Below are 144,179 nucleotides of genomic sequence, written 5' to 3'. Positions count from 1 at the left end.
TTTAAGTGATCATTTACATTAGATTCAAGAGCTGTGCTTTTGAATTCTAAAAGAATTAGTTATTGACAACTCAACATGACCTGTGTTTTACCTGAATTATGTCTCTCTGCTGCCCTCATCTGGTATACACCAATTCTACCGCTACAGCCAATGACATTCATCTTGGGGGAGGGGGTAATTGGAGGGAGCAAATTGCTCTGGTCACATCATGAGTCGTCCAAAATGACTTAAAATGGTAGATTCTTTCAGTCCTGGAAAACAAAAAAAAGAAAAAAAAGGTAATTAGACATGGCCAAATGACACCAGATATGTCTGTCTGCTGTTGTGAAGCAGGAACGTGGTATTTTCACTGATATTAGAGTTCCCAACATTAACCAGGTCAACTGCATTTTCTCTTGTAAAAAAGTAGAGCAATTATAGACAGTAATTGAATCTATATTCTCAAGTCCAGGTAGGCATACTTGCCACACTGTACTTCAGTATGCTGAACATATTTGATATGTTGCATTTCTGCTAACTGCTTTTTTGACTAGAAGTCTCATTCTGACTGAGATGAGTATCAACCTATATCTCATTGCAGGAACTTGCACTGTTCTCACTTGCCATTTTTTCTTTACTTGGCTATCTATTCCTGTTGATATTATTGCATTATACAAGTAATATAAGGTATGGTTTTTATTTAAGCTTTTGCAACAAATAGTTTTTGAGTGTAAATCTGTGGTTCAGATACTCAATATTACTAACCACATCTCCTAAAGCCACTTACTCTTTTTGAGAAAAAGGAAGCTTCACATATCAAAATATTGAAATACTTTTATATACATATTTATAGCCTTCATTATCTTGGGCATCACTGAAATAAAAGTTGTGAGACATCAGATTCTATTTTGTTAGTATAGATGATGAATTAGGTAATCACTCCTTTGGGGAGTTTTGTTTTCATAAAAAAAAGGTCTATTTGGGCTTATGGTCCTAAGACCAGCTGTCACCTATATCTTTATTATTTTCAATTAAAAACTTTCTGGAGTTAAAGCTGCAAAATTCTCAGTGATTCTCAACTTGATTGGTTCATCTGCAGTAGTATTTGAGAACAGATTTATTCTCTCAGCTTTAGCTTTAGTGGAATCACAGCGATTCCTTTAAAATACTGTGTGTAGGATAAAAAAGAAATCCTAGTGCAGCTACAAAGCATTGAAGTACAATATATTTTTCTCATAATTCATCCCTGTATCCTGAGAGTACCTGTCTACCAATACTCCCCACGAAGGATCCAAAGTTCTGATGTAGGAGGAGCTGGTGACATTAGCAGCAAACTGGGGGAAAATGCAAGGGAAAAAATGTGAGCATGAGAGAGGGATGCAAGTTTGGGATACACATTCTGGGAACATACCATGGCTGAAAAGTGAGGAGAGGAGGGCAATCAAGTGATGAAGTATTTCCAATTATAGAAATATACAAAATTCAAGGGGGGATGGGAGAGTGGGAGAGAGAAGAAAAGGGAGAGAGCTAAACAGAAAGACAGAGAGAGGAAGAGAGGGAGATGGGTTGAAAGAGTGGGAGAGAGAGAAAGAGAGAGACCAAAACATGGAAAGGGATAGAGAACACTAGGGAGAGAGAAAGGAAGAGAGAGGAGGAAAAGGGAGAGAAAGAAGTGAAATGAAAGAGAGCAAGAGAAGGAAAGAGAGAAGGACGGAGGGCAAGGAGAGAGAGAAAGCAAGCAAGGGATCAGAGAGAATGGAGGAGAGAGAGAATGAGGGGGGGGATAAACATGTTTCTGGAAGAATCAGGGTAGTACTTAGTATTTGTGCCTGGAAAGAATGAAAGGTAGCATCAAACATGAAAGCCTGTTGACATTCTCCAAATATGTTTATTCTTTCCATATTAACCTCTCCAATCCTAACTCACATTATCTTTTGGCCACCATGGAAGTTTAAAACAGGGCCAACATTTTTTTTTTTTGCCACGTCATTAAACAGGTGAGATTTTGTCCTTTGTCCTTTGCCCTTCACATTGACGAGTAGAGCATACAACTTACAACAACATCAGCGAAGACCCAGACCTTCCCATTGGTTTCTGGGAACAGTCACGCCAGGAATCCTAAGTCACCATAGGTAGTTCCACCATCATGAATCTCTCTTCTGGCGAGAAATCCCTGCGCATTTGCTCTCACCAATGAGCCAGTTGGGCCCCATCCCTCAAGTCATCCATGGGCTGGGACCTCCATGTGACTTCAGTTCTCAGCTCACGGTGACCAGCAGCTTTTTTCTTTTCTTTCCAGGTGAGGGACCACATAATATAAAACAGTGAGAAGTTATGGTCCCAGTCCCTGAGGACGGTTGTTTTATCCCTGGATGTTGAGTAGTGGTTTGGGATGAAGCAGGATATAACCGGACCATCCTGAATCCGAGGAAAGCAATTGAAATGTTGTTCTATGTATGAGCTGCCCTCCTGGGAATCACTTCTTTGAATGGAAATCATGTTAAACTTTTAAAATTGCAGATTTGATTACTATTCATCATCTTTAACAATTTATATTGAACTTCTAATACCCTAGGCAAAATGGAGACAGATGTTTTCTGTGGACCAATAGAACATTTTTCTTCTTTCTGCACTTTGCTAACTTGAACAGCTAAGTTAGACCAGCTGACCCTGTGATAGCCCTATAAAATATATATTTTGGTAATTGCATTTCCTGAAGTTATGAGTTGACTTGCATCTGTGAGATTATGTGACTAATGATATTCCATTTTAAGACCTGTATTGCTTGAGGGCAAGGACTGGTTTTGATTACCATCTTCTTAGGAACCCAGTCCACAATCTAGCCTTAAATTATGTAATCAAATACCCGCTGTGATCTGCCACCTGACCCTGACCCTTTGTAGGCCCCACCACCTAAGCCACCATTGGTGCCATGCTCCTCTCTCTCTTTAGGTCACCATGGCATCTGTCTTCAACCCTCCATGAGAGTCAATCTGGTTTGTTGAGATTGCTTTTCTGCTCTTTTACCCTCATGGCTCAGTCTCCTAACAGTAGTAAGTATATTCAAGGTGGCAAGTTTTGTGGGGACATGTGTCACAATCACCGACTTTCTAATAAAGACTCCTGATTCAGCCTCTCCCAAACAAACAAACAAACAACCTCTTTTGTGTTGTTTGTTAGTTTATCTGTCTTTGTGAGGGCAAGGAGAAGGCACAGAAATGGTGGACAATGCAGTGCAGTACTCAATAGATACTTTGTTAAAAATGAGCTCTACAACTTGTGGGCAGGGATAGGAGGGAAAAACTGGGAGAGCCAAGGAAGGGGTTATATTGTCCAAAAAGAAATGTATCTTTAACTGACTTATGTAACTGTAACCCCTCTGTGCATCACCTTTACAATAAAAATAAAAAAGAAAATATTTCTTTGGTGATGAGTAGCATCCTGAAAAAAATCTGAGCAGATGTGTAAGTGATCTCTTCCAGGTCAAACAGGAAAGGCTAAATGCTAGAGACAGAGGCATGAGAGTAAAATTTGAAAGCAAAGATTCTGAGTATATGTTTCTTTTAATGCCTTCAAGGAAATCTGTCTTGAAATGAGAGGTTAAATAGTGACATTCAGAGGGAATTTACATGAGAAGATTGGAATACAACCAGAGAAACCGATTAATGGGAAAATGTAAGAAAATGGGAAAAAAGAAGAAAAACCACCTTCCCCAAATTGCACAGGAAGGGCTATTAGATATATTTTTTTAGTTTGCAGAGGAGGGAAATTTTGACAGGTGTTTCAAATGAACAAGAATCCCAAACAAGAATAATTTTGATACTTTCATTTATGTGACTATCACAATTATAACCACATAAAAAGAAGCTTGTACAGCATAATAAAACACTTAAACTTGCCAAAAGGAATAAAGTAGGCATGCCAATCAAAACACTAACTACATTCTCTGATGTTTTTTCTTTCTGTATTAATAACAATCTTGGTTTTGAAGGACATGTTGTGAATCTAAAGGACAGAGAATAGTTCTTATCAGGATATAAGGAAATAGAAGCTTTGAACTTGAAGACCTTTGTAGTTAAGCCTTATGTCTTTATGTCACTGAGAAGTAATTCCTAACATAGAAAATTTTAAAGTAGAAATGTCTCTGTAATTAAGGATATTAATATTACTAGTTCAATAGATATATATACACAATACATGGTAGTTTCAATATACATTAAATGGTTTTATACCAATTTTCAAACAAAAATGAATTAAAAATCCAGAATCTATAAAAACATCTAGAACATTCATACTGGATTGAAGAGTAAAATATACATTGTAAATAAACCAAATAATTATGGTATGATAAAATGTCACAAAAGATCAAAATTCTCCCAGAATTAGTACCCTGAATAATAATTATAAGCACTTAGCCCAGTAATGTTTAGGAAAAAAGGCACATAGTCCAGGTCTAGGCAAATCCACAGAGGAGGTGTTCTCATCTTCTCATAGCAGATATTGTAGATGGTTGATCTAGACTTACTGCTGTTATTATTACAATGTGTCAGGTCTTGATAGACCCACACTAAACCCATTAGAAAAAGTGTATGACAAATGTGATGTCAGTCAGAACCTTCTTAACACTTTAAATGCATGACAGCCTTGTGCAAGTTTCTCATCTCTACTTACATCACCTCATTTACTGATTGGTTCCTCAGTAAATAAGAGTATGATGATAACTTGCCATTGGGTTTTCTCTTCCGTTGGGCAAAAGTGAAAAGTAAGGCAGATATGAGGCAGGAAGATAAATCTTGGACAAGTGGTTATTGAAAAAGAGAGGAAAGTAACTGAAACTGGTTATTGAGCTATATAAGAAAATAAAGTAACAGCATAGTGACCTAATTGTGAAAGGCAAGCATTAGAATGCTTTCACCCATTGCAGAAATAAGTATAATTTCTTTTTTAACTTTGCTATAGTGTCATTAATATTGCTACTAATATTAATTTTTTTTCTATAATTATAATTGAAGAAGATAATAGTAATTGCAGTAGCTAATAATAGTAGTGGTTTTCATAGTACTACAAGTACTTTCTTAGTATTAGTGTCAGTAACTGTGGAGGGAGTTGCTATTTATTATTATTATTATTATTATTATTATTGTATTGAGTTACTTCTTAGTAGGTTAGGTGGCATATTCATAAGACTTTATGGAAGAGAGAGTTTAACACATAATTACATGTAGCTTCAAGGACTCACTGAATAGAACTAATAAGAGATAATAAAAGCTCCTGTTGTTACGAAAGCAGTCTTGACCCTGGACTAAGAGAGGAGATGACATGTGGACTGAGTGAGAATTACAGCCCTAGCAGGAACCACACATAGGAGCTGTAGCTAAGGGTAGCTGGCTCAGCATCTTCAAGGGGCTAATAAACACCTCAAATATTTTCACTGAGCCCTTCTGCCCTCAGACTCTCCTATGGGATATTGGACATGAACCAGAAACAGTAATGATATGGAGAGAGAGTCCACAAAGAGCAACTACCATTGACAAGGAAAATGGAAGAAATGCTTAGAAAGTTACCTTTCAGATGAGAAAACAAAAAAACACTCAATAGACAATTTACAAACAACAACAGGTTGCTTTAACTTTCTTATGTACCATAGGCTGGTCAAGGTCTTTCCTTTTAAATATATTGTCTAATCTTCAGTACATACTTTTGTTAGTATTCCTATTGTAAAAATAGTAATAATTTCATTAAAGTAAAATTTCACATATAGGGAAAAGGTGTTGTATAAAATGGAAAGGAAAGTGAAAGGAAAATCATCTTGCAGACCAATTTTCAAATATAGCAGGGTGGAGACTCATTACTTTTCTGCATAGAAGGAAAGAACATATATTCCAAATTGTTTCATCCAAAGTGCTCTAAAACCTATAGTAGTCTAAAAATAAGCAGCATATGAGAGAACAAAAGCATCACTAGCAACACTAGATCAAGGCACACAATTCTGATAGAAACCCAGTCACCTTGGCAAAGCACTTTCAGCTTTCCAGAGCTATATGCATGTCTGTGTCTATAGCCCTCGGAAAGAATTGCCTTCTGTACTTTCCTTTGAACCCAATGATTCATCTCTATCTTTATTTTCTTTATCGTGTTTATCTTTGATTTGGGGTGCCATGAAAATGAACTTTAGTGAACTGTGATGGTAATTTTAACTGGTGCTTGTCAAATATGATTTGGTAAGCAACAAACCAAGGGAAAAAAAAGAGCAGCAAGAGAAAGAGAAGTAAGATAGAGGGTATCTGACCTAGACACCAGACATAAGCAGTAACTAGCTGTGGGATTTAAGAACATCTTTCACTCTCAGACTGTTGAATTTTATCTCCAGGCTGTCCCCACACTGAGAGTAAGTTGTATTCTAAAAGTTCATTTGTTTGTGCTTTCAAGAGTACAGAGCACATTTTCCCTTAGCAATACTCATTTCAAGGGAAGCCCATAGTGCATTGTTGATGTATACTGAATCAGCTTCCTTCTTGGACCCTGTGTGTTTCTTGAGGGACATTTATTCCATTTTGCCTAGTGATATGAAGCACGCACCAAGCTATGTAGAATGTAATTATTTTCAACAATACACACTCGCTGCCCAGAAAGCCTGTATATACACACAAAAATGTGTTATGTTTTGCCCAATTTTAAATAAAGATTGACTCAGAAATGCCAATAACCAATGAGGGAGATATTTTTAGGGACATCCCAATGCCACTTAAAAATCAGCCTAACATCTAACCAACATAGCATCCTTATCATCAAACAAGTGAAATGAAATTGTATTTATTGAAGAAAACATGAGAAAAACTTGTGAAAACACAAAGGTAGGTTTTAAAAACTTTTTTTCCAATACTAAAATGTTGTGAGAAATGCCCAGAGAGTAGTTTTTTTTTTCCCACAGCAATGTCAATAACCAGGTGATTTAGCAGACTTTTATAGACACTCAGGAAGATGGATAATATACAACCAGCTTTGTGTAAGCCAGGGTTCCTTTGTACCTCCCTTCCCATGAGATTCCTCATCTGTGTACCAGCTTTGATCTGCAGTCACGAAGACTTATCTATTTATTCAAGAGAACAAATGCTACTTCTGGTGGAGACCCTGGGGAAACTGAGAAAAGGGACATAAGCTTTGAGAGTACACTAGGTTTCCAACTGCTGATCTGAATAATCCACACACATTTAGTTTCTTTGACTGTTAGAAGATGAACACAAGGGTTATGAACTCACAGGACTTTCTTCTCACCACATAAATCTCTTTTCCCTTTGCAGTCATCTCCTTTATAGTAATACAGAAAGACACTCTAAACAGAACAATTTGAACTACACTTCTATTTGCCAGTAATCTGGCAAATGTTCTGAGGTCTTTGATTTTCCAGTATAAGATTTGAAGAAAAATAATACCCAGCTACATAAATTACATTGTAGCTGATCTTACCTGCCATGCAGTGAGCTAATTATCCTGCAAACATTCTTAATAGGATGCATTTATTTTTAGAATGTACCTTATTGTTTAGAGCAGTTGCAGGTTTGTGGAAAAATGGAGCAGAAACTATTGACTTCCTATAATCCACCCCGTTACCTACATATCTGTCTGATTAATCACACTTTACATTGGTGGGAAATACTGGCTATCACTGAGGAACTGCTATAAAAATCAAGACCCATAGTGTTCTTAGGGTACATTCTGTGCTATGTAGTTCTGTGAAGTTTCACAAATGGATGCCACCACTGTTGAATCATATAGAATGGTTTCTCTATAGTCTTTCCCCGAAACAATGGTGATTTTTACCATATCTATATTCTGGTGTCTCTTCAGTTCCCATGGCTTCAGTTGCTTACAGTTGACCATAAAAATACTAAATAGAAAAGAAGTCACAAATTCTAAATTACATGTTCTCTAAGAAGAAGGATGAATTATTGTGCTTTCTTGTCCCACATTCCCTGGCAGATGAATCACCCCTTTGATTTGAGCAAGTCAAAGCTGTAGAGCTACTTTGGTTGCTCAGTAGCCATCTTGGTTTCGGATTGACTGGCATGCTCATGATTATGAAATCCTTGTTGAGTTAATAATGGCTCTGGGGCACAAGAATTTAGTTATGGCTTTATAGCAGGTGCCAGGGTTTAAATCACAGACGAACTGTGGGCAATGGCTAACATCTGTAACCCTAGCTTCTTGAGAAATAACAATTGGCTTATTACCTATATTTTAAATAAAGTATAAGAGACTCGATCTCAACCTATAAAAACCTGGATGTGGTGGTGCCTGATTATTCTTCCAGCAGTGTGGAAGGCATAAATAGGCTAGCTTGGGATTAAATACAAGACTTTATCAGAAAAAAAAACAGATTCAGGCTGGAGGCATGACTCAAATGTTAGAAATGGTAGAGTACCTTCCTAGACAATATGAGTCCCTGAATTCAAACCACAGTGCTACCAAAAAGAAAGAAAAGAGAAGAAATACAAGTAGTGCAAAAATATTTCAGATGTAGTTCCAATATAGAGATCTTATCTAGCAGGAACACAGTCCCAGTTCAAAGTTTAGTGGTGTCAAATGATTGATTTCATTAGTAACATTAATTAATTAGTGGCTAGGTAGATAAATAAGCAATAAATACATGGCGGCACATATCGACTTACGGTAATACAGAACAATGCATACTATGAAGCCATGCAGTCAAGACAATATTTATCGCTCAGAGTGGGCATAAAGGATCTATGGTTCCCAAAATGCACTGGGGAATCTTCTAGCATGCTTTCTGTGAATTAAGGAATACTCTAGTTTTATCCTTTCCATAATGGCATGTGATTGAAATCATACAGTAAATTGCTTTCTTAGACTGACTTGATTCACTTTGAAAGACTCATTTTATATTCTCCTTGCATTTTCATGGATTACCACTTTGTGTTTTTCTTTTAACTCTGAAAAATAAATAAATACAGTTGAGAAACGTTTCAAATGTATTTCAAAAGCAATAGAATATTTCACTGTCAGTATATGCCACCATTTATATTCCTTTTCCTGTTAAAAAATATCCTGGCAGCTTTCATAGACGGGATATAGGAATAAATCCACTATAAATGTCTGTATGTGGGTTTTTGAAGAGGTAAGTGTTTATAAATTTTTTAAAAAAATAAATGCTCAATAGGAAATGCACTCATTACCTTGCTCATGTAACTGTAACCCCTCAATAAAAAGCATACAATAAATAAATAAATAACTGGAAGCCTGGTTGTTCTATCCTACGGTAAACCTGTAGCTTAGATATTGGTAAGCTGTCTTCACACGTGCGCTGAAGTCTCCCACCAGCAGGGGACGAACGTTTCTATTGCTCTACATTCTGCCAAAATTTGACACTGGCAAGGTTTTTGTATTCTATCAAAAACGTCACTTAGTGTTTTCCTGCTCACATTATTTGCTTTGTGTTTTCATTATTCCGATTGCCTCATTTACATAAAAACAATGTAAACTATAACAAACTGTAACCTCTTTTCTGATGAGTCGTTTTTCTGTGTTTCTAAAAAAAAATTCCAAGTAAGCCTAAAATCTCCTAGATTTTTCTCTTGCTTTGTTGCCTGGCAGTTATAGTTTCACATTTATAGTCAGGTTATGACCCATTTAGGATTAACGTTTTATGCAAGGTATGCTGTCCATGTTGAAATCTATTGCTTTACAAATGGCCCCGTGTTTTGGCATCCCTGGTTGAACAGACTAGCAGCCTGCATTGGATTGCCTATGCCCTGCTACTTGCACCAATTCATAGTTGGATGGTTCTGTTTCCGGTCTATTCTGTTCTGTGATCAGTTACATTTGATCAATGTTACCAATACTACGTTGCCTAAATAATTTTACCTTAAGTGAAGTTGGGCAATATCAGTCCTCCAGCATTGTTCTGTTGCAACATTGTGTTGAAAATCTGGTTTGGGTGTGTGTGTCTGTATGTGAGTGTGTGTGTATAAACTTGAGAATTAGATTATAAATCACACAATAATTTAAGGGAATACTGATTGGGATAGAGTGGATTCTATAGAATAATTTGAGAAGAAATGTCATTTTGAAGAGAGATTTTCCTTATCCATGAAGATGAGTTATCTCCCTATTTACTAAGACACTCTTTTGCTTCTTTCAAATTTTGTAGATTTCATCATATTTATCTGAACTTATTTTAATAGATTTTACCTATGTATTTTTGGTGCTAATATATGCACTTATGATTTCATCCATTTGAATAGGTATATATACAGTGAGTCACTATACTCTGAATAGTAAGAGTGGTAGCTTGTTTGCGCATTGGTTTTCTGTATTTAGATGTTTCCTTTCATGTCTTGAACTCAAATCTTTATTAGCTCTACAACTATACAACTATATTTTTGTAAGTCCTACATGAAAAGCCACACTACTTAAATATAACTATAAAAGCCACAGAAGCATTGCTTTACAAATATGCTACAATATTTAAACAAGCTTTAATAATATATATTGCATTTTGTTTAAATGACAGCAACTAATACCTAAAATGTGGAGTGATTTTTGTATAATTGTAAACTGAAGTTATGATAGAAACAAAATAAGGTCAGTTTGTTAGTAAAGTTATTTGCCACCACAAAAATCATCACAGCATTTTCTACATAACTTTTGAGGTATGATTTTGTTCCTCAGTGGTAGTTTTTATATGTGTATATATATATATATATATATATATATATATATATATATATATATACTCTTGAGATAAATTATTAAGTGAATGGTATAATTGTAGTCCCCCCATTTTAGTATCTTTGGAGGTCATGAATGGTTGCTCTTAACATATCTGACAAAAATTTGTGAAAACACTGACATCAATTAAAACTGACATGAAGGGTTTGCATTTATTCTGCATATGCATTAACAAAATGAATTCATGGAAGTGAGTGATGAGATTAAAGGACTCAAAGCATGTATTCCAACCAAAATATTGACGTCTTAGAATCTTTTGCAGTGAATAGAGAAATACCTAATATTCTCATTCAAAAGAGGTCTTCGTTAATTCCAGCAAATTGACATACTGGAGTACATTGAAGATGCCTGCAAAACTACTCCATTAGCTCTATTGTTAGAAAATTGAATATTTTACCTATCTGGCCGCACACACATTGCACAAATGGCTAGATTTTGAGTGACTCTTTACTTGTCTTTCGTGGTGTTTTATGTAATGCTGTGTTAATGAAATGCATTGCTTTGTCTGTCCAGCTCTGTGTTTAAAAGTTTATTTGACCAGATTCTGGGTGAGATGCCTTGTGGAGCATCACGTGTGTTTCCTTAGTACATACAGCACTTGCGTTTTTACTTGCATACTTCTTACTCACTTTCTTTTCATCTGGCATTGGCATACCTCAGAGAAAGGACAGCTTACACTGTATTTGATTACACAGTTAGACATAACAGCCTCGCACAATGTGCCGTAATCACTACTACTCAGTGAAGCAATTTAGTCTTGATCTTGTCAAATTAAGTGTGTATTGAATATATAATACACCCTCTCCTTTTGGAGAACTACTTTGAGGCAGTAGAGAGAAAAAAAGAAAACTATTACTTGTTGTCATAATTTTCTTTTAAGAAATAGATTGGTAGAATCAGCTGAACTGTCATGGGACTAATCTTTCAATAATCCATTTTTTTGTGAGTATAGAAAACGCAGGGAGTGTGGAGAATGCTATCAAAGTAAGATGAGATAAACTTAAAATGAAAACAAGTATAATGCAAAGTGATGGTATATAAATAGAAGTTTATGCATGCAGCAGGAGGGATTTCTAAAGAATGAAAAAAGAGTAGGACAGTTAATAGAAAGAAATATATCCTATCCTTTTCCTCTTAGATGGTGGCTGTGCCGAAATTTGACCTGATGATATCCACATCCTCAGACTTATGAATTAGAACCTCTCTTGAGCTGCCTAGGGTCTGAATGACAGTACTTGATCTTCAATCATGAACTCCCAATAATGTCATCTGGCTATAATAATTGGGTGATAGGCTGGAGCCATGTCTTAATTTAGGATCTACAATTTATATTTTCACCTTAAAAAATACAATTTCAACCTTTTTTCATTTGAAGATTAAAAAAAACTGATGAAAAGTAAAGTGCTCATTTAGTAATATAGTACTGAAATCCTACTAGAAATAACTTTGGATAGAAACAGATAATGATGTACTCAGCATTTTCCTACCAAAGTAAATTAATGATAGTGATTATCTGTAAGACCAAGGGGTTTGAAAAGAGGGATTCTGGGTATAATGTCAGCAGAGATGTGAAAATTTGCAGTTTATTGAGGACAATCTGTCAACTTTTGCCAAAACTGAAAAAATGGACCTGTGACTTGATAAAATAGCCACATTAACTTTACCTACAAAATCAAAACACCTACAAAATACATATGATAATAAGGAATAATGCTATGATATAACATCAACCAAATTTATTACAACAAAACCATCATTATATATTAGTTATGTAAATCATTGCAGTTTTTATTCTGCTATTTTCAGAACAAATGGGTAAACCCATAAAAACTGTTCAGAACATGTCCAAGATAATATTAATCAATGTAAAATGTAGGCACAACTCATTGCTAAATGACTTGACATTTTAATGTAAATCTATAGCAGTCTTCTTGAAGTCTTGAGTTTTGACCACATATCTCAACATTTGGCTGTATCTTACCAAGAGGAAGGTATCTTTCTATATATGGGAATATGATCAAGGACAGAGCATTTTTTTTCTGGTCCTGGGTACTGTCCCTAAGCTTAATTTGCTCAAGGCTAGCACTCTATCATTTGAGCTGCAGCATCTCTTCTGGCTTTTTCTGAGTAGTTTATTGGAGATAAGTGTCTCATGGACTTTCTTGCTGGGACAGGCTTCCAACCTCCATCCTCAGAACTCAACCTCATGATTAGCTAGGATTAAGGGCATGAACCACAGGCACCCAGCTTAGATTGTGTTTCTTTTCTCTGATCCCTCATGCTATGATCAATATCCTTGCCAGTATTCTGGAAAAGAAGTTTTAGATGATTGAAAATAGTGCCCAGAACAACTGAAGTGCAATTTTTCTGTTGAAATAATCAACCGTAAGTTTGTGTTTTGCAAAATTCTTTCCTCATATTGCTTAGGAACAAACCTATTTTGTTCTCAGATTGAAGTTGTAGTGCTTGCATTATTGAAAGACTCTTAATTGAATCCACGTACTGAGTACCCTCCTAAGTGCCTAGTCCTATTTTTTTCTCTTCAGATTGCCTCTACCCTGTTGAATTTTAGTATCTTCCTGTTTTATCATTTCCCCAAAAGCATTTGTTGCCTCCTACCTAATGGAATACAGGTCATTGCAATGCCCCGGGCACGCTTCACATCATGCCTGTGCGCAGTTCTGGACACATATGCACATTCTTTTCCAGAAGTGTAGAGCTAGGTAAATGGAAGTCTGTTTTCTTTGGTGATTGTGTATTTTCAGTTTCCATTGAGACTTCCATGAATCCAGCCAGAGCCTTCCTAGATTTTACCTGGGAGAGAGCTGAACTGCCGGAGACTAATAATGTTTTGTGAATTCTGCTAATCTTTCTCTCAGTCAGCCTCTCAGTGGTAAGTGATTTTCTAAGAGCAAGTTGGGCCATTTAAAAGCGGCATAAACTATTTTAGGTGACAAGTGGAGCATTTGGCATGCTGAAGTAGTAATTTGCTAGTGGCCTAAAAGGACTAATGAAGCTTTCAAAGGCATATGACAGACTTGAAAGGATTATATACCAAAAAATTGTTTTACCATAAATGAAAACATCAACTAAAAGAGACATATGGTCTGTTCTTAGGAAGAAAATGAAAAGATAAAATAAATCTGGGAATAAAAAGAGATTTTGGGGGCCTGGGAAGGTAGCTCAGTTGTACAGTGCTTGCCTTGAATGCATGAGGCTCTGGGTTCAATTTCTCAGCACCACATAAACAGAAAAAGGTGGAAGTGGCACTGTGGCTCAAGTGGTAAGTGCTAGCTTTAGCTGAAGAGCTGAGGGACAGCACCCAGGCCCAGAGTTCAAGCCTCATGACCGACAAAAAGGAAGAGATTTTTGAAGAGTTGAGAGTGCAGACTACAAATTTACAAAGTGAAGGTAGAATTTTTATGTATTTCTTACATGGCTACATATCATAATGTTTTACATATTTACAAGTGTATAATCTCATATATAAAATATTACGCATCCTATAATATGATATATATAACCTATATAACATAATACATTATATTAAATATGTAATGTATATAATATAATCTAACTTCTTTCTAATCTACCAACATGTGAGAATAATGCAGCATATCTAATTTAAAAATATTAGAAAATTCTAATTAAATTTTATAACAAATTCCAGAAAGACATTTTTGGCTATGTAGGTTGATGCATTTTTCAACAGTTTTATATTTAAAAGTTATACAATGCCTATAATAATATGCTATATGTAAACCACTGTTTTGAGTAAGTTACAAAGATATATCACTACTTAAGTTGAGTAATGGAGTATTAGTCTTTTCTAAGTGTGGTGGTTTTTCATCCACAGTAAAGGTATGTAAAGCACATTTCCCTTTGAATGAGGTTCAAGCGTGACAGTGAAGATGGCCTAGGTATAGGGCTCCTTATTTGTTTGGCTAAGTGAGATTAAGAAAGGTAGAAAGCAAAAATTGATAAGATATACTTCCCCTTTTCTGTATAGTGAGATCTTGCAGCAAGGAGCCTCTATTCTCAGAAGTTGTTACTCACACTTAACATCCTTCCCAGTGAAGCTGCTCTCTCCACAAAAGGTGCTCTCATGCAAAACTGACTCCTTCTTCCGAGCCCACCTCTACACCTGGGGAACATATGGCCCCCCTTTCTGTTCTTCAGAGAAGCCCTTACGGCCTCATCTTGCATCAGACCTTTCAGCATCCTTGTTGCTTGCTTATGCTTTGTAGTTACTTTTTAAAGAGTTATATGGCTAGGTATGTTGGCTCATGCCATAAATCCCAGAGGCAGAGAATGAGAGGGCTAGAGTTTAAGACTAATCCAACATTCATCCCAACCAAGAAACTGAGTGTTGAGAGACACCTTTGATCCTAGCTTTGTAGAAGGGGTTAATTAAGAATCTTACTCCAAGCTCTACTGGACAAAAATCTGAGATCCTATGCTATGTTAAAAAAAATAACTAAAAAAATGGGTTGGGGGGTAGCTCAAGCAGTAGAGCACTTGTCTGATAAGTATGAAGCCTTGAGTTCAAACTCAGTACCATCAAAAAGAGTTAATGATCTCCCATTAAGTTCTACCCAACTGAGTTCCTCATTTACTTCTTGCCAGGATTCAGACTTGAATAAATTAGGTTTCTTTAACTACAGTGATGGAGGAACTACAGGAGCAGTGATTAAGGTCTCATAGGGATGATAGATCAATGAAGAGAGACCAATGAAAGCCTTGAGAAATTCCAAATTTAATTTACTAAGCTGCACACTAGAAGGAATCTCAATGAAGTACTACTAAATGAAATAATGGGCCTTATGTCAGTGCGGAAATGTGTCTGCAGCTCCTGTTCACTTCCTTACTTCTCCTTTGACCCAATACTTAGAGCAGTGCTTAATTGTTACAGAAAAACTGAGATTGTCTTTGTCTGAATGGCTGGATTATTAACATTTAATGAATTCTGCTTTGTTCCTTTTTATACTGATTAATCCAATCTGCCTCCACTTAGAAGATCAATTTCTCTTCAATTTGTTATTCCTTGTGTCATTTTTGCAAGTGTGCCAGACAGGTATTCTAGCAGTGAGATAGACCTCATCTCCTCAAACCTGGTATTTAGCTATAATTTTCCCTTTTCCTTCTTATTCTTAATCATCATTATCACTACAGTTAATAAGATTATTTTTAATAACATTTAGGAACCTTCCAAAAAGTTAGTTGGAGTGAATCTAAAAATATTTACATGTTTTTGGTTGTCAGAGAAGTTAGAATTTTAGATGTAACATGTATGAAAAATAGGTTTAAAGTGATAATAACAACAACAAAGTATTTATTATAGATATCTCAGGTAAAAGTAGGTAATGGTAAAGACTGATTCATATTAACTGAAAGATTTCTGAAAATTAGTCAATGTAATTATGTATGAATCACAAATTAAAGACACAACTGTGACTAACAGAATATAAAAGAAATAGATATTATGGACCAGTCTGCCCAGTATTTTGTATGTCTTACTTAGTTTTGCTCCTATTTAATCTATGATTGCCCATTTTGGGTTAAATATGCATTTGTGAAATATGTTAATTCATGTGTTTCAAAAAATGACAGGGTTATTTCTTTAGGTGTTGCTTTGAAAAATTATAGTGCTGTGTGTGCGTGTGCGTGCGTGTGTGTGTGCGTGTGTGTGTGTGTGTGTGTGTATATGTGTGTGTGTGTGTGTTTCTGGGGATCCAAACCACCTCTGCCCTGCAAAGCAGTACTGTAGCACTAAACTATATCCCCTTCCTGAAAAAGGTTTTACTATGTGGACCTTCACAATTTATATTGTTATATAAAGTTAATATTGATCTGGTTCCTAGAAAATTTAACAAGCTTGAAAATAAAGGTTTGTTTACTCCTCTTTCTCTTACATTGCTGTAGTCATGTATTATGTTTACTTCACAATTGAACAAAACACTTTATTTTTGTCAGTTATGAGGCAGAAACTCAGGGACTCATAGTGTTCCGTTGGCTGGCGGGCTCTTGTTCTACCATGTAAACCATGCCTCTATGTCTATTTTTTGCTTGCTATTCTAGACATGGAATCTTTTGGATTTTCCTGCACAGGCTGATTTCTAACCATTATCTTGTCCCATCTCTTCTGAGTAGCTACTGTCACAGGCAGAAGACATGAGCACCTAGCCCAAACTCTATTATAATTATCACTATGATATTCTTTTTAGCATTAAATAGCTCTTTGAATGTTAAAGAAATTATAAACACAAGCTTATTAGGGATTTGTTATTTCTAGAATTAATTTCTTTTCAAAAGATGGTAACTTTTATATGGCTTCATTTCTTATCTTGAGCCCGCCCTTTTAATGTTTATAAACTCTATGATAGCAATACATTATCTTAGCTTTATTTTACCTGAGAATATCTTTTAGTGAAGGATGTTTTAGCTCAACAAAGAGTTGTAAGTGAAATGTCTTATATGACAGGAAATAAATGATGTGTACCTGGGGTCTTGTTTATTATACTTACTTTCAGATTTTACTCTATTTTAAAAATTTTAATCAATTTAACGAACATTTTTCTATATCTCATTTTCTCTATTTGTATGCTTAGAATTGGATAGTTCATTTAATATTTAAAGTAGTGTAATGTCCTATGTTTGCGTGAGTTGAGCTCCATATGCATTCTTTCATTACTATTTTCTTCTTTAGTTTGATACTTTATTCTAATTAGATTATTCTTATTAAGCTTTTTTGACATTGCTTGTGTGCTGTATGCTACTGACACTTTCCTACTTTTTTTTTCTAAGATTTCATGATATTTTCCAATCTATTTTGATGCTTTCTGATATTTTCTTTGTTAGGTTCAATCTCTTGCTACAATCAAATCTTAATTATCATGTAAAATATACTACTTTATAATTTCTATTAAGTAATCTTTATGTTTGATTTTGTTGTTGCAATTTTTTTTCCAGTGACTGCTCCCCTATGACCCAGCAATCCCACTTTTAGGTATTTACCCAAATGATCACAAACAAGACCATACTAAAGCTACCAGCACAACTATGTTTATTGCAGCATTATTTACCATAGCTGAGATATGGAACCAAACCAGGTGCCCCTCAGTAGATGAATGGATCAAGAATGTGATGTATATATATATAATGGAATTCTATATCTCCATCAGAAAGAATGACATCCCCGGCCCGTTTGTTAGGAAATGGAAAGACTTGGAAAAAATTATGTAAATTGAAGTAAACCAGGCCCAAAGAAACATAGGTCCCATGGTTTCCTTTATTTGCAATACCTAGTATATGTCTGAGACAAGCAGAAAAGGTCAGATAAGTTGATGTTAGGGAAATGAGCCCCAAGATAAGAATTCAAATGATTTTCCTTTCTTGCAATTATTTCTAACATATTTATAAGATGATTTCTTTGTTGCTTTGAATGTTCCTCCCCCACAGTATAACCCCTGCTTTCACTGCATTTGATGTTGGTATAATTTGTGGAGGAGAAGGGAAAAAACAAATAGTTTAAATAGGGATACAGGTGGACCCATTGCAACAATGAGATATACAAGTCGTTATGTCGAAAAATGAACTTTACAACTTTGGTGCGGGGGATGGGGGAAGGAGGGGGGCTCAAGGGGGTGGGGGATGATGGGAAGGGATGGGAAGGGGAAACAAAGGAGGAGGCAACAATGCTTGATAAGAAATGTACTCATTATCATGCCCATGTAATTGTAAACTCTCTGTAAGATATTTTCACAATAAAAAAAAGAAACTGAATCAAAAATAAAAAAAAAGATAATAGCCTCTTTAAACCACTTGCTTGCTAATTCCAAATCTGGATCATTTCATAATCAATCTGAATTGATGACATTCTCTACTAATGTAGGTCAAGTCCTGCAATGCACCTATTAAAATTGAGTTACATTCCAAATTCCGTAAATGCAGACTTTGATTTTCCTTTCTCCCTCTGATAACTATACACTTTTCTTTGTAGAAAGACCTTTTGACTAGAATCTGGCCTTGCTACTTTGCTTTTCCTGCCCATTCCCCCGTCCCCCAAAAGAACATGAGCATACAAGTTTTTTTCAGTAATTTCAGCTGTAGGTTGCTTAAAGATTGCATGCCTAAATTAAGAATGAGTTAGAATTCTGAAAGTATTTACCTAAAGTCCTCCCCCTCGTGATCAAAATGAAAATTTCAGTGTATTTTGGTTATTGTTCTTCTAAGATTTTTTTAACACAATGATTTAAAGCAATACAAGTATACATAGCTTTTGACCTTTTCTGCTTGTCCCAGATATATACCAGTTATTGCAAATAAGGGAAACCATGGGACCTATGTTTCTTTGGGCTTGGCTTACTTAATATTATTTTTCCCAAGTCTTTCCATTTCCTAACAAATGGGTGGGTGATGTCATTCTTTCTGATGGAGGCCTAGAATTCCGTTGCGTATATATACCACATTTTCTTGATCCATTCATCTACTGAGGGGCATCTGGGTTGGTTCCATATAATGATGCAATAAACATAGTTCTGCTGGTAGCTTTAGTATGGTCTTTTTTGTGATCATTTGGGTAAATACTCAAAAGTGGGATTGCTGGGTCAAAGGGGGGCTCTATGTGGAGTCTTTTGAGGAACGATCATACTACTTTCCAAACTGGTTGAACAAGTTTACACTCCAAGATGATGTTAAGTGAAATGAACCCTTAGTTCTTTCTTGCTATTGTTTCTAACTCATTTATAAGGTACCATGTGAAGTTTTTGCTTTGCATGTCCCTCCCCCATGGTATAACCCACGTTTTCACTGTATTTGATGTCGGTATAAATTTGAGGAGGGGAAGGAAAAAAAACAAAATGTTTAAATAGGGATACAGGTTGACCCATTGTAACAATGAGATGTACAAGACACTGTTGTGTTCACATCCCCTCCAGCATCTGTTGTTATTAGAGTTCTTGATTTTTGCCATTCTGGGGTGAGGTGGTATCTCAATGTTGTTTTGACTTGCATTTCTTTTATGGCTAGGGATGTTGAGCATTTCTTCATGTGTCTATTGGCCATCCTTCTTTCTTCTTCAGAGAAGTTTCTCTGTAAGTCTTTAGCCCACTTATTTATTGGGCAGTTGTTTCTTTGAGGATTTGTTGTTGGGTGATTCAATTTTTTGAGTTCCAAGTATACTTTAAAAACTTGAAAAAGGAAATCAAAACAGAACTTAGAAAATGGCAAAAACTCCCATGCTCCTGGATGGGAAAGATTAACATCATGAAAATGGCAATACTTCCCAAGGCTATCTACAAATTCAATGTGATACCTATCAAAATTCCAACCTCATTCTTCAAGAAAATAGAAGAGGCAATCCAAAAATTCATATGGAACAATAAAAGACCCCGAATAGCAAAAACCCTCCTCAATGGAAAGAACACTGCTGGAGGAATATCAATACTAAATTTCAAACTCTTCTATAAAGCCATAGTAATCAAAACAGCTTGGTACTGGCACAAGAACAGACCTCAGGACCAATGGAATAGAACTGAAAACCCAGAAATGAACCTACAAACCTATAGCCATCTAATCTTCAATAAGGGAGCTAAAAAATAGAATGGAAGAAAGATAGCCTCTTCAGTAAATGGTACTGGCAAAATTGGTTAACTACTTGTAGAAAACTAAAGCTAGATTTTTTTTTTAATTTAATTTTATTTTATTTGAGAACATACTGTACAGAGGGGTTACAATTACATGGGCAGGATAATGCGTACATTTCTTACCAAGCATTGCAGCCTCCTCCTTTGTTTACCCTTCACCTCCCTTCCCAGCCTCCCCCCTCCCTCCCACCGAATCATACCCCCCCTCCCCCCCCACACACCGACATTGTAAAGCTGGTTTTGACATGACATTTTGTACTTCTCATTGTTGCAACAGGTCCACCTGAATCCTTAAATGACTTGTTTGTCCCCATCTCCTCCACATGTTATACTGACATCAAATAGAGTGAAAGCGGGGGTTTCACTGTGGGGGAGGGACATACAAAGCAACAAAGAAATAATCTTATGAATGCGTTAGAAACACATGCATGAAAGAAACAAAAACATTAAAATACATATTTAAGGGTTCGTTTTCCTAACATCACATTATCTGACCTTTTCCGCTTGACTCATACCTATACTAGATATTGCAAATAAGGGAAACCATGGGACCTATGTTTCTTTGGGCCTGGCTTACTTCACTTAATATAATTTTTTCTACGTCTTTCCATTTCCTAACAAATGGGGCAATGTCATTCTTTCTGATGGAGGCATAGAATTCCATTGTGTATATATACCACATTTTCTTGATCCATTCGTCTACTGAGGGGCATCTGGGTTGGTTCCATATCTTAGCTATGGTAAATAATGCTGCAATAAACATAGTTGTGCTGGTAGCTTTAGTGTGGTCTTTTTGGTAAACATTAGGGTAAATGCCCAAAAGTGGGATTGCCGGGTCATAGGGGAGTTCTATGTGAAGTCTTTTGAGGAACCTCCATACTGCTTTCCAAAGTGGTTGAACAAGTGTACATTCCCACCAACAATGAAGTAAGGTTCCTTTCTGTCCACATCCCCTCCAGCATCTGTTGTTGTTAGAGTTCTTGATTTTTGCTGTTCTAACTAGAGTGAGGTGATATCTCAATGTTGTTTTGATTTGCATTTCTTTTATGGCTAGGGATGTTGAACATTTCTTCATGTGTCTATTGGCCATCCTTCTTTCTTCTTCAGAGAAGCTTCTCTTTAAGTCTTTTGCCCACTTATTTATTGGGCAGTTGTTTCTTTGAGGATTTGTTGTTGGGGGGGTTAATTTTTTGAGTTTCAAGTATATTTTAGATATGAGACCCTTGTCCGTTGTAAAGATCTTCTCCCAATCCGTGGGCTTTCTATTGATCTTGCTAGCTATGTCATTTGCCCTGCAGAAGCTCTGCAACTTTATGCAATCCCATTTGTCCAACCTTTCTTTGATTTGTTGTGTTTCCGGGTCTCTATTCAGAAAATTTCGGCCTGAGCCAAGGAGACCTAGGGTTTCTCCTATTCCATCCTGTAATGTTTTCAGAGTGTCTGATTTGAGTTCAAGGTCTTTGATCCATTTGGAGTTGATTCTGGTGCAGGGTGATATATAAGGATCTAGCTTTAGTTTTCTACATGTAGTTAACCAATTTTGCCAGCACCATTTACTGAAGAGGTTGTTGGCAAGCGCTCAGATGTGTCTCCTTGCCTTGGCTTCCCCTCTCTTGACTAACTCTCTGTCCTGTGATGGCACACTTGGTGTGATTCTCTGGAACTCTAAAACTGCTTTCTATGTGAGAGCTTGTTCAGATTCCAGCTTCTCCTCCGCCATCTTCCCTGAACTCCCCTAGTCGAATTCTTAAATACCCTTTTCTGCCTCTATCTTCTAAATCCAATAGACTAAGTCCCATAGAAGTCACTTCCATCTCCAGGTATAAATTATTTAATTGCTTCTTCAAAGCTACTCACTTTTGCTCTATAGGTAATATAATTAGGGGAAGGAAGTTGGACTCCCATCCTATTCATAGAAGACACATTGAAAGGGACAGTTATAACAATAGCATTACACCAAGGATTGAGTTGCTGGAGATCCCTAAAACATTCTACCATAGTGTGGAACACATTGGTATGAGCCATCTAATCCACAGGCAGAAACACCAACTTGCTTTTATTCCCAAGAATGCCTTAAAAGAAAGTTCAACAGCATTAAGTTTCCTCCTGTGGTGAATAAAGCAATGTGGGCAGACAAAATTTTTATCAGAAGTATTTTTTTGGTAAATCCTGAAAACTATCTACAAGTACAAGTTCACAAAAGGTATATTTTTTCTTGCTATGTTGAAAAATAATCAAGTTATTCTACCATTCACAAAAACAATGGGTTTTGAAATCTTGTTAAATGAAAGATTAATCATTTAGTTGGGTTTATATTCATATGTGGAATTGTACTTTGAATAGCATTATGGTGATTTGAAATTCAAGGTTTAGTTATCGGAAGTAGTATGTGTAAGCCATCATTGCATTTGTGTATATAATGGTAAATGCTCAAATGCTTTCTCAGTGTGGAACACCATGGGGAGATAAAATTTCACAAGAAATATCCATTCAATCAGTATTAATAAACGCATGTTCATGGCAAAACGGAAATAGTACATCAGTGAGTAAAGGAAAATAGAAATAGCTATCCATCACATGGATTTTTTAATGTAAAACATCATATTTTAAAGCAAAAATAGCATTATTTTTAAAGAATAAGAAGACATTTTCCATTTGAGAGGATAAGGGAAGACATCATGGAAAGAATTAGTGATTTGAAGATGAGCATACATGTTTGATTATACAAAAAAGAAGAGCATTTCAATTGAAGGGAACAATATGATAATCCAACAAAAAGGAAGGTTTAAAATGACTGGAAAAAAGCAATTTGGCAGTAGGGATTTTTCTAGTATATTGAAAAATGACTTAACAACTCCTTTGCAAAAGAAGATATAATGGGAGAGACAGTAAGTGATTTGGGGTGGGGGGATTAATAGAACGTTAACCAAATTAGTTTATTATTCATGATAAAGCAGTATGTAGCATTTTTTGCAAAAAGAAAAAGATATTTGAGATTGACGACTGACAAAATAAAGGAAAGTAACTCCATAGAAATAAATGTTTTGAGAGAAAGTATAAGTAAACAGGTAGATGATAACAGAATTACAATCTCAACACAACAATGAAAGAAGTTTCTTGAGCAAGATGAAAAATTAATTTGGAAAAATAATCATTGCTCACTTTAAAAATCAGATTATAGATGCAGAAGGTAGAAGAGTGGATTCAATACCTTAGTTAACCTTTGAAATATTGGTCTTATTCAATTATATATACAAATTTTGCAGTACTTTTAGAGGAGGAGGAAATAAACTCTTTAGAGTTTTTTTTTTTTTTTTACTTTTTATCCTTTCCCTCCCACCTCCACAATTTCCCCCCACCCCCTCACTGCCTAAATTGTAAAGTTCCTTTTCAACATAGTGTCTTTGTATCTCACTGTTGCGATGGGTCAAGCTTTATCCCTATTTAAACATTTGGCTTTTTCTCTTCCCCTCCCCAAATTATACCAACATTAAATACAGTGAAAACGGGTTATACTGTGCAGGAGGGACATACAAAGCAACAAAAAAAAAAAATCACATGGTCACTTATAAATTCATTAAAAACAATAGCAAGCAAGAAAAAAAACACTTGTGTCCCTATCTTGGGTTTATTTCACTTAATTTCAACTTATCTGGTCCTATGTATATAGCTTTTGACCTTTGCTACTTGTCCCAGACATATACTAGTTATTGCAAATAAGGGAAACCATGGGACCTATGCTTCTTTGGGCCTGGCTTACTTCATATATTTTTTTTTCCAAGTCTTTCCATTTCCTAACAAATGGGGAGATGTCATTCTTTCTAATGGAGGCATAGAATTCCTATATATATATACATATATATATATATATATATGAGATATATATATATGTATATATACATATATATATATATGAGATATATATATATATGTATATATACATATATATATATATCTCATATATATATATAACATTTTCTTGATCCATTCACCTATTGAGGGGCATCTGGGTTGGTTCCATATCTTAAATAATGTAAATAATATCTTAAATAATGCTGCAATAACCATAGTTGTGCTGGTGGCTTTAGCATGACCTTCTTTGTGATCATTTGGGTAAATGCTCAAAACTGGGATTGCTGGGTCATAGGGGAGCTCTATGTGGAGTCTTTGGAAGAACTTCCGTACTACTTTGTAAAGTGGTTGAACAAGTTTAGGAAACAAACTCTTTGAAAGTGTTCCAATAAGCATTAAGATTAAATGAAAAATATGAAAAGACAAATGATCATTTCTCTCATTGGAGCATAAAATAATTTCCCCATTTGCATATCTTAAAATCAGGACTATAACCTGTAACTTGCCAGGTACTGCTTTGAGAAATTTAACAATACTTCACAAACATAGATCGATGGCAAAAGAGTAAATAGAAGTAAATTCTACTCCATCTTATTTATGTATTTAATTACATATTTATTTATTTATTTATTGTGCATCTTGGGGCTTGAACTCTGGGCCTGGACGCTGTTCCTCATCTCTTCAGCTCACGGTGAGTGCTCTACCACTTGAGCCACAGCATCACTTCAAGTTTTCTGGTGATATATTGGAAAGTCTCATGGACTTTCTTGCCTGGGGTTGACTTTGAACCACGATCATCAGATCTCAGTCTTCTGAGCAGCTAGGATTACAGGAGTGAGCCACAGGCACCCAGCCATTTTATTTCTTAAATGATTTAAAATATAATTTTATTAAAACAAAAAAGTAGTAATACTTATTGTTTAAGCTGAATGCAAACCTTTAATAATACAATAATTAAATAGGATGAATTACGAATATTCTATTATAACGAACCTGAATTACATGTGTAACTCACTTTTAAAGCATTTGTAAGCACATCATTGAAGACTAAACAGTCCATACAATATATAAAATGATCCATGTTTATAGAAACTGTATTTTAAAATTTCTAATCACCACTTTCATCTTATTTTTTACAGATAAATAGTATAAAAATTCCTATTTTCAGAGTTCACATGAATCTGAATTTAATGCACATTTCACATTTTAAATGTAATTTCTGGGGCTACATTCTTATGATTAAGTATGACTATGCATAAAATAGGTTAACTGCTGCTATGAATATATTTATGTTGTATGATTGTTATGATCATTTCTTACATTGAATTTATAGAAGTGTACTTTTTGCTTTTCATAAAGTTTTAACACACAACTATGTCATTATCCTGAGGATAAATTGTCTAAAAGCCATTTTTAGCTGAAAGTAGTTTTTTATGAAATTGTAAACTTTTAACCTAAAGATAGCTGCTTGAGAGAACTTTCTGTGAGCCACTGGTAATAAACATCATCTATCCCTGGCATTAATTAATCTGTGCTACATTTTATAACATATCTTACAAAAAGTATGAGCTAAGATCTACAGACTAAATGTCAATGTGTTCCTCGATAAAACTAAATTACATATAATTATAGAAAAGTAAACATCAAAGTTAGAGTATCATAAATGTTTTAACTACCATAAATATTTATAAGCACATAAAGCTCTAAAATATTATGTAAGAGGATATGACTATTGAACACTTATAAGAACACATAAAATGTCATAATTTATTTGAAATTACTTAAAAACCAGTGAAATATGTTGGTCCTTTTAGTGATAGACAAATGAAATTATACTGCAATGCAATGCCAAGCATTAGAATACAGTAGTACAGAACAAAATGATGTAGTTCATACAAAGCAATGTAATCTAAGGCCTTAAAAACTTGCTATTGATCCTAGTATATATCTTTATACATAATAAGTTTAAATTTCTCATGAAATTTAACATGTATGTAGGGCAAAATATATGAAGGAAAATGTGTAATGTTTATTAGTTTTTACCTGTTACATAATTATTTTCACTAGAAAATGATATAACCATAAGGTATTTATTAACAGCATCTCATAACCATTCCTGATAGTTCTTTTGACATTATACTTGAATGATCTCAGTTAGCAACTATGGGCTTATTTTTTAAAATATTTTTTATTGTAAAATACAGAGGGGTTACTGTTACATGAGTAAGGTAATGAGTACATTTCCTATCGAGCCTTGTTACCTCCTTCTTTCTTTTTCCCCTTCTATTCCTTCCCTACCCACCTCCCCAACTTCTCTCGCAGTCCCCTCCACCCCACCTCAAAGTTGTAAAGTTGGTTTTCAACATAGTGTCTTGGATATTCTCATTGTTACAATGGGTTATCCTATATCCTTACTTAAGCATTTTGTTATTTCCCTTCCCCTTCCCAAATTAGAAACATGTATATACAAGATGCAGGGCACCCGAATCAAATACAGTGAAAACAGGGTTATACCATGGGGAAAGAACATACCAAAGAAACAATAAAATTACATAGTACATAACAAATATGTTTAAAACAATAGCAAGAAAGAAAAGCCCACTTATGTCCCTATCTTGGGGCTCAAAACAATAAAAGACCCCAAATAGCAAAAACGATCCTTAGCAGAAAGAACAGTGCTGGAGGAATATCAATACCAAATTTCAAACTCTACTACAAAGCCATAGTAATCACAACAGCTTGGTACTGGGCACAAGGACAGACCTGAGGACCAATGGAATAGAACTGAAGAACCAGAAATGAACCCACAGGCTTATAACCACCTAAACTTCGATAAGGTAGCTAAAAAAAATAGAATGGAAGAAAGACAGCCTGTTCAGTAAATGGTGCTGGCAAAAATTGGTTAATTACCTGTAGAAAACTAAAGCTAGAGCTCTATATATCACGCTGCACAAGAATCAACTCCAAGTTCATCAAAGACCTCAAAGTAAAAGCAGAAACCCTGAAAACATTACAGGAAGGAACAGGAGAAACTCTAGGGCTCCTTGGTACAGGCCGAAATTTTCTTAATAGAGACCCAGAAACACAACAAATCAAAGAAAGGTTGGACAAATGGGATTTCATGAAACTGCAGAGCTTTTGCATAGCAAAGGACATAGCTAGCAAGATCAATAGAAAGCCCAGGGATTGGGAGAAGATCTTTAGTAGCCATACAATGAACAAGGGTTTCATATTTCAAATATACTTAGAACTCAAAAAATTAAATCCCCCAACAACAAATCCTCAAAGAAACAACTGCCCTAATAAATAAGTGGGCTAAAGACTTAAAGGGAAACTTCTCTGAAGAGGAAATAAGAGTGGTCAATAAACACATGAAGAAATGCTCAACTTCTCTAGCCATAAAATAATGCAAATCAAAACAACGTTGAGATACCACCTCACCCCAGTTAGAATGGCTATAATCAAGAACTCTAATAACAACAGATAGTGGAGGGGATGAGGACAGAAGGGAACATTACTGCATTGCTGGTGGGAGTGTAAACTTGTTCATCAACTTTGGAAAGCAGTATGGAGGTTCCTCAAAAGACTCAGCTGTGGGTTTTTAAAACCGTATATGTGTGTTATTACATCTTGCTTATGTGTTCAAAACTGTTGACAGAGAAAACAAATATACAAATAGAAAATTCCAATGAATCCAAATGTAAAACCAAAGATCTCTTCTTCAAAGATCTTCTCTTCAAGGATCTCTTCAGAGCCTCACGCCAGTGTTGATTATTTCATCTGCACTGGGATGGCACAAAGGAAAGTTACCAGTGAGGCAATTCTTCAGAGTTCCTTATCTTCTTCCACATGAACCCTTCCTTGGTTCTTCTACTTGATGAATGTTTCCAATATCTACCATTCAGGCTACAAGAATGAAAATATAAGAGTCCTTTCTAATTTTGTTCTCCCATTTCTATACACAAGGAGGCACAGTTTCTTCTTTAAAATCCAACATTTCTCTCCTATTGCCATACCTCATTCACATTAGGGTCCACATTCACCTAGACTACTACTAGTACCTGCTCTCCCTAAACAATGTGCCACAGACCCTCTTTCACATTCTCCTCACTGTAGCTAGCATGAACTTTGTGCCTGGTAAATGTGGATTTCTATTTATAATTCTGTGCATGAAAGCATGTAAAGAAATGTGATGGACTAGTTTAAAATAAATCAAAGATGCTATCCAAAATGGTATCAAAGCCTGATCGGTGACTGGTGAATTTGGCTTTAGTCCAAATTCTACTACTTTCTATACTCTTCAAATGTGTACAACTTTTAAACCTTTCAGTTGACAGACAAGATTAGGGTAAATGACTTCTCTGTATTATTTATTCCACTGTATCATTTATCTTTAAAATATTAGCCCATAAATAAGCCTGAAGAAAGAAATATATGTGAGCAAAATACTATTTTTATACCCACAGTTAGAATTAAATAAATAAAGCACCTACTCTGATGATTTTTAGTTACTCCATGGTAATGTTACCGTTGAAAATACAGAATATCAATATAAATGATAACCACCCATTAACTCTAGGACTTGAGTTATGTAATTCAATCAACTAGCTACAAATGGGGATGGTTTCATGCCTTAGCACATAATCCCTTCCGTTTGGACTTAAAAAATGAAAACAATCTTATCCATTGCAAAAATATTGATCCTTAAAATAGAGAACTATCATGAAATGATATACTTCAGTGATCAGAATGAAAGCAAATATTTCATGCTTTTCCCTTACTGTAATAACTCCAGTGAACTTTTCCACAATCACGTTCTGTCAACAGTCACAGAATGCAAACCATTTTTATGGCGAATGATATGAAAGTTCTTAAGCCAGGAGGCACCTGTTCACACAAGTGAATAATGGGTAGAAAGGAGAGTTTGCCTGGGGTAATACAAAAGAAAAGGAGTCGATAGTTTATACCCAAAAATAATTCTCCCAAAAATGATTAATTCTCAAGCTCCTAAGAAATTTTATTTGGTGCTAAGCTCCATAAATCATGATTCCTCCCAAGAAAAGTTTTCCGCATTCAGTCAAATCAGAGTTGAGAGATTTGCTTGGAATTTATCATTTAAATCAGAAATGGAAAAGTAAATAGATTTAAAGCCTTTGAATCAGAGCGAAACTGCATATGCAAGAGTTCTTTTCTTGGCATCTTGCTTGCATTGTGTGTGTGGAAGTGAGTTGATATCATTGTGCTCACAGTCAGAGAGCTGCAGACACAGGTCCCTAAGCAGAGGTTGCAGTAGATACACACCACATGGGTACATACATAAAAAGTAATCGTCAGAATGAAGCTGTCTTCAATAGATATTTTAATTGTACGCATTAACTGTGTACACACTATACTGTTCAAGATTACCATTAGCAATTTAATAAGATATGTTCGCAGTTATATGAATTCAAAATTCCTGGGAATGTTTTCTTCTCTCTCATGTGATATTAAATGTTTCTGTTTTGCATAAGTTACATCTTTATGACAATAGGGATCTCTTAACCAAATGGCACAGGCTAATGTAATCATTCAAATCTCCCTTTTACCAAAGCCTACCCACTCTCATAAAATTCATTCAAATATTGTCACAAAAATATTTTTGTGAAAGGCATGAAGTGCTCTGCAGCTAGTCAATAGGAATGTCCAACGATTTAAGATAAACAGTTAAGACAAACATTTTAAGAAAAGTAGAATCATCTAGAAATTCATGGCAGATGTCTTCATTTGAACAGTGTTAATGCATATCTGAAATGAATGAACGGGCAAGTATCACTGGTGATCCAGAAAAACTTTATAAAATCTGTTTAATATTTTTATGAAGCCAGAGAATCCCTAACAGAACCCCAATAGCTTTTTATTTTATTGTCTTGTAAAAAGGTAATATACAGAGAGGTTGCAGTTACACAAGTCAGGTAATGAGTACATTTCTTTTTGAACAATGTTACCTATTCCTTTGTTTTCTCCCAATTTTTCCCTCTGGACCCCTCTCTCACAAGTTGTATAGCTCATTTTTTACATAGTGTTTAGAGAGTATCTCTGCTGAATTAGTTCACCCTTAGTGCCACCATTTCTGTGTTTCCCCTTACCCTCCCCCAATCAGATAAAATTGCATATGAGACATAAAATAATTTTTTTAAATCAGCAACAAAGGAGAAAAAGAAAAGAAAGAGGCAAAATTACATAAAGCCTCTTGTTGCCATTTTTTTGGAGCTCATTCAAAAAAAACATCATTTTATATGATCATAGTTTGTTAAAATTTAAGTCAGATATATTAGTGACACTTTCCTGCAGAAAATGCTTATACCTTCTGAGACTTCTTTCCACATGCCCGTGATTTCGTCTTCTATGTCATCATAATTCACAAGTCAAAGGGATGAGTTCTAACTTGATATTGTAGAGATTTTCTTTATTTGAAATTTAAAACTGCATCGCTGATAAATTGCTTGTTAGTTGTTTATTTTCTTTACCAGTTGTTGCTGTATCAGAAAAGAAAGGATTTAACACTGGAAAGGAAAAAGATGTATTAGAGACACCAGTCATTTCCTATGTCCCCCTGAATCTGCAACCAGGCATCAGATGTGTAGTTACGGGGTGCAGCTAGCTGCATGCAAAGCTATGGGAAGTAAACCGTAAATAGTAGTGAAGCTACAGACCAGGTGAACTATGGAAATATTGAAATTTACATTTGCAAAAGAAACAACAGACACATGTACAAGGTAAAAGGAAAACAAGGATGCCACTCTACAATGCAGTAGGGAAGGAGAAAATCACCCTCAATGGGGCTTTAAGCCTGAAAAGACAGTAAGTTCTACAGGTGCACAGTCTGGCACTTGACAAAAATATCAACCAATACAAGCTATCTGTGATCTTCATGGAAAGCAGATGCTTCCTATATTTAACCCCTACCTCTCTCCCTCTGTCCCTTCCTCTCTCTGTCTTTCTCTGTCTCTGTCTCTCTCTATCTCTGTCTTTCTCTGTCTCTGTCTCTTTCTGTCTCTCTGTCTCTGTCTCTGTCTCTATCCCTGTCTCCGTCTCTCTCTCTCTCTATCTCTCTCTCTCTCTTTCTCTCTCTCTTTGCAATGGGAGATACCTATACAGTATATCAATTAAACTTGTTGGAAAAGAAGTCAGGAAAACAATCATATTTCAGAAGTCCCAAAAACATACTTAGGCATTAATTCACCCAAAGACTTGTATAATAAAATATAAAAATTCCTGGAGAAAAAAGAGAAAACACTAATAGATGTAAAGGTATCATTCTACTTGAGTTCATAGATCAGTATAATTAATAGTTTAAAATGCTATATTTTAAAAGGTGCTTATGCAGTCAATGAAATCCATAACAAAATGAGATTTTTACATATGTAGAAAAAATATATTTGAAAAATCATTTGGAAACACAAAAGCTTTCAAATAGCCAAAGCAATCTTGCACATAAAAGAGAAATTCTAGTGTTATTACAACACATGGCTTCAAATTATACTAGAGAGTTGAGGTAAGTAACAAAAACAGAGTGGTACTTGCAGAATGCATAGACCAATGGACCAGAACACCCATAGAGAACCGCATAAAGCAATACCATCTGATTATTTTCAAAAGTGGCAAAAGCATTCACTAGAGAAAAGGCAGCTTCTTTTGTAAGTGGTTCTAGAAAAAAATCTATGAGCAGAACATTAAAACTAGCTCTTATTTCTCTGTACAAAAATCGATTGAAAATGGATCACATAGCTTAATGAAAGACTGAAACCACCTTAGGAAAATATTGGGATATTGGGGCACCAGTTCAATATCTAAACATAGACTATTACTTACTGAAAGATGCCAATACCTAAAGAAATTTCTGCATGAATTGATAACATGGATTGAATAATGCTAAAACCTTTCTTCATCACAAAATACGCAGTGAGATTCTATCTCTCCCCAGTTTAAGTGACTGTCAAGAAACTAAAAGGAACAAATGTTGGTGAAGATATGGGGAAAAGAATCCAATATACACTGCTGATGGGAGTCTAATTTAGTTCATCCACGATGGAAAATGGTATGTTTTTTCTTTTTTCTTTTTTTATTTGACTTTTGGCAGTCCTGGACATACCTTTTTGTATTTAAAGGTATATTATTTTGTGTGAATATCTGTATCTGATTTTTTTGTCTAAGATCAGAGATTAATATAGTTTATGCAATTGATGTGTAGGGATATTATATAGAGTTTTATCATATTTATGCCATTGTCTTGATTCATTGTATTTTGTCTTCCCTCCATATTGTGTTTACTAAATTGATCTGATTGATTTGTGTCTGATACGTTCCTTTGATTTTGATTGTTTTCTTCACATATTCTTCCCAGTGGAATTCTTTGTAGTGCTGGTTTAGTGATCATGAGTTCATCTACTGTTTGTTTGTTATGGTAGATTCTGGTTTGACCATCTAATGTAAATGTTAATTTCACTGGGTAGATCAAAAAGAGAGTCACATGGTTTTAGCAGACAGAAGAATGAGAGGCAAGGAAGACCAGGTGTTTCTAACACAATAAATAGTTAATATTTAAGAAGATGAGTCAAAAGAATATTTTAATGATCAAATAATTATTAGAATTATATATTAACCTCAACCTTAAAATGCTTCAACTTAAATATTTGATAACTCCTAAACAAAATCAGCCACCATTGTCTGTCATTCAAATATCATTCCCATGTAAAATTTTGCATTTCTTCCCAAACTGATAGACATCTGAAACATCTTCAGTAACAGACCTTTAATTATCACAATTATGTATTAATGAAGAAAAATTAACCTATCTAAATTAACCTTTCTATATTATTAAATGACATGTTTGAAAATGTGCTCCGGTGGAACAGAGATAAAAGTAATTATATGTGTTAATGGGCAAGTTAATTTTATGTTGTCAATATTGTTTTAAACCTCCTACTTTATTTTGCAGACACAAGATTTTGTGACCAGTGCGATGCTGCATTTCTTCTGTGAATAAAATTTTGGGTTACAGAATTTTCAAGAGAAGACATGAGTATGTTTTTGTTTTATCTTTGGCTATATTTTTGTTATATTTGGTTTGTGTCTACATATTAAGAAAATTACCAGCTAATGACCAAAATTGTCTAAAGTTCTTAGATGGATGGGCAACATATTACTGAATAGACTTGTACTACAAGAAATACTAACAGGGCAAAAGGAAAAAAATTACAACAAACAACAACATGGATAAACACAACAGAATATCATAAATAATAAACATAAATGCATAAAACATTTATATCTCTTCAATTTTTAAAATATAGATGCATTTCTTTCTTTCTTTCTTCTTCTTCTTTTTTGGTCTGTAATGGGGCTTGAACTCTGGGCCTGGGCGCTGTCCCTCAGCTCTTTAGCTGAAGGCTAGTGCTCTACCACTTGAGCCACAGCACCACTTCTGGTTTTCTGGTGGTTAATTGGAGATAAGAGTCTCATAGACTTTCTTGTCCAGGCTGGCTTTGAACCACGATCCTCAGATCTCAGCCTCCTGAGTAGCTAGGATTACCAGTGTGAGCCACCAGCACCCTGCTTATAGGTGCATTTCTAATGCAAGCTTATAAATAGTTCATTAAAAGGGACATCACATATTCAGGACTATAACAAGAAATAATGTAAAGAGGAGAGGAAAATATAAATGTATTAGCAAAATTCTTATTAGACATAAAGTGAAATAATCAAAGAAAAATCATAGGAAATTAAAATACTTATCTTAAAGTGTAGAATAATAATAAACTGTTGAAAACACTAGAAAATTAGTTTGTAATGGAGGTAAAATATTCAATATACTTTACCCACTAGAAAAAATTAATCAAAATACTTAATATACTTTTAAGAGAGGTAGTTAGAAAAGATTACAGAATGAACACCAAAAAATCAGGAATGTCAGAGCTCATAATGTTAATTTTATTAAATATAAGTAACAAGGATATTTTACTTTTAAATATTAAAAATTAAACCTAAGTATATCCTATCTGTAAAGTAAGAATCTTATCAAAATCAAAATAAAGACTAACAGTAATAATTCTAAATGCATATGTCCCCAATAACTAATTTTGTAAACACAGAAATAAAACCTTGGAAACTAAAAGGAGAAATAGACAAACTTACAATTACATATGGAGAGGTCCCATCCAATTGATTAACTGACACAAACACTGCTCAAACTATATACTTACAATCGACAGTGAAAACATTATCAAATAGCCTAATGAAAGTAGTGCTAATAGACCATACCACTCAACATCTAAGAGAGAGGATTCATTCTTTTTAAGGACGTATGTAAAGGCCCACATGCTGAATACTAAAATGTAAAAATAAATATATGCAATATATGCCAAATGTGTTAAATTTTCTTTAGGGTAAAATTTATCAACAGTGAAGTTAAAAAATCATATTAGCAACAGAAAAAAAACAGACTAAATATATATTTATTATTAGAAAGGTATAAAATAAGCCCTGGGTAAAGTTTCCCCATTTAACACAAACAGTGGTAGGCTTCAATGGATACATTAAACGCACCCTAAATTAAATGCACCAATTACATGCACAATCAACATCTTGATTCATCTTTTTTCTCACATACTTATGAGCATCTATTAGAGTTCACAGAGGTTTCATTTTATCACATGGGTATAATGTACCTTGATCACATTCATTCTTTTCATCACTCATCTCTCTTCCTCATTCCCAAATCAGTCTCAGACAAACTTCATTGTTCCATTTTCACACGGACACTAAAAGTATTTGGACTACATTTACTCTCCTTCTGTCCTGTCTCTTCCATTGCACTATTACCCCACCCCTGACCAAAAAAAAATCTGTTTACACCCCTCTCGTGCATGTTTTCTAATTAATTGTTTAATAGGGTTCCATTTGGGTCTGTCACAGGCATATATACAATATTTTATTTGTAGATTTCAAACTGTATTTATTGAATCTATCAGATTAAAAAGCAGTATTTAAACCTTTGAAAAAATATTTTCAGAAAAAAAAATAAGGAAATTAGTTCAGTTAGGTTTGAACCTACCATCTGTTCTGTAACAAACCAACTATTTACACATATACATAAGTGAAATTAAAAGTATCTCTTACCTGTAATATTAATGAAAACTATCCGTCATAGTAGCCTTAATGTTACACTGCATTTTTCTAAGTACATGAGACAGATTTACGCTAAGAATGTTAAGTATAGTGAAAGAGAAGTGTACACAAGGTCAAATATATTTTTAATTTTTCAATTGAAAGATACCTGTAGCAAATACATCAAAGTAATTTAGATTTAATAAGCTTATTAAATATGAGAAAATGAAGATCATATATTTGTGAGGGATATTAGAAAATGTATGCTTGTATATAATTAGCATGCTCCAAAATAGAGAATTACCTGGTCAGTGAATATGTTTTTAATCTTCTATAAAGATTCTGTTTCTCTCAATGAAATGGATAACTTCTATTGTACACAGCCTCAAAGTCAACAGTAATAAATTGTGAATGATTTTATAAGTAAAAACAACCACATGAACCTACTAGACAAAACACATAAAAATCGACATAATTTAAAGGAGAACTTACACTTAATAAAAGGAAAAGCCTTTGATTAGTCATGACCTTGTAAATGGTAGTGCATTAGGTTAGGGAGAAAATTGATATTATATCCATATAATAGCCCCTAGGATCTCTCAGTGTGTTTCTGTCCTTGACATCAAGACTTTGCAGATGGAACTAAAGTAATGAGAATGAGAGATGGAATGAGAAGATGGGATGGTCACCTGGATTATCCAAATGAACTCAAACTAATCACATGAATCCTTAAAAGTAGAGAGACATGTCTATAAGAGTATAAAAGTAGTTCAGGTAGATGCCTGATTTGACTCTGAAGGCAAAGAAAGGGAGCCACAGAAAAGGGTAAAGAAACTAGCAAAGTATGGAAAAATACAGTCTGTTTTAGCACCTCCATGAAGACACTCAGAAGTGACAACATAATGATTTTTTTAATTTATACTTTTTATTTTTATTGTGAAAATACTGTACAGAGGGGTTACAATTACATGGGCAAGATAATGAGTACATTTCTTTTTTTTTTTTTTTTGGGACCAGTCGTGGTGCCTGAACTCTGGGCCTGGGCGCTGTCCCTCAGCTCTTCAGCTCAAGGCTAGCGCTCTACCACTTGAGCTACAGTGCCACTTCTGGGTTTTTTCTTTTTGTTTATGTGGTTTTGAGGAATTGAACCCAGGACCTCAGGCATGCCAGGCAAGCGCTCTACCACTGAGCCAACTTCCCAGCCCATGAGTACATTTCTTATCCAGCATTGTAGCCTCGTCCTTTATTTCCCTTTCCCATCCCTTCCCATCCTCCCCCTGCCCCCCCCCCACCTAGGCCTCTCCCCCTCCCCCCCAAAGTTGTAAAGTTCGTTTTCGACATAACAACTTGTATTTCTCATTGTTGCAACGGGTCCACCTGTATCCTTATTTAAACGACTTGTTTTTCCCCTTCCCCTCCACAAATTATACCAATATCAAATACAGTGAAAGCAGGGGAGGGAAATACAAAGCAACAAAGAAATAATCTTATAATTGTGTTAGAAACAAATGCATGAAAGAAAAAAAACATTTAAAATATATAACTTAGGGTTCATTTTACTAACATCACCTTATCTGACCTTTCCTACTTGACTCATACATATACTAGATATTGCAAATAAGGGAAATCATGGGACCTATATTTCTTTGGGCCTGGCTTATTTCACTTAATATAATTTTTCCAAGTTTTTTCAAATCCTAACAAATGGGGCAATGTCATTCTTTCTGATGGAGGCATAGAATTCCATTGTGTATATATACCACATTTTCTTGATCCATTCATCTACTGAGGGGCATCTGGGTTGGTTCCAGATCTTAGCTATGGTAAATAATGCTGCAATAAACATAGATGTGCTGGTAGCTTTAGTGTGGTCCTGTTTGTAAACATTTGGGTAAATGCCCAAAAGTGGGTCTGCTGGGTCATAGGGGAGCTTTATGTGGAGTCTTTTGAGGAACCTCCATACTACTTTCCAAAGTGGTTGAACAAGTTTTCACTACCACCAACAATGAAGTAAGGTTTCCTTCTGTCCACATCCCATCCAGCATCTGTTGTTATTAGAGTTCTTGATTTTTGCCATTCTAACTGGGGTGAGGTGGTATCTCAATGTTGTTTTGATTTGCATTTCTTTTATGGCTAGGGAGGTTGAGAATTCATTCATGTGTCTATTGAGATCCTTCTTTCCTCTTCAGAGAAGTTTCTCTTTAAGTCTTTAGCCCACTTATTTATTGGGCAGTTGTTTCTTTAAAGATTTGTTTTTTGGGAATTCAATTTTTTGAGTTCAAGGTATATTTTAGATATGAGACCCTTGTCCGTTGTTTGGCTAGTGAAAATCTACTCCCAATCCATGGGCTTTCTATTGATCTTGCTAGCTATGTCCTTTGCCATGTAGAAGCTCTGCAATTTCATGCAATCCCATTCATCCAATCTTTTTTGATTTGTTGTGTTTGTGGGTCTCTATTAAGAAAATTTCAGTCTGTGCCAAGGAGACCTAGGGTTTCTTCTATTCCATCCTGTAATGTTTTCAGGGTGTCAGCTTTCACTCTGAGGTCTTTGATCCATTTGGAGTTGATTCTGGTACAGGGTGATATATAAGAATCTAGCTTTAGGTTCTGGGATGATGGCGGAGGAGAAGCTGGAATCTGAACAAGCTCTTGCATAGAAAGCAGTTTTAGAGTTCCAGTGAACAGTCCTAAGCCAGAGAATCACACCAAGTGTGCCATCACAGGACAGAGAGTTAGTCAAGAGAGGGGAAGCCAAGCAGACACATCTGAGTGCTTGCCAACAGCTGCCGCTGTGGCGGCATTGTCCCGGCAGCGACCACTGCGGCGGGGTCATACCTGAGGCACAGAGAGTCAGGGACAAAGGAGCCAGACGCAGCTGACGAGCGGATTCTACTCAACACCAGCAAGAACCGACAAGGAGCGGACATCTTCATCCTGCAGTTTGCAGACCAGAGAAGACCCAGGATCCAAGACTCAGCGTGAGTAGAAGCCCGACATCCTCACTCCTTCTCAGGGAGCAGAGGATGGAAGGCCACCCCTACCCCCCAGGACCGGTGATCTCCATCTTGGATACCGACAAAGCTCGGAGGAGCTGCTAGCTCCAGCTCAGGCCTTGGAATAAAACGAGTCATTTAGCAGGTCATAAGAACTTAACGGTGAAGTGACCTCACAGACTCAGTTCCATCCAGGGAAAAGTCACCCAGCTCAGGCGCAAGCCATTGGAGTGGCTCTCCTCACTGGGTAACCAGAGCCAGAGGCTGCCCCTCCCTCTACCAGCCACCACAATCAATTGAAAAACAGAAACCCTGAGAATGGCTCCAGGCTGGGCGCTGTGAGTTTTTTCACAAAATAGCCCCAGGGAAAAGCTACTGTTTGTTGAAAGGCCTCAACTCTACCCAGAACCTAGCCTCATCACTGCATTCCCATCTTTTGTGATTCTCAAAGCAGATCACTCTCCCAGTAAACTAACCCGGGAGGGGGATCTCAAAATCTTGGGTAAAGCAGAACATTTTTCTGCCTGTTCCAACAAACTGACTTAAGAAACCAATCAAGCCACAGGACCTCAAGCTGACCAGAGACTCCAACAAGAGGCTGGTTACAGACAAAAGGGAGATACAGGATTCTTCCCAACCCTCCCCCCCCAAAAAAAGTCAAAGAACTTTTTTTTTTCTTCTTCTTCTTTTCTTTTTCTTTTTTGTTACCTTATATATATAAAATTTTTTTTCCTTTTGTAAAACTTTTATTAATCTTTAATTTTTGCCTCTTCTGAAAAAATAATTGTTTTCCAGTAACTTTTTTTTTCTCCTCTTATAATTTTTATTTAAGAATACGTGACTGTGCATTTTCCTTTCTTTTCTTGTCTTCTTTCTCTTTTTCTTTCTTTCTTAATTATCTTTTTGTTTTTTGTCTAGCTCTATTGAACTTCTGATCTTTTCTTCTCACTTTCCTATCCTTTAGACCTTTTCCTCTCTTTTGTTCTTCTTTATGTGACTTAACTCTTGCCCAGCACATCCTCAAATAAACCCATAGTTAACTAGTAGACCCTATCCCCCATTGTGTACACACTTAATCCACAAACTTATTACTCAGTTCAAAACCTCTGAGACTTAAATTCATTAATAGTAGTACTACCTCTTTATACCTATATAATATTTTAAGCATTTTTTAAAGTTTTTCACATCTCCTCTATGTCCCTCCCTTTCTCTCAATATATTCACATTCCTCTCTAAATAGATGGTCTTTTAATCTCTATAATAACATTAATTTTTACATTTCTATTTTTTTCTAGTCTCTTTTCATTCCACTTTCCCTTTCTTCATTTTTCTCTCTCTACTTGCATCCTACCCAACCTATTTCCTGCATTGTGATTAGGACATAGTTAACTCTTCCAGTGCCTCCCCACACCAATCTATTCCTATATTTTACCCACATCTCACCCTAACCCTAATAATTTCTGGTTTTCCAAATTCTCTGCGGTTCAAAGTCCTTTAACATATAGTTGTTTGATGTCGAATAGATGTATCTGTTGAACTAGATTGTATCTGTAGACTATTGACTGTACAAATGCAAACTTTGGTTGATGGTTGCCTTAAGATAGTGTTCTAGCACAAAACTGGTGCTATCTTCATCTCAAATGGGCAGAGTAAGCCGGAAAAACACAAGAAAAATGGCAAATTCGGGTATCTCAATTCCCAATCTTGATAATCAGGGGTTAGAACAGATAATGAATAATCCAGAGGAGAGTTCCCAAATAGCTCTACCAACACTGCTGGCAAACATGATAAATGAGAAGTTTGACAACGTACAAAGGACCCTGTATGAGCGTGATAGGGAGAGAGAGGAGGCATCCCAGAAGTTTATACAGGAATATCATAAGCGTGAGGAAGCTACTCAAAAACTGATACAGGATTTGTGTGAACAACTTGAGAATACACAAAGAGAAAGGGAGGAATGGCGTGAGCAGGCTGAGAACACTCAAAGAGATCTGCAGGAATCCCATGAACGGGAGGAAGCTAATCAAAGAGTAATATAGGAATTGAGAGACCAGGTAGAGAACACACAAAGATCACTAAAGGCATTCATGGAATCCATTAACAAAGAGCTGAAGGAAGTCAGGGAGACCACAAAGGGAATGCTGAATGGGACCCAACAGAAGGAATGGGGAGTCCAAAGAAACCATAACCAATCAACTAAGTGATTTGAGGACAAACACTGAACACCAAATTAAGGAAGTAAAGAAATTCATGCAAGACCTAAAACAGAGCTTCAACAAAGAACTTGAAGCCATCAAAGCTGACCAATTAGAAGGAAAAGAGATAAAAAACAAAGTAGAGAGTCTTGACAGCAAGTTAGACCATGCAGAAGATCGAATCTCAGGGATTGAAGACATCCTAGATATTATAGAGAAAGAACATACAACCATCCAAGACAAGTCCAAGAAATATGATAGATCTATCCAACACCTGGAAGACACCATCAGAAGGCCTAATCTAAGGATAATAGGTGTAGAGGAGCACCTAGAAACAGAAGTTAATGATCTAGGAAATTTGTTTAACAGAATCCTAGCAGAGAACTTCCCAAACATGCAAAAAGATAGTCCTATTCAGATACAAGAAGCGTTTAGAACCCCAAATAGACCAGACCAGAATAGGACATCCCACCGCCACATTATAATCCACACAGGATCAACTCAGAACAAGGAAAAGATCCTTAAAGCTGTCAAGGAGAAAAGGTTAATAACCTATAAAGAGAAACCAATTAGAATCACCTCAGATTTCTCAGCAGAGACAATCAAAGCAAGAAGAGCCTGGAATGATGTATGCCATGCCCTAAAACAAACAACTATCAACCAAGAATACTGCACCCAGCTAAACTCTCCTTCATAACTGAAGGCCAAATAAAAACCTTCCATAGCAAAGAAAAATTGAAACAATACATCTCCACCGAACCAGCCCTACAAAAGATTCTTAAAGATGTCCTACACATAGAAAACCAACAAGACCGCAATAAAGGCCAAGAAACTGCACCCAAACTGAGAATCCAAGAACCATAGGAAGAACCCAGTTTTTGCAGCCCCCAAGAAGGTAGATAACATGGCAGGAACTCCCAAATACCTCTCAGTCCTATCTCTTAACGTTAACGGACTGAACTCTCCAATTAAGCGACATAGACTGTCTAGTTGGATTAAAAAACAAGACCCTTCTATCTGCTGCCTGCAGGAGTCACATATTGCCCGAAAAAAACAAACACATTTTCAATGTTAAAGGCTGGAACAAAATCTACCAAGCAAACGGACTGCATAAACAGGCGGGAGTTGCAATCCTAATATCAGATAAAATAGACTTCAAATTAAAATTCGTGAGAAGAGATAAAGAAGGTCGCTACATACTAATTAAAGGATCTCTCCTTCAGGAGGATATTACAATTCTAAATATCTATTCGCCAAACAATGGAGCACCCAAATTTATCAAAGAAACACTACTTTCCCTCAAATCCCATATAGATCCAAACACATTAATTGTTGGGGATTTTAACACACCACTCTCCCCAGTAGCTAGATCAACTCGGCAAAAACTCAACAGAGAAAGCACAGATCTAAACAGCTGCATAGATCAACTAGACTTAACAGACATCTACCGAACATTTCACCCAGCAGCATCAGAAGACATGTTTTTCTCAGCAGCACATGGAACATTTTATAAAATAGACCACATTTTAGGCCACAATGCAAACTTGTCTAAATTAAGAAACATTGAAGTTATACCTTGCATTCTCTCTGACCACAAGGGAATAAAAGTAGAACTCAACACCAAATGCCACCAAAGAAAGTCCGGTATCACATGGAGGCTGAACAACACACTGCTGAATCATGAGTGGGTCATGGAAGAGATTAGAAAGGAAATTGAAATGTTCATGCTATTCAACGAAAATGAACACACAAATTACCAGCTCCTCTGGGACACAGCAAAGGCAGTACTCAGAGGCAAGTTTATAGCTCTGAGCTCCTACATCAACAAATTGGAGAGTCTGAAACTAACAATTTAATGACACATAATAAACCTCCTTGAAGAAGAGCAGCAAGATAAACCCCAATCCAGTAGATGGAAAGAAATAATCAAAATTAAATCAGAATTAAATGAATTAGAATCCAAAAAAGCTACAGAAAGAATCAACAAAACAAAGAGTTGTCTCTTCGAAAAACTTAACAAAATTGACAGACCCTTAGCAAATCTTATCAGAAAAGGAAGAGAGCACACCCAAATTAATAAACTCAGAGATGAGAATGGAAACATCACCACGGAAACAACCAAGATTCAGAACATTATAAGGGAATATTTCCCAAAACTTTATGCTAATAAGTTTGAGAACTTGACAGAAATGGACCTCTCCCTAGCAAATATTGACATGCCAAAACTAAACCAAGATGAGTTAAACTATCTTAACAGGCCCATATCAAGCATTGAAATAGAAACAGCAATAAGAGACCTCCCAGCTAAGAAAAGTCCAGGACCAGATGGTTTTACAGCGGAATTTTACAAGGCCTTCAAAGCAGAGCTCACACCAATTCTCCTCCAACTCTTCAATGAAATTGAAAGAGAAAGCTCACTACCGAACACATTCTATGAAGCCATCATAACCCTCATCCCAAAACCAGGCAGGGACTCATCAAAGAAACAGAACTATAAACCCATTTCTTTGATGAACATTGATGTAAAACTTCTCAACAAAATTTTGGCCAACCGACTTCAACAATTCATCCAAAAAATCATACACCACGATCAAACAGGATTCATTTCAGGGATGCAAAGCTGGTTCAATATACACAAATCAATTAATATTATTCATCACATCAACAGGAGCAAGAATAAGAACCACATGGTTATCTCAATAGACGCAGAAAAAGCATTCAACAAGATCCAACACCCCTTCATGATGAAGGTTTTGGAAAAATTAGGAATCCATGGAACATTCCTCAATACAATAAAGGCTGTATATGACAAACCTACAGCCAGCATTATACTCAATGGTGATAAACTAAAGCCATTTCCTCTTAACTCAGGAACAAGACAAGGATGCCCACTCTCTCCACTTCTCTTCAATCTAGTATTAGAATGCCTAGCTACAGCAATAAGACAAGATGCAGACATAAAGGGGATCCAAATAGGGAAAGAAGAAATAAAACTCTCCCTCTTTGCAGATGACATGATCTTGTATTTAAAGAATCCCATAGTCTCCACTCCCAAATTACTCAAGCTGATTCAAAACTTTGGCAAAGTAGCAGGTTATAAAATTAACCCCCAAAAATCAATGGCTTTTCTGTATGCCAACAATGAGAAAAGTGTGGCTGAAATTAGGAAAGCAACTCCATTTGTAATAGCCCCACAAAAAATAAAATACCTAGGAATTAACTTAACTAAAGAAGTGAAGGACCTCTATGATGAAAACTTTAAAATCTTGAAAAAGGAAATCAACACAGAACTTAAAAAATGGCAAAACCTCCCATGCTCCTGGGTTGGAAAGATTAACATCGTGAAAATGGCAATACTTCCCAAGGCTATCTACAAATTCAACGCAATCCCTATCAAAATTCCACCCTCATTCTTCAAGGAAATAGAAGAGGCAATCCAAAAATTCATATGGAACAATAAAAGACCCCGAATAGCAAAAACGCTCCTCAACGGAAAGAACACTGCTGGAGGAATATCAATACCAAATTTCAAACTCTACTATAAAGCCATAGTAATCAAAACAGCTGGTATTGGCATAAGAACAGACCTCAGGACCAATGGAATAGAATTGAAAACCCAGAAATGAACCTACAGACCTATAGCCATCTAATCTTCGATAAGGGAGCTAAAACAATAGAATGGAAGAAAGACAGCCTCTTCAGTAAATGGTGCTGGCAAAACTGGTTAACTACATGTAGAAAACTAAAGCTAGATCCTTATATATCACCCTGCACCAGAATCAACTCCAAATGGATCGAAGACCTTGAACTCAAAGCAGACACTCTGAAAACATTACAGGATGGAATAGAAGAAACCCTAGGTCTCCTTGGCTCAGGCCGAAATTTTCTGAATAGAGACCCGGAAACACAACAAATCAAAGAAAGGCTGGACAAATGGGATTGCATAAAGTTGCAGAGCTTCTGCAGGGCAAATGACATAGCTAGCAAGATCAATAGAAAGCCCACGGATTGGGAGAAGATCTTTACTAGCCATACAACGGACAAGGGTCTCATATCTAAAATATACTAGGAACTCAAAAAATTAAACCCCCCAACAACAAATCCTCAAAGAAACAACTGCCCAATAAATAAGTGGGCGAAAATCTTAAAGAGAAAGTTCTCTGAAGAAGAAAGAAGGATGGCCAATAGACACATGAAGAAATGTTCAACCTCCCTAGCCATAAAAGAAATGCAAATCAAAACGGCAAAAATCAAGAACTCTAACAACAACAGGTGCTGGAGGGGATGTGGACAGGAAGGAACCTTACTTCATTGTTCGTGGGAATGTACACTTGTTCAACCACTTTGGAAAGCAGTATGGAGGTTCCTCAAAAGACTTCACATAGAACTCCCCTATGACCCAGCAATCCCACTTTTGGGCATTTACCCAATTGTTTACAAACAAGACCACACTACAGCTACCAGCACAACTATGTTTATTGCAGCATTATTTACCATAGCTAAGATCTGGAACCAACCCAGATGCCCCTCAGCTACCAGCACAACTATGTTTATTGCAGCATTATTTACCATAGCTAAGATCTGGAACCAACCCAGATGCCCCTCAGTTGATGAAATGATCAGGATATTGTGGTATATATACACAATGGAATTCTATGCCTCCATCAGAAAGAATGACATTTCCCCATTGTTAGGAAATGGAAAGGCTTGGAAAAAATTATATTAAGTGAAGTAAGCCAGGTCCAAAGAAACATAGGTCCCGTGGTTTCCCTTATTTGCAATATCTAGTATAGGTATGAATCAAGTGGAAAAAGTCAGATAATGTGATGTTAGGAAAACGAACCCTCAAATATGTATTTTAATGTTTTTGTTTCTTTCATGCATGTGTTTCTAACACATTTATAAGATTATTTCTTTGTTGCTTTGTATGTCCCTCCTCCACAGTGTAACCCCCGCTTTCACTATATTTGATGTCAGTATAACATGTGGAGGAGACGGGGACAAACAAGTCGTTTAAGGATTCAGGTGGACCTGTTGCAACAATGAGAAGTACAAAATGTCATGTCAAAACCAGCTTTACAATGTCGGTGGGGGTGTAGTGGGGGAAGGACTGGGTGGGGGAGAGGGGGGAGGCTGGGAAGGGAGGTGAAGGGTAAACAAAGGAAGAGGCTGCAATGCTTGGTAAGAAATATATGCATTATCCTGCCCATGTAATTGTAACCCCTCTGTACAGTATGTTCTCAAATAAAATAAAATTAAATTAAAAAAAAAAGATTATTTCTTTGTTGCTTTGTATGTCCCTCCCTACTGTGTAACCCCTTCTTTCACTATATTTGATGTCAGTCACACTTGTGGAGGAGATGGGGACAAACAAACCGTTTAAGGATTCAGGTGGACCTGTTGCAACAATGAGAAGTACAAAATGTCATATCAAAAACGAGCTTTACAATGTCGGTGGGGGGAAGGGGGGGAAGGACTGGGTGGGGGAGAGGGGGGAGGCTGGGAAGGGAGGTGAAGGGTAAACAAAGGAAGAGGCTGCAATGCTTGGTAAGAAATGTATGCATAATCCTGCCCATGTAATTGTAACCCCTCTGTACAGTATGTTCTCAAATAAAATAAAATTAAATTAAAAAAAAAATTTCAGAGCTGGGCACTGGTTGCTCACACCTGTAATCCTAGCTACTCAGAAGGCTAAGGTCTGAGGATCACGGTTCAAAGCCAGCCCGGGCAGTAAAGTCCATAAGACTCTTATCTTCCATTAACCACCAGAAAACCAGAAGTGGTGCTGTGGTTCAAGTGGTAGAGCACTTGCTTTCAGGTGAAGAACTCATGGACAGTGCCCAGGTCCAGAGTTCAAGACCCATAATTGACAAAAAAAAAAAAAAAAAAAAAAAAAGTTTCAGGAAATTCTACAGGCCAAACATTGTTTTTCTATTCAGAAGACTAAAATAAAGCATGAACAAGCTGATTTTCTTATGGATACTATTGGAATTGGCTGTTGCTTCTTTTGACTCTCAGAATGCATTGTACTCACTAAATCACTGGTTGAATTAAAACCCTTTTGTACAACTACTTAAAGATAACAAATAAATGAATAAGTTCTGCATTATGTCTAAATAATTTCAAAAAGTTAGATAATAATAAGATTAAATAATAATCTAATCTTGCTGTTAAATATCTGCATAAATTGAGTCTTTGTATGAGCTTATTAATAAAGCTAATAATAACATGCCTGTAAAATCAACATCTTGTTAAAATACCACCAATAAACAGGATAAGTTAAACTAAAAAAAAAAAAAAAAAAAAAGAATTCGACTAGGGGGGCTGGGAAGGTGGCTCAGTGGTAGAGTGCTTGCCTTGCATGCCTGAGGCCCTGGGTTTGATTCCTCAGCACCACATAAACGAAAAGAAAAATCTGGAAGTGGCGCTGTGGCTCAAGTAGTAGAGGACTAGCCTTGAGCTGAAGAGCTGAGGGACAGCGCCCAGGCCCAGAGTTCACGCCCCACAACCGGATCCCCCTCTCCCCCAAAAAACGAATTAGACTAAGTTTGAAACTTCTTAAAATAATAAGCTAAGATCAACATAATATTCTAGTTCTTTACAGATACCCTAATGTGGGGTTAATTCGCCAATGTATTTCTCTTTCTTTTTTGCTACTCTCTCCATTTTCAGTTTTGGATTCTCCATTGTGTGGTGCATCCATTTGAGATCCTTTTATTTTAGTGGGTATTCAATGACTACCAGATTGGCAGGGACTTGGGAAGGAAAAGTATTGTTTGGCCAGAAATATTTACTTTATAAGTCCCTGTTATTCTCACTAATCCTTCATCTAATGCTAATGATAACATTTCAATGCTATATTCTCCTTGTGGCATTGAGAGTCACACTGTAGCCTGATCTTCCGCCAGTTGAAGAGCCGGCTGTTTTCTTGTTGGTTCTCCTTTGATACAAATGGTTTTCATCAGTGGCCCTAAGGATGATCAAATTTTAAACCATTCTCAACAATTTAAGGCTCTCACCTGAATTTTAATAAATTGTTCATGTAAACTCTGGAAGGAACATTTGCTAAGAGTAACAATGATCTTGCCACTCAGAAATGGACAAGATAGCTCCTAGTGTCCAGATCTCAGGTCTTGCTCTCTTTCAGTGAAATTTATATGTGATTCCTTATAACCAACTGTTTTGCTGAAGGGAATACATTACATGTGCTTTGGCTGACATTCCATTTTTCCTCTTGGGCATAATTCTAAGAACTGTCACCTCTCTCTCTAATAGGGCTTATCTTTACTCTAAATCCAGATACGCCATGTAAGTCAGCAAGGAGCTGTCCACATACATCTGATTTTGATAAATTATATTCATGGTTTCATCAGCTTTTATCCAAGAAAACCTCTTAACTATTAGAGAAAGAAACTGATAGGTATTTTTCTCCCAAATCTTTCTAACCTTACCTTAATCTTGAATGTGTAATAGAAAGGCCTCATTCTACTGTAGTTTTTGTTCTCTGAATTGTTGGAAAACAGAAAAGTCTCTCAGTGGTACACAGCCCAGAGCAATGAAGCAAATCCTGCACTGCTGCCTTAGGCTTTATGCTAGAGGTACTGTCATGCCTTGGGAGAAAAGGAATTCCATCAGAAGAGCAGTGATAGCTTTAAAAATATTACAAAGTTGCCAATGACATCATATTCTTAATTGAATTTTCCCTTTTTGCCCTAAGAAAGAAAAGAAAAGACCTCCTTTCTATTTCTGTATTAACTTGACCTCTGGGCATTATTCAAATCTGCCTAGTTGGTGGAGAGCTATATTATTGCAGTAGTTCTGAAATATCATTTGCAATCAAGAGTCAGTGAAATGTATTTTACATGTGCCAATGTCTTGATTGATCTTCTGGCTCAGGCCCTGGCTTCTACAATATCAATGAACTCCCTCCATTGCTGGGTTGGTGAGATAGTTGGTTGTGACAGTCACCTGGACATATTGACCAAGGGGGCCCAGAGACCTTGGCAAATTTCCCACCTTATCACATAGTTCATGGTATAGTTCCCTCTCTGATAGCTTGTGAAGAATAAAGTGAGTTCAACAATGTTTTGCTAATTTGTCCTTTCTGTGATAAATCTTTTCATCTCTGAATAAATAATACATTTTCCCCTGTAATTTTCCACACATGTTCCTCAGACGGGCAAGAGATGGAGGCAATGAAAAATTGAAGTGACGAAATAGTGATGTTGAATTTCATTTAATTTGCTTTACCTTTTGAATTATTTTCCATATACATATATAGCACAAAGTGTCAATTTTAATCCCTTGCATTTTTACTGCATTGTATTGATTGCTCATTTATATTTTTTCATGTATTTGCAGAGCTCAGAAATACTATTTTGAAAGAATATGTAGGTTTTATATTTCCATATAATAAACGTAAATGTTCATTGATTCATATTTATCTTGAAAATCTATGGTTAAACAAAGTTATTCAGATTGCTCTACTTTATCATCATGTGTCCCAATATATACATATTTTTTATATCCAAGGTTATTGCCACCTTTATGGTTCAGCAAGTAGTTGTAGCCTTATTGGGAATTTCAATAAGAATATCAGGGGAACATCTAGACTTACCTGAAACTGTGCTTGCATTCATCGCAGAGTAATGGCCAATCCATCATAGAGGATTGTCTGACATGACCTAAACTGTATCTTGTCTTGGGAATTACAGATTGGCCTGGTAGTTCATCTGAGTCACTGGGCCATTCTTAAAGCAATGAAGAAAACTAAATGTAACCTCAAACCCAGATTTATGTAACATAATTTATCTTTACCTAATTATAGCTTTTTATATTATACTTTTAGAGAACAATACTGTGACAAGTAACATATATATTGGGAAATGAAACAAATGGTAAGATAAAGTTTAAGTGGCTTAGTTGAATCCAAATTGTGTGTACTTTTATTGTCTAAATTACCAGATTTCATCATTTAATCAAAATAGAATTTTTCCAGAAGATTTATGTGAGGGGGGAGAGGGGGGTAGGTTCAATATAAAGCTACAATAATTCTTTAGATTAACTAAATAGGCAAGTTCTGCAATGTAATATAGAGTTAATGTCTAAATTATTTGGTGTGATCACATCCTCTGAATATTGTTTGTTTCTTTGCATGAATGCTTAGACAGAATGCCATTAAAGCTACATAGTAGTAAATGAAGTGGACGTTTGGGCTGCTTTTTAACAAAGGTAATTTCAACTAAGCAATTTAGTAGTGGGCAAACAAAAGAAATAGACAAAAATGAAACATTAATAGTGCTCTGGTGCTTAAATTAATGTTTGTAAGCTTAAATTAATGTTTGTAGTACTTCCATTTATCATGCAATGGTTAAAACTATACCACTTCATTCTATGCCATGAGAGTTGAAGCAAATTGCCTTTACCTGAAAAAACAATTAGAAGTGTAAGAAAAGTTCAGTCTCTGCTTCAGAACCACGGAAGAGACTCAAAAGCAAAAGAACAAAGACTCAGGAGATAAGATGCATATTAGTTTGAGAGAAGGGAAGAATTCAATTTACTTGTCAATATAGTGAAAATATTGAATTGTGCTTCAAAAATTCAAATACATCTACATATATTCATATAATAAGAAGAATTTTCATAATGAATACAAATATAACTCTTAATAAGGAAACGAATAGACCATTCCGTTCATTTATTCAGAGATTCCTTTGTTTTTCAAATAATGGCTTGGTTTACAGTCACTATTTGATGTAAATTTTCTTATATCACTTTCATAAACACTTTAGAAAGAAGCTCCATTTGTTCTTTCATTTTGAAAGAAACTTGAAGTGAACAGAGGTAAAATAACTTTCTCGGTATCACTTTCCAGCAGTCTGAATTTTATAGTTTTTTATGCAAAATAGTTAACTGTAATTGCCAATAAAAAGTTGCCATATTGATCTATCTTGCGGATGTTTAATCTCTCCAAATCTTCTAGGGGGTCACTTGGTAACTTTGAGAACATATGCATAGAGGTTGAAGATTCTGCTGGAATCACAGAATCTTGTGCAAACTTAATTGGTCAGGAGCATCTTTCTTCCTCTGACACAGACTCGTCTAGAATTAAACCTGACAGGATCTTAGACAGATGTGCAATGTGTACACGTGAAGCTTGTTCCACCCTAGCACTGAGGGAGAAAGCAAACACATTCAAATGCATATACCTCCGGGGAAAGAGAAAGAAAGCTTTTATTAAGATTTAATCAGATCAAGGTGTCAGTGGTTCAAGCCTGTAATTCTAACTACTCAAGAGGCTGAGATCTGAGGATTGTGGTTCAAAGCCAGCCCAGAAAAGTATGTGAAACTCCAATTAATCACCAAAAAGTTGGAAATGCAACAGTGACTTAAGTGGTAGCTATTTGTGCTTTACTCAGGGACAGTGGCCAGGCCATGAGTTTAAGCCATCTCTCTCTCTTGCTCTCTCTCTCTCTCTCTCTCTCTCTCTCACACACACACACACACACACACACACACACACACACACAATCACATGATTCCACTATAAAAGTTAAAACCTTTTTTTTTTTTAATGTCTAGCCGAACACTGGTGGCTCAGACCTATAATCCTAGCTACTTCAGAGACTGAGATCTGAGGATCACATTTTGAAGCCGGCCTTGGCAGAAAAGTCCCTATGAGACTCTCATCACCAATTAATTACTAAAATGCCAGAAGTGGCTCTGTGTCTCAAGTTGTAGAGCACTAGCCTTGAGTACAAAGAGGCTCAGGGATAGTGCCCAGGCCTTGAGTTCAAGCTCCAGAGCCAAGAAAACAAAAACAAAAAAAACAGTCTAACCAAAACTTGGTGAGTTACCTCACTCATTCCTGGAGACCATCCTGATGAAGATGTGAAAAAATAATTTTTTATCCAAACACATTTATGAAACATACAATGAACCCACAAAACCTTACTGAGATTCTCCCATTCAGTTAAAATGTGCATTATCACGGTTAGAAGGTTTATAATAAAGATATAGAAAATCTCAGTTCTAAAACTTGGATTGAAATGAATAATAATTTCATGAAGTTTTTAAAAATTACTCCAAATGAATTTTAGGAATATGTTTAGATCGACCTTAAAGATACAACACTGAAATAATGCTTAGGTGGGACACTTTAACTTCGCCATCATACTCTCAGCTCACAAACTGAAGGAACTATATTTTTATATTTCAGATTTTTTTTCCTTTGAAAGTTTTGATTTCCTAGGTCAAAAGAGGTTAAAAAATACTAAGTAAATAAGATGCTGGTAAATGTCAAATGCTCTGCTTTTATTCCCAAGGGTCAAGCTCAAAACATAATTCTAGATATATGTTAAAATATTGTTCTGAGAAGAGTGTTGACACAAGATAATGTGATTTATGCTTCCCATCCATCATAATGACAGGTTTTAGACAGATGTTGCTGTTTGTCAAACACAGCACAAAACAAGGCAAAACCTCATAATATCATAAAAACTATTTGCATTTATTGCTCCCTCATTCATCTTTCATTCCTATGAAAATTTTAGTGTTAGAAATAAAGATCAGTTCAAGAAGAAATTTCTATGTATTTATTTATTTTTTGTTAAACATTTTTCTCTGGCATGTATTTAACACTTGCCACTCAGTTGTCATTCCTGTACAAGGTGATATTTTAATTTCAGTCAAATAAACAGAGAATGCTTTGCATTTCAGCCATGTGAACATGGTTTCAGATATTTTGTTTTAAGTAAACCACACCAAACAAATAAAATGGAAATAATGTCAATCAGATCACCTTTTTTTCTTTGCCAATGTTAAATACTTGAGGAAAAACATCCAATTTACATGTTTTTAATGTAAGCGTACTAAATTTCTCTGTGGTATATGTCTATAGTAATAAATCACTCTAGGTACAGCATCAAACTTCAGACAAGTTAGCAAAAATTAAAAACCAAGTTATCACAATAGAAAATACCTGTAATATTTGTGACTCAGAGGACATCATAAAAATCACCAATAAGGTAATAATTAGAAGCTATTTTCCTTTCATAAGTACTCATTCATAAGTACATTTTTTTATTGTAAAAATGCTGTACAGAGAGATTATTCTTACATGAGCAAGGTAATGAGTACCTTTCCTATTGAGCATTGTTGCCTCCTCCTGTTTTCCCTTACCATCCTTTCCCTCCCACCTCATTTCTAACTCAGACTTTTTTTTTTAACATTTGTCTGATTTTTCATGCTGTTTATTAACTCTGCAACTATCAAACACATGTTCAAAATTGATATATTTTTATTTTTTGAGTATTTTTGTTATCTGTAAGCCGCTGTACAAAGGAATTTCCATTTGACAAAGCAGTGTATGAATTCTGTGGATTTTGATCAATATCTCCCCTTTCAACACTTTCACCCATCCCATTCAACCTCTCCTTCCCTCACTGTTCTTCATTTTTAGGCTTGGAATTTTAGTTTTTCCCATTTAACAAGGCAGTTCATGTCTATGCTGCATCTTGATCTATGCCATCCTTTCAATATCTTCATATTTCTGGCCCGCCCCTCCCCTTATTTTTCTCAATTCTGTGGTATATACATTGTATCCTTGCCCAGACTCTTCTCTCTACGCCTGCTTCATTCTTTTCTCCTTCCCATCTTTGTCCCATCCTTCCCTTTTGCAAGTACCCGTTTCCTGGTACTTATTTTGTTGGTCTTTGACTTAGTTTTTCTAAAAAATCATGCTATTTTTCTCTCTCTGTAGAGCCTATCATAGTTCAGTTAGTTCATTTACAACCACTTGCATACCATCCCATGTGTGTACCTACAGATTTATGGGCACATTCCGGCTCCTACAAATGAGGGAAACCGTGCAACTTGTGTTTCTCTGAGTCTGGCTTACTTCACTAATACTTTATTTTCATGTCTTTCCATATCCTGACAAATGGTACAATATCTTTCTTTATGATGGATGAATAATTTCCATTTTTTTATCTGTACCACATTTCTTGATTCATTTGTCCATTGAGGGGGCTTCTTTGTTATATTTAAGTAGTACAAAAAAGTTGCCATTCACCAAAACAATTCATGAGTACAGCGCCGGGCTTGAACTCTGGGCCTGGGCACCTGTCCCTCAGGTCTTCAGCTCAAGGCTGGTGCTCTACCACTTGAGCCACAGTGCCACTTCTGGTTTTTTGAGTAGTTTATTGGATCTAAGAGACTCATAGACTTTTCCTGCCTGGGCTGGCTTTGAACCGCGATCCTCAGATCTCAGTGTCCTTAGTAGCTAGGATTACCGGCGCCAGGGTACAGTGAATCTTGATATCGCCTTTTTCAACCTTCTCACTCATTTCTCCCAAACCACCCTTTCCCTTACTTTTCTTAATTGTGGAGGATAGGTATTGATTTTTTTCATCATTTAACAAAACAGTATGTATATAATGCATCTTGGTGTTCTTATTCTGCTCAAACCCTTCACTTCTCTTATTTTTCTTAACTTTGTGGTACACACAACGAATTCTTGCCTGAATTCTCCTCCTTTCACTATTTCATTTTTCTACCCTGCTACCCTTGGCCAGCTGTCCTGTTACTGAGGTATTAAACCAAGCACAGCACAGAGATGCAACATTATAGCTCATGGTCTGAAATTCATCAGAATAAAATCCTCATATAAAAGCACATGTAATGCTATTATATTTAAAATAGTTTTATCCAATTGGTTGCTATAAGAACACTAAGTATGAATTTTGCTATCCTTTAATATAGTACAATTCCAACAAAGCAGAATGAAAACAAAATTGAAAAAGATTGCTACATAATTTGAATATAAAAAGGGAATTCTATACTATAGTGTAGAGAAATTAGAAAGAGAACATGAGTTGTTAAATGAAATATATAAATGAAATATTCGCAACATTATTTACTTTTTTTGAATGATATAAACTTCAGGCAAGAACAAGAATATAAAAGTAAATTTAAAATTAAGATATAACTGTAATTCGTAGTAAACATCTTGTGAAATAAAACCTCATAATGAATAATATTAATAGAACTTCATATGACTTCATAAATGATAGAATACTATTGTAATTTAAATCTCAGTGAATTGCTTCTTTATGCAGTGAAATAAAGATCATCAAACAGATATTTTTCCAAGTATAAAACATTCTGGGAGGAGTTCCGGGAAGATGGCAGAGGAGAAGCTGGAATCTGAACAAGGTCTTGCATAGAAAACAGTTTCAGAGTTCGAGTGAACAGTCCCAAGCCAGAGAATCACACCAAGTGTGCCATCACCGGACAGAGAGTTAGTCAAGAGAGGGGAAGCCAAGCAGACACATCTGAGCGCCTGCCAGCAGCTGCCGCTGTGGAAGCAGGGTCGCGGCGGCGACCACCACCGCGGGGCATACCTGAGACACAGTCCGGGACGAAGGAGCCAGACGCAGCTGACGAGCGGATTCTACTCAACACCAGCAAGAACTGACAAGGAGCGGACAACTTCATCCTGCACTTTGCAGACCAGAGACGACCCAGGATCCAAGACTCAGCGTGAGTAGAAGCCCAACTTCCTCACTCCTTCTCAGGGAGCAGAGGTGGGAAGGCCACCCCTCCCCCCCAGCACTGGTGATCTCCATCTTGGATACCGACAAAGCTCGGAGGAGCAACTAGCTCCAGCTCAGGCCTTGGAATAAAAAGAGTCATTTAGCAGGTCACAAGAACTTAACGGCGAAGTGACCTCACAGACTCAGTTCCATCCAGGGAAAAGTCACCCAGCTCAGGCGCAAGCCATTGGAGTGGCTCTCCTCACTGGGTAACCAGAGCCAGAGGCTGCCCCTCCCTCTACCAGCCACCACAATCAATTGAAAAACAGAAACCCTGAGAATGGCTCCAGGCTGGGCGCTGTGAGTTTTTTCACAAAATAGCCCCAGGGAAAAGCTACTGTTTGTTGAAAGGCCTCAACTCTACCCAGAACCTAGCCTCATCACTGCATCCCCCTCTTTTGTGATTCTCAAAGCAGATCACCCTCCCAGTAAACTAACCTGGGAGGGGGATCTCAAAATCTTGGGTAAAGCAGAGCATTTTTCTGCCTGTTCCAACAAACTGACTTAAGAAACCAATCAAGCCACAGGACCTCAAGCTGACCAGAGACTCCAACAAGAGGCTGGTTACAGACAAAAGGGAGATACAGGATTCTTCCCACCCCACCCCCCCCCCCAAAAAAAAAATCAAAGAACTTTTTTTTTCTTCTTCTTTTCTTTTCTTTTTTTTGTTTTTTGTTACCTTATATATATAAAATTTTTTTTCCTTTTCTAAAACTTTTATTAATCTTTAATTTTTGCCTCTTCTGAAAAAATAATTGTTTTCCAGTAACTTTTTTTTTTCTCCTCTTATAATTTTTATTTTAGGAATACGTGAATGTGCGTTTTCCTTTCTTTTCTTGTCTTCTTTCTCTTTTTCTTTCATTCTTAATTATCTTTTTGTTTTTTGTCTAGCTCTACTGAACTTCTGATCTTTTCTTCTCACTTTCCTATCCTTTCCTCCTTTTCCTCTTTTGTTCTTCTTTATGTGACTTAACTCTTGCCCTGCACATCCTCAGATAAACCAGTAGTTAACTAGTAGACTCTATCCCCCATTGTGTACACACTTAATCTACAAACTTATTACTCAATTCAAAACCTCTGAGACTTAAATTCATTAATAGCATTACTACCTCTTTATACCTATATAATATTTTAAGCATTTTTTTAAAGTTTTTCACATCTCCTCTATGTCCCTCCCTTTCTCTCAACATATCCACATTCCTCTCTAAATAGATGGTCTTTTAATCTCTATAATAACATTAATTTTTACGTTTCTATTTTTTTCTGGTCTCTTTTCATTCCCCTTTCCCTTTCTTCTATTTCTCTCTCTCTGTACTTGCATCCTACCCAACCTATTTCCTGCATTGTCATTAGGACAGAGTTAACTCTCCCTGTGCCTCCCCACACCAATCTATTCCTATTTTTTACCCACATCTCTCCCTAACCCTAATAATTTCTGGTTTTCCAAATTCTTCTCTGCGGTTCGAAGTCCTTTAACATATAGTTGTTTGATGTTGAATAGATGTATCTGTTGAACTAGATTGTATCTGTAGACTATTGACTGTACAAATGCAAACTTTGGTTGATGGTTGCCTTAAGATAGTGTTCTAGCACAAAACTGGTGCAATCTTCATCTCAAATGGGCAGAGTAAGCCGGAAAAACACAAGAAAAATGGCAAATTCAGGTATCTCAATTCCCAATCTTGATAATCAGGGGTTAGAACAGATAATGAATAATCCAGAGGAGAGTTCCCAAATAGCTCTACCAACACTGCTGGCAAACATGATAAATGAGAAGTTTGACAACGTACAAAGGACTCTGTATGAGCGTGATAGGGAGAGAGAGGAGGCATCCCAGAAGTTTATACACGAATATCATAAGCGTGAGGAAGCTACTCAAAAACTGATACAGGATTTGTGTGAACAACTTGAAAATACTCAAAGAGAAAGGGAGGAATGACATGAGCAGGCTGAGAACACTCAAAGAGATCTGCAGGAATCCCACGAATGGGAGGAAGCTAATCAAAGAGTAATACCGGAATTGAGAGACCAGGTAGAGAACACACAAAGATCACTAAAGGCATTCGTGGAATCCATTAACAAAGAGCTGAAGGAAGTGAGGGAGAGCGCAAAGGGAACCCAACAGAAGGAATGGGAGTCAAAAGAAACCATAAGCAATCAATTAAGTGATTTGAGGACAAACACTGAACACCAAATTAAGGAAGTAAAGAAATTCATACAAGACCTAAAACAGAGCTTCAACAAAGAACTTGAAGCCATCAAAGCTGACCAACAGGAAGGAAAAGAGATAAAAAACAAAGTAGAGAGTCTTGACAGCAGGTTAGATCATGCAAAAGATCGAATCTCAGGGATTGAAGACATCCTAGATATTATAGAGAAAGAACATACAACCATCCAAGGCAAGTCCAAGAAATATGATAGATCTATCCAACACCTGGAAGACACCGTCAGAAGGCCTAATCTAAGGATAATGGGTGTAGAGGAGCACCTAGAAACAGAAGTTAATGGTCTAGGAAATTTGTTTTAACAGGATTCTAGCAGAGAACTTCCCAAACATGCAAAAAGATAGGCCTGTCCAGATACAAGAAGCCTTTAGAACCCCAAATAGACCAGACCAGAATAGGACATCCCACCGCCACATTATAATCCACACAGGATCAACTCAGAACAAGGAAAAGATCCTTAAAGCTGTCAAGGAGAAAAGGGTAATCACCTATAAAGGGAAACCAATTAGAATCACCTCAGATTTCTCAGCAGAGACAATCAAAGAAAGAAGAGCCTGGAATGATGTATGCCATGCCCTAAAAACAAACAACTATCAACCAAGAATACTGTACCCAGCTAAACCCTCCTTCATAACTGAAGGCCAAATAAAAACCTTCCATAGCAAAGAAAAATTGAAACAATACATCTCCACCAAATCAGCCCTACAAAAGATTCTTAAAGATGTCCTACACATAGAAAACCAACAAGACCGCAATAAAGGCCAAGAAACTGCACCCAAACTGAGAATCCAAGAACCATAGGAAGAACCCAGTTTTCGCAGCCCCCAAGAAGGTAGATAACATGGCAGGAACTCCCAAATACCTCTCAGTCCTATCTCTTAACGTTAACGGACTGAACTCTCCAATTAAGCGACATAGACTGTCTAGTTGGATTAAAAAACAAGACCCTTCTATCTGCTGCCTGCAGGAGTCACATCTTGCCCGTAAAAACAAAGACATTTTCAATGTTAAGGGCTGGAACAAAATCTACCAAGCAAGCAGCCCCCATAAACAGGCGGGAGTTGCAATCCTAATATCAGATAAAATAGACTTCAAATTAAAATTCGTGAGAAGAGATAAAGAAGGTCGCTACATACTAATTAAAGGATCTCTCCTTCAGGAGGATATTACAATTCTAAATATCTATTCGCCAAACAATGGAGCACCCAAATTTATCAAAGAAACACTACTTTCCCTCAAATCCCATATACATGCAAAGACATTAATTGTTGAGGATTTTAACACACCACTCTCCCCACTAGATAGATAACTCAGCAAAAACTCAACAGAGAAAGCGCAGATCTAAACAGCTGCATAGATCAACTAGACTTAACAGACATCTACTGAACATTTCACCCAGCAGCATCAGAATACATGTTTTTCTCAGCAGCACATGCAACGTTTTCTAAAATAGAGCACATTGTAGGCCACAAAGCAAACTTGTCTAAATTCAGAAACATTGAAGTTATACCTTGCATTCTCTCTGACCACAAGGGAATAAAATTAGAATTCAACACCAAAAGCCACCAAAGAAAATCCGGTATCACATGGAGGCTGAACAACACACTGCTGAATCATGAGTGGGTTATGGAAGAGATTAGAAAGGAAATTCAAATGTTCATGCTATTCAATAAAAATGAACACACAAAATACCAGCTCCTCTGGGACACAGCAAAGGCAGTACTCAGAGGCAAGTTTATAGCTCTGAGCTCCTACATCAACAAATTGGAGAGATCTGAAACTAACAATTTAATGACACATCTAAACCTCCTTGAAGAAGAGCAGCAAGATAAACCCCAATCCAGTAGACGGAAAGAAATAATCAAAATTAAATCAGAATTAAATGAATTAGAATCCAAAAAAACTATAGAAAGAATCAACAAAACAAAGAGTTGGTTCTTCGAAAAACTTAACAAAATTGACAGACCCTTAGCAAATCTTATCAGAAAAGGAAGAGAGCACACCCAAATTAATAAACTCAGAGATGAGAATGGAAACATCACCACGGAAACAACCAAGATCCAGAACATTATAAGGGAATACTTCTCAAAACTTTATGCTAATAAGTTTGAGAACTTGACAGAAATGGACCTCTTCCTAGCAAATATTGACATGCCAAAACTAAACCAAGATGAGTTAAACTATCTTAACAGGCCCATATCAAGCATTGAAATAGAAACAGCAATAAGAGACCTCCCAGCTAAGAAAAGTCCAGGACCAGATGGTTTTACAGCGGAATTTTACAAGGCCTTCAAAGCAGAGCTCACACCAATTCTCCTCCAACTCTTCAATGAAATTGAAAGAGAAAGCTCACTACGGAACACATTCTATGAAGCCATCATAACCCTCATCCCCAAACCAGGCAGGGACTCATCAAAGAAAGAGAACTATAGACCCATTTCTTTGATGAACATTGATGCAAAACTTCTCAACAAAATTTTGGCCAACCGACTTCAACAATTCATCCAAAAAATCATACACCACGATCAAACAGGATTCATTTCAAGGATGCAAAGCTGGTTCAATATACACAAATCAAATAATATTATTCATCACATCAACAGGAGCAAGAATAAGAACCTCATGGTTATCTCAATAGACGCAGAAAAAGCATTCGACAAGATCCAACACCCCTTTATGATGAAGGTTTTGGAAAAGTTAGGAATCCATGGAACGTTCCTCAATACAATAAAGGCTGTATATGACAACCTACAGCCAGCATTATACTCAATGGTGAAAAACTAAAGCCATTTCCCCTTAACTCAGGAACAAGACAAGTATGCCCACTCTCTCCACTTCTCTTCAATCTAGTATTAGAATGCCTAGCTACAGCAATAAGACAAGATGCAGACATAAAGGGGATCCAAATAGGGAAAGAAGAAATAAAACTCTCCCTCTTTGCAGATAACATGATCTTGTATTTAAAGAATCCCATAGACTCCACTCCCAAATTACTCAAGCTGATTCAAAACTTTGGCAAAGTAGCAGGTTATAAAATTAACCCCCCAAAATCAATGGCTTTTCTGTATGCCAACAATGAGAAAAGTGTGGTTGAAATTAGGAAAGCAACTCCATTTGTAATAGCCCCACAAAAAATAAAATACCTAGGAATTAACTTAACTAAAGAAGTGAAGGACCTCTATGATGAAAACTTTAAAATCTTGAAAAAGGAAATCAACACAGAACTTAAAAAATGGCAAAACCTCCCATGCTCCTGGATTGGAAAGATTAACATCGTGAAAATGGCAATACTTCCCAAGGCTATCTACAAATTCAACGCAATCCCTATCAAAATTCCACCCTCATTCTTCAAGGAAATAGAAGAGGCAATCCAAAAATTCATATGGAACAATAAAAGACCCCGAATAGCAAAAACGCTCCTCAACGGAAAGAACACTGCTGGAGGAATATCAATACCAAATTTCAAACTCTACTATAAAGCCATAGTAATCAAAACAGCTGGTATTGGCATAAGAACAGACCTCAGGACCAATGGAATAGAATTGAAAACCCAGAAATGAACCTACAGACCTATAGCCATCTAATCTTTGATAAGGGAGCTAAAACAATAGAATGGAAGACAGACAGCCTCTTCAGTAAATGGTGCTGGCAAAACTGGTTAACTACATGTAGAAAACTAAAGCTAGATCCTTATATATCACCCTGCACCAGAATCAACTCCAAATGGATCAAAGACCTTGAACTCAAAGCAGACACTCTGAAAACATTACAGGATGGAATAGGAGAAACCCTGGGTCTCCTTGGCTCAGGTGGAAATTTTCTGAATAGAGACCCGGAAACACAACAAATCAAAGAAAGGTTGGACAAATGGGATTGCATAAGGTTGCAGAGCTTCTGCAGGGCAAATGACATAGCTAGCAAGATCAATAGAAAGCCCACGGACTGGGAGAAGATCTTTACTAGCCATACAACGGACAAGGGTCTCATATCTAAAATATACTTGGAACTCAAAAAATTAAACCACCCAACAACAAATCCTCAAAGAAACAACTGCCCAATAAGTAAGTGGGCGAAAGACTTAAAGAGAAGCTTCTCTGAAGAAGAAAGAAGGATGGCCAATAGACACATGAAGAAATGTTCAACATCCTTAGCCATAAAAGAAATGCAAATCAAAACAACATTGAGATATCACCTCACTCCAGTTAGAACAGCAAAAATCAAGAACTCTAACAACAACAGATGCTGGAGGGGATGTGGACAGAAGGGAACCTTACTTCATTGTTGGTGGGAATGTAAACTTGTTCAACCACTTTGGAAAGCAGTATGGAGGTTCCTCAAAAGACTTCACAGAGAACTCCCCTATGACCCAGCAATCCCACTTTTGGGCATTTACCCTAATGTTTACCAAAAAGACCACACTAAAGCTACCAGCACAACTATGTTTTTTGCAGCATTATTTACCATAGCTAAGGTATGGAACCAACCCAGATGCCCCTCAGTAGATGAATATATGAAGAAAATGTGTTATATATACGCAATGGAATTCTATGCCTCCATCAGAAAGAATGACATTTCCCCATTTGTTAGGAAATGGAAAGGCTTGGAAAAAATTATATTAATTGAAGTAAGCCAGGCCCAAAGAAACATAGGTCCCATGGTTTCCCTTATTTGCAATATCTAGTATAGTTATGAGTCAAGTGGAAAAAGTCAGATAATGTGATGTTAGGAAAACGAACCCTCAAATATGTATTTTAATGTTTTTGTTTCTTTCATGCATGTGTTTTTAACGCATTTATAAGATTATCTCTTTGTTGCTTTGTATGTCCCTCCCCTACAGCGTAACCCCCGCTTTCACTATATTTGATGTCAGTATAACATGTGGAGGAGACGGGGACAAACAAGTCGTTTAAGGATTCAGGTGGACCTGTTGCAACAATGAGAAGTACAAAATGTCATGTCAAAACCAGCTTTACAATGTCGGAGTGGGGGGGTGAGGGGGGGCATGATTGGGTGGGGGGGAGGGGGAGGCTGGGAAGGGAGGTGAAGGGTAAACAAAGGAGGAGGCTGTAATGCTTGGTAAGAAATATATACATTATCCTGCCCATGTAATTGTAACCCCTCTTTACAATATGTTCTCAAATAAAATAAAATTAAAAAAAAAAACATTCTGATACTATAATTTCAGATTTTGTTATTATCCTATATAGTCAATGTGTATTAGAGAATGGAGACACTAGGCATTGTTTTAAATATTTATCTAATTAGTATACATATACACATATATATGTGCATACATATATTTGCATATGTACATGTATATGTACATATATAGTAAAAGGATTAATAATCTTAATAGTTATATATTTATGTATATATAAGACACACTTATATATAATGAGATGATTAATAATCTTAAATTTACAAGAGGAATGGCATTTGATGGTAATGAGGTTACTCTGATGTTTAAATGATTTGTTTATCTTTGGGTAAGAAGTAATTAAAAAATACAGTTTCACAAAACTACAAATATTGTAATAAATAACTCTTATTCACAGACTTTTATTCTTAGACTCTTGTTCATAGACTGCTTTGTTGAATGGTAGCTCTTTTGTACAACTATTTGAAGATATAATAAAAAGTAATATTTTCTAGAAAAAAATCTTTGTATTTCTTTAGTCATTGATTAATTTCAATAATGTGTAGCATCACTGATAGATAAAGTAGAAAATTAACAAATATGGCCCCCAAAAGCAGAATAAATTCATAATTACTTGGCAAATAAAATCTTCTCAGTAAAATATGACGGAGCTCTTCTCTTAGTCCAGATTTTTGTTGGCTGTTTGTAATTATCGGTATATTGAATTCCATTTTGCTTTTTATGTTTTTCTTTCTTTGTCTTTCTTATTCTTTCTATTTTCTCTCTTCCTTCTTTCTCTCCTCCTTCTCCAATCCTTTTTATATTCTTTCTCTATAGTATGTTGGCATGTTACTATTATTTGACAAATTATTACTATGTGAAATGTGTCTGAAATCATTGCAAAAATATTTATATTACAAGTTTTTATTTTCCTTAATATCCCATCCCATCAAAATCTCTTCTCTAGATGTATTTCATAATATTAACTGTTGTTAACTGTGTAGCGTATACCACACCGTGCTAAAACTCACTATCTTATTTCATTTTGTAATTTTTTAGAAGCATAGATTACTATATGTAGGCTATGCTGAGGGTGTTTACAATGAATATATTATGTATCTCAGAGGCAGCAAATATACTATTAGGCATTTGAATGTGAATGCCAACTCCTTTGTACAAGTATTTAAAGATAATAAAAATATTTTTTAAAAAATTAAAGAGATGATTTACCCAAAAACAGTTTTATAATTTTCTCATGACATGAGGAAATATTTTAAAAAGCCAACCACTTCTATTTTTTTTGGGGGGGGGGGTCCGGTCGTGGGGCCTGAACTCTGGGCCTGGCCACTGTCCCTCAGCTCTTCAGCTCAAGGCTAGCTCTCTACCACTTGAGCCACAGGGCCACTGCCAGCTTTTTTCTTTTTGTTTATGGGATGCTGAGGAATCGAACCCAGGGCCTCATGCATGCAAGGCAAGCACTCTACCACTGAGCCACCTTCCCAGCCCCAGCAACCACTTCTAGTTTTGTCAAGTATTTTATTTTGTCTTTGGTATGCTTTGCTAGTGGAAGCAGTTTGTTAAATTCCTTCTTTATTCTGAAAAAAAAAAAGATTATTGTTTAATTATGCTTTCATTCTATTCATCATCAAGGGTCTAATTTGGAAAATTGTTATGATAAAAATGTTAGTTTGTACTAGAAAGTCAGCAGTAAATTAAGAATGCCTTGTTCTATTCAAGGAATTTTGCATTTTTCTAACAATGAAACTTTTTCACATAGCAGAGGAGTCTTAAAATTTCAAACATTAAACTTTCATTCGCTCCAAAATGTGTAGGGTGTTACTTAATTGAAATGAGAAATTTAATTGAATTTCAGCTAAAATAACTTCTACTTCCTTTTTATTATGCTGTTTAAAAATTAAGTTCAGCAATAAAATTCTAGAGTAGCTTTGTTCCTTTTAAACTGGACAAATAATTATCTCTGTTATGCAAATTGTGTCAAATATGCGTATTTTGAGACATACCATCATTGTTATTTTCCATTCCACTTAGTTCCATTCACCGAGAAAAAGTGTATTTTTAACTCTCCTTGTGATTATGGTTCACAATGGCTCAGTGTTCGACTTGTTGAGGAAACAGGAGTCAAGGCTTTTTTTTTTTTTTTGGTGGGTCCTGGGGGCTGAACTCTGGGCCTGAGCACTGTCTCTCAGCTCTTCAGCTCAAGGCTAGCACTCCACCACTTGATCCAACTTCCCCGCCCAGGAATCAAGGCTTTGAGGGACAGGTCAAGAATGAGAAAAAGAAGGGGCAGATGTTAATTCTATGTAATGTGGGAGAAGATTGCAATGTTTGAACATTTAGAGCAGATAGAACACGAGGAAGATATGCTATACTCTGCTAATATTGTCTCACATGTTAGGAAAACCTCAACTTTGATGTAGCTCTAAATTGGGAGCATTTTTTTTCTCATCTGTATTGATGATTGGGAGGGAAAACTGTTCTTTCTATTCATTTCTATTGGTCTCTTTATTAGCTTTTGCTATGCTTCATTTGTCAGTTGGATGCAATCTATTAGTCATTATAGCTCATTGTGATTAGACAGGAAATCTATTACTATTTTATTATATGTTCTATGGATAAGTAGACAGTGAAACATAGGTAGATAGATAGATAGATGATAGATAGATAGATATAGATAGATAGATAGACTGCTTGTACATAAATGATATATTTTTACTTGATATTAAAATGTATGTACTACACATTAGATGGAAAATTATTTCAAGGTAAATATGAAGAGATTTTTCTGAGTGAAATAGATATTTCTGGTTCATGTCCATTCCTCATGAGTCCCTCAGAATAAGAATTTTCCAACTTGGTTGACTGTGCAAATATGTACATTTTCACCAGAGGAAAATAACTGAAGCTACTCATTGGAATGAATTTAGACATAGTTGTAATTGGAAATTTCAGAAAGCGTTTCTAATTGGAAAACAGACAGAGATACTCCAATACATTTTTACATTTTAAACACTGCAGAACTTGCTAATGTTTCATGTCTCAACATTCTTCTTTTGCAAAATGTCGGGGCCAATACTCCTAGAAATTAGCCTGAGGTGTTTTTGTTCCTTGCTTGAATATGATTATAAGAATGAGTTTTCCATTGTTTATCCTGGAAACAATGGAACATTGCTGCCAACATGCGTTTATTTCAGATTCCTCAAAAGGAGATTGAACATAGTCAGCTTTAGTAACCATACATAGTCTCTCCTGTTTGACTTCTAACTCAATGAGTGAGAAACAATCTGAAAATTACACTATTACAATGATTCTAGTTTAAAGTCTGTTTACATCACAATACCATATATTCTTGGGATAGATATGTAAGAGGCTTATTGAATATGAATAAATGAATATCATAAAGAGTGCTTAACTTGAAATACTATGGAATCTGTGTCGTAATAGAATATAAGTCGCTGGGCAGAGAAGATACGTAAATCATGACTGAAAATAGTACAGGTTGTTTTCATTTGGTAAGAAAACAAACAAACAAGCAAACAACACTATTCACTTAAGAATGGCAGGAAATTCATTAGTAATTCAGGTACTGTTAGAAGCAAACTCTCAATCAGCATAAAATATACTAAATCATCAAAGACTAATCTGTCAATTTGCATATGCTGTTTAGTTTAATAATAGTCATAGTCCTGTGAAAGAGGCACTATTTTCCTCATTTCATAGACAAAAATGGAGTCAGAGTGACCCAAAAAATGTGTTGATTTTAGCCAGCCACTCTCTAGGAAGTGGCAACTGTTCAGTTCGACTCAATGTGAACATTGCCTTTATTTTACTTACCATCATGCTGCCTCTACATTAAAATATTGTGGGGTGTTTGTTGACTTATCAAATGTATATTCATCATATAAATACTAAGGGGTGGCTCCTTACTTTGAAGGTGTTCAGAGTCTTATCAGGAGAAAGAAATATACACATTTAACAGGACAACTTATGTGATTTTCTAACAGGAAACATATTTTTATTTATTTAAAATTCACTTTAATAACTATTTGTTAAATTTCACTTATTAAGGAAACATTCATTTATTGAACATAACATCTGTAGAATCCATCATGTTAGTGATCATTGTTGGCAGTAAAATGACTATTCTTCTTGATAGGTTTCAATGGAATGATTTAGCATTGATCAAAACTCCTCATATCCCATAAGAAAGAGTGAGCCAACAGAGATGGAAAGACATAAAATGTGTGGCAGAACTCTGGTAACTTAATTGCTATTAGTCTACTCTTTAGGGGAAAGGAGATGACATCTTAGTTCCTATCATTGGTATGACAGATAACACTTGAAATTTAAAGTATTAATGCTTATTTGACTTTTAGGCAAATTTTATATTCTCTTTCCTTCTGGAAACTTAAATATTAATGTTAGCACATTATTCAATTACAGTGTATTACTTACCTGAGTAAAGAAGAAAAGAATATTTTTGCTCAGATGAAAATCAATGTACCTAAAGTAATTTTTCTAATTTGAAATAATTATACTACACAATGTGATATCATTTAGTATATCAGATTCATCATATTGATCCCTATAAATACTTTCAGATGTGACATGCTCGAATCATTTTTTAATCTGACAATATTCCAAGAAATTGAAGAACAATATATGTATGTAATTGACCACTCGGGAAATTCAAGCCACTAAGAGATAATTTTAATATATTCAAATGTAGAAACTGAAGTAGAAAATGCAAATTAGAAAATAAAAATAAGAATCTATTTAGAATATAATAGAAAATTTGGAAATTTGAATTCCTCTATCAATTATACATCTTATGATTGTTGCTACACAAATAAGCACAAGAAGTATATACAAGTATAAGTTGCATTTAAATATTCTGTCCTTAAATGGTCATAGTTAAAACTCAGAAGAAAATTAGTAAGATAGAGAATTGTAAAGATATTTTCATATCAGAAAAAACATATTTTCTAATTTTAAAAGACATATGAATAGAACAACCTAAATATTTCTCTGGAAAGCATTTATATTTAAAACATCTAGCTTGATAAATAAAAAAATGTTAATAAGTAGCTGCTTTTATGACAATGTAAGAAACCCAATTATTTTAGCCACACAAACAATCCTGGTATATTTTCCATCATTAACATTAAGAAAGGTAGACTACCTGGGCTCTGTTAGCCTGGACCACTTGGAAATAAATTTTTGTCACTCTCAGGAGATCAACACCACAGCACACTCAGTATATGATGTCTCTGGGCCAGCTACTTTCTTTTCTTTCTAATAATGCCTTTTTTATAATTTTATTCTGTAGGTTGTGGGGCTTGAACTCTGGGCTTGGGCACTGTCCCTCAGCTCTTCAGCTCAAGGCTAGTGCTCCATCGTTTGAGCCACAGCACCACTTCTGGTTTTCTGGTGGTTTATTGGAAGTGAGAGTCTCATGGAAAACCTGGCGCAGGTGGTTCATGCCAGTAATTCTAGCTACTCAGGATGCTGAGATCTGAGGATCATGGTTCAAAGCCAGACCAGGCAGGAAAGTCCGTGAGACTCTGATCTCCAATAAACCACTAGAAAACTGGAAGTGGTGCTGTGGCTCAAGCGGTAGAGTGCTCGCCTTGAGCTGAAGAGCTAAGAGACAGCATCCAGGCCGAGTTCAAGCCCCGCGACAGACAAAAGATAAAAATAAAAAAAGAGTTTCAACACTTTCTGGTCCGGGCTGGCTTTGAACTGTGATCCTCAGATCTCAGCCTCCTGGGTGGCTAGGATTACATGCATGAGCCACCAGTGTCCAGCTTGCCATTTGCATTTTCTTAGTTTTTTTTTCTGATATTAAAAAAATACAATAATCATATACAATTTTTTCAATTAATGACATTTTTTGAAAAATTGCAGAAGCATAGAAACCATCTAGGAATCTTTTAATAATCCAAGAAGAAAACATGATACATCATACGCACATATGAATATTTCACATGCATATGTATGCATTTTTGACTGCCTCTCACAACTTGTGATGCTCTTACCTGGTGCCATTGTTTTACATGGTGCTTAAAGTCCTATAAAAGAGGAATTATTTTCTTAATTTAATAGATTAAAAACGAAGGCTTAGATAGACTAAAAACTTTTACACATATAATCTCAGCAACATAGAAAACCATAGATAGAAGGCTCATACTCTGAATCTAGCCTGGGGCACAAACATGATAAATAAATAGTACAACACAGACACATGCACATGCAAGGTTGTGAGTATTTGCCAGCAAGGACATGGCCATGAATGAGTTCTAACCCCTAGACTTTGATTACATTCACACTTGATATTTCGCTTTCTATCTTCCCATTAGCTCCTTCATTTTCAAATTCCCAGTACAACTTGTTTCACACCTATACTCTTGTTTGTTTCATTCTTGGCAAATTCTGGATAGACAAAATATGTGGGTCAGTCTGTTTTATTGCTATTAACATGACAATCTCCAGTTCCATCTATGTTTCCTGCAGTTGATGTAAATTTGCATTTCTTCATGGTAGAATAAATCTCCTTTATGTGCAAATACTTCATTTTCTTATCTGTTCATCCACTGATGATGCCTAGACTGGTTCCACTGCTCACTATTGTGAGCAGTGTGTCAGTGATGTACAATAACTCTACTGTGGACCAAATTGATCTGTTTGTTAATATACACAAAAGTCAGATATCGGCTACATGCTAGTTCTATTTTTAACTTTTCTTAGGAAAGTCTCTACTGGTTTGCATAATGGCTACCCCAATTGTACATTCCCACTAGCAAATATATGAGTGTTATTAGTTACCGGCATCCATGTCAGTATTTGTTGCTAATTTTTCTTGATGATTACCATCCTGTAATGATTGATGTTGATGCCCTCAAACTTCTGCCACCAACTCAGTGTGTGGACCAGTAGCTTAGATGCCCCATACACCAGCACTGCTCTGCCATTGTATGTGTAAGGGTTGGAAATGGTCAAGCATTACCTGTGCTTCTACCGATGACTCTCAGGATAATAGAGTGTATACTGTAGTCACACCAAAGCAACTTCTTATGGGAATGTAGGTTGTGGTGGTTGGTGGAGATTTTGTGAGTCTTAACAATTCTAGTATGTGCTTCGAACACTGCTCATATTCACACACAGGTGATCTGTCTACCCCTACCAATGTTTTGATTTTCATCTATCTCCCCTTCTTTCTCCCTCATCTTTGTGCTTGTCCTGGAGCTTGAATTCAGAGCCTGGATACTATCCCTGAGCTTTTTGATCAAGGCTAGGGTTCTAGCATTTTGAACCACAGCCCCACTTCTGACTTTTTTGATGGTTGTTTGGAGGTAAGTATGTCACAGATTTTCCGGCCCTGGCTGACTTTGAACTATGATCCTCACATGTCAACCTCCTGAGTACCTAGGATTACAGGTATGAACCACAAGGACCCACCCCAAAGCACAGACTTCATCACTCTGTTGGGCAACCTGCAAGTTTCAGTGCATAGACCTGTGTGCTTTGGTGTCAATTCAAATAATGGCAAATTTGTCTAAACCTGTAGTGATTCATGGAGTGGTTGCTTACTTAACCAATGGAAAAACCTTTGGAGGCTTAAAGATACAAAATTTAGATAGAGAATTCTGCTACCTCTGTAGCAGATGATAGGTTTCATGGCAAGGCCTAAATATTGTTCCTTACCATGACAGCAGTGAGAGAGCTCGCACCTCTCTCCAGGGTCTACTGGATCAATGCTCACCAAACTTGATTAACAAGATTGTACGCTGGTGCAACTCACCAAGATTTTTCTTTTCTCTTTTGCTTAAAGTCTCACTGAAGGGAATTCTCTCTGTTCTCTACTATGTTGCCTACTGCCTTTGAGTGTCCTTTGATGATTATTTCATAAATTTAAATTGGGTTATTTATGGATTCACTGGTCTGGTCTATGATTTACTGTTTCACTCTCATTTCTCCCCACACTGCCCACTTGATGCTTTCCATCAGGGCTCAGGAAGATACGAGAAGGTGCTGGATGCCTATAACCTATCACCTTCCCACTCATTTGAGTTATTGAATTCTGCTTCACAACATATGCTTAATAATGGGATATATTATTGGATATTATTTGGATGCCATTAAGGACACATTACTATCCCATTATCCAATAAAGAAATCTCTGTGGTATTTTACTATTTGAAACATCAGATCCTTTTTCATCAAGTCTATAATTCTGAGCAGAAATATCATTGAATTGAAGTATATAATGATTTTGGTAGCAAATTACTACTGTCTATGTTTGGGGAAAATATTCCTAGTAACTAAGGTTTATTGTGCCTTTTTAGAGTCAAAGTGACCTGAAACTTAAAAACAAATTTCATATCAGGAAAAATATACAAGAAAACAAACTGTGAAATACTCAATATACTGAATATATATTTCAAATTTCTTATGGTTTTTCTGCTTGATCTAAAGAGAAAAGAATTAATTAGCAGAACAAATGAACTTTTCTTTCATAATACAAAAGGGGCAATTAAATAATTAAATAATTAAAGGGGTAGTAGATAATTACAGTAATACATTTTTAAAAATTGACATTCTGACCAAGCTAGGAAGTGACAGATCTATTCATGTGATTCAGTCATCGCATTTTTCATAGAATAAAATTACTTTTCAAGTAAAAAATGTTGTGAAAGAACAATGAAAGATTTCCTTCAACTATGTAATTGATTGAAATGCAAAATAAATCTCGAATAGGCTTTGGTAGAGAACTATATAATTATTTTATTTTCAGCATTAAAAACTTCAGTCTGATAGTTTTCAGTTAAGTGACATAATCAATATGATCCTCTCCTTCTGACAGATAATTCAACACTCATTAATTTCAGCCTTGGATTTCACTCGGAGAAGCCATGCAGATGGATATATAGTACAAAGTGTCTTTATTACAAAGCAGACGAAAGCTCAAAGAATATTTTTATCCTCCCACATCCTTCCTTTGTCTTCATTTGATAAAGACAAAATGTTATTTTGTACTGGATCGCCTAAATTCTAAAGAAAGTCTATCATTTTCTATCCTTCCTCAACATGTTTTATCCAACAAGAAAAATGGAAACAGAGAGAAGTATAAAAAAATGCGATTTCAGTAGGAAGTTCACAGATTGAGGAAATACATGCTTTTTGTTTCATTATTATAATTTCTACTTAGCTAACTAATAAATCATAAATGTACCATTTTGTGCCCCAACTATTTACAAACAAATTGGTGTCATTTATTCAACAATGTCTCTGCCTCTATTAGTTCTGAACTGTGTGCCTCTCTATCTGATGGCCTTTTCTTTAGGCATCAATCTGTTGTGAGTTGTTTCCAAAAGTTTACTTTGAGGGAAAAGTTCACTGTAATTATGGCCATTTTCTGTGGAGAGACATGTATGCAGACTTTACTCCTCATTCTTTAGGTCATATTTTTTATTATGACCATCATTTTTCTATTAATTTAAAATAATCCAAATTTACATTAAACTTTCAAAGTTTTGAAGTTTTACTTCATTTATTCCCTGAATTGAAATATTACTTTGAAATATTGAACTCTTCATCTAGAAATATCAATGTCATCCACTGATGTAAGAACTTCATTATGAACTTCAGTAACATTTTATAAAGTAACTACATCTTGGGTATTAAAAAACTGATTCAGAAATATTTTCATATTTCTAATGTGAAAATAAGTTAGTTCTACAAAATGTTAAGTGCAGTGGTGTTGATACTCATGACAATTCTCATTAAATAAACTTACTTTTATTTCTAATGGCTTTACTGAATGTGTATATTGTAGGGCTTAAGGGAATAGAGTAGGCAACTGGACTTCTAGATCAAATCAGCATCTAGCTGTGAGCCTGGAAAAGGTGCTGCTTCCCTTTATTTTTTTACACAGTGTACACCACAATAGAGTACAACACTGAACACAAAGAACAATTCATGTAAACTACCAAAAAACTATAAACATAGATATTAGTATTCTGAGATTAACTTAAATCTTTGAATTTCTAAAGTTAGATTATACATGAATAAAAGTGGAGAGAAAAATTACTTTTTCTTTTCTCTCTGCAATCTAAGAAGTTCTAAGAAGTGACTTTCCTTCTATCTCTGTGGCTCCCTTCCTTCTCCCTTCCCCTTCCCTGCTTCCTTCCTTCTTTCATTCCTTTATCTTTCCTTCCTTCCTTTTTTCATAATTGAAAAACACTTGTCAGAGATCTAACCTCCTGAAAATACTTCTTTAGGAGGTCGATAGAGCCTATTCACTTTGTATAACAACTTTATGGCCATTTATCAGCAATTGTCCATTTTGCACTCAACCTGGACCTGACAATCACCATTCTCCTCTTTGATTCTCAGAATTTCACTCTTTTAGATACCTACTATTGGTGAGGTCATAATATTTTGTCTGTGACTAGCATATGTCATTAGGCATAATCTCCCTGAGATTCATCTATATTGTCACATTCAAAAGAAATTTAAGTCTAAAGATCATTCAACTGGACACATATATCACATGTTCTAAATCCATTCCTTTCCAAGAAGACATTTAGAATTTTCTATATTTTGACTGTTGTGGCTACTGCTGTCATGAACAGAAATGTGCAGATATTGCTTCATTACTTATTTCAATTTTATAGAACTCAAAAGACCCCTAAATATCCACATCAAACTTTAAATACGATAAGAAAGCTGAAAGTATTAAACTTCATAGTTTCAAAATATAACACAAAGCTACAATATTTAAGTAGTATTGTAATGGCTTCAAAACAGACTTACAGACAAATTTAACAAATTAGGAGGCCTAGAAATAAACTTATGTAGAAAGGACAAATTACTTCTCAACAAAATTGTCAAAAATTCTCAATGGACCAATACCAACCCTTTAATGATAAAGTAGATTAGACATTTACAGGCCTGGGAATGAAATTGGACCTTTTTATTAAAATCAACCACACAATTATAGCCTTTCATCAACTTTCTTCCTCCCCCCAGTTCATTGCTGTAAGGTGCACATTGTTTTTTGCATTTTATCTGAAATTGGAATGCATTAAATGCCCAAATTAACCCCAATTGGACCACTGATCAAAAGACAAGAAAGATCTGCATATATTAAACTTTTAGAAGAAAATCCTCATTGACTTGATCTGGCAATGATTTCTTAGATATGACACCTAAAGGAAAACCACAGAAAAAAATAGACAAGTATTATTGCATCAAAGAAAGAAAGTGTCTTTTCTTTAAAGGAAATGTAATCTAAGCAAATATTTGCCAATGTATATGACAGAAATAATAATCAAATATATAAGTAACTACTAAAGCTCAATAGCAAAATTACAGACAAAACAGACCTCATTCCTTTATTTCCCCTAAAGATTTTAAGAAACCTGAACAGAATAGAGTGATTTCTCATTTCCAAGATGAGTTGCTGGACATTATAATTAATGTCATCTTAATTGTAGAATGTTTCCTGGTATTAGAATCTAGGTTCTCAAATGAAAAATAATGTTTATGGGCTGAGGATGTATCTCAGAGGTAGGTGGAGTTTTGTTTTGTTTTTAGCATAAGTGAAGCAGTGTGTTTGATCCTCAGCACTGCAAAAAGCATTAAATAGAAGCAAGTACAGTGGTCATCTCAGAGTCCACAGATAGTTGTTCAACTTCTCCAATACGAGTATTGATTCTCAATTTCTTTTTTATACTTTATTAATTTAACTTTTATTGTTATTTTAAAGGTGATATACAGAGGAACTATAGTTACATGTCAGGTAATGAGTACATTTTGATTTGAAGAGTGTCACCCTTTCCCTCCTCTCACAAATTTTCCCTTCTGTATCCTCCACTCTATCACACATTGTATACTTAATTTTCAACATAGTATCTAGTAAGTATCACTGCTATATTTGTTCATCCTTGATCCAGTCATTTCTGGATCTTCCTTTACCTTTCCCAAAACAGATAAACTTACAAACAGGACAAAAAGTACAGAAAACATAAGCAGGAACAACAAAAAAAAAAATTAAACCTTGTTATTTCCACTTCTTTGAGTTTATTTGGATAAAGATCATCTTATATGATTATATGCACATAACTATTGAATCTTTATGATCCTCTTCTAAGAATATCCTCCTTTGCTCTCACTGTGTGAATATCTAGACCCCTGTATAATTAATCATTTTCAAGTGTATTGTTCTGGCTTTTACCATTCAGTGTGGTTACTGGAAATTTATAAGCACCTTCTGGCTTACATCACATAAAAAAGTTCCTGAGTCTTTCCATTTCCTTATGGATGTACAATATCATTCTTTCTGATAGAAGTATAGGATTTCATTGTGTATATTTGCCACATTTTCTTGATCTACTCATGACTGAGGGGTATCTGGCTAAGGTAAAAAATACTGCAATGAACTTGGTTGTGGTGGTAGCTTTAATGTGGCCTTGTTTGTGGTTTATTGAATAAATGCCTATGAGTGGAATTGCTGGGTCCTAGGGAAGCTCTAAGTTTAGTTTTTTTTGTTTTTTTGGTCAGTGATGGGGCTTGAACTCTGGGCTTGGGTGCTATCCCTGTGCTCTTCAGCTCAAGGCAAGAGCTCTACCGATTGAGCCACAATGTCACTTCTGGTTTTCTAGTGGTTTATTGGAGATAATAGTCTCGCAGACTTTCCTGCCCGGGCTGGATTTGAACCGCAATCCTCAGATCTCAGCCTCTTGAGTAGCTAGGATTACAGGTTTGAGCCACCGGCGGCTGGCTAAGTTTAGTCTTTTAAGGAACCTCTATACTGCTATCCAGAATGGTTGAACAAGTTTACATTCCCACCAACAGTTTGGTAGTGTTCCTTTTGGGACATATCCTTGCCAGCTTCTGTTATTGTTATTTTTCATGATAATGGGCATTCTAACTTCGATGAGGTGGAATCTCAATATTCTTTTCCTTTATATTTCTTTTTTGGCCAGAGATATTGAATATTTCTACATATGTCTATTGGCTTGTCTTATTTCTTCCTCTGAAGTTTCTGTAATTATTTGGACCTTTTATTAATTGGGTTGTTTCTTGAGAGTTTATTTTTGTGGGTCATAATGTTTTGATCTCTGAGCATATTTTAGATATGAGGCTAATGAATAACAACTCAAAATCTTCTATCCTGTGGTCTTTCTATTTATCTTGCTAAGCTATGCCCTTTGCCATGCAGACACTCTTCAGTTTCATGCAATCTCATTTAACTAGTCTTTCTTTGATTTGTTGTGATTCTGTATCTTAGGAAGTTTCAACCAATGCCCAGGAGCTCTAGCATTTTCTCCACCCCTTCCCGTGATATTTTCATGGTATTTGGCCTTATATTTAGGACATTGATCCAGTTAGAATTGATTATGGAGCAGGGTGATATATAAGGATCTAGCTTCAGTTTGTACAGCCAATTTTGCCAGCACCATTGTTGAAGAGGCAGTCTTTCTTCCAACCTTTGTTTTTGGCTCCCTCATCAAAGAATGCAGGACATCCTGACAGCCCCAAGATGGACAAATATCAACTTAAGGTCAGCTGTGCAGAAAGTGTTTTCTTGAATAGCAACAGTGCTGAGCCTCACCACTGCATTCTCCCACATCTAGAATCCCAGCAACTACTTTTTCAGTATCTTTTCATTCAAATTTTATCTTTCAGACTATCTATCAGTTGCTGTTTTCTACTGATAATGACAACCACAATAAATTAACAAATCAGTTGTTGGATATGCAAATACCTGCATTTAGAGAGATTCTAGGAAGTTTTCAGGGAGGATGTCTCTTTGAGCGCCATGAAATTCTGTCACCGGCTAAGGATATTAATGTCATAGGGTCATGATCCTAGTTGTCCTTGGTCTATATTCACTGGAAAGTTGAAGCCTTAGATCAGTTTACCATTCTATATTTGAAGTATCACTAAAGTGTAATTAATCTTAAGAAGGACCTCATTAAGTATCCTGGTGATGAAATAAGGAAGCCCCTGTCAGTTATCTACCCAGTGAAATTTTCTAAGTCTCCTCATACATTTGGGTTAAACAGCTTGCTATTAGTGGTTTACTCTAAGCTTGGGTTATGTTTGGGGCCATAGAGATAACATCATTATATTTACAAAAAATACCATTCTTATTTGGTAGATGTGTTACTGAACTGATCAAAGGTTACTCATTGATTTTTGGTAAAGCTCTATTTAACATGGTAAGTTAAGCTTGGTAGTAAGTTCTCTATTTAGTTGAGATTCAGGGCTCAGGTCACATTAGGACCTGATGGATTCTCTTCCATATCACAAATATAATATGATGTCTGGTCTAGTAGATCTAGTAGAAAAAGAATATTTCTTTAAGAGAATAAAACATCATTCTGGTGGACAATATTTAAGACATCCTCCCCTTCTTTAGGTAGTGGCTTTTTAAGGAAAATTGTTCCTGACTTATGCATCCAAATAAAAACAACAAAGGACTGAATGTAAGACACAATGTGACCTTTTAAGTAGTTGGCTATTCCAAAATTTTGCCCAATCAATGGATGATTGCAATTAAAACATGAATAAACAATAACATTTATTTGTTAGGTTTCTTCAAATGTTTTCCTGACTTATCAGAATGCTATCTTCTATTATGCTAGAAAACTATTCTGGGTTTCTTGATGTAATTCCCAGAAGAAGCCGAATAAATATAAGGGATGCAATTTTATGAAATATTAATTCTGACATAAAAGAAGTTTCCAAATGTAAAATATATGGTGTTATCAAATACAAAGCATTCATTGTTCAAGTGTACCTACAAATTTCCACCTCCCACTCATCCCCGTCAGCCTCATTTTCCAAATCTCATGAACGTAATAGTAATATCTTTTCAAAATTAGTTATCTATACACTACAAAGAACAGACAGTATTGAAAATTGTATTATGATATTTTATCCAATAAAGCAGTTGCACAAAATCAATCAATATTTTTGTATATTATCATTTGAGTGATTAGAGAGATACTAAAATTTAAAAATGTTACTTTATTGTTATGTCTATTACCTAGTTTTTAGTACCATTGCTAACTTCTCTCTTACTTTTTTAAAACAAGTATTTGGATCTTACATGGTTAATCTGGAGTAACATTAATATAGTCCAAAAAATATCCAAGGAATCCAAAGTGATCTTGTTTGGACAATATATTATTTTAATACAAATTGTGGTTATTATTTCAAGGCCAAATTTCAACTTCTCTAATGATAGTACCTGTCTGTTGTTAATGATCAAATGTACAATCTGAACTGAATTAATCACAGGGTTGCCAACAAGGGTTTGTTATAATTGACAGCATGTATTACATAGGTTAAATTCATTTAAAATGATATGCTTCATTGTTGTATTTTCCAATGTATTCATTATTACTAGTGAATCACACATTATTTCATCTTTTTATTTGAGTTCTTAGGAAATGATTATTTTAATTTTTTTCTAATTTGACATTTGAAAATCATAGTAGGCTATTCATTGTTACAAAACGTATGAAAATGAATCAAAGTTCAAACATGAGCTATGTAGGCATGAAATATTTCTTCTAAACACTATTTCTAACTCCAACGTGGAATGATTCTGGAGGCGGTACTGAAAAGAAAAAAAGGTTTTGTCTACCTCAAAAGGGCTTGTTTTGGAATCATACTTCAATTGGAAGAGAACCATTCCAATATCAAATATGTCATAATACTGGGTTTAGTTAAAGTTATTTATTATATTTCCCAGTTTCATTCTTCTATTGGCCCACATGGTAACAACTTCTGAGTCCTTTGATCAGATATTACTGATTCAAATTTAGCAAATGTATAAACTAATAATAAAGTTGAAAGCCTGTGGAAGATACTACAGTTTTCCAAACAGACAACACTCTGGCACCATATACTGAATAGGTAGCTGTATAGAAATTTGAATAATTTCAAGTGCAGTGACAACAGGGCATATACCATAGGGGAAAGGACATACAGAGGAAACAAAAAAAAAATCACATAGTACATTTCAAACAACAACAACAAAGACAGACCTCTTGTGTCCATATTTTGGGGCTCATTTCAGTTAGCATCATCTTATATGGTCATATGTACATAGCTTTTGAGCCTTTCAGCTGATCTGATAAGATTATCCTTCACGTATAATAATTGTTGCAAATAAGAGAAACCATGGTACCTAAATTTCTTTGGGTCTGGCTTACTTCACTTTAATAAGATTTTTTTCAAGTCTTTCCATTTCCTAACAAATGGGAAGGTGTCATTCTTTCTGATGGAACCATAGAATTCCTGAATCTTTATACGTTTGTCTAATGTGGGGAGGGAAAGGGGAATAACAAAATAGCGAAACAAGGGCACATGATGATCTATTGCAACAATGTACCCACAGGACAGTATATTGGAAATGAACCTTACAACTTTGGGGGGGGTGGAGAGTGGGGTGGAATGGGGAGCAGTGTGGGAAGTGGGGGAGAGAAGGGATAGTGGGACAACAAGGAAAGAGGTAACAATGATCATTGCCTTATTCATGTCATTGTATCCCCGCTAGCACATCATCTTTACAATAAAATAAAATAAAAAAGAAATTTAGATAATTTCATTCATTCTGTCATGAATAATTTTATCCTACAAAAAGCAAACCATCAATTACTATGAGATCTGATTGTCATACTGGTAAGCTTTTAGAAGTATACAGTACCCAAAGAAATATTATATTTGTGTGCACAGTTTATGTATATAGGTAAAGAAATATATACAAAGAACTGCTGTTTAAAATGTTTTGATTCATAAACATTTAAATTATTCTTTATTCACTCACCCTACTTGAGATATTCACAACTATATTTTAAAGAATATTTCTATAAATGATCTCAGTCACTGAGTTAAATAGATGGTTTAGTCTACAGACATGAGAGTTCCTCTTAACCACTTGCCCAGGTCAAATGACTGAATAAAGGTCGTAAATCGATTCAAAGCACAGCCAAAGAGCTTGGTACAAGTACAAGGCACCACTGTGTAGTAGTTCACAGGTCAAAGAGACGAAACCAGAGGAGGTGCCCTCGGGCATGGAGTGCCTTCTGCTGTCCTTGCTGACTCAAGAATCTAGCTCAGTCAAGAAAATAATTTACCAGATGTAGGACCTCAGGATAGCATACAGATCTAATTATCGCCACAATCAAAGATAATGCAGATGCCACTTAAGCAAGAACCTTTCCAGCACTCATTTCCACCAAAAGGTGAATTGTATTTACTGACCTACTTAGAAACAAACAAACAACAGCTAGGTTTCATAGTTTTTTCAATTGTATTTTACCATGTTTTTATCACGCAATGTTATTTTTCAACTATTTTAGCCTTTGTTTTGGTTTAATGTAAGTAATGAGTAATATCAATAGTGCAGAGAATTATTACTAATTACTGGGGTCATAAGATTAGGATGTGGGAAACAGCTACACCAATACCAACAGAAAGTGCTTAATATTAAGGAATACTCAATGATAACTTACAATCTAGACTGCTGGGCAAATTGAGGACAATAAGCTACTAACACCCAAATGTCATCTGTTCTCTTATTGAAAGAACATGGCTGTTACACTAGGTATTGTAAGACTTGAACTTATATAATTTTGAAAGTATTCTTTAAGGAATTAGTATAAAACCTCAAAAAATGGTTATTTTCAAGGGTTACTATAAATGAACGATTTTAAGTGCTGACCTAGAATACCAACATCAGCAGAATCTTCAAAACAGTCATCTATAACATTACTTTCTTTTATATCTCACCTATTTAGAATATTCCTATTGCCACTGCATACAACAATATTTTCTTTCATTTTTGAACAAATTAATATGAAAATAATTGAATCTCTTCAAAAATGCTTGATAGAGTTGCATTTTTATTTGATATTGGAAATGTGTGTTAAGTTACATATATACATATTTGCATGTTTGGTAAACTCCATCTGGAATAGTTTGTCAAAATTTTAATAAAAAGAAATTGTGAATCAAATTGCACACATCATAATATCAAGTATTCTCCTCACAAAACTAAATTTCATTTTCACCAGGTAATTTTGTTAAGAGCTGAACTGTCCATGTTTTCTTAGACTGAGCTTTAATTCTTCTTCTCCATCCTTTATTGCTGAACAAATTTGAGTCCTTTTGTTGTAATGCCATGTGAGTAGGCGACAGTATTGCAAAGAGTTCTGGCAGAAATTATTATCATATAAAGTTTAGCAAGAAATTAACTGTAGGTGTAAGTAACTAACACCGATGACATCACAGATAACTCTTTTATCCGATGTTGTAAAATATCCAACACCAAATCCAGGGAAAGTGTGAAAATGTGGGGGATTATTATAAAAAAAAATGACGGTTTTGATGCAGTACAAAGAAAATGAGAAAACTGATATTTAAAAAAATTTCCTGAGCATATGATTGTGTGAACACTTTGAAACGGTTCATCCAAGTCTTAGAAAATATTTGTAAAGCTTGCTAAAGCGCATAGTTGCAAGAAGATCTATCTGAAATTGGTAATGTGTTAGTAAAGGAAATTCCTTAATTTGGAAACATTGTAAAGTATTTCAATGAAAGCAAGCTTTGGGGGAACCACTAGTGCTCTACAGTTTGTTTGGTACAAGGTGGCTATGAGCCAGGGAGAATTTTGATAAATTAATTAGCTTAAAGAATCAGAGCATATAAATTGAAAATGCTAATTTGGAGAGAAATTAAGAAGAGGAAACAGAAATGAGGGAGCCTGGAGAAATGAGGGAATCTGCCTGGAGATGTGTAGTGGATCCCAGAACAGTACATGACTAATAAAGTACATGTTATTCTCCCAAAAGTGGTGGGGGCAGGGGGATTTGCTGCAAGGCTGGGGTAGAAATTTCAATCATATTTCCTGCTTTGGATGTGAACTTCTAGTTTCACTGAATTCAGGGAAGTATGGCCAACCTTTTATCACTTTTTAATATGTAAAGTAATTTCAAAAATTTTTAGATAATTTTAAATTCTATCTGAATTCAGACAATATATTTTTGCATATATAATGTCAAGTATATAGATTGTTAAATAACTATGTGTTTAGAGTTTAAGAAAAAATATAAAAACCATGAAAGTAAGGAGAAAGCAAATAGGCAAAAAGTATTTAATAACAAAAATGGACACACACATATCAAAATTTGTAGAAAGTAATCAAGACAGTTCTTGCAGATTACATTTAAAAATTTACCTTATAAAAGAGATGTTTAAAAAATTAATAGTTTGAGATAATAGCTAATGCTAGAAGGAAAAGATAAATTGAACTCAACATATGTAAAGACTATATTATGAAAAATAAATTGCATAGAAAAATAAGGCAATAAAATGAAGAAATAAAAATAAGAGCTTTTAGAACATTTTTGAAATTGAAAATCTTTAGTTATTTAAAAAGTAAGTGTAATTAGAAAAAATGTAGGAAATTACTGACAGCTGAAATATGGTATTTTCTCTAAGGACAAAGTGCCTATACTAGGAAAGCCAGCTTAAGTGAGGACTCCAGACAAAGTACTAACAGACAGAATCTAATGGAAATATGAAATAATATTGAAATTAAAATCTGTGAAAGAGGAGAAAATAAACAGAAAAACAAAAAAATACTGACTCAGAGCCTGGATGTTGTTAAATTCTGAAATTATAGTAGACTTAGATTATTTATTTATTTTTTTTGAGGAATTGTACCATGGGATTTTTTTGTTTCTCTGAATGTTCCTCCCCCCACAGTATAACCCCTATTTTCACTATATTTCATGTCGGTGTCCTGCATCTTGTATCTACACTTTTTTTTTCTTGAGTCCGGTCGTGGGACCTGAACTCTGGGCCTGGTGCTGTCCCTCTGCTCTTCAACTCAAGGCTAGCGTTCTACCACTTGAGCCACAGCGCCACTTCTGGCTTTTTTCTTTTTGCTTAGGTGGTGCTGAGAAATTAAACCCAGGGCCTCATGCATTCAAGACAAGCCCTCTACCACTGAGCCACCTTCCCAGCCCAATGTATCTACACTTCTTTAATTCGGGGAGGGGAAGGGAAAAAACAAAATGCTTAAATAAGGATACAGGTGACCCATTGTAACAATGAGATGTACAAAATACTATGTTGAAATGAACTTTACAACATCGGTGGGGAGGGGGGGTAGTTGTGGAGGTGGGAGGGAAGGGGAAAACTAAGGAGGCAACAATGCTCAATAGGAAATGTACCCATTAGCTTGTTCATGTAACTGTAACCCTTCTGTACAACTTTTACAATTTAAACTGAACAAAAAGTGTAGAAAGAATAAGATTAAAAAAAATAAAGGAAAACTAATAGGTAGACAGGGTCAAAGTATGGTGGCCATTACCCATGGCATATAACATGTGGCCCATCTTGGTGCTTCTTCGTCCCATAGTGCTTTGGGGTCTTGTTCAAAATAATGCTTCTCCTTCCCATAATGCTCTGAGTTCCCACTCAAAATCCCGCATCAGTATTTTGTAAGGCTTTTCTTAATATAAGTAGTTCTTTACTGTCTGTTCCTGAAATCTACTTCTATATATTTACCCAGAATAAAAGAATTCATGTCAGCACAAAGGTTTTAGGAGTGGTACATTTGTAACTGTCAAACTTGGGGGAAAATTGAAAATTTTAATCAACATAGGAATGTTGTCTGGTCATATAAAGTTTGTTGATACATAAAATTTATTTATGGTTGTAACTATCATATTAGTGAGTATCAGTGTTGTTACCAATTGACAATAAAAAAAAGCCTGAAATAAATTGTCATGGTAAAAAAAATGTGGTCTTTGTATTTTTGAGTTGAGGTACATTGATTTACACATCTGTCCAGGCTCAACATATTTTATTAGAATCTGATCATTTTCTTCTATTTGAATTTATATCTGAACAGTTAGAATGGCAAAAGATTGATGCACTCTGAAGAAAAACAAGAATATAAAAAGAAAATAATTTCCATCTTACCAGGGAAATGTGAAAAGACATGCAGAGAAAAAAAATGATGATCTTATATAAAGTTCTAAGTCCATGTGTAGAGACAAAAAAGAAAGTACTATTTACAAACTGCAACATTACCATAAAGAAATGTGGCATTAACTACGCTTTCTCATGAAACTTTTGAGAGAAAAGAAATTCTAGTACTTTTAATGATTTAAAAAATCTACTTGGCTTCCAAAGTTCCAGATCAAGAATGGTAGTTGATACTATCTGATGAAACTGTATTTTAAAATGTCCTTGCATTTTTTATTTGAATGTCCATCTTTTAGGGTGTTAGTGAATTGATTCTTGCACAATTTTGATATTTGGAAGTGTTAGGTTAGTAGGATATATTTTAGATTGCTTAGTTATTTAATATGTGTGTTCAGGAATAAAAGCAGTAATTTTGTTCAGCAGCTGCACTGCATAAAGAAAAGTAATCAATTTGCAGTGAAATGTGGCCATCCTTTCAAATAGCATCACTTTTACAGAATTCAATCTCAAAGTCTCTGGCAGCTTTCAGTGAAAGTGTTCTGAAATCTGTTCAGCAGTAGGGCTAAATAAATATAGGAAAGATATATTTGATTGGGAAGATGACTGTTTGAACTTGGGGTATAAAGAGTAAAGAAATATTAGAAAGACTTTTTTCCTTTTCTTTAGAGTTTCATAGGTAGTACAGTGCCCTGGGTGTCTGGGAATGCTGTGAGGAATTAAGACCAAACAATAGCTTTTGAAATTGAATCCCATCATACATCTTGTCCACCTCTTGCTTTCACAGAGCTGAACACAAACACCGAAGTACTTATTCCTGTTCACCAAGGTGGAAATCACAAGCAATAACAGCCCACATTCTGGCAGGTATTCTGAACTGCAAAAAGGAGTTCTTGGACAGTGACTACCAAATCACTGATGTGTCAGAACAACTAGGGCCAGTAGCTTGTTAGGCCTAAGGAAAACAGGATTAATGAAAACCAGCTCAATGGATTTGTGCAGAGATTTAAATAAGAGTATTACATCTATTTAACTGGGAATGTGGCTCAGTGTTATAGTGCTTGCCTAGCACGCAAGAAGCCCTGTGTTTGATTCCTCAGTACCACATACACAGAAAAAGCCAGAAGTAACACTGTGGTTCAAGTGGTAGAGTGATAGCCTTGAAAAAAAGAAGCTCAGGGACAGTGCCCAGGCCTTGAGTTAAAGCCCCAAGTTTGGCAAAATATAAAATAAATAAAAAGTTGGCTGTTAATTTATTGTATATCTTAGAAAAAAATACTGACATTCAAAAGTAACCACAGCTGCGATGAGTAGCAGAATAAATAATGCTAAGCAAAAAATACTGATTTGGAAATTTAGTGGGAGAGATATCTCTCACTGAACAGCAAAATGAGCCAAAAGTGAAATTAAATAAGGAAAAGAAAAGAGAGTGGGTAAAATGTAGATGCAGAGTTGCTAATCTCTTTGGCAGTGCTTAAGAATTTGGGAATCAAGATTATAAAAGTGATACAGGGATGGAACTTAATGGTAAGCACTAATCTATCATGTTGAGGGCGCTGAGTTTAATTCCTAGTACTGAGAATAGAGATAGTGATTTAATTATTGCAACTCTGAAACCAGAAAATTCCCTACAATAAATGGGAGACATGGTCCTCAGATTAGAAGGCTTCATTAAGCACTAATAAAATTTAAAACCCTACATCAAACACAGTGAAAGCAGGGGTTATACCGTGGGGAGGGACATAAAAAACCACAAAGAAATTATCTTAATAATATGTTAGAAACAATTGCATGAAAGCAAGTATAATTTGTGGAGGGGAAGGAAAAAACAAATCGTTTAAATAGGGATACAGGTGGACCCATTGCAACAATAAGACGTACAAATCGTTATGTTGAAAAACGAACTTTACAACTTTGGGGGCGGGTAGGGGGTCTAGAGGATAGATGGGAAGGGATGGGAAAGGGAAACAAAGGAGGTGGCAACAATGCTTGATAAGAAATGTACTCATTTTCTTGCTCATGTAATTGTAACCCCTCTGTACGGTATTTTTACAATAATAAAAAAAATTAAAGACCTAAAAAGAACCTCTTGTTTCCAATTCTTGAAGTTCATTTTGATATGCTTCATTATATATGGTATTATGCACTTATCTATTGAGACCTCATGTTAGGACTATCATAGACATATTGTAGTTATTACAAATAAGGGAAACTGCCACCTACACTCCTTTGAGCCTGGTTTGCTTTGTTTAATAAAATTTTTTCCCATTCTTTCCATTTCCTTAGGAATGGGCTATGCCATTCTTTTTAATGGAAGCATAGAATTCCATTGTGTATATATACCACATCTTCTTGATCAATTCATCTACTTAGGGACATTTGGTTTGGTTATTATGCCCTGTATATAGTTATCTCTATTTTTCTTTCTGTTTTTGTTTTCTGTACCCTTTGTCTGGTATATAAGCTTATATGAACTGTTGAAGGGAAAGGGAATCACAGAAACAGCAGGACAAATGATGAACTAATGATACTCACTGGGCACTATGTTGAAAATGAACTTTATAATTTGTGGAATGGTAAGCAGTAGAAAATGAAGGAAGGGATAACAGTATTTAAACAAGACATATACTCATTGTCACACTTTTGTAATTGTAACCCTCTGTCCATCACCTTTACAATGAATATTTTTAAAAAAGAAAATAAATAAATAAATAAATTAGAACAGCACTTGGGTTACTTCTATAAAGGACTGAGCACGGAGTTCAGAACAATCAATGAAATACATACCCTCTGATTTTGAATTTCAGTTCAACATATGATATTGACTAACCTGTTAATTAGTTAACAGGTTTTCATTTAATAGGTGGATTTGCAATTTAAAAAAACCTTCAAGACAAATTCTACACATATCTAAACATTGTGATGAATTTTTCAAGCCAAAGGAAAAGAAAGATCTAAACACTGGCACAGTTAAGAGATAAATTTTTGTCTTTATGATTTCAGAATTATTTCCATCAATATTTGGATCAAGAAGACAGTGAACATCATCTATCAACAATTAAAGGAACAAAGCTTTCAATAAGAGTTACCTGTAGATTTTTTTTCTGCAGCTCACAATCTGAATGTTGAATAAAATGTTCAGTAAAATATTTAGTAAATTTATTTCTTAGAGAGTGTATCTGATTGGTTTTAGAAAATATGCTCCACTAAAGATGGACAAGGTAATTCCAGAAGGGAAAAATAGATTCAAGAAACAGTGATAAATAAAAAGCATGAATACTCTTCATTCTAAATCACAAATTAGAAATAATAAAAGCACTTAAAAGTATACATTTTCTTATTCCAATATAGAAACAAAGCAGAAATATAGTTAGAAGGGGGATTATGATGCTTTAGTCTTATGAGGATAGTACTTATAATCTACAAGATATATATTTGCATGATTAAGTTTGGGAACAATAGAAACTCAAATTATAAAAGACTTGAACAAAGTATATGCTTGTTTCTCTCACATCAAATTCTAGAGTTAACAATATCAAAAGCCACTTGTTATGTGTCTTACTTAAGGCTCCCCAGAGTAATAGAGCCAGTAGGATCTAATAAATACATATAGAAAGATAAATATTATGAGGGAACTGACTCAGGCAATGTCATTAAGGATGTGCTATCTGCAAACTAGAAGCCCCAAAACCCAGCATTGTAGTTCCAGTTCAAATCTATAGTCCTAAGAACCAGAAATATGACTGATATTTAGTCTGATCTTTGAGAAGGAAGAGCACCATTGTCCAAGAGCAGAATAAAACAGATGCTATCGAATAAACAAAGAGCAAATTCTGTCTTCCTTCTTCTATCCTATTAAGTCTATTTTTGATGTATTGGATAATTATGAGACCCATCTTCATTACTTAGTTTATCAATTTAAATACCATTTTTTCAGATAACAGTTATTAAAATTTTACTATATACCTGAGCAAATCTTAGCCCAGTCAAAAGTTAATATACAAAATTAACCATCATATGATGGCTTTGTTATATTTTGTGAGAGAGTTAATTTTCTTTTTTGTTCATTTTATGGCTAATATTTCAATTTAGTTCTCAGCTCAAGATATTGGTTCTGAGGGAGTTTTGGGAAGTTGGCAGAGAAGAAGCTGGAGGCTAAACAAGCTCTCGCATAGAAAGCAGTTTTAGTGTTTCAGTGAACAGTCCTAAATCAAAGAATGACACCAAGTGTGCCATCACAGGACAGAGAGTTAGGCCAGAGAGGGAAAATCCAGGCAAGGAGACAGATCTGAGCACTTCCCAGCAGCCGCCGCTGCAGCAATAGCTGCAGCGGCAGTGGCCATAGCCACCATACCTTCAACACAGTGAGTCCAGGAAGAAGGCACCAGATGCTGCAGGTGAGTGGATTCTACTTAACACCTAAAAGAACTGACAAGGAGCAGACATCTTCATCCTGCAGTTCGCAGACCAGAGACAACCCAGGAACCAAGACTCCAGTGTGAGTAGAAGCCTAATGTCCTCACTCCTTCTCAGGGAGCAGAGGAGAGAAGTGAAGGCCTTCCCCCGACACCCCACTACTGGAGATCTCCATCTTTGATACTGACAAAGGCCCGACTGTGCAGCTAGCTCCAACTCAGGCCTTGGAAGAAAACAAGAGCCATTTAGCAGATCACAGGAATCTAACCTGACCTGCTCAGCTCCTCCCAGGGAAAAGTCACCCAGCCCAGGCTGTCAGCCCCAGGAGGGGCTTTCTTCACTGGGTTAACAGAGCCAGAGGCTGCCCCTCCCTACAGCAGCCTTGACAATCAATTGAAATTCAGTAAACATAAACCCTGAGAATGGCTCCAGACTGGGCTCTGTAAGTATCATAGAAGCTAGCAACTCAGGGAAAAGCTACTGTTTGCTGAAAGGCCTCAACTCTACCCAGAATCTAGCCTATCACAGCATCTGCAAACTAGAGAAAAAAGCCATCTCCCTCTTTTGTGATACTCAAAGCAGATCTCCCTCCCATTGAACTAGCCTGGGAGGAGGACCACAAAATCTTGGGTAAAGCAGAGCATTTTTCTGCCTGCTCAAACTAACCACCTTAACAAACCAACCAAGCCACAGAAAAATCAAACACCACAAGCAGACCCGAGACTCCAACAAGAGACTGGTTACAGACACAGGGGGGATACAGGATCTTCCCATCACCCCCCAAAAATCAAAGTATTCTTTTTTGTACCTTTTATAAAAAATTTATTTCTAAAACTTTAAAAACTTTTTTTAAATTTTTAACTTTTTAACAAAAATTTTGTTTTCTATTAACTTTTTTTCTTCCTCTTATAATTTTTATTTTATGGGTATAAGTGTGTGCGCTTTTTTTCTTTTTATCTTTTTTTTTCTTTCTTTTCTTTTTATAATTTTTTTTTTGTTTAGATCTACTGACCTTTGGATACTATTTTTACCCCTTCTCATTCTTTTCACCTTTTCTTCTCTTTTGTTCTTCTTTGCATGATTTAATTGCTGTTCTGCTCATCCTCAGATATACCCTTAGTCGATTATTAGACCTTATTCCCCATTGTGTACACACTTAATCCAGAAATTTATTACTCAATTCCAAACCTTTTAGACTTAAACTCCTTAATAGCAGTACTACCTTTTTATATCTATATATTTTAAGCATTTTTATTTTTAAGTTTTTCACATTTCCTTTATATCCCTATCCTTAATTATTCTATCCACATTCTTCTCTGAATATTATGTTATTAAACTTGCATAATTTTTAAGTTTTTAAGTGTTTCACTTTTAAATTTTTAATATTTGTTTTTTCTATTTTTTTCTTGTCTCTTTTTTTCTCTTTCTCTTCTTCTTCTTTTTTCTCTCTCTCTACTATCATTCTATCCAACCTATTTCTGGCTTTGAGATTAGGACTTAGTTAAGTTAACTCACCCTCTGACTTTGCACATCCATCCATTCCTATCTTTACCCACATCTCTCTCTACACCTCATAATTTCTGGTTTGTCAAATTCTTCTTTGCAGTTCATAGCCCATTAATACATAGTTGTTTGATGTTGAATAGATATATCTGTTGAATTAGAGTGTATCTGCAGACTTTTGATTGTGCAACTACAGACTTTGGTTGATGCTTGCCTTAAGATAGTGTTCTAGCACAAAACTGAAGTTATTTCATCCAAAATGAGCAGAGTAAGCCGGAAAAACACAAGAAAAATGGGCAAGTCTGGGTATCTCAACTCCCACTCATGATAATCAGGGGAAAGAACACATAATGAATGATCCAGAGGAGAGTTCCCAAAAAGCTCTCCAAACACTACTGGTAAACATGGTAAATGAAAAGATTGAAAACCTGCAAAGTACTCTGTATGAGCATGATAGGGAGAAAGAGGAGGCAAACCAAAGGTCAATACAGGAATATCATGAGCATGAGGAAGCTACTCAAAGATAGATACAGGAATTGCATTAGCAGCTTGAGAATACTCAAAGAGAAATAAAGGAATGGTGTGAGCAGGCTGAGATCAGTCAGAGATATACAAGAATTGTGGGAGCTGGCCGATAACAGACAAAGAGAAAGTCAGGAGTGTCGTGAGCAGGCTGAAAAATACTCAAAAGGCTACGGGAATCATGTGAACATGAGGAAGCTAATCAAAGAGTAACACAGGAATTGAGAGAGCAGGATGAGAATACACAAAGATCACTAAAGGCATTCATGGAATCCATAAACAGAGAGCTGAAAGAACTCAGGAAGTCCACAAAGAGAATGCTGAATGGAACCAAACAGAAGGAATGGGAGTCCAAGTAAACCATAACCAATCAACTAAGTGATTTGAGAATAAACACTGAACACCAAATTAAGGAAATAAAGAAGTTAATACAAGATCTAAAACAAGGGCTGGGAAGGTGGCTCAGTGGTAGAGTGCTTGCCTTGCATGCACGAGGTCCTCGGTTTGATTCCTCAGCACCACATAAGCAAAAAGAAAAAAAAAACAGGAAGTGGCACTGTGGCCCAAATAGTAGCGTGCTAGCCTTGAGCAGAAGAGCTGTGGGTCAGCAATCAGGCCCAGAGTTCAGGCCGCACGATCAGACACCCCTAAAAAAAGAAAAAAAAATAAGATCTAAAACAAAGCTCCAACAAAGAATTTGAAGCCATCAAAGCTGACCAATTAGAAGGAAAAGAAATAAAAAACAAAGTAGAAAGTCTTGACAGCAGGTTAGACCATGCAGAAGATCAAATCTCGGGGATTGAAGACAGCCCAGATATTATAGAGAAAGAACATACAACCATCTAAGACAAATCCAAGAAATATGATAGATCTATTCAACACTTGGAAGACACCATCAGAAAGCCTAATCTGAGGATAATGTCTCTAGGAGCACCTAGAGACAGAAGTTAATGGTCTAGGAAATTTGTTTAACAGGATCCTAACAGAGAACTTCCCAAACATGCAAAAAGATAGGCCTATTTAGATACAAGAAGCTTTTAGAACTCCACATAGAACAGACCAGAACAGGACATCCTATTGTCACATTATAATCTGTACAAGATCAATTAAGACCAAAGAAAACATCCTTAAAGCTGTCAAGGAGAAAAGGTCAATCACTTATAAAGGGAAACCAATTAGAATCACCTCAGATTTCTCAGCAGAGAGAATCAAAGTAAGAAGATCCTGGAAAGACGTATGCCATGCCCTAAAGACAAAGAATTATCAACCAAGAATATTGTACCCAGCTAAACTCTCTTTTATTTGACCAAAGGTCAAATAAAAACCTTCCATAGCAAAGAAAAATTGAAATAATATATCTCCACCAAACCAGCCCTACAAAAGATTCTTAAAGATGTTCTACACATAGAAAACCAACAAGATGGAGAGTTCCGGAAAGATGGCGGAGGAGAAGCTGGAGGCTAAACAAGCTCTCACATAGAAAGCAGTTTTAGTGTTCCAGTGAACAGTCCTAAGCCAGAGAATCACACCAAGTGTGACATCACAGTACAGAGAGTTAGGCCAGAGAGGGAAAATCCAGACAAGAAGACAGATCTGAGCACTTGCCAGCAGTCACCGCAGCAGCTGCAGCAGTGGTGGCGGTGGTGGCCATAGCCGCCATACCTGCAACACGGAGAGTCCTGGATGAAGGAGCCAGATGCAGTGGGTGAGTGGATTCTACTCAACACCAGCAAGAACCGACAAGGGGCAGACATCTTCATCCTGCAGTTCGCAGACCAGAGAAGAACCAGACCAGAGTAGAAGCCAGACATCCTCACTCCTTCTCAGGAAGCAGAGGAGGGAAGGCCACCCCTCCCTCCAACCACTACCGGAGATCTCCATCTTTGAAGGTCTGGCTGAGCTGCTAGCTCCAACTCAGGCCTTTGAAGAAAACTAGAGTCATTTAGCAGGTTACAAGAACCTAACCTGACCTGCCAGACTCAGCTCCACCCAGTGAAAAGTAACCCAGCTTGGCTGCCAGCCCCAGGAGTGGCTTTCTTCACTGGGTAAACAGAGCCAGAGGCTGCCCCTCCCTTTAGCAGCCTTGACAATCAATTGAAATTCAGTAAACATAAGCCCTGAGAATGGCTCCAGACTGGGCTCTGTGAGTCTCTCACAATCTAGCTCCCTCAGTGAAAAGCTACTGTTTGCTGAAAGGCCTCAACTCTACCCAGAACCTAGCCTCATCACAGCATCTGCAAACTAGAGAAAAAAGCCATCTCCCTCTTTTGTGATACTCAAAGTTGATCTACCTCCCATTGAACTAGCCTGAGAGGAGGACTACAAAATCCTGGTAAAGCAGAGCATTTTTCTGCCTGCTTAAACAAACTGACTTAACAAACCAACCAAGCCACAGGAAAATCAAACACCACAAGCAGACCCGAGACTCCAAGAGGCTGGTTACCCACACAAGGAAGATATGGGATCTTCCCACCCCTCCCCCCAAAAATCAAATAACTTTAAAAAAAATTTTTTTGTTTGTACCTTTTGCAAAAATGTTTTTTTTTCTAAAACTTTTAAATTTTACCTTTTTTAAAAAAATGTTTTCTAGTAACTTTTTTTCTTCCTCTTAGAATTTTTATTATAGGGGTATATGTGTGCATGTGTTTTTCTTTCTTTCTTTTTTCTTTTAAATTTTTTTTTTTGCTTTTTTGTTTAGCTCTACTGAATTTCTGATCTTTTTTTCTTTCTTTCTCATTCTTTCACCTTTTCTTCTCTTTCGTTCTTCTTTGTGTGACTTAGTTGCTGTTCTGCACATCCTAAGATATACCCATAGTCGAATATTAGACCTTATCCCCATTGTGTACCCCTTAATCCAAAAATTTATTACTCAATTCAAAACCTCTTAGACTTAAATTCCTTAATAGCAGTACTACCGCTTTATACTTATATAATATTTTAAGCATTTTTATTTTTAGTTTTCCATGTCTCCTTTATATCCCTCCCCTTCTCTCATTATATCCATGTACTTCTCTGGATATTTCATTTTCAATTCTGCATAATTTTAACCATTGCAATTTTTAATGTTTGCTTTTCTATTTTTCTTGTCTTTTTTTTCTTTCTCTTCTTTTTTCTCTCTCTCTCTACTTTCATCCTATCCCACCTATTTCCCACTTTGAGATTAGGACTTAGTTAACTCTCTCTGTGCCTTCCCACATCTCTCTATTCCTATTTTTACCCACATCTCTCCCTAAACCTAATAATTTCTGGTTTGCCAAATTCTGCTTTGTACTTTGTATCCCATTAATATATAGTTGTTTGATGTTGAATAGATATATCTGTTCAACTAGATTGTTTCTGCAGACTTTTGACTGTGCAACTACAGACTTTGGTTGATGCTTGCCTTAAGATAGTGTTCTAGCACAAAACTGAAGTTATTTCATCCAAAATGAGCAGAGTAAGCTGGAAAAACACAAGAAAAATGATAAGTCTGGGTATCTCAACTCCCACTCATGATAATCAGGGGAAAGAACAGATAATGAATGATCCAGAGGAGAGTTCCCAAATAGCTCTACAAACACTGCTGGCAAACATAATAAATGAAAAGACTGAAAACACACAAAGGACTCAGTATGAGCATGATAGGGAGAGAGAGGAGACAAACCAAAGATCAATACAGGAAAAGACTGAAAACATACAAAGGAATCTATATGAGTGTGATAGGGAAAGAGAGGAGGCAAACCAAAGGTTAATAAAGGAATACCAGGAGAGTGAGGAAGCTTCTCAAAAAGTGATACAGGAATTGCATGAGCAGCTTGAGAACACTCAAAGAGAAAGGCAGGAATGGCATGAGCAGGCTGAGAACACTCAAAGAGAACTACAGGAATGGCATGAACGAGAGGAAGCTAAGCAAAGAGTAACACAGGAATTGAGAGAGCAGGATGAGAATACACAAAGACCACTAAAGGCATTCATGAAATCTATTAACAAAGAGCTGAAGGAAGTCAGGGAGACCACAAAGGGAATGCTGAATGGAACCCAACAGAAGGAATGGGAGTCCAAGGAAACCATAACCAATCAACTAAGTGATTTGAGAAAAAACACTGAACACCAAATTAAGGAAGTAAAGAAGTCCATACAAGATCTAAAACAAAGCTTCAACAAAGAATTTGAAGCCATCAAAGCTGACCAATTAGAAGGAAAAGAAATAAAAAACAAGGTAGAAAGTCTTGACAGCAGGTTAGACCATGCAGAAGATCGAATCTCAGGGATTGAAGACAGCCTAGATATTATAGAGAAAGAACATACAACCATCCAAGACAAGTCCAAGAAATATGATAGATCTATTCAACACTTGGAAGACACCATCAGAAAGCCTAATCTGAGGATAATGGGTGTAGAGGAGCACCTAGAGACAGAAGTTAATGGTCTAGGAAATTTGTTTAACAGGATCCTAGCAGAGAACTTCCCAAACATGCAAAAAGATAGGCCTATTCAGATACAAGAAGCTTTTAGAACTCCACATAGAACAGACCAGAATAGGACATCTGACCCTCACATTATCATCCACACAGGATCGATTCAGACTCAAGAAAAGATCCTTAAAGCTGTCAAGGAAATGATTAATCACCTATAAATGGAAACCAATTAGAATCACCTCAGATTTCTCAGCAGAGAGAATCAAAGTAAGAAGATCCTGGAATGGTGTATGCCATGCCCTAAAGACAAACAACTATCAACCAAGAATATTGTACCTAGCTAAACTCTCTTTTATTTGAACGAAGGTCAAATAAAAACCTTCCATAGCAAAGAAAAATTGAAATAATATATCTCCACCAAACCAGCCAAACAAGACCAAAATAAAGGCCAAGAAACCGCGCTTAAACTGAGAATCCAAGAACCATAGGAAGAACCCAGTTTTCGCAGCTCCCAAGAAGGTAGATATCATGGCAAGAACACCCAAATACCTATCAATCCTATCTCTCAACATTAAGGGACTTAATTCTCCAATTAAGCGACATAGACTGTCTAGTTGGATTAAAAAGCAAGATCCTTCTATCTGCTGCCTTCAGGAGTCACATCTTGCCCATAAAAACAAACACATTTTCAATGTGAAAGGCTGGAACAAAATCTGTCACGCAAACGGCCCCCATAAACAGGCGGGAGTTGCAATCCTAATATCAGATGAAATAGACTTCAAATTAAAATTCGTGAGAAGAGATAAAGAAGGTCACTACATTAAGGGATCTCTCCTTCAGGAGGATATTGCAATTCTAAATCTCTATTCACCAAATAACGGAGCACCCAAATTTTTCCAAGAAACACTACTTTCCCTCAAATCTCACATGGATGCAAAGACATTAATTGTTGGGGACTTTAACACACTACTATCTCTACTAGATAGATCTACTCGGCAAAAACTCAACAGAGAAACTGCAGATTTAAACAACTGCATAGATTAACTAGATTTAACAGACATCTACCTAATATTTCACTCAGCAGCATCAGAATACACGTTTTTCTCAGCAGCACATGGAACATTTTGCAAAACAGACCACATTTTAGGCCACAAAGCAAACTTGTCCAAATTCAAAAACATTGAACTTATACCTTGCATGCTCTCAGGCCACAAGGGAATAAAATTAGAACTCAACACCAAAAGCCACCAAAGAAAGTCCGGTAACACATGGAGGCTGAACAACACACTGCTTAATCACCAGTAGGTCATGGAAGATATTAGAGAGGAAATTCAAATGTTCATGATATTCAACAAAAATGAACATACAAACTATCAGCTCCTCTGGGACACAGCAAAGGCAGTACTCAGGGGCAAGTTTATAGCTCTGAGTTCCTACATCAACAATTGGAGAGACCTGAAACCAACAATTTAATGAGGCATCTATGCCTCCTTGAAAAAGAGCAGGAAGATAAACCCCAATCCAGTAGATGGAAAGAAATAATTAAAATTAAATCAGAATTAAATGAATTAGAATAAAAATAAATCATAGAAAGAATCAATAAAACAAAGAGTTGCTTCTTCGAAAAAATTAACAAAATTGACAGACCCTTAGAAAATCTTATCAGAAAAAGAAGAGAACACACACAAATAAATAAACTCAGAGATGAGAATGGAAACATCACCACAGAAACAACCAAGATACAGAACATTAAAAGGGAATACTTCGCAAAACTTTATGCTAATAAGTTTGAGAATTTGGCAGAAATGGACCTTTTCCTAGCAAATATTGACATGCTGAAACTAAACTAAGATGAGTTAAATCATCTTAACAGGCCCATATCAAGTATTGAACTAGAAAAAGCAATAAGAGATCTCCCATCTAAGAAAAGCCCAGGACCAGATGGTTTTACAGCAGAATTCTACAAGGCATTCAAAGCAGAGCTCACACCAATACTCCTCCACCTCTTCAATGAAATTGAAAGAGAAAGTTCACTACCGAACTCATTCTATGAAGCCATCATAACCCTCATCCCAAAACTAGGCAGGGACTCATCAAAGAAAGAGAACTATAAACCCATTTCTTTGATGAACATTGATACAAAACTTCTCAACAAAATTTTGGCCAATCAACTTCAACAATTAATCCAAAAAATCATACACCATAGTCAAAAAGGATTCATTTCAGGTATGCAAAGCTGGTTGAATATACGCAAATCAATTAATATAATTCATCACATCAACAGGAATAAGGATATGAACCACATGGTTATCTCAATAGATGCAGAAAAAGCATTTGACAAATCAATCACCCCTTTATGATGAAGGTTCTGGAAAAATTAGGAATCCATGGAACATTCCTCAATATAATAAAGGCTGTATGTGACAAACCTACAGCCAGCATTGTACTTAATGGTGAAAAACTAAAGCGATTTCCTCTTAACTCATGAACAAGACAAGGTTGTCCACTGTCTCCACTGCTCTTCAATCTATTACTAGAATGCCTAGCTACAGCAATAAGAGAAAATGCAAACATAAAGGGGATCCAAATAAGGAAAGAAGAAGTGAAACTCTCCTTCTTTGCAGATGACATGATATTGTATTTAAAGAATCCCACAGACTCCACTCCGCAATTACTTAAGCTGATTCAAAACTTTGGCAAAGTAGCAGGGTATAAAATTAACCCTCAAAAATCAATGGCTTTTCTGTATGCCAACAATGAGAAAAGTGTGGCTGAAATTTGGAAAGCAATTCCGTTCACAATAGCCCCACAAAAAATAAAATACCTAGGAATTAACTTAACCAAAGAAGTGAAGGACCTCTATGATGAAAACTTTAAAAACTTGAAAAAGGAAATCAAAACAGAACTTTAGAAAGTGGCAAAAACTCCCATGCTCCTGGATTGGAAAGATCAACATCATGAAAATGGCAATACTTCCCAAGGTTATCTACAAATTCAATGCGATACCTATCAATATTCCATTCTGATTCTTCAAGGAAATAGAAGAGGCAATCCAAAAATTCATATGGAATTATAAAAGACCCCGAATAGCTAAAACGGTCCTCAACTGAAAGAATAGTGCTGGAGGAATATCAATACCAAATTTCAAACTCTATACTACAAAACCATAGTAATCAAAACAGCTTGGTACTGGCACAAGAACGGATCTCAGGACCAATGGAATAGAATTGAAAACCCAGAAATGAAGCTACAGACCTATAGCCATCTAATTTTTGATAAGGGAGCTAAAAAAATAGAATGGAAGAAAGACAGCCTCTTCAGTAAATAGTGCTGGCAAAATTGGTTAAATACTTGCAGAAAACTAAAGCTAGACCTTATATAACACCCTGTACCAGAATCAACTCTAAATGTATGAAAGACTTCGGAGTCAAAGCAGACACCCTGAAAACCTTACAGGATGAATAGGAGAAACCCTAGGCCTCCGTGGCACAGGCCGAAATTTTCTTAATAGAGACCCAGAAACACAACAAACCAAAAAAGTTTGGACAAATGGGATTGCATGAAATTGTAGAGCTTCTGTATGGCAAAGGACATAGCTAGCAAGATTAATAGAAACCCATGGATTGGGAGAAAATCTTCACTAGCCTTACAACAGACAAAGGTCTCATATCTAAAATATAGCTGGAACTCAAAAAATTAAATCCCGCAACACAAATAAAGAAACAACTGCCCAATAAATAAGTGGGCTAAAGACTTAAAGAGAAAGTTCTCTGAAGAGGAAAGAAGGATGGCCAATAGACACATGAAGAAATGCTCAACCTTCCTAGCCATAAAAGAAATGCAAATCAAAACAACATTGAGATACCATCTCCCCAGTTAGAATGGCTATAATCAAGAACTCTAATAACAACAGATGCTGGAGGAGATGTGGACAGAAGGGAACCTTACTGCACTGTTGGTGTGAGTGTAAACTTGTTCAACCACTTTGGAAAGTAGTATGGAGGTTCCTCAAAGACTCCACATAGAGCTCCCCTATGACCCAACAATCCCACTTTTGGGCATTTACCCAAATGATCACAAACAAGGCCACACTGAAGCTACCAGCATGACTATGTTTATTGAAGCATTATTTACCACAGCTAAGATATGTAACCAACCCAGATGCCCCTCAGTAGATGAATGGATCAAGAAAATGTGGTATATATACACAATGGAATTCTATGCCTCCATCAGAAAGAATGACATTGCCCCATTTGTTAGGAAATGGAAAGACTTGGAAAAAATTATATTAAGTGAAGTAAGCCAGGCCCAAAGAAACTTAAGTCCCATAGTTTCCCTTATTTGCAATAACTAGCATATGTCTGAGTCAAGCAGAAATGGTCAGATAAGTTGATTTTAGGGAAATTAATCCTAAGATATGTATTCAAATATTTTTTTTCTTTCAGGTGATTGTTTCTAACACATTTATAAGATTATTTCTTTGTTGCTTTGTATGTCCCTCCCCCATGGTATAACTCCTGCTTTGACTCTATTTGAGGTTGGTATAATTTGTGGAGGGGAAGGGAAAAATCAAATCGTTTAAATAGGAATACATGTGGGTCCATTGCAACAATGAGATATACAAGTCGTTATGTCGAAAACGAACTTTACAACTTTGGTGGGGGGGGGTGGGGAGGAGGATTGGGTGGGGAGAGGTGGTGGTGGGGAGGAGGATGGGAAGGAATGGAAAGGGGAAACAGAGGAGGAGGCTACAATGCTTGATAAGAAATGTACTCATTATCTTGCCCATGTAATTGTAACCCCTCTGTACAGTATTTTCACAATAAAAATAAAAATAAAATAAAATAAAAAAGACATTGGTTCTGGTTCCAAATATTAAACTCAGAGTGCATCTGTTAGGATTCATGAAAAGTAAACAAACAATGAAATACAAGGAACTGAACACAAGATCCTTGGCTTAAATATCTCTGACTAGACTTCAGTTACATGAATTAGCAACATAAATTTAAGGTATGTTACTGTGGAAGGGAAGCAAGATTACTATTGGAAAACAGTTTTTTCAGTGACAATATCAATCTCATAAAAGGTTAGGAGAACATAGGATAAAGAAAATTTCTAATCATGTGGACAACTGAAAAGAGATAACAGGAGACAAAGAGAAAGCATGAATAAAAAAAAAAATCACAGATGAACCAGGTGATTGTGGCTCACACCTGTAATCTCAGCTACGTTTGAGCTTGAAATCCAGAAGGAAGTTCAAAGCCACCACAAGTAGGGAAGTCTACAAGATAGCATCCCCAAAATAAGCAGCAAAAAGCTGGGTGCAAAGTATGGCTTAACTTGTATGTAGAGCACTAGTTATGAACAAAAAGTGAACTGAAAAACCTAGGAAGTACAAGGCTCTGCATTCAAATACAGAGCTACCATACCAGAATGGAGAGAGAGAGAGAGAGAGAGAGAGAGAGAGAGAGAGAGAGAGAGAGAGAGAGAGAGAGAGAGAGAGCGCTACAGAGAAACAGAGACAGAGAGACAGAGAGACAGAGATAGAGAATGATAAAACATAAATCTCCCAATGGACTTTAAAACTGGCTCCATGAACATGTCTAACTTTTGCTTAAATCCATGTAATATGTTTTTAGTGTTCATTATTTCTTCTGTGACTATGAGACTATGTCTAATTCCTCACTTTGGTAAGGATCAACTTCAATAGTTCATTATTTCAATAGTGATCAATTTGAGATCAGTATTAACTCTTGACTCTTCTTATTATTTCTTTAAAATTCAGGTATTGTCTGATATAGAAGCTCCCCTCTCACTGAGACATTAGTATGCCATTTAGGCCTCTTTAACATCAACAGTGCTTATTACATTAAAAAAATGATGACTTTATAACCCAGGGGTTAATCATATTCTTTGATTTGGAATTTAAAGTACATGCTGCCTATCAGACAGAAAGAAATGCTGTTGCAATCTCTATGAATTTAGATTGATCATTTTTTCTAATATATCCTACCCCTGAGGGCAACCTTTCTTCTTAGATATTGCAGTTATGATTTAATCTTTCTTGCAGGAGAGTAGTAATTTTTAGAGTTAAAATGAAGCATATACTTTGAAGACATAATTTTGAGTAAATGAATAAAAATAATACATGATGATACCTCTGTATATTTCTATAGTCTATACCTATTATATATGTTTTGATGTTAGTTATCACATTTTGTAATTTAAATAAATACATGTATGTTTACATGTTCTCACATGCATGTAATATCTACTTTAGAGGAAAATATATATGAGAGATATCTGTGGATTAAAAAATTTACCCATCCCCTTTTCTGTAAGAATATCTATAAAATATTTCAAGTAAGTATAACAAGATTACTAAAGGAAGTGAATTTTTGTTTCCAATTAGAAAAACACTGAAGAATTAAAAGAAGATATAGAGAACATAGAAAGTCTGGAAGTACAAAAGTTGAGGGAGCCTAGGGATATTTGTCTTTATAGAAAGCTGAAGTATATATAACACACAGGGTGTGGACAGAAACGCAATACATATTTTTGTAAAAAATTCTGAGTTTGTCATAATAATGGGTCTTTTCAGTCAGAAAATCAAATGTTAAATAGAAAGTAGCCTAGTGAAAGTACAGTTTGTTCCCAGGTTAGTGTAACTTTTCAATAACTTTAGAAGTGATTTCAAAGGTGAGTATCTAATACAACGAATTGTGTTATTTAAAATGGATGCAGTTTTTCATTCTTTTTTGCTGTTGTTTTCATTTCTTTTTATTGCTTCATAATATTTTTTCTTTTCTTTTTTATGTTTTTATTGTAAAAATAGTGTACAGAGGGGTTACAGTTACATGAGTAAGGTAATGAGTACATTCCCTATCCAGCATTGTTACCTCCTCCTTTCTTTTTCCCCTACCATCTCTTCCCTCTCTATCTTCCCAACTCCCCTCTCCGCGCCCAAGTTTTTGTATGTTTTTTATTTTATAATAATGTTGTACAGAGTGGTTACAATTACATGAGAAAGGTAATGAGTACACGTCCTATTGAGCATTGTTGCCTCCACTTTTGTTTTCCTTGATAACATTTTTAAGGAAATAGGACTAAGGTTAGTAATCTCTGGGAGTGGCAATTAAAGAGTGAGCACTGGACTATTGTTCAAGAAATTGAGTTTGGTATTAATTAAGACAATTTTTATATTTTATATAGCAAGAATAGTAACTACTCTAATAAAGCATATTTAAGTTATCTCAGTGAAGATATTTTTTTTTTTACAAAATTCAAATGATAAAAAAGCCCAAACTCTCTATTCCTTTCACATCATATTCTTTACGGTGTCCTATTGTTTTCTGCTATTCTAGTAAAGGTAAAGGCAGGTTACTTACATCAACAGGTGCAAGGAAACTTGAAGTAGGAGAAGAGGAATAAAAATAAATATAAAAATAAAGAAAACATTCACCTGAGTTCCAGTGACTCATAACTAATCCTAGTTACTCAAGAGGCTGACTTATATAGAGCACCAGTTTATTTACCTATCTATTTTCACATTGTACTTACTGACGAATGTGTCTCTCTTCTGCTTCTCAATCCAGACACTAGTGATTATTATCAACTTCAATGATATCTATCATTCTCTGCTTGGTTTATTTAACTTTTTTTGAAAATTTTAATTTTTATTTTTTGTGAACATACTGTACAGAGGGGTTACAATTACATGGGCAAGATAATGAGTACATTTCTTATCAAGCATTGCAGCCTCCTCCTTTGTTTACCCTTCACATCCCTCCCAGCCTCCCACCCACCCCCCCAAACCATCCCCCCTGCCCCCTCCCCCCCCCACCAAAGTTGTAAAGTTCGTTTTTGACATGACAACTTGTAATTCTCATTGTTGCAACAGGTCCACCTGTATCCTTAAACGACTTGTTTTCCCCATCTCCTCCACAAATTATACCGACATCAAATATAGTGAAAGCAGGGGTTATACTGTGGGGGAGGGACATACAAAGCAACAAAGAAATAATCTTAAAATGCATTAGTAACAAATGCATGAAAGAAAAAAACATTAAAATACATATCTAAGGGTTCATTTTCCTAACATCAACTTATCTGACCTTTTCTGCTTGACTCATACATATACTAGATATTGCAAATAAGGGAAACTATGGGACCTATGTTTCTTTGGGCTTGGCTTACTTCACTTAATATAATTTTTTCCAAGTCTTTCCATTTCCTAACAAATGGGGCAATATCATTATTTCTGATGGAGGCATAGAATTCCATTGTGTAACCACATTTTCTTGATCCATTCATTTACTGAGGGGCATCTGGGTTGGTTGCATATCTTAGCTGTGGTAAATAATGCTGCAATAAACATACCCTTTAAGTCCAAACATATTATCAATTGTGTCAGAATTTTATGCATTTTGAAAAGAGAATGAAAAATATGATTCATAAAATAATATGAAAACAAAATCCTCAGAATATGTAATATATAATATACAATATGTAATATGCTTGATATATATTTGATATACTTGCCTTGGGAAAAAGTGAGAGACTCTATCCAAGTATTAACTAAACAATAGTGGCTGACTGTGGCTCAAGTGGTGGATTCCTTGCTTATCATGTTCAATGCCTTTATTTCAAACTCAACTACCATACACAGGTAAAATGATATAAACAATCCAAACATCAGGGGGAAAATTGTAAAAATGGAGGAAAGATTATTTTTTTTTGAGGAGGGGAGAAATAAGACAAAAGGTCAACTTGTTTTTCTAAAAGGGTTTTGAACAAGAAACAGAAACTACCTTGTGAGGACATTTAGATTACATGATCAATTGGGGAGATTGGATACCATTATGTACCAATGGAAATTTCTTCCACTGGAAGGTTTTAAGAGATATCTTCAGAAAAAAACATTGAGCTATCGCTGTTGTCCATTTTTTTCTGAAATTCATTTAATAATGTGTGTATGTGTATGCAAGCAAAAGTGTCAAGAAATCTTGTTGAGTATAGTGTATGAGAATGTGAAAAAGATCTTTGTAATATATTTAAAATTATTCTACATACTTTTTATTACTTTAACATTAAATTTTCTATTAGTATTAGTTTCTTTCTATTAAAACATAACTATCAATGAATACATTTAGTTTAAAAATATGTTTTTCTTAAATTACTTAAGGCAACTCAATAACTTCTAAATTCTGTCCAGCTTCCTCTAAATTAGACTAATTGGACCAAAGTTAAACACATTTTTAAATTATTAATTAAATTGCAATATTAATTACATAATCACCCAGTCTGATGATCTGTTGTCAGATTTTGGCTTAGAAATGAAATAAAACATCGTAGCTTTGAAGAGTGGTAACAAACTCATTAGAAAATGAGCCAGAAATCCTGATGGCTGCTTCTAAGGAATCATGCCCATTCTTGTAAAAGGACAAGAAAAAAATTTCCAACTACTACACTAAATATGCTATATGCCTCTCATTAATCCATGTCTAAAAAGGTTCATTTTAACAAATTATGACAAATAATATTTTGACCATTTTGCTTATGAAAAATTTGCAAATGCGGGTCAAATAAAGTATACTAGTTACTAGAAAAAAATCTTAGTAGTATTATACCAGACAGCTCTGTAAATTCCTGGGATTTTATTCTTTCCTCCATCTGAGGTAAGAGGGATAAACTTTGACAGATTAAAATATGAAATACTAATCCTACCTAATTCCTAAATCAAGTTTTTGAAGTTTGACATTCTAAAAATTAGGATAACACTTCTTTAGAGAAGTAAGAAATCAAGTGGTTACTGTTGAAATTATAATTAATACAGTAGGCATGGGTCAGAACTTCCTAAGTAAATATCCAGAATCACAGCCTATCAAAGAATGACTAGATAAATGAAATTGCCTCAAACTGAAGAGTTTCTGCAGGGCAAAGACCTAGGTAACAAGATAAATATAAAGCCACAGAATGGGAGAAGATCTTTACCAGCTATGTATCAGACAAGGGTCTCATATAAAAAATACCCCCCCCCCAAACAATAACAACAACAACAAAATCTCAAAGAAAAAGCAACCCAATTAATAAATAGGTTAAAGACTTAGGGAGATTTCTCAAAGAAGAAGGCAGAATGGTCAATAGAAAAATGAAGAAATACCCAACAGCTTTGGCTATAAAATGAATGTAAATCAAAACGACATTGAGATTCCACCTCACCCAAGTTAGAATGGCCTTTATCAAGAAAATTAACAATAGCAAATCCTGGTATGGATATAACCAAAAGAGAACTCTGTTGTTGGTAGGAATGTAAACTTGTCTAACTGCTCTGAAAGCTGTATGGAGGTTCCTCAAAAGACTAAACATAGGGCTTTCCTGTTACCTGGCAATTCCACTCTTGGACATTTATTCAAATCACCACAGACCAGGCCACAGTAAAGCTGCCACCATAACCATGCTCGTTGCATCATTGTTTACCATAGCTAAGATTTGGAATCAGCCTAGATATCTCTCAGTGGACAAATGGATCAATATGTGTGTGTGTGTGTGTGTGTGTGTGTGTTTGTGTGAATGTGTGTATGTATATCTGTTTATATATCATATACATACACAGGAATTCTAATCATCTGTCAGAAAGAACAATATTGTACCATTTGTATGGAAATGGAAAGTCTTGGAAGAAATTATATTAAGTGAAGTAAGCCAGACCCAGAGAAATATAGGAAATATAGGTTCCATGATTTCCTTCATTCATGGTAGCTAGAATGTACATATATTCTCTAATTTTATTTTCTTGTTAACTAAGTTGACTCCTAAGGAACATTTAGTAACCCTGAATGTACACAAAATATTTTTACAATTAAAGCATTTTATCAAACACAAAATTATTTGGAACAATATCCTAAATGCTTTAGAATATTCATTTGAAGTGTAATCATAAAACACAATGTGATATTGCCTTTTAGATTGTGGAACCTACATTAATATTCTTATTGTTATTAAAGTACTTCTTTTTGGTATAGATTCAAGATTATGGTACTTTTTGGTTCTTGTAAATATGATATCTATAAAGCTTTTAAAATACACAATAAACCCAGAATTTACTAAATTTTAGATTTATTGGAAGGTCTTCTTTTTTTTTTTGGTCGGTTGTGGGGCTTGAACTCTTGGCTTGGGCGCTATCCCTCAGCTCTTCAGCTCAAGGTGAGCTCTCTACCACTTGAATTACAGCGCCACTTCTGGTTTTCTATTGGTTTATTGGAGATAAGAGTGTCACGGACTTTCCTGCCTGGGCTGGCTTTGAACCGTGATCCTCAGATCTCAGCCTCCTGAGTAGTTAGGATTACAGGCGTGAGCCACTGGCGCCAGGCCTTCTTCTATTGTTTTTAAAGTGAAAAATGGAATTTTTATTATAGCATCCAGAAGGATATCCCTTGGATCCTACAGATAATAAGTTCTCAATTAAAATTTTTGATCTTAATTTCAAAGTTGACTTCAGGGATGTAGATTAAATTCTATATATAATTTTAATATTATGAAAATTTGTTTGAGCATGGAAAAGAATCCCAAGTTTTGGTTAAGTGAATATGTTTTTATGCCTTGAAATGAACCATTTCTGGTACAAAGAAAGTTTATGCATAAAAGAAAAAAATCAAAACTCAGTAGTTAGCTATTTCCATTTTTGTAAGTCAGAATAGATGTACTTTTTCATATTCATCTTGCTGGCTAAAAGTGGAAACACTAGCTGTGGGGTGTAAATCAAACCTAAGTAATCTCTGGAAAGCAGAGATCCAACGGCAGGCTCGCTAGGAACCTCAGAATGTAAGAGAAAAAACATAGAAAGGATCTAGGTGGATTTTCATTTGTCTCATTCATTCCAGATTTGAAGCTAAAAAATGAAGAAGCTGGAAATGTCACTGAATATAGGTAATGAAAACTGTCACCACAGAAATTCCTTCTCTAGACCAAGAACAAACAACAGAGGACCAAGCCAGATGGAACTATTTGACACTAACTGCTGTCCTCCCATCTAGTAACACTGAACACCTGTAGCTTCATCTTCACCCACCCTAGCATAGGTGGACCAGAGAGCCTTGTCTTCATTCCTGTCCAGGCTTTAAGGAGACGCCTCAGCTCGCAAAACTCTGTCCTCTGGGTGTTTCACTGAAGACCATTTAGACGGTAAAGACTTTGGTCTCCATGAGGTATGAGAAGTTTCTTGGGGGACACATGGGACCAGTGCTCAAACTTCACTTAGGCTAGTGAGAGACTAACCTGGACTGAATAAGGTAGTAAGGAGGCAAGACCAAAATGAGACTGGACCTCAAAGTCTCATGCTTGTACTGTGAGCAGGTAGAGGGAGTTTTCCTAAGAGGTCAATGTTACTCAGGGAAAATTATTCCATAAAAACAGGAAGAATTCTGTATGTTCACTGACAGCATACAGAAAGAGAAAGACCATTATTACTTATTTGCTTATAAATTCTAGAGACTTTACGATTTGAAAGTAGAGTAGTGGGTGCTAAATTGTGAGAACATCTGACCCTGTGAAAGAATGATCAATTTTAGTCTTCCACTCTCAAACCAGCAGTATCTTATAGAATTGAAATATACTACATTGAAAAGAGTGTTGCAATCCACCATTACCAGTCTGAGAGTGGGATTAGCTCCCTTCCAAGATCTTGTAAGACACGTTTCCTTGCTTCTAATCCATTTTGTCAAGGAACTCTAAAGAGCGCATTGCTTTGAAAAAATGATGATGGAAAGCACCATGTATTTTAAATATTTAGCTGATAATATAACTGATAATAACCTTCAAGCTTTTATCATTAATTTTAAATTGTCTATTACAAAGTAAAACATACTCAGCATTAGAAGGACACTCAATTTTATTTACATATATTTCAAGGTCACAAGGAAAAATTCGCTCATGTTCAATTTGTGGCCAGTTAAATACAAAGTTATAGTGGATGAGACCCTGTGGGAAGAGAATACAAAGTAAATGTAGTGAAAACCTCCATACCAATCACCTGTAGTGCCAACTATTTTATTTATTTTGTACATTGAATTAGGAGAAATTTTTAATTAATCTTGCACAAAGGACTAAAATAAAGCTCTTACACACCTCACTATTTGCCTAATTTTGTAACGATAATTTAATTCTGAAATATTTTTTCAGTTAATCACCACAATATTCCTTTGATCTTAATTTTGGATAATAAAAATTAATTATTTAGCTGACATGATGTTAATTTAAAACTATTTAAAAGGGATACCTGAATTTTAAAGTAAAATTTGTAAAAACACTAGTTTAGTAAAAGTCCCTGTGAAAAAAATGCCATATGCATTGTATTCCTAGCTACTCAGGAGGCTGAGATTTGAGGATCTCTATTCAAAGCCAGCCTGAATAGAAAAGCCCATAAGATTTTTTTATCTCCAATTACCCTCTAAAAACCTAGAAATGGAGCTCTGGCTCAAGTAGTAGAACAGTAGCTTTGAGCACAATAGCTCAGAGACAATGAACAGGCTCTGAGCTCAAGTCCCAGGACCAGTCACTTCCCCAACAAAAAGAATTATTAGGTTTAATCATTTGTTTTTTAGCTCTTACTAATATTGTAAAATTTGTGTGTAAATATTCTGCATAGTTTTGGACTCAGTATAATATAAATTAGCCCAAGTTGGTCCAGGCACAGTGGCTCAGACCTATAATCACAAGTATTCAGTAAGTAGGGATTGAGAGGGTCAGACTTTGAAGCCAGCTCCATAAAAACTCAACAAGAGTTTTGTGTTGTGCTTTGAAGTGGTAACTCTAGCTGCACAAGAAGAGTAAATAGAGCAATCCTATCTGAGGTTGGTCTGGGAAAAAGGTGTGATACTCTGAGGCCAATGTGAAAAAATGGACCAGAGAAGTGGCTCAAGTCTTAGAGTGTCCACCTACAGTGCAAAGCCTTTGTTCAAAACACCCAGATTTGTATAAATAAATAAATGAATACATAAATAAGGCAAAGTAAAAAATAAGTTACTCAACTTCAGGTGCTGGTTTACATGAGTATTAAAACAACAACAGATTATTAAACAAGGCCTGCACATTTACTTCCTTAATCCAAATACAAGTTGATCATATTAAATTCAATATAATATATATGTATGAATATGTATGAATTAATCCATACAGACCTGTGATATTCAGGGTTTTTGGTTTACATCTTCCATTCTTTCAAGCATGGACAATTATTATTTCTAATGACATACATTCCTTTACTCATGAATTATTGAACCAACTCTGACGTGTTGTGTTGTTCTGCACTTTTCTACCCCAAAGAAGTAGGCTTGTTCATGTGATTGCTATCTTTAAGACATGACGAATGTTTATGTGCTTGCTCTGTGGTCTCAGGAAAAGAACATGTACAATGGAATAAAGGAGAGCTGACTTTCAGCTAGTGTCTGACATGAACAACAGATAGACTCTGAAAATTGAGTTAGTTGGCTGAGTATTACATAGTAAAAGATGATAGAATCTTTTTGCGCATGCTTTTTACGCTTGTTATCAATATGTGCCTTGTACATCAATCTGGTCTGTACAAGTTTATGCACACCTTTTTTTTGCCAGTCTTGAGGCTTGAACTGAGAGCCTGAGCATTGTCCACTGTCCCTGAGCCTCTCTGTGCTAAAGGCTGCGCTCTACCACTTAAGCCACAGCACCACTTCTGGCTTTTTCTGTTTATGTTGTACTGAGGAATCAAACCCAGGGCTTCATATGTGCAAGGCAAGCACTCTACCACTAAGCCACCTTCCCAGCCCCTGCACAGCCTACTTTTAAAATATGTAAACATATAGAAAATAAAAGAAATAGTTTCTTTTCTTTTTGTCAGTCGTGGGGCTTGAAGTCTGGGCCTGGGTGCTGTACCTGCACTCTTCAGCTCAAGGCAAGCGCTCTACCACTTGAGCCACAGAGCCTCTTCTGGTTTTCTGGTAGTTTATTGGAGATCAGAGTTCCATGGACTTTCCTGCCAGGGCTGGCTTTTAACCGCAATCTTCAGATCTCAGCCTCCTAAGTAGCTAGGATTACAGGGGTGAACTACCTGTGCCCAGAAGAAATAGTTTTCAAGCATGGAAGTACTTTATTTCTTTCACTGCTAAAAATATATATAGTTATTAAAAGTACTATATAAGGTAGAAAATGATTTTAAAATTGTATACTTTAAAATCTGATATTTGCTATCTGTATCTGTATAGTATTTATAAATGAAATCTTATTCTTTACATTTCCTTGATTTTTTATTCAAATTTATGGGAAAAATAGATTAATATATAGGCCTAGGACAAATATTTCTAAATTGATGGCCTCAAGTAATTTTTGAAATGAGAACCTACAGGTTAGGAAGTCAATTCTCACCAAAATAAGGAAAATTCAGGAGAATATTATGCATGTAAAAACTGAAATATGCACACACCCCAGTTTTTACTGAAGTAATTTTGTAGTCCTGAGGTTAATATCCCTAATCATTAGCACTCCAAATATAGAAATTAAAATTTGACAGGAATATCAGAGTAGAATTTTGAGTTGGTTTGAAAATCCTAAATAGTAGATAAGACAGCAATTAAGCATATTTTTCCCCCAAAGAGCCAGAAACTTCCTATCAGTCAAAAATTGAGACTTAAATATCTATAATTACTTTATATTCCAAAGAAAAGACAAGCCCATTTATTGATGTAAATTCAAATGAAAACCAAGGAATCTCCCAAATTTAAATTCTTGTATGGGATAATCTCAAAGTAAAATTTCTAGGGCAAGTACTTACTAAAGGACGAGAAACTCTTTCAGGCTTTGCAGATCAAGAAGAAAAATTGAGATTACGATGTAGATACTTATACAGGAATTCCATTGTGATATGAAAGTAATCAACTACAAAATAATGTTCAATGATTTTTCAAGTGTTTTGATAATATTTTTAATTCAGAAATAATAATTTGTTCTTATGATTCTTTCATCTTTTAAAAATGTTGTATATGTTCTTGCTTATTTGCTGTACATGTAAACATTGATAGCAGGTTGTATTTGGCTTGTAAATTGTATTTTTACTACCTAATTGAGGATTATAGTCAGTAGTGAGTGAGTGATCTTTCAATGTGGATAGAAGGTCTGTAAGAATAAATTGTCGCCATTACAAATTCTCTTGATGGAATAGTGTGGAGACAAGCTTCTTTCTCACAGATATACTCAAAACATATGGTTCTCAGAGTCTCTTAAATACAGAGAGAACTGATTTTTCTTACAACTATTTAAAAATCATTACTGAGCCACCTTAAGAGAAGACAAGTCAGGCCACCTTAAGCACATTAAGATTTATACCCTGAAGAAAAAATAATCTCAGTATTTTCAGAAAGATCCATCATAATTCAAGACTATATTCTTTGTCTTTAGCTCTGTGTTAGGTTTAGTTTAGTCCTACTGAACGATATGTCCACATCCGAATTGCTAGAACCTATATACGCTTAATTATTATGAAGAAATTGTTAGAGATCTTGAAACAACATTCATCCTGACATATACAGCAACTCATAAATCCAATTAAATGTTCCTCTGTGTGTGTGTGTGTGTGTGTGTGTGTGTGTGTGTGTGTGTGTTGGTTGTGGGTCTTGAACTCTAGGCCTGGGAATTGTCCTGGAGCTCTTCAACTCAAGGCAAGCACATTACCACTTGAGCCATAGCATCACTTCCAGTTTTCTGATGATTAATTGGAGAGAAGAAGCCTCTCATGGACGTTCCTACCCAGGCTGGCTTTGAACCGTGATACTCACATCTCCCTCCTAAGTAGCTAGGATTGCAGGCATGAGCCACCAGCACCAGGTGACAAATGTTCTCCTAAGAGACATACCTGAGAACCTTCTGACAGAAGAGAAGACCTTTTAGAAATGGAGTCAGAGACCAGAGTTGCAGCCACAAAGCAAGAATTCTAAGAATCACAAGAAGCTGGAGGGATCATGGGGTGTCAGGAGGGAGAGCCAGCATTACTACCATCTCGATTTTGGATTTCCAGAACAGTGAGAGATTAAATATTGATTTAAGCCATGAAGTTTGTCATAAATGTATCTAGCAGTTACAAAAGTCAAATATCAACCTATTCACTTACTTCTTAGAGGTAACAATTAGGGATGAGACTAAATACCCTGAAATGCCATCTCTTCGATTTCCTGGGTCTCAAGGAAATTAAAGTTAAGCTAATGAATGCCTTGAGAACTACTAAATGAAGACATTTGGAGACCTGTTTAATTGGTACCAATGAATCTCATAAAGAAACAGCAGTGGGCATGATCATTTGTAATAAAATTAAGTAAAAGTGTTTGAACTTTACAAAATTAATAAAATCAGCAGAATAAGGCATCATATTTTCTATATTCAAACTTAAGGTCTTTGAGATAAAATTATCATTTATTTACTTATTTTCTCGTAACAAAAGTAAATATAGCTCCTTCACATATTATTCACTTGGAATTCTTGAAGGAGTCATACCATGGCCATCACTATGATATTTATTAGAAATACTATGTTTTCAGTTAAATCTGTATGATAGCATTTATCTGAGAGAGTTTTACCTTTTTCCTTTTGACTGATACTCTGTGTTCTAGAGCATTTGAAATGATTTGGGAAGTGAAAATAGATTTAGAAATGGAGTAATGCTCATTATCCTAAAGACCATAAAAGCTTCTATACAACTTTCTATTTCAAACACAAATACATTCCTACTCCTTAAAATATCATTCTTATTTTAGGAGCTGTTAGTGAATTTGAGCTAAGAAACTAAGAATTTTCAGTGCATCAAGAAGTTAACTTTCTCTCTCTCTCTCTCTCTCTCTCCATATATATATATATATAGTTTTACATTAACTGTACTCACTGTTATACAATATCAAAAATTATTACTTACCTTTCTCTTACTTTTGATATTACTTTAACATCAATGGCCAAAGAGACTTTATAGCTATAAATTTTTAGACGAAAAGAGCTTGTATGGAGAATTGAGAATCCCATATAGACTCATGAATTGTTTTGAAAATAATAGGAATTGTCTTCTTACTGTGAAGTGTAAGGCACTGTTCATGTTAAGTTTGCATTTGGATAAGATTGGCTATTTTAGATGGCTAGGATAGTTGTTTTCCCAACTTATTTTTAAGTAAGAATTTAACAAAGGAAAAGTTTTCTTCCTGGTGCCTCTGTATTTCTAGCTGCTCTGGAGGCTGAGATCCGAGGATCATGATTCTAAGCCAACCTAGGCAGGAAAGTTTGTGGGATTCGTATTTCCAATCAACCATCAAAAAGATGGAAAGGGAGCTGTAGCTCAAGTAGTAGAGAGCTATCTTTCAGCAAAAAAAAGCTAGAAGATACAATATGTGACCAGGATGTATATCAGTCACCTGAGCTGAAATCATGTGATCATTGCTGTGAGGTGAATAATATGTCTATTCTAATGAAAGAAACTGAAGTTCAAAATTGAAACTGAAACTCAGAAAACCCAAAAGCCAACATTGATTTTAGAGTTTTTGTGGAAATACTAGTTTATCTGATTTTCAAAATATGTTTAAATGGAAGTAGCATGTTTGGCTAAGCAGTAATCATATTTTACCTGTTGATGAAGGGATAGACAAATGAAGACTTAATACATTTTCTTCAATCCAACTTTTCCCATTTGTGAATATTTTCTTATCTATTTTCTGTCTGTTGGTAACATTTTCTATCTCTGAGATAGTAAGATTCTCAAGTTTTATTTGTAGGTCCATGGATTCAATATACTCTTCTTGCTTATGTCATACTATCCTAATTTTCTAAAAGCAATATTAACAATATTAATATTCTAATAGTTAACTGAGATGAAGCTATCTAATGGTTTAATATATGGACTGGGTATGATTATTATTAAGAAATATCTTAGATATTACTACTTGGTTGTATCCTACTGAAGATTAACTTTCAATGGGATATGATTCAATAAAATATTTCAGTCCATATTATAGTCTATTAAGAAAACTTTAGTAAGATAATCATCAACCATTTATACTACAATAGTATAAACTGCCAAAGTTGCTAGCAAATAAGGAAGCAGTGATGATTTCAGTATTAACGCAAACATATCATAAACTACTATAGGAAGAAAGCAAGTTAAAATTATACAATTTTATTAAAACTGAAGGTCTGGAAAGAGGAGAAAATCTACAGTCTATGTCAGTTTTCTAAGTTGTCCACCAATAATGCTTGAAAAACTTGTCAATCTCCTGCCTACAAAGAACAATTTGCTGAGGTAGAGGCAGGATAAAAAGGAAAACATAGCTAAGTATTTTAATAACACATTGTAAACTTCCAGTGTGTGGAAGAAGAGCAGTCATATGTAAACACACAATTAATGGAGCAAATAGGAAACATGGAATTATCTGTGGCAGATCTTTAAATACAACTAATGTGTAAAACAGACAAATTGAGGTAGAAAGAGATTCATACTTACGTGCATTGAATCTGAAGCATTAATTTTATTATCTGGTCAGTGAGTTTCTGCTTCAAACACACATTTCATGTTTCATATTTCCAAGCCTTAAAGAAAGATTGCAATCAAGATTTGAGAGTCTTTTTGTTTCTTTTAATTATTTCTTTCATATGTCCAGGAAGTCTGAAGCTTTGTTCAGTTGCTAATACTGCTCACTATCTTTCCTTTGGGCTAGCTAAACAAGTCACACAGCCATGTGCTCAGTTCCCCAGACTCAATTATTACCAATCTCTCCTATCTTGAATGAGAGAGAAGAAACACTGCGGACTTGTGAAAATACCATGTCCCTGATTCAAATCAGAGGAAAAAATTGGCTCTGACTAAAGTTTGATGCTCATTATTAAGTCCTGCTTTTCCATGAGGAGATTGTTAATTTTGTTTCCTCCACGCAAATAATGATTCACTTATATGAACGCAACTTCTGACTTTTGATGCAAGGTAAAATTTCCCAATGGCTCAATCAAGGAAATGAATCTCCAAGTTCTGGGAAGCAAAGCTTGCTGGATTTAATCTCTGTGGCACTAATGTGCAGGAAAAAAGTATCATATTTCTAGCACACAAATGGTGATTTCACTAATTATTTAAATCCAACCTCCAGTTGGCAGACAGCAGTATGCTCTGGAGAGACTTCTCTTATGATGGCAAACAATGTTGTGTTATGCCAGATGAAATTTGAAATGTCTTCATCAATTTGAATTCAAATAAAGGATATCACTTTCCCTGATAAATACATTTTATCACATTAATAGTAAAGATAGACTTGATCTCATAAGAAGATATATGTAATAGCATGCAAAGCAAAACAGCAAAGTGCTGGGAACAGCTTTTATTTCCCTGAAGAGAACAATCGCAGACACAGGTATGAGAGCAGAAGAAAGGAAACCTGCAAGTGTTCCATCAGTGCTCTCAAACTAATTGAGGTGTGACCTGAAATTTGAGAGAATTGTGTAATGATGAATGTCTCTGTAGTCGTATACTATGAAGGTATTTTTGGACGTTCCATATTCTGACAAAACTGACCAGTGATTTTTACTGATTAATTACCTCATCAAGCATTCCTGTTAGCTTTTCATTTGACAAATCAAAAATAAAAAGATGGCTTGCTATTTACTCATTTTAATGATTTCATATAAAATTATCTTAGATTTACATTTTTTGGAAACAAAGTTGACATTGCTATTTTCTCCAGCATTTTTAGAGGAATTTCAAGTTAATATTCTAGGCAACTGGTTTCTAAATAGTAAATACAGGGTATGTATAGATATATACATATATTTATTTATAATTATGTGTAATATGCTAAAAATACCTAAACAATATGTGACATATGTGTATATACATACATGTTATTTCCAGTTAGTGAGTTTGTATATATACATGTGTATGTATGTGTGTTGTGTGTGCATTCATTTTAAAAAATCAATTCAATTCATGTATTATCATACATCTATCACTGGCATGAAATTTAAGTTATTATGCACTTGAAATGTAATACTTTACAGTTTCACAGGCTATCATTAGGAGATGTAAAAGAATACCAGCACATGTCTTTCTGTGTTGGGTTTTAGTGTATAAGTATTGCTCTTTGGTTTAATGTTTACCTACCCAATTTATCTACTTTCCCCCTCATTGTCTCTTACTTCGTCAACTTCACTTTGTTATAGTATATAATAATATGAGGTCTTGACAACTTTCTCATTGTTCTTGGTCTCAAGCAGAATACAGTTGGTTAGATTCCTGTTTCTTTTACTTTTCATCATAGAAAAGTCAATAATTTAAAACATAAACTATCTGACCTGTTAGAGTCTTTCAATTTATAAAAGAATGTTTGTACAGATAAGTCGAATGTATGCATGCTAAGATCACATCAGAATCATGACTCAATCTCCAGTTAAAATTGAGTCTCAGAAGAAACAATATTTTGTGTGTGTTTTGGTGTGTTAAACCTTCCATGAATTATATAATCAATACTACTACTGTGATCCAAATTGGTCTGTACTTAACTTTAATGGCTAATAAACTAAGATGTTTTATCAGGTCCTTGAGGGTGAATAAAATGTGCATGTGTGCAGTCACACACCCAAAAGTGCTTTCTTGGTGGTAGGGGTGGAACATAGGACCTTGAGCCTTCAAGGCAAGTACTCTAGCAATTAACCATACTCCTAGGCACCAAAGTGTAGGATGCTGGGAGAACAATTTTTCTTTTTTCTTTTTCTTTTTGATATTAATAGTGATCATTTTGTTTTATATTTGGTATTTATGAAAACAACAAAAACTAGGAAAATGTATTTAATATAGGCACCATTTACACAGTTTAGTTTTAGTTATTATAAAAAAAAGAAAAAAGAACATGCAAATGAGTCAAACAGAGAAACAGAACATCTAAGTGATTGCTACAGTTTGGGTCTGATAAGTCTCCCAAAGTATCATCTGCGAGATGCTTAGCTTCAGCCTATGAGTTGGGATCTATTGGGAACATTTAGGTTGCCAGATTGAAAGGGATGGTGAGACTTATGTCACTACACTTTGCTTCTCTCTTATGTACACACTGACCATGAGGCTGATGTCTTGCCATGTCCTCCCACCATATTGTGTGGTGTCGCTGCAGGACCAAAAGTAATGGGGTCAACTAATATGAACTAAAATCTCCAACTGTGAGCTATGCATTACAGAAAGGGAAAGCTGACCAACACGAATGTAGATTATGTCATAGTTTGTTACCTTATCCTTTCATTTATGAAATGGTAACTAAATCTGCTAGTAGTACTAGTAATGTCTCGGACACTTGGACGGAATGAATACAGAGTGCTGTGTGTATGGATAGGCACAGGCAATCATAATGATGGTAGTAATGGCAGTAGCAGCTTGAAGTTTGCAGAAAATAAAAAGTGTTATTTCAGCTTATATAGATTTTAATCAAAAAATAAGAGTCAGGCACTAGTGGCTCACACTTATAATTTTTACTAGTCAGGCAGGTGAAATCTGAGGATCATAGTTTGGTGTCAGCCAGGAAATTTTATGAGACTCTTATTCTTATTTCCAATTAACCACCAAAAAGTCAGAAGTGGAGCCCTTCCTCAAGTGGTACAGCACCTACCCTGAGAAAAATTACTAAAGAACAGCTCCCAGAGTTCAAGGTCCAGTTTAGCACTAAGTAAATAAATAAGCAAGTAAACAAACAAATAAATAGAATTCTCTGATGTAATAGGAGATATGTAGGTATGCCAAGTGGTAGATTGTGTCAGTCACTGATGATTGAATTTTTAAGTTTCTCCTTTCATTAGAATGCCTAAAGTTACATTTACCAGTTTACTTTGCCAGGTGGATATAATCCAGGTTATCGTTTCTTTGTAGAGTTGCTTAAAGATGAGCAGTATAGAATGAAAGCAAGAAAACCTATTAGAAGGGTATGACAATAGACAAAATACAGGAAATGGGAGACAGAAGGAAGTTAAAAAAAGTTCTGTGACATATTATAAAATACAGAGAAATGATTCACAAGAGAGAATATATTTCTTATTGCAGATTATTCCCAAGCCCCATGATTGAGTTTTCTGAAATTTCTCAAGATCCTTTTATAATGGAATCTGGCTTCTTATCTAGGTAGGCTTCATGCATTAGATTACATTTCATTTGCTCATTGTTCAGATCAAACTGAACAAATGATAACCAAACCAAATTCTTCATCTGCCACAGTTTCTGAACAAATGATTATTATTATATTTAAATTAATGAAATAATGCATAAAAATCAACTTACATTTTATAAATGTACCTTGAATATCTTTATAGATGAAGCATTGGATGAACCAGAAATCAGAGACTACTTTGAGGTTTGTGACTAAACCATAAATGAAATAATCGTTATATGCATCCAGGTAACAGTGCCAATAATCTTGGTGATGCACATGTTGAGATAGGGAGGATCTAAATTCATGTCAGTCCAAGCACAGTTGTTGTAATGCTAGTGACTCAACAGACTAATACATGTAGGACTGAAGTTCAAGGTCAGACCAGATAGAAAAGTCTGTAGGACTCCATTTCCAATTAGCCAGCAAAATTCCATACTGGAGCCATGGCTCCATGCATGAGCAAGTAAGTGGATTGAGAATGTGAGACCTTATGTTCAAACCCCAGTACTGTCATTTAAAAATGAAAGACTCAAGTGCTTTAGTTTTCTGAGAATAAATGTGTCCTACTAATACTTTGTGAAATGCCTGTGAATCCTGTCTCTCTTGAACTAGAGAGATACTAGTCTTATCTTCAAATACATTGCAACTCTACAAAAGCCAGAGTTCTGGCATCATTAGTCTCTGTACCAAAAATCACCACCAAACTAGATATTGAAAATCCAGTTCATAAAAGGGAAATACTGGACATCATGACTCCACAGCCCCTCTTGAAGTGAAAATAGATGAGAAAGGAAAACAGAGTGGGATTCAAATGTCTACCTCAAAATTCACTGTAGGTAAACACTAGGTTTGAAAAGAAATGCATATAATTTGTTTCTGCAAAATTATTAAACACTTGAGTTGAAAAGGCCAATGGAGGTGATCATACGAACTCACCAAGTATGAAAATAATGCAATCAAAGCTCATACTTTTATGCTTAGTGAATGAGCCAGGCGTTGCTATGGATGTTGATGCAATAGGAAAGTCAATCTCAATTGTGCTGGTATTGATATGATTATGATAGCAGAAGTATGCACTATTTGTATACAAGAATTATTCTACATAATTATTCTATTCCCCATAAGTACCTATATAATTTTGGGGGCATTAAAAACTGGAATTATTTGGAAAGAAAGATAATTTTCTACCAGGGAAGATGAGGAGAAGAGAGTAGTTATCATTAGAGATACTGTAATTTCTCAAGATGTAAACTTGACTTTTCTTTTCTTTTTGTCGTGGGGCTTGAACTCTGGGCCTGGGCGCTGTCCTTGTGCTCTTCAGCTCAAGGCAAGCGCTCTACTGCTTGAGCCATAGCACCACTTCCGGTTTTCTAGCGGTTTATTGGAGATAAGAGTCTCACGAACTTTCCTGCTGAGGCTGGCTTTGAACCGCGATCCTCAGAGTAGCTAGGATTATAGGCGTGAGACACCGGCTCCCGGCTTAAACCTGACTTTTCTTCAGAGAAGAAGGAGGATCTGTATTGCACTTTGTTAATATAAATCATCTAGTACAAGGTGACCCCTGACCCAAGGTGACTGCTGATTCAAGGTGACCTCAGACTCAAGGTAGCCTCTGACTCAGACTAATGCAGGGAGGGTTGCAGCCAACATCTGATATTTGCCGGCAATGTGTCACTGAAGAATTCAATTATCTAACCACAACTTCCGAATTGGCAAATAAACATTGAAATAAAATAAAATTTATAGTTACATTAAAGAAGTATGTATTACCTATATAGTATGAACACAGTGATATAAATTGTTATAATTATTATATAATCCGTAATTGAAAAATACTTTCTTGACAGGATCTTAGAATAAATTAATATGAATAATAGCATTAAATTCAAAGTAACCTATTCCCAAATGAATTCTGTATATTTTGTACATACCTTAAGTATGATTTTTTGGAGATTCGACTCTTATTTGCAACTATTCTGAAAATAAACATTTTTTTTAAAAAATTGGAGATAACTAGTTTTGAACTCAGGGTCTTACACTTAAAAAGGCAAGTATTCTACCTCTGAGCCATTTCCTAGAATTTACTGTACCTTCTTTTCATATAGGGTGTTGTGCTTTTTGCTGTGCCCAGCCTTAGAATGTGATCCTCCTAAATATACCTCCTGTGTAGTGGGGATTGAAGGCCTGTGCCACTATGCTATATGCCCTGTTTATTTGTGGAGTTGACGTCTCCTTAACTTTTTGCCTGGGATGGCTTCAAAGTTTGATCCTTCCAATTATTGCCCCTGACCTGAAGCAGAAATCTCTAGAATTTAAAAGAGCATTATAGTGTCATCTACATTTTAAACAGAGCATAAAAATAGATGTTGAAGAAAATGCAAATGTAGTTCAAAGATGTATAAATTATGTTGTACAGACAGGTTAATAAAGTCAATAAAACATGAAGGGCATTTTTCTTAGAGTAGAGTGTCATCTATATTCTTAGGGAGGCCTGTTTCAGTTGTATTCATAGAGTTGCCTCCATTTTGATGTAAATCACACTGTAGTTTCTACTTTCTCTGTGGGAATGTATACACATACATGCTTGTATGTGTGCATAAACTGAAAACAGTTCAATTGGATAATATATAAGTGAGAAGATGATATGCATCTTTTATGAAAAGAAGAACATACATAGCACCAACTTTCAAATTTTAAAATATTAAGTTGTGAAAGTAACACAATGGTGAAATTATATTTCAGGAATGATAAGTTGAATAGAGATATTATTGTATTTAATAATTAATTTTCCCCTCATAGACCAAAAGTTCTGACCATTAACCACAAATAATGGAATGTTCTTGTAATTTCTACTGCTGAATGACTTTATTAATTTAGTACTTTATGGATTTCATTATTGGAATCAAATATAAAGAACAGGCTCTCAGATATTTATTTGATTTGGGGGAAAATGAAAGCTATTCTTTTAATCTCTTCTAGTAAAATATAGAACTTTGCATTTCTAACTGCTCTGTATTCCCACATCTTGCTAGGTTGTTTTAAACGAGAATATATAAGTCCAGAATTTAAAAAGCCCCATAGTTTGTTTCCATGAAAGGCTTGCAAAACGTTTGTAGTTACCACATGAGTTCAGTGCTACTTGCTCTGTGTTGTAGATATCTGTGAGCTGGATGAAAGTATCCAGCAGGCAAAATGTACTTTAGAGTTGCATTTTGATAACATTTTCCTTTGTACTTGGATCATGGTTACATCTGAGTATAAATTTGAACTCTTATCAAGAGATAACTTTCAGTATCAAGATCTGATACTTTCAGATCAAGAGATTCTTTCAGTTGAATGTATTATTACTGCTTTTATTTAAATTTTATAGAAGACACAATTACCAAATAATTTCTGAATCCCCAAGTCCACTGTCTTTTTGAATATGTGCTTTTACACATCAGCAATAGTGACATAAGTCACTATTGACTTGAAATGATTGTTTACAACCATATATCCAGGAACAAATGTGAATACCTGTTCCCATGGTCTCATAATAATGGCTTCCTGCTTTTAGGCTGCTTTCACAAAGCATCTCAGACTGTGGACGTTGTGAGCTACAGAAACTTAATGGACATAATTGTGTAGAATAAGATGTTTAAGACCAAGATGGTGGCGGGTTTTTTTGTGTGGTGAGGGGTTCACTCCCTGACTGGAGATGCTCTCTTGTTGCTGCATCGGATCATAGAGGAAGATGCCATAAAGCTGCCTTGGTAGCTTTTATATCCATGCTATTCCCATCATCTGTCCCAATCACCTCCAAGACCCTGACTCTTAAAGCAACTACATTGAAGATCTTAATATATAGGCATATTTAAAGAAAAAGGTTCAAATCAAAATAAGTAAGAACTCTGTATTACATTAATGACCTAAAGATTATTTTAAGTTTAAAGACATTTACTCTAAAACATTGTCAGGTGGAGCTCAAAACCAGGTGCCAGTGGTTCACATGCCTGTAATCCTAGCTACTCAGAAGGCTGGGATCTGAGGATGGAGGTCTAAAGCCAGCCTGGGCAGAAAAGTCTGTGAGACTCTTATCTCCACAAGAAAACCAGATGTGGCACTGTGGCTCAAATGGAAGAGTGCTTGCCTTATTCTGAAGAGCTCAGAGACAGCGCCCAGACCCAGAGTTTAAGCCCCATGACTGCCAGAAAAAAAAAGAAAAGAAAAAAGGTATTACCAGATGCCAGAGAGGAAAGTCTGGTATTATTTTTTCAATCATTTACAGAGAAAAATAGAGAACTATATCATTTTAATGATATTAAAACCTGAAATCTGAATGTATAGCCTGTTAATAAGATCCACCTCAAAGTCTAAACTCAAAAGTTCTGTCTTTCAGTCCTAGACCTGGAAGTGTAATCTGGAGTGAGTTATTGAAAACCTTTCTGATCTCCATTTCCTTGTCTACTAAAAGGAACTAAGAAAACAAACATTTCTGCATTTGAGGTGGGGATTATGATACTGAATAACATAATTCCTTTTTAATATAACATAATTCCTATGTAATTTGCACATGTGTTTTGACTTATCCATCTGTTTTCTCGTGTCGAAGCTAGTTCTTACCATTATTCTTATCTTCCTAAGTGTCTTACTTAGGTACTTTTAAGTGTACTACTTTTCTCAGCCTACTCATGATTCCTGGCAAGGTTTTCATAGTTGCTGAGTCACTATTTCCAGCATATTTTTTAACAAAGATTTACCAGAAATATCAAATAACAGTGGAACAATTCTTTATTCCTTTGAGTAATAAACAAATTGAAATTTTTCTACTATATGACATTTCAAAATAATCCCACTTTAATTAATAAATAGATGAAATAATGTGTGAATATCACTCTGAAGGATACACACTTGGGTAGAGTCAGTATGAAATGCTCTCAAAAACTCAAATCAAGAGGGTTACTTCATCAGTTTGTAATACATGAAGTTATGTTATTTGTTTTCCAGTATTTGGGCTTGAACTCAGAGCCCTATGTTCGTAGCACCATTTCTCTTCTTCAGATTTCTGGCTGGATATTTTGGAGATAAGAGTCTCCTGGATTTATCTTGAACAGAACTTGGATTTTTTCAGATCTTAGCCTCCTGAGTAGCTAGAATTTTATGTGTGAACCACTGGAGCTCATGGAATCTACACTTCTATAAGCTGTATACTTCCTTAAATGTTGAAAGGAGATTGAATAAAGTTACTCTTGAAGTTCTGATATCATGAAACCTTCATGATACTTTCATAAATGAAAAAAGCAAAGCACTAAGGTGGCCAGATTTTGTGCCAGAAAAACCAGGAAGGAAATGCTTTTTATTTCCTTTTAAAAAAAGCTGAAAATATTAGCGAGAAAGGAAATGTGGTTTCCCATTGACTGTGAATAAGATTGTAATTTAGACATACTTTTCATTCTGTCTTTGCAAATCAAGTAGTTTCTTCACATATTTGTTTCATATCTTTCTGTGATTTGCAAATAAATCATCAGTTATTTTTTTCTTGGATTTGTTTATCTATATACTGAGTAATTATACTAAATTTGTATTAATCTTATGTGAAATACCATAAAAAGTTACATTTTCTAAAATGAAAAGATAAGGTCATATGTGAAGCAAGAAAAAAAGAAAAAAAATTGAGCAATTTTGACTTGGATTTTCTAAAATTTAATTTTTGAAATAGAAAAAAAACAGCTCTTATGCCATAGCTAATAATGTCAGGTTAAGCTCAATAAATATATATGCATATTTTAGAGCCATTATGTAAAAAATATATATATATATATTAATAGAGTGAATATAATAGGAGTTAGAATCTGGTATTCATATCACTGACTGATCTACTAATTGTGCCAATCAGCAGGTTGCAGTAACTCATGTATGTCATCCTAGCTGCTCAGAAATTGCTGCTCTGAAGATCGTGGCTCAGGGCTGGTCTGATGACAACTCAGGGAAAAACTCTAAAAAGTTGCCGATGTTGGTGCATACCTGTCATATTAGATATATGGAATAAAATGATGAATAAGAGGATCAAGGTTCTTGACAACCAGAAAAATATTCTTGAGAAATTGTTTGAAAAATAGCTAAAGCCAAAAGGACTAGGGATATAGCTCAATTTCTAGAGCAACTATAATGTCCCTCATAATTGTGAGACCATGAGATCAAACTCTAGTACTGCCAAAAATATAAATTAAAAAAAACACATAGTGAAAAATCCATAAAGTACGATAAATAAAGATAACACTATAGTTCTTTAAATTTAAATATTTTTGAAAAACTTGCCACTGTATGAAATTTACTATTTCTATTTATTTATAATACTTTTATGATAGATAATGGCAAATAAATGTTGATTTTCCTTTTAATATGAAAATCTGGGTTAAAGAACTCAACTTCATCTAATTTCCAGGCTTTAATTTTGATAAATGATTTCCAAATCACAAAAGTCTAGATAAAACACTCCTACAGAAATTATAGACACAAAATTTGTCAGTCAGGAATTATGTTCACAGTGTTACATGGGTAATCACTGTTTTTGTGTTAGAATAGATATTGTTTGAACTAATGTCCTATGTTTAAGTTACATTATTCCTTTGAAACAAAAGGAATTTTAAAAATGTCTTCCCTTTTCTACATTAAGGCAAAAAAACCCCACTGTAGCAACAAAGAATGAACTCAGACAGTCATCAAGTGGCAAGGTTAGACACAAAAAGAAAAGTCATTTTCTTTTCTAAGCAAATGAGAGGTACTTCCCTTTGTGGTAACATGATTAAAAGAAAGACTGTATTTATAGCATGAAATTTGAAAGACTTGAATGCTTTTGTTTAAAGAAATAATCATTCCTTTGGTCAAAAAAATCACAGAAAATTTAAGCAATTTCTAAAATCACTGGAAAAATAAGACTGGAGAAGATTCACTCTTCTTATCAAATTGATCCCATTTGGTAAGAACTATTTAATTAACACGGGCTCTTTTATTTGTTTTCCCCTTTATTACTATCTTTTTTGTTAGGTTGTTAGGAAGTCTGACATAATCTGTAAGAATTATAGTTCATTCAAAGTAGAGTTGAGAAAGCTTGGGACTTCCTTGATTTTCTATCAGAACCCAGGGACCCAGGTCCCTGTGTGGCCATGCACTGGAGAATGTCACTTCATCTGGTGTTCAACTCTTGTACAGCGCTGTCCAGCAGGGCAGTGTTGGTAGAAACTATCTGAGAATTCTCCTGCTCAGCTGTTTAAAGCAGCCCCAAATTATTTCCATTGGTCTTATTGCTTCATTTTGCATGAATGTGGGAATTTTATTAAAATGGTTTTACTAAATTCAAATGTGTGGGTATACAAACTTCTAAAGGTGACAAATCCATTATAATGTATGATAGTCTATTTGGACGTATCTTTTATGGGTAACAATCAATGCCTTCTCATTTAACATTACACAATCTTTGCCAGTCACATTACTGTAGTCAAGAAAGGTGTGGAGCAAATTTGTATTTGGTGAGGTGAAGTTATCAGAAGAGTTAGTTCATTTGAACTGCTAAAATGAAAGAAATATGATAAGCTGGGTGGTAAATATGTAACCAATCAATTATTTGTTGTGTAATTCTAGACTCTGAGGAGTCTGAGATCAGGGCTCCCGATGATTTACTTGCATGATTGCCCTCTGGATGGGAACTTCTTGCTGTGTCTTCACATGTAGGAAGGGAAGGGAAAATGTCTGTTCTGTCTTTTATGAGGGCACTGATTCCGTGCATGGAAGCGCCTCCTGAACAATCTAATTTCCTTCTGGATATCTCATATCCCTAACACCTTCACTTTTGGGATTAGACTTTTGGGCAGATGAACTTGTATGTATATGACTTTCAGAGTGTAGCAGTCACATAAAAATGTGTTTGTGTGTGTGTGTGTGTGTGCTTGGCCACAGACCACCTGACTTTTCTGTGAATGAAAGATAATATAAATGATGGAGGTCCCATAGGGTATTCAGGAAAATTCCCATCACTAAGTGGTCATGAATAGTAATACAACATATTACATACTTGATGATGATGATGGTGATGATGATGATGGTGAGGGTGAAATCAGTCATATGTAAGTATAGCAGCATACAAGTAGGAATAATACACATTACTGAATAATGATGAGGAATGACTTATTACTGGTGCACATATTGAATTTACTTCAGATCATGATGGCATGAATTCCATTTACTTTCAAAACACATTTATGAAAGTATGGGGCATGTTAACATCAGTAGCAGGCCAGTATATCTGGATAAATGCCATTCTTTAGTGCATCAGATGGATTCAGACAACAATATCATCTAGGCCTCTGTGTTTTATATGATAGTTTCACAATGATAGTTACATAGAAAGATCTTTCTCAGACTGTGTACCTTTTGCTGACCAGTGCCTGACTGTGGACATAAGTTCATAAACATACATGCATGAATATGGTCTTTTGTGTATTGTTATAGTTATCCAATGCTTTATATGAATAGAGTCCAAATACAGCATCTTTTCAGATTTGTTTGGTATTGCTAGATAACTGAATGGATATAATGCAGACAAATATTTGAGCTAGGAGTAAGTATATTCAAACCAAAAAATAAAATATATTACAAAGTCTTTCTTCAATCAGAATCTTTCCTTTTTGCTTGTGACCCACATCTAACTGCTGAAACCTTTTGATAAAAAAATCATTTTAAGAGTTTTTCAACACTTTTTATAATGTGCTGATTTTGTAGAAGGGCACTCTACTTTGTCTCATATAATATCACCATCAATAATGTTGAAAAGCCATAGTCCATGCAATACACACTTTACTAATTAATGACATCATTGATTTGAGGGAATATCCAAGGAAACTTTAATGAAATATTTTTGCATGCATTGTTCTTCCTGACTTTTTCACTCCATTTACTTAGAAGCATATTTTTATACAACAGAACTTTATTTTTCTTGAGTTCCAGTTGTATTTTGACTGATGCTGAAGATCTAGTGACTACCTAACTGGAAATTTGAATGTCACTTAAGTTATTATCTACATGTCAAGGGAAGACAAAGAACCTTTTCCAGGTAGTTACTCAAAAAAATTTGGAAAGACCTTCAGGCTCCAAAGCTTCATGGAGAGAAAATTCTCCCTGCATATTTCTTACTTCTTTTGTGACAGTACCGAGGCTTGAACTGAGAGCTTCACTCTCAGTAGACTGGCTTGCTCACAGTTGGTGCTCTACAGTTGAGCAACAACTCTTATCCAGCATTTTCCTGATTCATTGGTGATGGAGTCTGAAAGAATTTTCTACCTGGGTTGATTTCAATTTGCAATATGTGAGGCCTCATCCTACTGAGTAATTAAGATTCCAGACATAAGCCACCAGTGCCTTTTTATTCTTGAGTAGTCATCAGCAACAGTCTGTGATTTTAATCCTTCTTTTGGTCCATTACTTGTGAATTTACCTAGAATTTCTCAAGGAGTCAAGACTCATTCATAAAAACAGCCTTCATTGTGCTATGCTTTCTCTGAATAATTTCAACAGATTCTTAATGACTGTAATGTCACAAAAATGAGATTTTACACAATTGCTTTGTTAAAAATTTTTTGGCCATGTCCATGAAGGTTCTTCTAAAGATGCCTTACATGCTTATTCACAAAAATCTACTGTTAATATTTAACCATTGGACACTCCTATTTCTATATTCTGTGGAGGTTTTGAGTGGATTAAAAAGTCCTATATACTCATTAGACACTATATTGAAAATGAACTATACAATTTGTGGGTTGGAATGAGAGGGAAAAAACTGGAAGGGAGTTAGGGAAGGGATGACATTGTCCAAAGAGAAATGTACTTATTATCTGACATATAATGGTAACACCTCTGTACAGCACCTTATAATAACAACAAAAATGTTAAAAAAAATCTACAAATGACAACATGTAAAAGGAACCTTAAGAATCATCTTATCATATTTTTATTTTGTATTTATATTTAATTTTTATTTATATTTTAAACTGCTATAGTAAGTGGCTTTCTATTTTAGAGAATATTAAAAACAATTTGCAAATATTGGGCATACATAACATTATGAGAAGAAAGTCTTTGTAAGCAATGTAAGAATGTAAAATATTTTATCATTTTAAACAATAAATATCTTATGTATTTGTTTAGTTTTGCAGTTATTTTTTCTCATCGAATTTTGACAACTTAGTGGGTGCATTTCTATGTTCGTAACTAAGCAGTAAAAATTGAAATACAATGTTTTCTATTCTTATTCATGTATCATACCCTCTTTGGAGCTGGACTAAATAGCCACATATTCTTGGACATATCTACCAGTTTATTTTAAAAAGGCATAAACAAAAGACTGATGTTGAATCAGCAAAAGGTGACATTTAAATATGCAAAACAAGTCTGAATAAACAAAATCAATATCAGAATGAGATTATTTGCAATAAAGTACAATGGCTCACAGATAAGGAAGCAACTGAATCTAGGCCTGTTTTTTTTTTTTTTTTTTTTTTATCTATTTAAAGGAAATTTGCTGCCAGAAAACAACAACGACAAAAGGAAGTGTTGCAGAAGATGAAGAGTACAATGTGTGCTGATCTAGAGACAGGAACCTGATGTATTACTTCTGTCTCTTCTACCAGCTGTGCAAATCTGAGGAAGTCTTTTAGTGTTCTGATGGTTTGGGGACTTTTTGCTTTTGAATATATATTTATGCTATAGGGGACACATCAAAATTTGATTAATGTTAGGCTTATGTTTGACCAAGTCCATTAGAAGTCTGTTATATGAAATGAGTCTGAAGCTTAAAAGTCTAATTAAAATGAACTGTTCTGAACTTGGAAGAAAGATGAAGGAATGACTTTCTTCATGCTCTGGGATCAAGAACAAACTCAGTCACCACTAACATTAATGAGTCAAAGAACTTATGAATCAAGTTAAAAGAGTTTGGGTTAAAATATTCACTTAATGTACATTAACTATGGATTTTATAACATGGAATTATGCCAGGAATGTGCATAAAATTAATTTTCAAAATGCATTTTTAAAGTAAACAAGTCAGCTTGAATAGAACTTATTCAAGGTGAATGAAGATAATGATTGATATTCATTTTGCTAAATAAATAAAAACAGGAAATGAAGACCACAGAAAGGGTTTTTTTCCACAGTTTTAGGCTTTTCCAAAAGAATTTGATTTTTTTTTACTGGTTTTAAATTTTTTTTAACTTTTATTTATTTTATTTTATTTTATCTTTTATTGTGAAAATACTGTACAGAGGAGTTACAATTACATGGGCAAGGTAATGAGTACATTTCTTATCAAGCATTGTAGCCTCCTCCTTTGTTTCCCCTTCCCATCACTTCCCATCTTCCCCCTACCCCGTCCCTCTTCCCCCCCCCCCCCCCCCCGCAAACCAAAGTTATAAAGTTCATTTTTCGACATAACATCTTGTACATCTCATTGTTGCAATGGATCCACCTGTATCCCTATATAAACAATATGTTTTTTCCCTTCCCCTCCACAAAGTATAGCAACATCAAATACAGTGAAAACAGGGATTATACCGTGGGTGAGGGACATACAAAGCAACAAAAAATCATCTTATAAATATGGTAGAAACAATTGCAAGAAAGAAAATGAAAACACTTGAATCCTTATCTTGGGGTTCATTTCGCTTAACATCAACTTATCTGACGGTTTCTGCTTGTCTCAGACATATGCTAGTTATTGCAAATAAGAGAAACCATGGGACCTATGTTTCTTTGGGCCTGGCTTACTTCACTTAATATAATTTTTTCCAAGTCTTTCCATTTCCTAACAAATGGGGCAAAGACTCCACATAGAGCTCCCCTATGACCCAGCAATCCCACTTTTGGTCATTTACCCAAATGATCACAAACAAGACCATACTAAAGCTACCAGTACAACTATGTTTATTGCAGCATTATTTACCATAGTTAAGATATGGAACCAACCCAGATGCCCCTCAGTAGATGAATGGATCAAGAAAATGTGGTATATATACACAATGGAATTCTAGGCCTCCACCAGAAAGAATGACAGAATTTGATTTAAGTTTGTTTTTTAAAATTAAAACGTAATTTATTACTATTTATATGTGAATGGAAGCACAATTCCATGCTTTTTTTAAAAATCAATATTTATTTGTTTCACTTGTTTCATTGGCGAATCTTTCAATAGATGTGGACAAGTAAAGACAGTATCTTTATCATTGGGTTTAAACCAAAAGGGGTTTAAATGCTTAATCAATTCACCTGGTAGACGGCCTTTTAGCAACAAACTCTGCTCACAATCTGACTTCTTTGCTCACAACAGATGCAGTGTGGTCAGCCAGGTTTAATTGGATTTTTCCACATAAATCAATTGATCAGAGCTTGTTAAGACTGTCAATAACAGTTCTCTCTGGAGCTGTCTTTATCTTCCTCTTGCATTTATGGCCTGTTATGCTTGTGTTCAAGCAGAGCTGACTGACAGACTCTGATTGTACAGAAAAAGACTTCTTGCTCACTCTTGCTCAATCTAAACAAAGCAAAAACATTGTGATGTCTGCATTTAAAATATTTGTTTTTCCTTTTCTTCTCCCAAATACATTTTCTGGCATAGATTTAAATTACTCTAAACTAGTTCTGAGTTGTTTATAATTCTCTTATATTATTATTATTATCTTTATGTAGTTGTACAGAGATTTCATTGAACAAATTGGTTAATGTGAAGACAATGCTTCTTTATCTATGTCAGCCCTTTCCTCATTCAACCCCTCCTCTCAATTTTCTTAATTTTGTAAAATATTCATTGAATATATGGCTGTATTTTCCCTCTTTCATTCATCTATACCTCTCCTTGTGAGCTCCCTCCCCTACTTTTTAAGTAGCAATTTCCTGGTATTCATCTTGTTTGACCACGAGTTTGTTTCTCTGAGGGATTATACCATTTATGTTTTCCCGTGAAAATACCATATTTCAGTTAATGTATTGTGGACATTTCCACTAACCAAGTGTTTCTTGATTTTTCATACAATTTTGCTTTCATCTGTAAAAGAATTCTATATTTGCCTTTCAGGTTGTTACTTTAAATGATTTAAAAAATATCTAACTCCATTTACATAGGCAATGCAAGATTACTAGTTCATCTGTATGCTTCTTTAAAGTCTACAGTTTCCTTTCAACAAATCAGTGCACTGTCACTGATTCTTTTCTGGAGTGGAGCACTGAACCCAGGGCCTTGTGCATGTTCAGTGGGTTCTCTACTACTGAACTATACTCCTAATCCAACTTAATTGCATTCTAAACAAGGAAAAATATAATATCATTGGCACTTAGAACAAATATTAAGTGTCACTCATAGTGTAGGCATTTTAAGTTAGTCCACAATTCCTTTAAGAAAGACCCAGAGCTTTCTGTATTTTTGAATACGAACATTGTTCTCAAATTTGAACGTGCAGGTAGAGCACGGTGGTTCATATGGATAATCACAGCTGTATGGGGATCACAGTTCAGGCCTGCCTGAGCAAAAATCATGACACCTTACCTAAAAGTGGAGCAAAAACAATAGAATATATCACTCAAGTGTGATTCAAATGGTAACTCAGTTGTCTAGCAAGTGCAAAGCTGAGTGAAACCCATCATTATCAAAAAGGTAAACAAAAAACCCAAATCAAATCACAATGCTTTTCTTTTTGAAAAAGTTTTGTTATCGATTTTCATAGAGAAGCAAACAGCAAAAAAACTATTTTTTTCTACTTGAGCCTTCAGTCCTTTTAAATGAGTTTAAAATGATTGAATATCTAGGAAAAAGAATGTGAAATGTATGAAAACAAATATATTCATTATAGCTAAATTCATTCTTCATAGTCTTTTACTACTTGCCCTGTCATGTAAAACAAAACACTATAAAACATATAACCTCCTACCTAACCTTCTGCAATCCAGCACAGGAAGGGATAGTGAAACAAAGTCAATGAGAAGTTAACAAAATCATAGAATAAAAATATCATTAAGAACATTTTCACACATAAAACATGCTCATTGTTGCCACTCCAACCTTTCCTGCCAGGAAACCAAAAAAGAAATGTAACTGTCAAAAACAGAAGAGGAAAGAATAGCAAGATTGCTATTGTCAAACCCAGACTCATGTGGAGTGTGGAATAAAAATTTGTGAAACAAAGATACTTTTCATAGAGAGTGGATAACTCTAAAATTACCACTGACAGTAATAGCATTTATATAGACATTACCAAGACAATAGATAGTGTCTCACTTGTGTAATTCATTATTTTCTCAATTCTGGAAGTGCAGCTATTCTTGACTTGAAGTTACTATTAAACCAGTAGTCAGAGGTGAGAACTTCTGAAAGAATATACGTGTTTTCTTCCTTGAAATGTGTGGCTACAAATACCTAAGTATTGTTCTTCAATACAATATGCTGTGCTTCTTTGTACATCTGGTGATTGTTTACCATCTAACATTACAACACTTATAGCCAATATAGTTAAAGGATTTAAATCAGAATATTTAACACTGGATGTTTGGCTCATCGCTTACCAAGTTACACGAAGATAATGGCTAGTCTTTCCCAATTCTGAATCTGCATCTTCAAATACCAACATCAACTTGATTATCATGTGTTGTGAAAGTGAAAGATGAAAAAATATATAAACTGTTTACGATGAGCACATGATAGGCACTGAGCAATTTCAAAATGAATTATTCATCACTAGTCACATGACAAAGAGACAAGAAAGTGTTGTAGGCAGAATGAATTTGATGTGTTACTCTTATTGATTTTTATTTTTATTTTTTTTTGTCGGTCATGGGGCTTGAACTCTGGGCCTGGGCGCTGTCCCTCAGCCCTTCAGCTCAAGGCGAGCGCTCTACCACTTGAGCTACAGCGCCACTTCCGGTTTTCTGGGGGTTTATTGGAGATAGGAGTTTCACGGTCTCTCCTGCCCGGGCTGGCTTTGAACCGCGATCCTCAGATCTCAGCCTCCTGAGTAGCTAAGATTACAGGCGTGAGCCACCAGCGCCCGGCTCTTATTGTTTTTTAAAGTTAGACTTTTGTCTACCCAGAGTTTCTTTACAGTTCTTTACGATGTAGTTTCTAGTTTTTCACTTTTCAGATTCAATTACAACATCCCACTCTTCAGATTATGAATAGGTTGATTTTTATCTTATGCCATTTCAATGATGATTTCAAGTAATATTTGATTTAACTTTCTTTGGAGTATTTTACTTTTCCCAGAGCATTAATATTTTCTTAGCAATCTATATTTCCTAAAGGAAGTAAAAGAGGTTTGAATTTTCCAATTCATGTTGGTCTCTCAACCCAAATGCTTGGGACCAGAGATATTTTAGATTTAATTCAGTTTGGATATTTGCATTTACATAATTACATATCTTAGAAATAAGCCTTAATAGTAAACACAGAATTCATTTGTGTTATATATACATACATATATATATATATATATATATATATGTGTACACATATAACATTAAGGTAACTTTCCACTGTATTTTAAGAAATGTTAATGAAACCAAGTTTCATGACTGAAAATTTTCCACTTGTATTATATTAGCCTTCAAAAAATTCAGATTCTATAGTATTTGAGATTTCACCATTTTTGTGTTAGGAATTCACAATTTGTCGTTATTTCCATGACATTGTATTATTTAAAATTTAAATGTTTTCTCTATTGGGAGATATAGTATCTTGATTCCATGATAAATGCTAATTAATATAAAATGAGTGTTGTTTATATTTTGAATATATATTTTTATTGTAAAGATAATGTACAGAGGGATTACAGTTACATGAATAAGGTAATGAGTACATTTCCTATCTAGCATTGTTACCACCTCCTTTGTTTCTTCCTACCATCCCTCCCCTCTCCACCTCCCCAACTCCTCCTTCCACCCCACCCCAAATTGTAAAGTTTGTTTTCAACATAGTGTCCTTTACATCTCATTGTTACAATGGGTCAACCTGTAGCCTGTTTCAGCATTTTGCTATTTCCCTTCCCTTCCCCAAATTAGAAAAATGTATATACAAGATGCAGAGCACTGGAATCAAATACTGGGAAAACAGGGTGTTTATACTTTTACATTAGCTTTATATTTAAAGCAATCTTAAGCCATATTAATAGAGAAATTACTAGTCTATAATACAAATGAGGATGTTAATTCCATTTTGAATTTATGATAAGTGCATAACTTATGAATTTATGGGTGGTAACAGACACTAACCTTTTATTTTCAGGAAATCACAGCCTTTCATTACTTTTCCCCCACTGAACGTACATTTATACGTATGATGCAGGTTCATTACGGTATTTCCATATATACATACAGTGTAGTTGGAACAAATTCACCTCATCTACCATATTTCCATCTCTTCTCTCCTTGATGTTTCTTTTTTAAAACACATGTTCGTGAGTTATGTTATTCTGACTTCATGTATGAATGTGTGTGTATTCAGACCTTGTCAACCATCAATAACCCCTTGATTGCTCATTTTCTCTCCCCATAACAGTTACTTCTTCTCCCCATATTAACAGATCCTCTTTTGCAGTTAATGACCCATTATTGCTTAAGTTATCACCATCATCTTCATCATCATTTTTTCATCATCATCATCAGCATTATCACCATCATCATCTGTACAAATGAGTTGTGAATGTACCATATTTGGCAATTTAAGCTTAACATGTATTTATGCATTGATGGTTGGACACCTAAGCTGATTCCACAGCTTGGTTATTGGAACAGAGCTAAAATTAACATCTGTATGAAAGTATCTTCCTTCTACATTGATTTATTCACCTTCAGATATATACTCAAGTGTGATACAATGGTTCCTGAAGTACATCTACCTGTAGTGTTTGTGAAACTGCTATTCTGATTTCCATAGGCATTTTACTAGTTTATATTCCCAACAGAAAAGTATGGGTGTTCCTTGAGTATTTCCACAGTTATCAGCTTTCGTTATCGTGTTGAAGATTGACATTCTGACTGTGGTGAGATGGAGTTTTATGGCGGTTGTGCCTTTCATTTAAACACATTATGATGAATGATACTGAACAATTCTTCATGCATTTATTTCCCATTTTTACTTCTGAGGACTAAGTTCAATTAACGATCAAATTAAAATGATATTGTTCCTTGGCACTTTGTTAGGTCCTTTGTCTATGTGGGAAATCAATCCTTCATCTGCTGGATGGTGGGTTCATGCTATTTCTATAGTGTTCCTCAGATACTGCTCACCCAGGAGAGCCATTGTGCAGCCTCCTAAACCCTTCACTGAGCTCCTGTTGCTGCCTGGAAATCTCAGCTTTCTCCTGTCTAAGCCTCTTCTTTTTCTCATCTTCTTCTCATTGCTACCTTATTTTTCTTTTCTTTTCTTTTTTCTTTTTCTTTTCTCCCCCCCCCCCCCACCGTCTCTCTTCCTCCTCTCTCTCCTCATCTCCTCTCCTTTCCTCTCCTCTCCTTTCCTCTCCTCTCCTTTCTTGAGCTCATGGCATATGATTGGGTATTTAGATCTGCCTGGACACACAGACCTTTTTCACTTTGTCTGAGTTTTCTGGCAGCAGAGATTAGCTGCTTCTGTTTTCGGAAATGGACTTTAGGCAAAGCTGTTGCAATCTTTGGACATGGAGGGGCTGCTGATTGGGGAGCCTTTCCCTTTGCCGGAGTACTGCCAGGGAGCTTTCAGCTTGGCTGAAATTAAAAACCTCTCCCACTCTATGTCCCCATCCAGAGAAGTGTGTCCCACACGCGCACCTCCACCAACACACACACTTCATGATTATTCCTTAACTTAGCAAGTCTCTGCCACCCTCAGTAGTGGCTGAGTTTCATGCTTACCTGGTTACAGGTGGTGAGCAACCTGTTAGTCTCTAGGAGCAGAGACCGGCTGCTTTGTTTTCCTGGGATGACACTCAGATGAGAAGTTGCTGTCACTGAGCATAGTTGGGCTGTCATCTTATTTGCCTTTCCTGCTTCCTGAGCTCCAGATGCTCTGCCCTTAGCTTAGGCCCCAGTGTGACACTCTAAGGTGATATGGAGAGCAAAAGGTTGCTTTACCTGATGCAGGCCTGTCACATGGATGGACTCTTTTCCTTGCCAAATTATTTTTTTTATTAAGTAATTAATTTTTATTGTCAATGTAATGTATAGAGTTACATAAGTAAGGTAATAAATATATTTCTTGCTGAACTTGTTACCCCTTCCCTCATTTTTCTCCTATTTTCCCTCCCCTCAACACCTCCCCAAGTTGTGTAGATCATCTCCAACATATTGTCTTCTGTATGTTGCTATTGCATTGGTTTCCCCCTTGTCCTTTGTCTCATCGTTCTGTTGTTCCTCTTCTCTTCCCTAATTCAAATAAACATATATCAAATTCTTTATATAGTTTAAGGCTTGTGGGAGGAATGGATTTATTCTATAACTAGATTTGCTGGTCCATTGAGAGGTGACCAGACTTACTTTGTACATGCTTTAGCTTCTTCTTCCCCCAAAGACATCAGGGAGAGACCTGCAAATGGATTACTCATTCTGTTACCTCTCCGTTATACTGCACTTTTCAGCTATCTTGGTCCTCTGGTGGGTGTTTATATTCTTTCTCCCTTCTGTCCGTCTTCTTGAATATAATTGCTCCTTCGTTACCCAGACTCATTACAGTCATAAAATCCTACTGTGGAAACTTCCACGCAACCATTTCCCACTTTCCAAAAGATAATCATTAGAACTAATCTTTGGGTGTTAAGTCTTCCTGCCTCAACTTGCTATTTGAGACTCAGCTCTGCTACTCAGCTTAAGGCCCTCTTGTCCAGTAATAGCAGAGGAGAGGAAGGCTCTGTCCTTTCTTGCAGTCTGGCTATGTACAGGTTTGTCTCTTCCTTCTGATTGCCCTGATTATGATTCTGCTTGGGGAAATGTTTGTGAACTCTGAGAGAGAAAAATTTTCTTCTGATCTTTCCATTCCTGTCTACATTTATGGGTTCTCTGATCCAGCTGGCTACTTGTCAGCTTTAATACTTATACAAATTATTGTCCCCTCCCCACCCCATTGGGGCTATTGCCTCTTATTTTTGATCTCTGATATCGTTTATTTTGTTATTGTACTTCTAGGGGTAATCCTTTCTTTTCTCATTAAAGTAGAAAGGTACAGCATATTTTTATAAGTGAGAAAGCAATCTTATATAATCAGTTACACACACACACAGAGCCAGAGGATGGCATGGAAGGATTCCCTGTTGTTTGTTGGGTTTATTGTTGTTTTAGTTTTCTCAGAACACCTAGGAGTCCCTGTTGGCCCATACTGAGACCCCCTGCATCAGGTACCTCTCTGGACTTCTTGCCCTACTGTTAAATCTATTCACAGTAGCCTACACAGACTTGAACATTTCTCTCTCATACAAAGCTCCTATTTCTTCCTTTTTAGCCTGACCCACTAATGGATTTTTCTCTTCAATCATTTCAAGAGGAAACCTTCCTGTCTGTCAATGAGGAGTGAGATGAAATGTCATCTTCCAACCTGAATCAATGTACAAACACAAGGGAATTATTTCTACCACTCATTTTAACAGCTGTTGCTGTTATTAACCTTGCTTGTATCATATTAATTCTGACAAAATTGTTGTTGTTTTCTTTATTTTAAATGAAGACCTTTATTTACTTTCCTAATTTGGTATGAATCAAAGTCTTAGAAGTAATTAAACAACCCGGCCTAGAAAATGGGTGAGAAGTTAGCAAATTCTACACTGACATGTATCATCTCAATGAGATTCCAGAAAAATATGCATGAAACCATTAGCTAATTCATGAAGTCAACTTTATAAAGCATAATATTTCATTTTGAAACAGAAGTTGTAAAGAGGAAGATAATATGAAAGAATCATAGGAATTTTAACCCAAATACTAAATACTGACTAGGTACTATAAATCTATTATTGTGAGGCCTGTCAAATATAATGGAGCACTTTTACTTGAAAGAAATAAAACATATTTATAGTATACCATGATGTCAAATTTCACTACCAAACTCTTTGAAGGTTTTTTTTTAAATATATCATTACCAAGTCTAAGTTTGCCCATCCAGAATAGAAACTAAGAGGCTTTTAAGTAATATTAATAACCATTGAAAATTATTTTAAAAATAGATGCAGAGAAGTGGGTGATGGTGGCTCACACCTAGAAATCCTGACTACTCAGGAGGCTATGATCTGAGGATTACAGATTGAAGCCAGCCAAGGCAGACAAATCTAAGAGGCTCTTCTCTTAAATTAATCAACAAAAAGCTAGACGTAGAAATGTGGCAAAAATGGCAGAGTGTCACTTTTCAGCAGAAAAAGATAAGCAAGTGCAATAAGGTTGAGTTCAAGTCCCAGTTTAGGAATATACATATGTACATACATACATACATATATACATATTTCCATATACATTTCCATATATGTTTACAGATTTAAATCAATGAGTCTTCAATTTCTCATATATTTCTATTTCACTGTTTGTTTCATGTCTTCACCTAAGTAGCCCATGTTGGATCGATTCAGAGATGCTCTTGAGAGGCACAAGTATTAGAAAGCATCTTAGTGACTTAAGTACTTCAACTGAAAAGATGCATCCATTTTCCCCACTTAATTTTTCAGCTGATATTTGCTTATTCTGGACATGCAGAATTCTCTGTATGATTAACTCTCAGAACAGTGTCAGTCTCTGTGTCACTTTTGTCAGTTGAAGTCCTTGTCTTATCATGACCAAGTCATAAAGGTTCCCATGCTTTATATACCAGTATCAGGGACCTAACTCCACATTTTTGTAGTAACAAAAAGGGAAAAAAATCCCTGAGGAGTTATTGTTTATAGGAACTGTTTTATCTGTTAAAATTATTGCCAGTATAAACTATGTGTTTGACTACTGAGTTATGTTCTATTTGCTTTATGTTCCCGCAAAAGATTGGTGAGAGTTACTCTTGTTGACATTTGAAAACAGATGTTTTGGTATGCTGGATTTCTACCCATTGTCTTTTAGATAAGAAAATCACATTCTGCTTACATTTATTGTAACTCAACTATCATTCATTTGAATTTTGTAAGCTTTCTGCTAGTTTGAGACACTCATTATTGTTTGAAAGTGTGTAAGTGGCATACAAAGTAGTTCAATATCCAGTCTTTTAATTTTTATAATTAGAATGCATTCAAGCTATGCTTCTGAGTTTTCCTAATGCCCTAAACACCAAATTGGAATGTGTTCTGAAATAGTACATTAAACAAAAAAATTTTTTGAATTACTAACTTAAAGTTTAACTTTATACACCAAGGAGTTTTGCTCATTAGCAGGTAATTTAAATTCTTTCTTCTATGCACTCCTTATACTACAGGGAATGTTGAGCTTGTTTTTCAAACCTTTCTCAAATGGGAGGGGCAAAAACAGTACAAAAATCAGAATTCCAGGACCAAAACACATGATTCAATAAAGTCTGATTTCTCTATTTAACTTTTTTTTTTTAAAAAAAAAAAATCACTGTTCCCTGTATAATCCACCCAACTGTAATTAGGAAGATAGAAAGAGAATCTTATACACCAGTTCTACAAAGAGCTTGCTGGTATATTATGGGTTGTTTTTCTTTCACTTGGACTTACCAGTCTACCACAACAATAAACCATGGACTTTTTAAAGAAAATAAATAATAGTCTTTTCCTCATTACAAAGGATAGAAGTTCAAACTCAAGGTTCCTGGGGGACAGCCATTTCTTGGGATTGTGTATGGACATCTTCTGTGTCTTTGCATAGTTTTAAGTTTGTTTATAATCTGTGTGTGGCTGTATCCTTGTTTCCTCTTGTTTGGGGTACGCTGTTCACATTGGGCTAGAGCCTACTCCATTTCCCATCCTAATATGATTACTGTTTTAAAGGGCTTTGCCCCATATACTGTTATATTCTGAAATATAAATTGTTGAAGCTTCAACATACAAATTTTATGGATCAAAATTCATCCCTGTATTCTAAAATCTCTTTAATATGAACCTAGTAAAACTTAACTCTATGATGGGGTGGCAGTTTTAAAGGTCCCCTGGTACTGTTGTTCACTTGGACAATAGAAGGATCAACTCTCTTTTAAAAACTCTTAAAAACTCCTAGTGCAGAACAGGCTGTCTAGTTGTGGATGGGATTCTGCTGTTATATATTTGATTTTGGTACCCTGGGCATTATATATGTGTGTGTGTGTGTGTGTGTGTGTGTGTGTGTGTGTGTGTGTGTGTGTGTGTATGCATATATATGTATATATATACACATATTTATCTGAATTAGGGAAGGGAAGGGGAATAACAAAATGGTGAAACCAAGGGCAAAGGGTGAACCAATGCAACAGCAATACTCACAAGACAATACTTTGGATATGAACTTTACAACTTGGGAGGATTAGGGGAGAACGATGATAGGAGAAAAATAAGGGGGGTAACAAGTCGGACAAGAAATGTACTTACTACCTATGTATGTAACTGTAACCCCTCTGTACATCACTGTGACAAATAAAATAAAACTTTTTAAAGTCCTTTAAAAGTTTGAGATCCCATAACCTTTCCTTTCAAAATGAATATATGATTCACAAGCAGTCATATTTTCTATGAGTTCAGACTGGATGAGGTTTGACATAGATGATACAGAAAAATGAAGATTACATTTGAATTATGAAACATTCACAGGCTTTACTATCAACACAAAAATACATGATGAAGTATTTTTCCAAGTCTTTGCTAAGCCAGATATCTGAAGAACATTCAAAGATCTTTTACTGATCTATAAGTGCTATGAGGTTTGCTGATGGAATAGAATATTTTACACAACTAAAGCTCTTGCACACAAATATGTAATTTACAGTCACCCCATTATGCTTTTTTCCTCCCACCTAGTAGATATTTTACCCATATATAGTTGCATGGGCTATTGTGTTCTAATTTATGTATGTTGGCTGCAGATATTAAGTTGCTGAGATGAGCATTATCCTCAAATTTAATTTTAGAATCCAAAAAGTAAACTATGATAAAATTCTAAAAATGTTTCAGAATATTAAAGACTTCTATATCTGTGCCTGCATTGAATCGTTCCTTGAAAAATATTCGTGGAGGTGGGGAAAGTTTTCTTTGGGCTCAGCACATGTGAGCATGCTTTTCAAATTGCTCAAAAGTGTCTTCACTATTGTGAGAGAAAAGATATGTACATACTGTTGGTATTTGAGATGGTGTAATTTGTCATCTCACCTTTATCTTAAGATAGTCTCCAAATTGCAGTGGTCTAGCAAAGGCAACAACAAATGCCAAGAGCTCAAAAGAATCAATGGGAAGCAAATCCTTGTTATTTCAAAAATATTGCTTTCATGTTGTTCATGCAAAAATACTTATGCTTTATGGAATCCTACTATTTCAACACCTACCCTTTCAGAAAACTAGATTATACTGGAGTCTTTGCTAACTGAACATTTAGCAAAGTTATGTTATGGTTAGAGGATTGTAACATCATTTGAAATGATAACTTGGCTATGTACTTAAAATATAGCTTCAGTTTTCACTGCATCAGTGATTTATATCTCTCATAACTATTTTACTTGTACAACCTACTTTCAAGTCACACACTGAAAACTATCCTGATTTAAAATTTAGTAATATGTCCCTTGCATTTCACTTGCTAAAAAGGCCACTTGCTTAAACAGTAAAACTCTCATTAATCAGGATAATCTTGTATGTATATTTCTCTTCAATAAAAAGCCATATCTGCTAGTCCCTGCTATGATCAATAACAAAACATCCATCTCATTACTTCCCTCCTGGACCCCTGTCTCTAACATTGGAGAAAATACTAGAATTTGCAAACTAGTATTTGTGCCTGGTATTATAGCTCTCTCTCTCCTTTAGTTATTTCTAGAGCACCTGTCCCATTCCTGTGCATCTTTTTGCTCTTGTACACAAAGAGTATGTTCTTTTCACTGTGTCTATATTTAAGTCTCCATTATGAATTATTCTGTCTACTAAAAACAGATACTGTAGGTATGCTGGAAACTTCTTTTCTTTTTTTATTGTGAAAATACCGTACAGAGGGGTTACAATTATATGGGCAAGATAATGAGTGCATTTCTTATCAAGCATTGTTGCCTCCTCCTTTGTTCCCCTTTCCCATCCCTACCCATTCCCCCCCCCCCCCATTTTTTTAAACAATTTGTTTTTTTCCCTTGGAACCTTATTTCTTTTTTTTTGTTCAAGAATATTTCTTTCTCTACCTATACTTAATACCTTAAGTCCTTACTTTTTTCTTTTTTTCTTTCTTAGGAAGATCAAGAAGCTCCCATCTTTATAACAAAACCATCTTTAATTCTGTTTCTCTCTAGATGTCCATCATTCTTCTTTTTCTCTTCTCAGCATTCACAATTATGTTTTTTAAAATTAGTTTTTAACAACAGCTACAGTATTTTAGTCACTGAACTCCATCCAATCTGCTCTTTCTGGTATTGGGTCCAATAAGTGCCAATTTCAAAGACCATTTAAAAATATCCACATCTTCTAGTTGCTACGTTTCAATGTTCTGCATGTATCATTCTAAGACATTTGCCTGTTGTTCTCATTGTCTTTTTTCTGTCATTTCCTCTTTCATTTTTCTACTGGCTTCTGCCTCCTCATGTTCCTGTTCCTAAAAGATAAATTTCTCTATCCCACGTTTTAATTTCTTACATACTGAATCATTATAACTTTTTGTATTCAACCGGGGAATCACACTTAGGGCCTCATGCCTATTAGGCAAACTCTCAACCGCTGAGTTACATCTCCAGTCCCAGCTGACATTCTCAAGCTCACCTGTTGCACGCTCCTTCCATGCTATTTCTACCACTCACTTACTGGTAATTGTCAAATTTTGACTCTGCTTTCTAATTGTACTAACTCTCAGCATGTCATGAGTTGTTTATAAGACATCTTCACTGTGAATGTCACACAGACACCTAAGTCAACATGTCCACCTTAAGTCACTTCACAAATCCCATAAATCCTTCAGTTGTCCAGTGATTTGGAATTAGAAAGAACATCCTGAGAGTTATGACAGAAAGAGAGTTTATGTGCTAGGTGGCAAGACAAATTCTCTTATTTATGTAAGTAAGATGGGTGAAATTATTTAACTAGTTTTGCTTGCAAATTTTGAAGGCTAACTGCATAATACAGGAAACATACTTAAAATATAGGCTGTCACACCATTAATAGTTAAGTGAAATTGGTTATTTCCCTTTTATAAAATAATTATTAATACTAGTGGCAAATACAGCTTATTCTAGCTAATTCCAGCCAATTAGGAGGGAGATGGAACCCAGAGGAGAATGAGTTTGAGAGCAGAATAGACAAACTAAGAGAGACTCTATCCCTCCCTTCTTTCCTTCTTTTTTCCTTTTCTTCTTTTTTTTCTTTCTTACTTTCCTTCCTTCCTTCCTTCCTTCCTTCCTTGCTTCCTTCCTTCCTTCCTTCCTTCCGTCCTTCCTTCCTTCCGTCCTTCCTTCCTTCCCAGATCTAAGCTATAGTAAATGCCATGGCTGCTAAAATATTGCCCAATTGTCCAAGTAATTTCTTCTAACAATAAGTTAGAAAATAACAGCAAATATTAACAAATGAGATTCCATCTAATCAAAAAGTTTTGACATAGCCAAATAAGCATACAACACAGTAAAAAGCCTACAGAATCATTACCAGATCATTTTTTTGCCAAATATTCTTCCAATACTAAATGAATTGGTATAAAATATAAATAGCTAAACATAAGGTAATAATTGGACAATTGAACTAAATAAATATATTTCAGCTGGGCACTGGTGGCAAATGCCTGTAATCCTAGCTATTCAGGAGGCTGAGATATGAGGATCACAGTTCAAAGCTAGCCTGAGCAGGAAAGTCCATGAGACTCTTATCTCCAATAAACCACTAGAAAACCGAAAGTGGCATGCACTGTGGCTCAAGTGATAGAGCGCTTACCTTGAGCTGAAGAGCACAGGGACAGCATCCAAGCCCAGAGTTCAAGCCCCACAACTGACAAAAAAAAAAGTTCAACAAATGGCCAATAAATACATGGAAAGATGTTCAACTGGTTTAGTAACAAAAGAAATGCAAATTAAAATTACATTGTGAAAAAGAATGATGATAGGAAATATTGTCTTGAATCTTCCGAAATCAATGTAAACTATGAAACTAAACAAAGGAGAAAATTGAATAGGATACCAAATGATGGAATGATCTCTGGTATTCATGGATTGACAAAATTAACATTGAAAGCAATCTACAGATTCAAAGAAATCCCCAAGTTTCCTAAATTATTTCTTCAAAGGGATAGACAATTCAATCTTAAAAACCATATGCAAACAAAAGATCATGAATAGTCAAAGCAATCTTGAGCAAATCTTGAATAGTGCTGAAGTATTACAATACCCGACCTCAAATGATATAGAGTCACAGCATTGAAAACATTATGGTATCAGCACCACCAACACCACCACCAACAACAAAAAAACAACAAAGTAGAACACCCAGAAATAAATCTAGACAACTAGAGCTAGGGACT

Source organism: Dipodomys spectabilis, unplaced genomic scaffold (genome assembly GCF_019054845.1).
Source record: "Dipodomys spectabilis isolate Male_0828 unplaced genomic scaffold, ASM1905484v1 ptg000138l, whole genome shotgun sequence".
NCBI lineage: Eukaryota > Metazoa > Chordata > Mammalia > Rodentia > Heteromyidae > Dipodomys > Dipodomys spectabilis.
This window is presented reverse-complemented; position numbering follows the sequence as displayed.